The 101,816-nt window shown below is 42.9% G+C and overlaps 5 protein-coding genes across 14 annotated transcripts in view; 1 reads left to right on the top strand and 4 right to left on the bottom strand.

Annotated features, from left to right (window-relative positions):
- Window positions 1-1,778: 1,778 nt before the first annotated feature.
- Window positions 1,779-7,013, top strand: ucmab (upper zone of growth plate and cartilage matrix associated b; the record flags this gene model as incomplete). Its single annotated transcript, XM_083972908.1, has 5 exons — window positions 1,779-1,836; window positions 2,038-2,100; window positions 2,199-2,294; window positions 6,597-6,695; window positions 6,795-7,013. The coding sequence occupies 5 exons, from the start codon at window positions 1,779-1,781 to the stop codon at window positions 6,890-6,892; spliced, it is 414 nt and encodes a 137-aa protein (XP_083829034.1). The 3' UTR covers window positions 6,893-7,013.
- Window positions 7,014-7,964: 951 nt separating this feature from the next.
- On the bottom strand, window positions 7,965-34,986 carry camk1db (calcium/calmodulin-dependent protein kinase 1Db). The gene is made up of 11 exons (XM_083974493.1): window positions 34,609-34,986; window positions 23,200-23,331; window positions 21,912-21,986; window positions 18,102-18,240; window positions 16,938-17,064; window positions 16,594-16,669; window positions 15,424-15,536; window positions 12,977-13,055; window positions 11,725-11,812; window positions 11,395-11,557; window positions 7,965-9,809 (listed from the first exon to the last, which is right to left on the bottom strand). Exons 1-11 carry the CDS (start codon window positions 34,701-34,703, stop codon window positions 9,658-9,660), a joined length of 1,239 nt encoding a protein of 412 aa, XP_083830619.1. The 5' UTR covers window positions 34,704-34,986; the 3' UTR covers window positions 7,965-9,657.
- A 1,859-nt stretch (window positions 34,987-36,845) lies between these two features.
- Window positions 36,846-58,078, bottom strand: dhtkd1 (dehydrogenase E1 and transketolase domain containing 1). Its single transcript, XM_083973795.1, has 17 exons — window positions 57,809-58,078; window positions 57,427-57,579; window positions 54,657-54,868; window positions 54,075-54,269; window positions 52,934-53,203; window positions 51,289-51,460; window positions 50,955-51,153; window positions 48,148-48,460; window positions 47,964-48,048; window positions 46,708-46,847; window positions 46,426-46,576; window positions 46,220-46,326; window positions 42,110-42,274; window positions 41,923-42,005; window positions 40,922-41,088; window positions 38,571-38,656; window positions 36,846-37,641 (listed from the first exon to the last, which is right to left on the bottom strand). Exons 1-17 carry the CDS (start codon window positions 57,975-57,977, stop codon window positions 37,540-37,542), a joined length of 2,769 nt encoding a protein of 922 aa, XP_083829921.1. The 5' UTR covers window positions 57,978-58,078; the 3' UTR covers window positions 36,846-37,539.
- Window positions 58,079-67,002: 8,924 nt separating this feature from the next.
- LOC310987664 (CUGBP Elav-like family member 2) lies at window positions 67,003-95,801 on the bottom strand. 9 transcript variants are annotated; one of them, XM_083974024.1, is made up of 14 exons: window positions 95,679-95,801; window positions 84,635-84,825; window positions 81,373-81,455; window positions 79,727-79,775; window positions 79,077-79,235; window positions 78,065-78,144; window positions 76,602-76,763; window positions 75,518-75,581; window positions 74,807-74,938; window positions 74,068-74,190; window positions 73,617-73,793; window positions 73,351-73,497; window positions 71,669-71,847; window positions 67,003-70,748 (listed from the first exon to the last, which is right to left on the bottom strand). In XM_083974024.1, exons 1-13 carry the CDS (start codon window positions 95,789-95,791, stop codon window positions 71,720-71,722), a joined length of 1,608 nt encoding a protein of 535 aa, XP_083830150.1. In that variant the 5' UTR covers window positions 95,792-95,801; the 3' UTR covers window positions 67,003-70,748; window positions 71,669-71,719. The 9 variants fall into 9 exon arrangements, with proteins under 9 accessions (XP_083830150.1, XP_083830151.1, XP_083830152.1 ...); XM_083974025.1 differs by having other exon boundaries at window positions 73,351-73,494; XM_083974026.1 differs by having other exon boundaries at window positions 79,077-79,211.
- Window positions 95,802-100,443: 4,642 nt separating this feature from the next.
- Window positions 100,444-101,816, bottom strand: part of taf3 (TAF3 RNA polymerase II, TATA box binding protein (TBP)-associated facto) — a 7,687-nt gene continuing 6,314 nt past the window's right edge. For both annotated transcript variants that reach the window (XM_083973696.1, XM_083973697.1), the window contains exon 7: window positions 100,444-101,366. In XM_083973696.1, coding sequence (XP_083829822.1) covers window positions 101,252-101,366 — 115 coding nt within the window. In that variant the 3' untranslated portion in view covers window positions 100,444-101,251. The remainder of the gene's footprint in view (window positions 101,367-101,816) is intronic.

Here is a 101,816-nt window from a genome sequence, read left to right as displayed (position 1 = left end):
TTTCCTGTCTATCTCCACTATGGCTATCAAATAAAGGCAAAAAAGCCAAAAAAAATATACTTAAAAAAATAATAATAATAAATAAATAATGGGAAATGTCAGGGGGCAGGGGCCCACTTTAGTATTCTTTCAGGGGGCCCAGAATTCCTAGCAACGGCCCTGCACATACACACAGTGGCATGGGCACCCCTGGCCAAAATGTATCTTAAATGTGAACAGTTCAGCAAGTAAGAGATTAAATGATCCCCAAAAGGCATAATGTTACAGATGACACATTTTATATTTTAAACAATATAGCCTGTATTTTTTTTTTTTAATCTTTCACATTTTCAAAATGACAGAAAAGGAAAAGGTTTGGCCACCCTGCATAGTTAGTACCTAGCCCTCCCCTTTGTAAACTATCATAGCAAACAGCTTGTCTAATACCTGGGTCAAAGTTATCTGAAAGCTTTAGTCTCATGGGTCTCCCATTCTTTTGCAGGGTGCTGCTTTGTTCCCCCTTTTCAGGGAAACAAAGCAGCAACATTGTTTTCTACACATTTTCTGTCTAAAATTGTAGAAAACAAAAATAATAGCCTACACAACATGAAAAAAGTGTTTCATGTTTAACTTCATGCCTTTTAGATGTCATTAATCTTCCACTCGCCTAACTGTTCACATTAACAGAAATTGTGACCAGGGATGCCCAAACGTTTGCATGCCACTGCACTGTATCTCATCCACCCAGCTGGTACACCAGACCTACACTATTACAACAGACATTATAACTATACATTTATGTTTCCACAAAAGGTTTTCCCTGTTCTTATCACAAAAAACTGTCATTCAGCCATAGTGTAATGTAAACTGTTGTCATTTCCAATCATCTGTTTTTACCAGTTGAAGAAGCTGGTTGTCCTCAACCTTACTGCTCAATTGTCAACTGATTTCAGAAGATCATTCAAATCTGTTTTTAAGTTTTAGAGTTAACCAGGTAAAAAAAACTCCTCTGCAACTTCTGTTGCCGTCACTGTCCTAGTTCTCTTCAGTTAAAATATTTTCACTTGTATTGGTGCAAATTAGAGTGATTTCCTCCTCCCTCCACATGTTTTCCTCACTTACCTGAGCAAAACATTCCCACTTCACATATTCTCAAACCTCCATCTTCCCTGAGCATCAATCCATCTGCCTTGGTTTGCCCCACAAAACAATTTAAGCAACTGGGGCACAGCCAGAATCCAGGTGGGAAAAAAAACTAAAGCAAACAGACGGCTGCATACTTTCGCAGAACCAGAGAGAGAGCAGCCTTGTTGAGGTGCCCGTTTCAGCTGCATCTGTAAAGGAGACGTTTGGCAAGAAAACACTGCTCCACTTCTAGGCCAGTGTTTTTGTTGTCTGTCATCCATCTCATGTCTAATAAGTTTGGGTATTAACCAGACAGTGGCTGCATTTTCAGTCTGTAGAGTCATCTCTATAGTGAGCCCCCGTCTATTGCACGACTGAGGTAACAAGAAATAAATGTAAAGTGCATGTATGGTGTCACCTCTGCTTACTATAACACACAGTGCAGTGACTGAAGAAAGTCCAGTCTGGGTCCTCAGCCCCTTCCTGTCCCTTCTGTTGCTGCTCGTTGGCTTCAGCCTCTTATCAGATCTACTCGGTCGCGCCCTCCCTCCTCTGACAAGCAGTCAATATTCCTCCAGTGTCCCACCCCACCTCTCACATACGTCTTACTCACCTCTCTCCCTCCTGGTCTCATTCACTGCTTGTGTCCCAACAATTCAACCACAGAGCTAAAGATGTCTTGGACGTATGCAACCCTGCTGGCACTCCTCACCGTGCTCCTCGCACTGTCCTGTGAGTTGATGCAGAGGTTGGATGTTGGATTTAGGTTTTTTTTTTTTTTTTTTGCATCTCACTAGCATGTGGATCTGTGTATCAGGAGTTCATTCCTTTAGATACAATGATGCTAGCTGTTTGCTTTCTTTGTCTCTGGTGGAGAGGTATAGGCAGGAGGGCTTAGATTCTGTGTTTTTCATGTTTTCTTCTCTGACCCAGTGTCTCCGGAGGCAGACTCTGCAGCTGTGCCCAGCAGCACAGGCAGCACTAAAGATCCACAGGGTGAGAAGCTGCCTCAGCTGCACCTCTTGTGCTGTACATCCTCTCTCTCTTTATCCCTTCATGTTGTGAGCTGAGCCTCCCTCCTGCCTCCACCGCAGGTCCGCTGAAGAGGATTTTCATGAAGGAGGCCGATGCCTCAACCTTCTTCAGGAAACGCAGCAGACGGGGCGTGAAATCTCAGGATGAGATCAATGGTGAGTTCAGAGCTACACTCGCATTGATTTTCATGCTGTTACACCAGAATGGATGTCATCACTTTGCATCCAGCAAAACTACTAGAAAACATTTATCCTACTGAATCACTATATTTCCCTTTCCAAGGATTCAATATTAAGAAAAACAAACAAAACAAAAAAAAACCACCTGTGTAATGGTAATTCATCTACTTTTTGATGAGAAACTGAGTTTAATTACTTGGATTGTTCACAGTAAATAGTTCCTTAACACCTGTCTACAAAACTTTGCAGTGTGCAAAAAGTTTGTGTACCACCTTGTTAAAACCAGAGAGAACGAGCCAGGAAACTCAGAGAAATTTTCATATTTTACCTGCTGTTTTTTGTCATGATTTTACACTTTGTTCCCTTTAAGTCAAAGTTTTTCAGACAGCAGGTTTGTGTGTGGATAATGCCTCTTCCCTGGCATATAGAGAAATGGCATTGCACTAGAAACAATGGCATAAATCACTGTTTTTCAACCTTGGGGTCGGGACCCCACGTGGGGTCGCCTGGATTTCAAATGGGGTCGCCTGAAATGTCTAGTAATTGATCATATTTTTTTAACTAATGATTATTTTTTTAAAATTATGATTAAAAACTCCACATACAATCTTAAACAACTGTATTCTAAACTTTCACTTTCTCAAATATAGATCGAGTTCAAATAAAATGCAGCATATAAAAATATTGACAGCTGCGACACCAGAAATTTGGGATGTCAAAACGGGGTCATGAGCCAAAAAAGGTTGGGAACCACTGGCATAAAGACTATTGTGTAGCCACAGTGATAGATTTATTCCTGGTTTCAAGAAACCAAAACGTGGCGCGCAGTAATAGATGAAATAACTGCCTGACTGACTGCACGGTAGGGAAAACATGTTTATTGCTGTCTGAATTTTTTTATGACGGCAGCTGTTAACTGCTCTCTGGACCACCTCAGACCTGTCTGGTCACACATCAGCTCTGCCTCCTCTGCTGGAGGCTGCAGCAGGAGCCACAGGGCTGCATGGAGCTCACACACACACACACACACACTCACATCAGTGCAGATGCAGCGTCAATATCCTCCTCAAACGTTTGCTGAAAATTCGCATACAGCACAATGTTTGACATTCTTGGATGATTTAACAGCAGTGTTAGACAGGGTTCTGCCAACAGGAAGGTGAGAGCACACACAGAGATACTGCAGCTCTGAATTGGAGTTGTGTAACATGCTGTGGAGCTGTGTGCATGTAACACCAATGAGACACTTTGCCTGTGAAAGGAGGAATAAAATGAACACAAAGCAGAGAACACAGTGAAAGGACTGAGATGGACGAGTGAGTGGGTGAGCGGCTGGGAGCTGAATGTGGAATGTGCCGACACGCAGGCAGAACGGGGTCACAGAGAAACCAAGTAAAAAAAAGTGAGACAAATAAATAGTGCTCGCTTTGAAGAGCCTCTCCTGCTGCATAATGAGGTGAAATCACGACATTTCTCTGACAGGTAGATGAAATTTGCAAAGGAAAAGAGTTGATAAATGTGTCGGCAGTAGGTGGATAAGGGGGGGTGGGTACGATTTTGAGGGAAATGCTCCTGTTTGAGTTGGGAATTCAAAGAAGCAGGTGAGCTGTCTGACAGAAAAACAAACTAACCTCATTAGCCATGATATCAAACATGGTTTCACCTGCAAGTGTGCACCATGTCTGCAATGTTGACTTCTAATTTACAGCCGAGTGGCTCAAATTCCCAACAGGAGCTGCAGCTCGCACGGCACGCACAGACTTGTGTAGGGAATCCTGCTAAAAGGTTAAAGGTCGTGACCAGACTTTGGAAAGGTTAGCATGGCTATCCCAAACCTTTCCTATCTCAGCTAATGGCTCTTTCTAAGGTTAGGCTACTGCAGTCAGTGTGTCTGTCAGTTTCACTGACACCAACTTGCTCTGGTCTCCTTCACATGTCAGAGAGGTCACAGAGAGGTCACATCCAGGCTGAATGAAGTCCTCGCCACCACCTCTCTGGATTTATATCAACCTTAGCCAAACCTTTTAGATTTGGTAGCATTACAGTTCAAAGGTTAGGTTCACACATTTTAGTCAAAATAATACTGATCTTAAAGGTTCAAAAAATACCCATTCTGCATGAAAAAAACAACAAAAAAACACTTACGCAGACTGAGATAAACAAATCAGGTGGGTACCCTTTCAAAGTTACAATCCAATACAGCCAGTCCTGGAAAACACAAAGAGGGAGATTCACAATAATGAGAGGATGGTTCCATTATGAAATGTGCACTTTGTCAACAGCAAGGGGGTTTGAAAGTGTTTGTCTCTCTTTTTTTTTTAACTACATTACCTGTAGTTTCAAAAAGATGCAGATTAGTCCATCCAACACACATTATCAGTGGAAGACATTGTGTCACACCACACAATTAAGAATAAAAGCTTAAAAGTTTAAAAGGTTCTAGAACTTGGATTTGGTTGGGAACCACGTTGAGTTAAAATAACAAGACACAAGTTGCAATAAAAAGGGAGACACTGTTTATTTACAACAGCATTTCTGGTGGGCTGGATTTAAGATGCAGCACGGCCTTCAATCAGGGGGGCAGCAGGGCAATATATTCCTAAAAGGACAGCACAGGTTAAAACAAGTCCAGGAAATGGTTTATAATAAAACCAAAATTGATAGACGTCTTGTTACCTCGACTCTCACTGGGTTCCTCTCATCATGAGGCTTTAGTAGAACTCCAAGGGGGAAGGGGCCCACTCCTTCTGCAGTACTACACCATCTGATGCCTCAACCTTTGTTAAGCTTGGTCTCCTGCAGCCTGCTGATTTCTAGGAGAGAGTTAGAGCCAGAGAGAGGTGAACAGGGAAAATTATCCAACTTTCCTCTTCTTTAGGGTGCCAGTGATCCTCTGTGAGGGGGGTTCCAGGTAAGTGGGGGGAGTCCTCTTCTACCCAACACAGCTCAGCTCAGCTCAGCTCAGCTCAGCACGGCACAGCACAGCACAGCACAGCAGCCTCCTCTTCACAGCCAGTCTTCACACTGAATGTCTGAAACACAGTCTTCATACCACTCCACACTGATTAGTTAATTTAATGCCGCTGTCACCTCCAGCTCCTCACGGTGCGTTCAGGTGCACTGACACTGTTGTCCAAGAACACACTAAGGCTGGTTCAAAACACCATGTTATGACAATTGGACTCAGCTAAAATTGTAGCTAGCTACTGTATTTGAAGACTGATGTTGGAAAACATCCTGTTCATACCTACCTGAAGACTCAGTGTCAGTCTCAGCTGCGGCTTCTGTCTCCCTGTCAGGTTTGTAAGAAACTGGACACAAAAATCTAAACTGCAGAAATCAAAACACAACTACTAAGGTGAAACAAAAGATGTTTTTAAATTCAAGGAGGTAACCAAAGGAAAAACACATAGGGAAAAACGCAGGGACACCGTATGGACACAGGACATCAACACAGACAAACCAACAAAAAAGACAATGAGGAAACACTGAGGTGTGATCAATGCAGGTGAGACACAGGAAGACAAGACATGTATCTTCAAAATAAAACAGGACATGAACAGGAAGTCTTTTTGTCAAATTAATATTTATAGATTTTGTTCAGATTCAGATTTCACTTTGTTCACAAAAAATATTCTGAAAGCTTTACCTCATGCCACCATACAACAGTAAAATGTTGCTTTCACATGCAACAGCATTAATAACCTACAGTAATAATGTTACAGTTAACAGTCACAGGACAAATGTAGCTTACTTAAAGCAGAAGTAAGCGGAATATTTGTGTTAATATAAGTCTTAAATAGTTATATCTTCCGACATCAATCACTTCTATAGAGTGTTTGGTCTGAAACACGGGTCTGTCAGTCACTCTGCTCTGCTGTAAGCCGAGGAGAAAACTTTCCTTGTATCCTACAACCTTTATCCAATGAGGAGAGAGAACGGCATAAAGGGGCGGTCCTCTCTGTGTGTGCAGCCAAGGGATGCACGTGAATGTGGTGACGTAGGGACGAGGGCGGGGACTGCTAACTCCATCGGCTGACAGGAAGTTAGCCAAAACCACCGGATCGCTTACTTCTGCTTTAATGTTTAAAAAGTACCAGTTCTGGTACTTTTGAAACATTAAGATTTTGCTGATTTTACCTTTTTTTATTTAAGAAGGAATTTCGTATGGCTTTTATTGAAATTACATGTTTTTTATAAAGTTGTATTGGCATGGCAAAATGGAAATTATATTACATATTAAAGTGAGCTTTCCATATTCATCCTCTGTGCTTGCAGCTGAGCAGAGACTAGTTTTGGCGGCAGATGAACGGAAGAGAGAGTTTCACGAGGAGAAGAGGAACGAGTTTGAGAGCTACGCTGAAGAGGAACATGATGGTATGTGAACTCCTCATCTCTGAATCTATGCAGCTGAGAGGGATGAGTTCATTCACTGAGCGAGTTCATTCAACCGCTAAAATACTTCTAATCTTCCAGAGCAAGATGAGAGGAGCAGAGAGAGCACCGAGCAGTGGAGGGAGTTTCACTACGACGGGATGCATCCTCCCCACGAGTACAACCGCCACTCCATCTGAGTCTGAGGGCCAGTGAGAGAGGAGCTGACCGCATACTAACATTTAAAAGAAGCAGCCTCTGCAGGACAGTGATCCTCTTCACCACAGAACCTGGTGGTTACACAGCAGAGACATCAGCAACACCGCCAAATGTTTTAACTTGTTTTTATCCCGTGTGTGGCTGACATTGGCTTTGACCCCACTGCTGTATGTAATCAAGTGATAATGATAACTACAAAAGGTTTTTTTGTTTGGTTTTTTTCCACCTGATTTTTATCTTTCCAACTAAATTTCTAATATGTAGAACTAAAGTGGTTACAATTTGCTCTGACACAAACTGTGTTTGAATATCGAAATAAGCACAAGGCATTACCATAATACCAAAAAAGTAAATAGCCTGTTTGTATGTATTGGTAGTATGAACAAATACTTATTCCTTTTGTTGAGGGCCACAACTAACAATTATTGTGATTAACAATTCATCCCTTTTCTCTAATTATTTGTTTGTTAACTTTTTATCTATAAATCATTTGGTCTAGGCTATATAGGAAAAACACATTTAATCCAGCCGACAACTCAAAAGTAAAAACGGTCTCTTAACTATCACTGTTGTTGCTCAAAATGATCAACAATCATGTTAATAACACAATTAGAAACCAATACAATTAGAAAAAGTCATGGAGTTGACAATCAGTGTGTTTTGGAGGGATCCTGGGTAAATAGATCTACAATCATTATCACACCACATGTTCACAGTGAACGTAACGTACTGCATTTACACAAGTTATTCTAATCACTCACTTGTAATATCAGTTGCATAACTGAATCATTTTAAACATCTATATCAAATAACTTCTAATGTAATAAACATGTGCATATCCTAACTAACGATATTTACTCCCTGTCAAAGAAGCGATGACACGTGCAAACAAGCCTCTTTTTTTAATACATGAATTTCTACAACTCCAAAGAACAGTTCTGCAACAGTAATACATGCATACTGACGCCTTTTAAATGCTTCATATTTTTCTTATCTTTTTTTTTCTTATCTTTTTTTACTATTTTTTTATTATTATTTTTTGGGGGAAAAACATAGGGAAGACAAAAATAAACACTCAAGACCCAAGCAAACTGTTGTTGAGATTTGTATTTACAGTAAATAGAAGCTCAAAGTCCATAAGTCGATATTCACCACAACATTTTTAGATAATTCACAATGGCTAAGCCCATGATATTGGACTTGTTCTGGTGGAGTGTTGTCTTTTTTTCTCTCCCATTCATGTTGAGTGATTAAAAATTAAATAGAGGTACCACAGAGAAAATACAAAGACAGATCCCCTCTCTTCTCCGTGTGAAAGAGAGAGAAGGAGAAGGAGAAGGAGTCTTTCTGCTAAATTCAACAGGCTGGTATGAAAGCACAGTGATTAAACACAGAGAGACAGTGAGCTGTTTTCAGAACAGCCACTTCATGAGCGGAAGCAGAGCACGATATTTCAACTATACTGGACTGTACACTACTGATCTGACAATTCTGCAATGGGAGCAATCCTTATTAAGATACAGTTTCATTCGGTTGTCATTTTACATTTTTACCACAGACATAAATGTGCACTTCACTGATAAACACTTTTTAAAAAATCCAAATCCATTCTTTTTAAGGTCTATTCATGGGAAAACAATCTGTTCAGTGCAAGTTACATGATGCCCACATGTCAGTGATGATGGACTTAAGGAAAGAAAACCGTCAGACTCTCCTAATGGCACATTTGAATAACATGCAGTATTTTGGAGGGTTTCTTTTTTTTCTTTTTCTGAGGGGTGGGAGGTGGATAGCTTCTTGTTGGAGCACATCCCTGAGAACTGGTCACAAAGCGACTACATGTGATTGCCCTCCTGTGGTCAAAAAGGACTTCACAGTCACATTAAAATGAACTCATCAAATAAAACCGCAATTACAAAGTAACAACTATTAGATATTGTGCCTTTATCGTTCAATGCAATAACCGCTCAGTCCAGTTTAACAACACATTTCTTACAAAAATCATTATATATATTGTAAGAAAATAAATAATCCAATACATTAGTGCAACGCACCGGCCCGATCCACAATCAGACTCCACAACCAAAGCACATTATCCTGCTCATGTTTCATGTCCACGCACTTTAAAGCAAAGAGGTTACACATACTGTCATACTGTTGGGAGTTAGGACTCTGTGAGCCATTGTAGCAAATACCACAGCAAATTTAATGACGAGAAGTTCAGAGTGCAGATGATGTCACAATTAATTACCACAGCTTGAAGCTTATATTTCACTTGCATAACATGAGTCCACTCAACAGTTCCAGGCAGGATATTTACACAAGGCAAACAGAGGGGCGCCCTGTCTCAAGGCGCTCTCAGTCCAGATCCACAGCAGCTTCAATAATCAGTTCCCTTTAGTGTGGCACTTCCCAGACCAGCTGCTTGTTTGTCTGCCAGACAGCCATGATCCAGCCTGAACATGGCCTCCACAATAACAACTTCTGCTGAGCCTCTCCCCCCCCATCGGTACTTCCAGGTTTGTATGACAGTGGGAAGGGAAGCGGCGGGGGGGGTGCCGTGCTGAGCCGTGGTAAATGGAGCCGAGCCAATGCTCCTTAAATTCCTCCCGTGGTTGGCAGAAACAGATGGGAGGTCGCGGGATGGGCAAACTGGGCAACGACGTGGAATCACGAGGCCATGGGATGGTTTCATCCCGCCTCAAAGCTCCGTGGTCTCCCAGCTCACCTCCCGCGGAACCTGGCGTCATTTAGTCCCAGTGTGGATGACAGTAACAGTGGAGGGTCGAGGCCGCGCCGGCTCAGCCACTGCTGGTGGTTCCTCTTGTACAGGAGAGGGGGCATCCGAGTCCTGGTTGTGCACTTTAACCGCAGACTCCAACGACTCTACTGGAGAACCTGAGGAACAAAAAGGGAAGAAATACAAAGAGATTGTTAACAAATAACTATAAGATTCAAGATTCAAGATATCTTTATTGTCCCAGGGGGCAATTTGTGGTGCAGCCAGCAGCAAAAACAAAATAATAAAAATACACAACAATGACATAAGACAACAGTTAAAAATTGGCAGTCAAAAAGTAGGATAGAGAATAACTATAAATAATAAAAACAGAAGGAGGTGAAGTGAGCAAAGTGCATGCAATCCACCTTAAAATGTATATGAATTATTCATTACTTAAAGGGACAACGAGGAGTTTCTATTTGGTTATAAAAAAGTCTCACGTTAATGTGGATGAATCTCCGCTACCCACACTTGTTAATGGGCCCATTTTTGATAAATATATCGTTTTGTCTCTATGGTTATTTTGTTATTATTAGTGGTGGTGGAAATGCTGGGCGAGCCGACCAGCGTTTCTTTACTTTCGGTTTTGTGGCGAGTCATGAGAATAACGCCGCCGAATCGCCGTTTATGGTCGGAACTACGACGGTATGTGATCGTCTTTGAACCTCTGACTTTAATTCTTGATGAATGAAAACATGAGTCTGTCTTGCACCGGTCAAAGAATTTTACGGTGCGGAGGCTAAATGTAGTGTGAAAACGCTTCGCTTTTCCAAAACTCCTCGTTGTCCCTTTAAAAGGCCAATGGCAGCTGGAACCCAGGACTTTTTAAATCTGGTAGTCCTACATCTGGACATACAAAACATCTTTCATAATTCCTATGAAAAGACCAAAACCAATATCGGGCTGGTCTAAAAATAGCTTCAAATTTACTGCCCTCAGCCCATTGGCAGACAGCCAGCAACATAGTTTTCATAAAAGAGAAGTAAATTGTGAAATTGTTAGTCTAGGGGACTATTTTCAGCAGTGGATTGATACACATTTTGTGATATGTCAACCAGTGCAACACTATGGGCCTGTTCTGTGATATACCACTATGAAGTAAGATTGGAATTAACCCATTTATATTATCATTGACTGCTTGGCCCTACATAAAATAGTTTTATACTTCATCAACTAATAATTTTGCCCGTCCATCACTTATTTAATCTAAACACCAGTAAGTCTACAAAAAGTGTGAACATTTCGGGAATTTCCTTTGAAGTGCTTGTTTTGTTTGACCAGAAGAACAAAATGTTCTCAATTAATAATTAAACAAAAGCAGAAAATGTTCACATTTGGAAAGGTTGAACCAGTTATTATCAAGTTATTCTCTTATGATAAACTTCAATCACTCAATACTGCAGTAAGGTGATAAAATGAATACTTAAGCATTTCCTTGAGATGTATTTATTTTATTTAAAAACCCTGCGCTGAGCTAAACACCAGCAGGAACAACTGTGACCACATGGCTCATGTCAAACCCAGTTAAGTCTGTTTAATTGAAACCAACACTTCAAGAGCTTTTTAAACGGCTGCCAATTAGCACGATGTGGGGGGTGGGGGTGGGGGGGGGGGTCATCTGAGTGAACAGAGCTCACATGAGTGCAGCACTAAAAGATGGACATGTCCACATCTACAGAGAGCGTCTGAAGTGTCACTCACAGTCCTTCAGGGAGAGCGGGGCGCAGTCCACCGACTGGCTCTTGGATGGAGCTCGGCTCTGAGGGTTAGACACCGAGTTGTTGCTCTGGATGCTGCTGCCAAAGCTGGTGCCCAGTTGCAGGCGCCTCATGTGGCGGATGACAGCTGTCGCATTAAAGGCTTGCTGTGAAGACAGGGTGTAAACAGACAAGTGTAAAACCACAGACAGATTCCCGGTCAAAGATATGCAATTCAAAGGGACAGAAAATATTGTGAATGTTATGTTGTTTTTAGTAAAATACAGTATGATGGCCAAAAAAAAAAGAGAGAGAGATGCTGGCCTGTACTCACCCTCCATTTGCTTTTGGCAAAGTTTTTGCGCATCTGTCGGCTGACTGATTCGTGTATGTTCTTGCAGAGAGCGGTGTCTCCGGCAATCCTGAAAATCAGAGTCAATTAAAGGTCCCATTTTATACTCTTTTTACTCAATTTCACTCAGCTGTGAGACGTCCAACTAAACTGTATTCGAAATGTATTGCCCCAAACTGATCCGTGGTCCTGAATGTCGGCTGTCTAAAAGTCGCTCAAATGAGCTCTACTGAGAACAGGCAGTTTCTGTGCCTGCACCTTTAACTAACATGGTTACTGTACACGGCAAAGATTATTACCACTTAATGACTTAAAATTGGTTGGTATTTCATCAATTTAGCTCAGGAGTTTCTTGCTGTGCACTGCAGCCATAGAAATAGACGTAGTAGGCGTTTTATTGCGCAGAGGGGCCGGCCTCACTCCCGTCATGACCTCACCACAGGAGCTGAGTCTGAACAGCCTGTTTTAGCTCAGTTTTACCAGTCGGTGGGCTTTTTTTCATAATATGGGACCTTTAAATCATGTAAATAAATGTCCACAGCGTGGCACAAGCTATTTATTGCTGTATATTCATATGTATGTTGGAAAAAAAAAACATCCTGATGTTGTTTTCCTATTTGCTCCCCCTCATTTATTTTCATTCTGCTAAAACATCTGTGATTGATGGAGCAATGTCTTTTTGCAGGAGCTCACACACTGTAACTGGCTCTGTCACATTCATCATAATATCTCTGTGTGAAATCTTGTCAATGAAAGCCATTCCTCTCCGTTATGACACCTGTTACCGGTGTCACAAACCGTATATTTGTATCAGAAGGACCGCCTGCCCCGGGACCCAAAAGGCCCATTACTGGCAAACAGACTTATTCATACTGGCCACTTCAGCTGGAGACAGCAGCCCACGCCAGCTCGCTCTCGTTAGCTCCGGCTCAGGCCTGGGAAGACATCCTAATTGTTCATTAAAGCGTCCACATTCTTCAAGGATCCTTCAGGACGCCAGCCACTAATTGGAAGCCATTTATTCAGCAGATTTCTCTCCGAGGGCCGGCGGTGGCGAGGCAGAGGTGGGTTCGCGGCTCGGAGCCATGGCGACAGATGACAGTGGGAGGACATGCTCTCTATGACAAATGCGTAAGCCTGGCAATCTGCGTCATACTGCTGTTTAATCGCAGCGAGATGTGTGCTTCCCTGCGATTGTCTGGTTGTGGCGCAGCGTGTGGCGTTAGTTTCTCACCAGGGATGCTCAAGAGACTGGTCACATGTGAATCTCTTCTCTGGGTCCTTCTCCATTAGGCAGCTGATGAAGTCTTTGGCTACGAAGGCAATTGGAAAAGGTCAAGAGCACATCCAATGAGAACATCTTCCACACTCTGGTGCACTCAAGCATTTAAATGTTTTCGTAGCGTTTTATCTCACAGGAGCTGCTATTCTGTCATTTTAGTTCTTAAATTCATCTATGGTGTGTCCACCATTAAAGAACGTGTCCCGATAACTTTTTTTTTCTAGTAAAAGTTTTGGTAACACTTTATAATAAGTACACACTATTAAGCATTAGTTAAGCATTAAAGGGATAGTAGCATTTTTTTTAAAGTGGGGTTGTATGATCTACAAATAGCCCCTAAGTACTTTAATTGCAGTAGAAGACTCTCTGCACTCCTCCCGTTAGCAACGCCAGCCCATAGCCCTGCCCAGAGATTTACAACATACAGTGTTGTGAACAGACCCAAAGAAAGGGCCTATTTTCGTGGCCTAAAAGAGGTTTTACCTGAAAAAAAAAACACAGTTCCATTGTTCACTATAATACAATTTTTTCCAGCCCCTCAAAGTGCAGGAAAAACTCAGTTTTTATTTGGAGCTAACCTACTGCTGATCGGTGGGCGCTAACCCTGGGCGGAGGGATACGTGAGTTGGTTAGGTCCAAATAAAAACTGAGTTTTTCCTGCACTTTGAGGGGCTGGAAAAAATTGTACAACAATGGAACTGTGTTTTTTGTTTTTGAGGTAAAACATCTTTTAGGCCACGAAAATAGGCCGTTTCTTTGGGTCCGTTCACAACAATGTATGTTGTAAATCTCTGGGCAGGGCTATGGGCTGGAGTGTAGAGAGTCTTCTACTGCAATTAAAGTACTTAGGGGCTATTTGTAGATCATACAACCCCACTTTAAAAAAAATGCTACTATCCCTTTAATAAATACTGAATTCTTCATTTATAACTCATGAATACTCATTGGTAGTTTATAAATACAGTTAGTGCTTATCAATGATGAGTAAAACATTTGTAACTGTGTTTATAAACTACATACTAATCAATCAATCAATCAATCAATCAATCAATCAATCAATCAATCAATCAATCAATCAATCAATCAACTTTATTTATATAGCACATTTAAAAAACCACAGAGTATTCATGTGTTATAAATGATGAATTCAGTATTTAATGCTTAACTGATGCTTAATAGTGTGTACTTATTATAAAGTGTTACCAAAGTTTTTTTTCTGTAGATTGTACAGATTGTAAAACAAATCAATGATTTGATGTTGGGCTACATAGTTGACTGGAGTTTCCTTGAAAGAACCAAGGCAAAAATAAAGAAAAACATTTAAAGCCAAATTGCCTAAATACAAATGTATCATAAAAACATTTTCTCCAAGTTAGGGATATTTGACAAGAATATCCCTATAAAAAAAAAACAGTGATATTCTATCATGAAAGCCTTTTAAGTAGAATGCAGTGGTCATTTCTTTATCTCAAACAAAAGCTAACAACAGTGGTGGCTATAGCACAACAAAAATCTCAATGTCTCAATAACTTGATCAGTTTGATCAAAGTGTCGTCTTGGTCTCATGATGTGGAGAGGAGGGGGAGAGAGAAGAGGACTGTCTACAAACTGTCATTGAACCAGAACATTACAACTGAACCACTAAATCAGACGGTGCTTGAGATGTTTGTGGTTAATCACCTTGTTAGAGAACAGCATGTTATTCAATAAGTACTGAAACATCGAACAATTGGACATGTGCATTCAAAAGTTTAGAGATGGTTAAATTAGATTCACCTGTAAAGGTTATAGTGCATTTTAGATGCATTCTGAAATTTCATCCAAAAGCCAAACATCCCTAACTTGTTGTGAGTAGTGTATATGTTCATCCAAGCTAGCTCACTCTTCAAATGATATGATTTCTAGAAAACTGTAAATGTTGTGTTGAAAAAAGGGGGATTAGATTATTCAAATGACAAGACCAAGAATTTAAAAAGGCTGAAAAATAAAATGAGTTCAGAAATAGAGCTTGCTAATGCTCTGTTTGATGTGGTGTATAACCGCCAGATACTTTCCAAGGGACACATACTGTTTGAACTGAATAGAACAAAAAATGTATTTGTTGATTGTCCTCAAGTGATCCAATTGCCTGGCTATGTTATTTCTCATTTGAATGTACTGTGATATTGTCATGTTTGACTATTCCTGACATAAAAACTAATTAAAAATATAAGTATAAAAAAAAAGAGATGAGTTCAGAAATAGAGGAGCTGACTGGAGGTTTATTTCATTTAGAATCTTGTTATCTAATTATGAATGAATCTATATTTCTAAATTTGCATTACTTTGCTTTTTATTGCTTATTGTTTTCCTGACAGGAAACGAGGACACAGACAGATACAGTAGGTATAGTAGCTCACCGGAGTCAGAGATGTCGTCCCAGTACGGAGCGTCAAACTCATAGTCGGCCTTGAGAATCTGCTCAAAGAGCTTGGAGTCGTTCTCGTCATAGAAAGGAGGGTAACCGCAAAGCCTGAGGAGATGAAGACTGATGATTACATCACAGCAAGAGAGCCGCCATCCATCTGATGTTAGAAACTTTAACCCAAATCTAAACAGGATTTGCTGCGGCCCTAATCTCATTCACTGGCAGTTTGATTTTTCATATAAGCATGTAACAGGAGACGGTTCAGAGGGATTAAAGAGACTACATAAAGACTAAGAAGGGAAAAAAATGAAACAAAACAGTCCATTTTAATATGATATGGAGAAAATAACATGCAAATCACAGACATGCAACATAAACCCAGGCTGTATATTTGAGCTTCTGCTTATGAAACGGTATGAATAGGACAGAAGTCTGTGAAGGCATCAAAATCTCTTCCACTTGTTACCTTAAAATTCATCCCTCCTAACGAATGGATAATGAGACCAGGGATTTTCTCTTTGCTAATAAGTGACACCACTTTACTTAATTAGTTCAGTTGCTTTGTGTAACAGTTTCCACTCGAAGCTGTATAGACACTGTAGAATAAGGACAGCAGCTGGAGGCATCATCATTTTCTATCAATTATGTTTTCCACAGGATGAATCGAAAACTTTTTATTTAGCAGCGAACTGAAGACACTCCTCTGAGTATCAGTCGATCTGTGTGTCCTGTGCTAATTAGCAAACGTTGGCATAGTAACACACTAATTAAAACACAAATTAAACTCGTACTACATAGAGTGCTAATTGCTAGAGTAGTAGAGTTTAAAAACATCAGACTTCATCGTCGTTAACAGGAAATGATACAATACACGAGACTCTGGTTGTCAATTAAACAGCAGTAAGCTTGATAAAAAAAGGTTTAATACAGGTGCACTACGGATTAAAAGTTGTTAAATGAGTGGGTTCTGATCTTGTTATCTGTTTTACATCTGTCTTTGTTTTACTCCTCAGTCAGGAAGCTTGATAAATCTCAGTGGTTTCCTGAGAATGTGTCCTGGTGGTTTCTGATCTGAGCGATGGTTTCCTGTTTAAAAAAAGGGTTCAAATACACAAAATAATCTTCAGTTGGTGATAAGTAGGTTTGAATTCAAAGAACTCACAGAATATATGCGATGACTCCAATAGACCAGCAGTCCACAGCTTTACTGTACGGCTTCTGGGCTAAAACCTCAGGGGCTGGAACAAAGACATGTTTTATTTTTTTAATGGTCAGACAAACTCATATTCTTGTAGTGAAATGATACCAACAGATATCCACTCTTCGCCACAGCACTGAGAACTGGAGAGGATCAACATGGATGTTTGGTGGTTTGCCTGCACCAGATGGCTAAGGTTAACCTGTGGCTACTGGCAGATTAGATTAGGTCATGTTTATCCAACTAGAGCATCTAATTATCTCGGAGCAAGTTTCCACCAGAGCTCAGAGGGCGTCCTCCGTCCTCACCCACGTATCCTGGAGTCCCACAGGCGGTGGCCATCACGTCCCCCGTCCCCTCCATCTTCGACAGGCCGAAGTCGCTGATCATGATCTTGGAGTCGTCGTGAGGGCTGAAGTAGAGCAGGTTCTCTGGCTGGAAACAGAATAAAGAGTCAATCTATGCGTCTGTGCTTGTGTGTCTCCATTTGTGTATTTTTTTGGCTTCAGCACATTCACTGTGGAGGACGTGGAGACATCTAACCTCTGTGGGTGATCCACACAGAAAAGCTCATATAATCTTACTCACAAAGGTTAAACAGCAGGGATTTCCCCTCTCAGTTCAACAGTAATTCTTTGTTGAGAAGCAAAAACCTTTTTTTTTAAACTCTTCGACAACAAATGCAGTGTATTGTGTGAGGAGCTGTGAATGTCCTACACTGATAAAGCCCAAGCCCAAACTTTCCTCACTCAACACTCACTAATCACTTTATATTATTCATTAATTGCCCCATATATGACATAATGCATTGAGGTCTGGAGAAACACATACAGAACAAATACAAATTCTATTTTTTTATTGCAAAAAAAGGCTATAAGAATCATCAGTAATAATGAGCCAACCAACCCACTATTTAGTCGCTTGAACATTTTGAAATTCAGGGACTTAGTTGATTATATTACAATACACAATACAAACCATGTACAAAGCAAGAATCTGTTTAAAATGAAGGATTCCAGTTATAACCCGAGAAGACCACTATTATTTGAGAAACCAAAGACTCGAACTACTGTAAAAAAGTCTTTCTGTTAGAGGGTTAACATCTGGAATAATTGTCCTGAAAATATTAAATTATGCTGTACTCTAGTCGGCTTTAAAAGACTTTATAAGAATATAATTTCTCGTTACAGTATGGAAAATTAAGTTGAATGATTTTGTACTATTTTGGGTTATGCGCTGTGCACTATTCTTTATTTTGTTGTGATCAGAAATGTAAGTGCACTGATTAGTTTCAAATGTCTGTGATCTGATGCTTTTGTATTAATGAGTAGAATCTTTTAAGGTAAAAGGGGTAGGGGTATATAAGCTTTGGCTTCAACCTACACCCTTTTGGTTATATAAGCTTGATATATACCGAAACAAATAAATTCATTCATTCATTCATTCATTCATTCATTCATTCACTGTTGTACCTTTAGGTCTCGGTGCACTATGCCCATGGAGTGCAGATAGTTAACTGCATCCAAAACCTGTCGAATGAGCCGGCTGGCGTCCATCTCTGTGTAGAAGCCCTTTTCCACGATGCGGTCAAACAGCTCACCTCCAGACACCCTGTCCACACACACACACACACACACACACACACACACACAATCAATCAACAACACAATCTGATTTATATGATAATTAAAACAATAATGAAAAGGCGGATTAATATGGCTGTTCAAATATGAAGTGCTTCATCATTCATTTGAGAACCTTTTGAATAAACAGTAAAAAAAAAAAAAAAAAAAAAGAATAAAGTGAAAAATCAAAACTAATATTGTGTATTCTCACATAATGAAGCAAAACACAGCAAAGCACAGTATGTGAATGTACTACATGTCCATTTGTGAGATTATAGTACAATGTAAGTTTTCATGGGTGACTTGACAGATACAGACACAGATTTGAATAGCTTCATTTCTTTACTGGTCTGCAGTATGTTACCTATTCAGACTACAACCTGTTCACTGGCTGACTACTGCTTTCCATTAGTACGTAATAACAGAAACACCTTACTATTACATTTAGGCGTAGGAATTGTGAAACCGTGACCAAAACCACAAGTCATGGCATCATGTTGTAACACAGGAAGACCCCCACCCCCATGATTTCTAAAGTTAGGACAAGTTATATAATTTTAAACGTATATATATTTTAAACTTAATACCTATTTTATTATTAAGCAGGTTTTATTAGACGGCACATTCAGGTCAGCGGTGAGGGAACATTTTAGGGTTATCCCCTAGACCAGTGGTTCTCAACTGGTGGGTCGGGACCCAAAAGTGGGTCGTAGACCCGTTCTGGATGGGTCGCGGACAGCTGGTCAAAAAAGTAAATAATATTTAATGCACATCTGATGTTGGACATGTCTTTTATTTTGAAAAATAACTTATTTTGAAAGGCACACGAGACACGTGAACACATGCAGTTGTAATGGTCCTCCTCAGTTTCTTATTATTTGCTCCATTTGCTCTGAATGCAAAGATATCAGTTTCTTATTAATGTGGCCTGAATGCAGTGAATCTTGTTTTGTTTTGTGGGTCTTTATTTTGTGCAATTTGATATTTATTCACTTTTGTGAATATGCTCTGAATGCAGAGATGCATTAGAAGTCAAATATATCGTTTTGTTGGCCTCCATTTTGTGCAGTTTGATATTTTTTTATTCACTTCCGTACATGCAGTTGTCATGGTCCTCCTCAGTTTCATTCATGTGCTCTGAAATGCACTTTGCTCAATAAAGAGCAAAATGAGTTTTTAAAGGCTTTAAAAAAAAAATCTTGGTTTGAATTCTATAAAAGTGGGTCGCGACTTCATGACCATGGGAAAATGTGGGTCCCAGAGTGAGACTAGTTGAGAACCCCTGCCCTAGACCTTAAAATGAAGTTCAGCTCCCACTGTTATATTTTCTCTGCATAGTTTTAGTGAGCTCACATGTACCTGTTCTCAGCCCCAGCATCAACATTACCCTGATCTGGATCGAAGCAGATTTTGTATTTGCTGCCTCCCTGTCCAAACCTACCACAGTGACTTTCTTCAAATCTCCTCTAAACATTAATCACACTTCTTTACCATGGCATATTTTTCATCAATTCTCTGTTTCCAAGTAATCTGATACCTTTTTTTCTCGATTAAACTACTCCTATTACTACTACTACATAAAACCATGGTATACCACTAGTATCTGTTGGAGGTTTTGATCAAATGTAATAGTCTTTCCGAGGTTTGCAGTGTTGCTAAACCAGTCATACAGTGTTAGATCAAAAGCATAATGATGACTGAGACTTCTGGTACATCAGTTATAAACACTCGCACATTCTTCTCAACTACTTTCAACCACAAAAGGAGAAGGTACAATAGATGACTCACATTAAGCTGAGCATCAATTATGAGAATGTGGCTGCTGTTACAGATGGCTAGCAATCACCATTTTCATAAGCGACGCTTCAAGGTCACATGATGCACCTTTCAGACGAGCACACAGGGCAGATATCCGCCGCCTAAATTGCTGGTGCATTAGTCACAAACACTGTGAAATTATGTGGAGAGGAAAAGGGTCTCGGACAACGATGACGTCCAAACGGTGCCGGCAGGGAGAGGCAGCTGCCACCAGCAACAACAACACATACTTTTAACTAGATAGCTGCTACTGGTGACACAGCCTCCCAGCTAAAAGCTCAAGCTCAGGCTTTGAGATTATGAAGGAAAACTTTGAGGAAAGCATCTTGTGTCCTTTCTGGCTTAGAAGTAGAGGAGAAGATGCTTCTTCTCTCATGGCTGCTCAGTGATTATGAAGCTAAGGCTGGGAGACAGTTAGCTTAGCACAAAGACTGGAAGCGGTGGGAAACTGCTAGCCGGGCTCTGTCCAAGAGATAACAAAATCCACCGAGCAACTCCCACTAAACTGTGTTCACTGATAAACACACTGGATCTTTTTCTCTTTGATTGTCAAATGTAAAAACAACATGGAGAGTCACACTTTGTTGGCCAGATGCAGCCTGAAGGGACAACAATTAAAATATTTCACCATTATGATCATATATTTTTTTTTATAAAACCAGCTAATTTAATACTAATACCACTACCAATAATAAAAAATAATAATATCATTTTTGTGATATAAAAAAAGAAAAGTATATTTTGGGCCTGTCCGAAAATCCAGTTATTTTGGAAGGAGGTGTCAACTGAGATAAATAAAATAATGGGGTGGATTTAGATTTTTCTTTTGTTATTTTATATCTCGGTAAAATTCCGAAAACAGTCTTGCATAAGGACAGGTACTTGTTGAAGATTCTTCTGGCAAGTGGTAGGAAAGCCATAACCAGATCCTCCAACACTGATCCAGTGGCACGGGATCATTCACGAAATTTACTGTATGGAGAGACTTACTTTTGTTTTAAGACTTCAGTTGGAGAAGTGTATGGAACGCTGGGAAAAATGGATTGAATATGCACCTTGAATAGTGTGACATTTGACTATGATGTATGCGTATGTATGTATGTGTAATAGAATATTTTGATTTTAACTGTACCACCCATGATGATCTCATGTTCTTTGTTCATGTAGATAAATAAAAAGTAAAAAAAAAAAAAAAAAAGAAAAGTATAAATCCTTCGACACGTCTTCTTTCTTCTCCTCCTGGATGGGAAAAGAAGTCGCTGCTTGGCAACTGGATTAAAAATGTTTTATTTGAAGTAGTGGAGAGAATATTTTTTACATCCTGATAGTGAAATGACTGTACCTTTTCTCATCCTCCTCTAACTATGTGACTCAAGTGGTTTTGGCAGATTCCTCCTTCAGACAGAGCCAGTCTTGCTCTTCCCACTGTATCCAGCCTTTATGCTACAGTAAGGTAAGCTTGGCTAACTGCCACAGAGTGGTACCAATCCTCTCATCATTAAGAGGGCAAATTAACACATAATTCAAAATGTCAAATGATTTATTTGAGGTACTGTTGGACTAATGCAGATTTCAGTCCAACATGTATATGATTTTTTAATGTTCCAATATAAAATCTGTAGCGTAATTTAGTCCATGTACATGTTTATTACGGCTGTGGCACAAACCTTTTTCAAGCATCGCTGCATTCGGAAGAGCAGGTGAAGCAAAAAATGCCTCAAGGACATTATAGATGCTTATACGAGCAAAAAAAAAACGCAACACATTATCCAAATGGCAGGACAAATGGGAGACAAAGGGCTGACCTAAACAAACAAAGTGGTGGGTTGATGTACTCACAGCTGCATTATGAGGTACAGGTGGTTCGAGCTTTCGTAGATGTCCTCAAGAGCCACGATATTCTCATGTTTTATCCTGGGGAGGGAGAACAGAAAATTCACTTTGGTTTGCTCTCAGCACCGGCCGGCTGCGATGAGCTGCAATTAGCCCTCTCCTTTGTTAAAAACCAAGCCCTGCTGCCACATGGAAACAGACCTGTTTTGCTTTTGCTTTCTGTTACAGCACTTTGCTTGCGTGTGTGTATGTGTGTGCACTTGTGTATCTTCTCCATGTTTGTCAAAAAAATGAACCTGGCAGAGCATATGATTTGCACAAGGGAGGAAACCTTTTGTGTGTGATGAAGAGCGAGGGGGGATTCTTAGAGGATGCTAATCAATGAGTCATGAAGCAACAACCCCCGTCACCAGGAGCACCTGAAGAAGATAATATAGGCTGGATCAAGATGCTGGGAGGCTGTGTCCAGGCAACCAACCAACAAGGTTTTAGTACAATAAAAAAAACAAAAAAAAAAAACAGCCTCTGCAAGGAGATATGCAGATGACAGAGCGTGTTCAGAAGGGCAGGTGGCTGAAAAAGAAAAAGGTGGGGGTGGAAGAGGAGGAGGCGGGGAGAGTCTCAAAGGACGAAACTATCTGCACAACTTCCTCTCGATAAGTCCAGAACAAAACATTAAGGTTGAGGCAGTTTGAGGGCCAACACACAGAGGAGAAGAGGGAGAAAAGAAAAGAAAAAGACAGAATGAGAGATTAAAACTGAGAAAGAGAGAAACACAGAGAGAGAGAGAGAGGGAGAGGCAGAGAGAGAAAGAGAAGAAGGAAGTCAAAGGATAGCAACTGTAGCCTGGCAACTACACCCAACAACTGGCGTGCTCGCCGCTTCTAGAGTGACTGATGATGACTGAGCTTCTCGGGGGAATTACCCATTAGACCCTGGAGGAGGACGGAGTGTCACCTGGTGTCAACGCCACCCTATCCTGCCCTGTGTAGGTGTGTGTGTGTGTGAGTGTGTGTGTGAGTGTGAACACTGCGAAAACCCCAAAAGGGAGGGTAGATGAGATTCGACAAAGAAGTCACTTAAGCCTGACAATGACTGTTAAATAAAGTGAGTGGCACCGGCATCCCAACTCTGAGTCATTACCCAGAGCTGAGACACACAGACACACACAAACACACACACACAGCCTGTCCCTCCCCAGAGGATGCTGCAGCGTGGTGGTGACCCCTTCTTAAGTGCTGTTTCTTCTCCTGCAAACCCCCCCCCCGTGGCTCCGTCAGGGCGGTACACCTACTTCCTAAGCACGGCGATTTCATTTTCGATGCTCGTCTCCTTCCCCTTCAGCGCTTTCTTCGGGATGCACTTGATTGCCACCATCTTTCCCGTGGCCTTCTCCCGAGCCATCACCACCTCGGAAAATGCCCCGCTGCAAAGAGAGAGACAGAGAGAGAGAGAGAGAGGGACATGTTAGTCCTCCTGCTTGATATGCGCTCAGGCAATATTGACACAGAAAACCTATCGTCAGTGAGCAGACAGAGGGCACTCAGAGGCAGACAGGCCAGAGTACACAAACAGCATATTGTGAATATTTACTGAGAACTGGCAAAGCCCCCCCCCCCCCCCCCCCCCCCCCCCAGCCAGCAGCCTTCTGCGTTGGCTTATACGCTCGGTGCTCGTGCAGAAGCCAAAAGCATGGCAAACACTTTTAAAACAGCCATTTAGGACGGCTGATGGCGCGTCTTCCTCGGCCCATCTGTCTCCATACATGAGAGCCTTTAAAAACAAATACTGAATTAAGGGAATATTTGCTCAAGCAATCTGTATCTGTTGCTATGATACAACACTCTGTCCACCTTAATAAATCTCTCCGAGCACGCGGCATGATTGCTTTTTTTTTTTTCTCTCTCTCCCCCTCCCTGCTTCTTTTCATTACACACCTCCACAGGCACCTTTTTACTTCCATGAGGATGGTTTGATGGGAAGATCTTAAAAAAAAAAAAGATGGATGATTTGAAACCGCTTGGGTCATGGTCACTGGACCAGTGATGATGTGATCTAAAGCACTCAAATAAACCTTGATTAACTTGATGAAGGCTTACCAAACATGTCTGGGTAGGAAAAAATAGTAATCTGAGCAAGAGTGTTGTGTTGAATTTGTTTGTTTTTTATCTTTCTGGACTGATATAGCATCATCTTCTTGATCAGCTCTGCTGTTCACAAAGCATTTTGAGTTTTCACTTAGTTTACTCTCCCCATGTGTTCGTTGTCATTTAATCTCAAACTGAGCTGCTGATATAATAATATATCACTGTGACCTGTATTCCAAAGTTGGATGGCCCTCACTATCTACCAGGCGTGATCGACGCTGGATTTTTATTTATTTTTAAAGCTCTCACTGGTTTCTTACCATCTTATATGAACTCACTAGTATCTTTTAATGCAGGTCTCTATCGCACACTCTCAACAGACTGGCTCACACTCGAGGTTCCCTCTGTTAACACCAGTTTCTCTTACCCAGGGCCGTTGCTAGGAATTCTGGGCCCTCTGAAAGAATACTAAAGTGGGCCCCTGCCCCCTGACTTTTCCCCTTCTTTCTTAGACTACGTATGTATTATCATTTTTTATTTATTTTGTTTTGATGCTAATGCAGCATTACTATGAGTATCAGTCAGGGTCTTATGCAGAATAAATCAGTCATACAAAGATTAGACTACTGGGGTTTTTTGTGGGCCCTACTGGGCGCTGGGCCCCAAGAATTATCATCACCTTTCTCCCCTATACAACGGCCCTGCTCTTACCTACAACCTGGAACACTCTGCAAAATCATTTGAAACTTACCTCACTTTTATCAATAGGACAATTTAAAACCATAACTACATCTTATTTTAGGTAAAATAAGCCTCAATTGAAACTTATGTTTCAATTTATCCTCGTCACCTTTAACTTCCAGTATTCCGTCATGCTTCAATGTTTGTGTCTTCTGTCCTTATATGTTGTGTGTTTCATCTCGGCTATATTGTAAATGAGGTTACTCCTCAATATATCTCTGAGTTTAAGGTTATGAAATGAAATAAATCTATAATACAATGTTCATTATCATCTGTCTCATCCTCCTGTTGGATCGTCATCATCAGGTATACAAAAAGTACACCTGATGCGATTCACCGCCTTCACAAACAGCGAGACGGCCCGGCACCTAAAGCTCCATTATATTCTCAAAGTGTGATCAGTTCCACCCGACAGGCTCTAAACTCGGCGCTGCTTGCTGCACTAAGTCCCACCGTTGGCCATCAAATCCACGCTAATCCCTCACTCCACCACGACACAGGGAGAGAGGCAGGGGAGAGGGGGAGGGTCAGCCAGAGCCACGACACACACAAACACAGGCTGTGCACCTAACAACACACTACCTGGTGGCAAAGCCTGGCCCTGGGACTGATGAGGTGGAAGACACACAGCAAACAAACACAAGTGAGAGGGGCTCGGAGCATACGCCCTTCTGACTTTGACCTCATTCTGGCATGTGGGACAATGTCGTGTAAATTCAAGGGCTTGTGTAAGAGAGTTGGTGCATTACTTGCTTGCTTGTTACAGCACACACACATACACGCACGCACACTCCCCCTCCTACCGCAGCTGTTGCCGTGAGGACAATGAGCATCATTTTTCTATTCAGTGCATGCGACCAACTATTACAGCATAGGGATGTCACGATTATAGATTTTCTTTGTACGATTATTGTCAGAGAAATAATCACGGTATTGCGATTATCACGATTATTATGCATTAATTAATTTCACAACATATGAAAGTGTAAAATCAAATACAGTCAAAATAGAATCACATGAATAATTATTTACACTAAATATTTGAAGTAGCTACTGTTAATATATAACCAAGTATTAATCCTCCAGGGGAAGTGTTTACATATTCAAATCATTAATTGTCATCTATACCAAATGTTTAAAGGGATAGTTCAACATTTTGGCAAATTGGCCCATTGCCATAATCGCTATAGTCATAGCCGTCATAGCCATTTTCAAGGTAAATACAGAGACTTCTTGCTGAAAAACTGTCCGTGAACGCTACGCGCATCAGCGGTTTTGCATGAATTTCCCTTTAAAACGGCTCTGTTTCCTAACGTTCCATTATTATCTCATAGCGTGGTGAATGTGCAGGTCACAACTTGTCCACCAGAGCGGTTTGGAGTTGTTGGATTGTGTATTTGATGAGTTTGATGAGGGAAACCAAAAAATCCCATGAGCCTCCGTAGCATAGCTCTGAGCAGCTCACGGCTCTGCTCCGCTGTTCTAAAAATAGCTTGCACCGACAATTAAAGGTAACGAACTTACTGCTATGACTATAGCGATTATGGCAATGGGCCAGTTTGCCAAATGTTGAACTATCCCTTTAAGTTTATTTTAATTGTTTGTTTGTTTGTTTTTATCACAAATGACACGCTAACATTTATATTCCTACCACTTGTATGTTACGTTAGGTCAATGGACCAGTATTTCTTACATTTACATTTACTTTGGTGCACATCTGCCTCCGTGTTTCCTACATAATCTATTTTGGAAAGTGACAGTATTTAGGAATCTTTACGATTAATTAATTAATTGTGGCGTTTAATACCGCTATTAATTGTGATAACAAGTAATCGTGACATCCCTAATTACAGCTGTGTGGACATTAAGAACAAGATTCCTCCACCGGCACGATGAGCCTGTCAAACAATGCTCTTGCACGTTTTTTGTTTTTTTTCAGAGCATGCTTTGTGCTTTCTGCAGCAGGAGACACACGCTGATGAAAACCACAGGAAACCTGTGAACTGACAGAGAGGTTGGTTTGAGCGTATAGCACCATTTCTTACGCCCCCCCCCCCCCCCCCCCCCCCCCCCGCTCACCACATTGACAAGCAGCAACATCACTTCCTGTGAATGACAACATGACAGAATCCAAGCCTGTGACTTCCCTTGCTCTGTCAGTGCATGAGCCATGACAAACTGTGCTGCAAGCTCTCAAAGCATTCAGTCTATTAATTCACAATTCACAGAAAAGAAAGGGTGCAATGTCTGCTGGAGACATGCATATGGTGATGCTCCCGCCCACGTGCCGCATCCGCACGTACATACACACTCTACAGCTGAAATGATTAGTCAGTCGACTTTGATATTTATTTCAGCCAATTCTGAAGCGTAGATGCTGAACATTTGGTAGTTCGAGCTTTTTAAAAGTGAGGATTTACTATACTGCAGTAAATGGAAGATGTTTTAATGTCTGAATGTGTCAGTGAATTGTTGGTTAATCAGAAATGTAATTTGTAGATTACCTGAAATTAAAAGTTATGTTCGGTGGCATAAGGGATCGACCTGTGTGACATCCAGCGTATCAAATCCATCCCTCCAATAATCCCTGATGTGACCTGGGGCAGCATTAAATAATGAGACAAATCTCCATCTGAACTGGACCCTTCACTGAGGCATTAACATCTCAATCTATTAACACCAAATAAACCCCTAACCCAAAATGTTTCCCCACTTGGTTCAATTATGGTAGTTGATCATTTAAAGTCATTCCCTGAAGCTCCATGGGTGTCTGTGTGTGTCAGCTGCAGTCACACAACACCACCACACTGTGTGCACCATAGCCAAACCAGTTAACCGACGTGTGAAAACAGCCACTGATGCTACAGATGCAAACTGAGGCCTTGTTTCAAATTTTTCATCCAGGAAAGTTGTTCTGCCCCCCCCCCCTCGACCTCAGCCGCTCATCAGTGGCGATTATAAAAATGCAGGGCACTCTTGATGGAGGAGAGCAGGAGAGGGGGTGGGGTGGTGTCTAGGACTGAGGCTGGCTTATTGACATTCACAGGCGGTGCATGTTTTGTGGTGCTGCTGAGTAATCACACTGAATCATCTTGTGTAAGATGCATTACAGCGGCTCGTTATGCAACGTATGGGATGGAGAAGTCAGAACTTGATAATCCAGGTAGAAAAGTCTGCGTCCAAAGTCGACGACGCTCCAACGGTGCAACGACGGCTTAAGCCAGAAATCTGATGGATGATACGATGCTTTGAAGGGAAGCCAGGAAATCTCATACATAGGCTACAGTTAATCAAAGTTAACTGGAGCCAACTGGGACTTACATTCACTCATTTGACCAATTACTTTCGAAACGTCCTGGGAACAGTTTTACACATTTGAGCTAAGTTTCGTCACATTTGGTAATAAAAGTTGTATTGGCTGCAGATCATTTTGCAGTTACACAAAATGCTTATTTTTAACAGCCTTCACACCACCATCTGCTCTGCTGTGATATGCTACTCTGTCGACTCAGAGTTTTTAAACTATAGTGTCAGCCAGACAAACTATGTGAATGTTTTTTTTTCCTAACTAAACTGATTCTCATCATGATCTGGATCATACCAAAACCACTGTAACCTGGTTGGTTGAGGCTAATACCACTATCTATAGAGGTATGCTTCTTTGTCTCAGGTGGAAACGCGTAACAACGTAACAGTCGATTACCTCAGTATTTGATGATTTCTATTCTGAATTTCTTCTTTATTAATAGCTGACATACAGTACAGCATGGCCAATATATCTACAATAAGCTGGCATGCACCAATCTATCAGTGAAGCTCCAGACTCCATTACAAAAAAGGTCTCTATTCAAAATTCTGTACAAACTATGCAAATATTATCTGCAAAAGGTACAAAATGTGAAGTAAAAAGTATCATCATGATGCAGAAAGAACGTCTTCTGTCTGTGTAATATTATTATACTGCTAATCACATTATTGAAATACTGTGACTGGCACATTAAAAATTAAGCAGTCTTCTAAAGTTTTAGCTGGTCAAACTAATTAGACACTTAAATCGTGCTATTTTCTAAGACAATGCCATTTGAATAGTTAAATCTTAATCTGTTAAGTATTGAGCTAAAACTATTCATCCAATTAATCGACTGGTAACTAATATGATAATCAATTAACCTTTTAAGCATTTTGTTGGTCCACCACTCGGTTGGCCCTACAGACTTTCTACTGACTTCAGTGACATTTGTGGTTCAGTTTCTTTTTCATTCATGACTAACTTGCAAAACTAATGCCATTCGGCATCGGGTCCATGCCTATGTTCCCACAGCCTTATGTTCCCACAGCCCTATGTTCCCACAGTTCTAAGATTTTTCTCAAAATTAGGCCCTATGTTCCCACTGGACTCTCTCTACCTATCTGGACTCTACTATCTGGCCTGTCTAGCCTCTACCTGGTCTTTTTACTAAACTTAACCAACTCTTTTCTTCATTGCCTAAACCCAACCAATAGTGGGACCAAAGGGCTGTGGGAACATAGGGCCTAATTTTCAGTGACAACAAAAGTTAGAAATGTGGGAACATAAGGCTGTGGGAACATAGGAATGACCCCTTCCCATCAACCTCAGTTGCACTTACCAAACACTACTATGCTAACATACTAAAGCTGCGGTCTTGAACATGGTGAACATCATACTGCCTCAGAGACACAAGCCTCTAGACTCTTAGTAATGTTGATACATATTGTTTTTGGGTTTTCTTTTTTTACTTTTTTGAGGGTTTGGACAAAATTAACAATTCAAAGAGAACATCTTGTTCTTCAGAGAGACCGAGGTGACCATTTTCTTTTATCTTTTACTGACATTTTAGAGACCAAACCATTACACTAAAAAATAAAAGTTCAATTGACAACAAAAATAACTGTTATTGCAGCCTCATGAATATATCAAATAAATGCAGTGGAGTAAAAACTATGATTCCTCTGGCATTTAGCAATATGAGAGCAGCATGAACTGGAAGTACAGTACTTCTTTCCACATCTCTCTCACTCTCTCCATCTCTCCCTCCCTCCCTCTCTCCCTCTCTCTCTACACAATGGTTCCCTGCTCTGGACGTCTGTCCTTCCACATGGTAAACAGCATTGATCTTTGGCTGCAGAGTTAAATGAACTCCAATAATATGACTGGAATGAAATTCAGCCGCTCTCACATCCCCAATGACTGACGCTGGAAACCATTAAACACCAACACACAGGATACAGAAGATCTTTTATACCGACTCACTGCCATCAGACTTTTTTAAATTCTTCTGCAAATGGAAGATGAGCTGACAGACAGATGAATTTCCCTTTGGGGATTTATAAAGTAATTCGTATTTGTATTCGTACAGACACACACACACACACAGAGGACTGGAGGCTAGTTTCCGGAAATGTGCACGTTGTGTTGTTGATCAAACAGGGAACGACGGAGAGTTCACAGGCTGATAAGAGCTAATGTGTCACTCATAAACAACTAAAAAGAAATAATGATCCAACACTGGAGGGAAGTGTTGGCAGTAACCCGTGTGAAGCCACCAACCGGCCTGTCAGAGAGAGGCTGGATTATTTTACCAGGGTGATAACTGCTGATACTGGGTAGTCTGGTATACTTCAACGCTCTATTGCTTTACGCGCCGGCTCTGTTGGCTTTCACTGAGCCAAGGGCAGCATGAATACAAATGGAAATTCAGGAAATTACTACGCACACAACAAACTACGCATTATCTTTGTTTCACTCTCCATCGCTGCAGTCCATGACAAAGTATGTCCTCCCACATTGAACTGAGCTGGAGGACAGTGGTGCTGCTGCTGCTGCTGCTGCTGGTGGGCAGTGGTAGCTAGTGTCTTCTTCACAGAGAGCAACCAAGGACTTCCAACATCCCAGTTGCCTAGCTGCCATTTCACTGCTTTCAAGGACCCCACTAGTCCCTACACGAGCTGTGTTTCAGAGAATGATCAATGCATGCATGCAGGCTACAGCAAACACAACACGGACCAACGGGTAACACTGGCCTCGTCGCTCATTAGTATCAAACTGAGAAAAGGTTAGTTTTTCTCTTAGTTGGCAGAGGGAAGATGATAAAGGTTGTGGCTTTATGGGGTAAAACAGTGACATGAGTGAGTCAGCTGCTGCTCGTCCCTGTTTGGCCCTGCAGTGGGAGCCGACAGAGGACGACTTTGGCACTTTAATCTCACAGAGTGCGATTCTGAAACTACAGTACACGACAAAGCACTTAGAAAGGATCAAATTGGAAAGCATCATTTTTGGACTGCTTTTAAGCCACTATATTTAAAAAAGGACAAAGTAAGTTATTTACCAGAAGCATGCAGGATTTTTTTTTTTTTTAGGGCGGATAGTGAAATTAGAGAGTTTAGAAAGCTTTTTACAATTTAATCAACTTGACTCTATAGTCACCTCATCATGAGCTCAGAGCATTTTATCATCTGTCAGCTCTTTTTTTGGGTTTCCCATCCCACAATCCCTCTGTTTGAGTTCATGCTCAAGACTTTTTCTGAATGAGCTCAAACCTTTTCTGTCTTTATCCATCTCTTCAGCTTCTTGTTCTATGAACTGACCACAATATATGATATTTTAACCAGTTTCCACAACATTACTGACCTTTTCGAGCATAGTTTTGTTCCACATTAACTAATCATCATCTGTTTCTAATACAATTCTATGTCCTTACTGCTTTTAACCCCTCACCAAATGTTACCTTACAAATTAATATAAAGATTTTAGATCTGAGATAATGGAAGGTGGTAGGCTACCCAGTTTTGGCAGCTATAGTTGAGTGCATCCTTGACCTCTATCATGTTGTTAGAAATAGTATAAGACAAATCACCGCAACTGTGAGTGACATCACATTTACAGACCTTTGCCCACTGGGATCTCTGAAGGAACTTGTGGTCAGGTTAGTTAATTTGCTTCGGCAGAGTATCAGCAGCTTACGGGTCTGAAATTAGCCGCAAGACAAGCGGCGGGGTGTGGGAAGGAGGACGGGCTTCGGCGGCGATGATCTCATTAGCTCGCAACATCTAAAGCAAGAAAGCACAGAGGGAAGACGTGTGGCCAAAGCATTAGTGAAACCTCTGCGGGCTCTCCGCCACCAACTCCTGCTAATGTCTGATAGGTCATGATGACGGTCATGCCAACAGCGCTGCGGGGCTGCTGCTGCTGACACACCATCTACTTCCCTTTGTAAAACAGTCACATTGATGTTCACGTTTTTAAATCAATTCACGCAAACTTTTCAGAACGACACATATCAAAATGTGGATCTCACTTAGCAACAAGAGTGACCCGAAAAACCCAGATTTGTGGCTGTTCAGAGGTCAGTGGTGTCAAAATACAGGAATATCAAAATCAAAGTGTGCATAGGCAAATGGACTTAAGGTATAAAATATAATGGAAAACGCATTAACCTATACTGGATATGTCTATGGATTCTCATTCATCCAGGTCATCGTTATCTCTCTAGGCAACAAATTGAATCGAAGGCAGCTGGACTTGTATTTGTCCGGGAAGACGTTTCTCCTCTTATCCATCAGTTTGCAATACATCGGTCTGACTAGTCCTCACTAGTCTGACAACTGTCTGACTATTACTGGATATGCAGCAGAATAGAGCCAGGTAGATTTATACTGACTCATGTATAGGCGATGGAGATGAAGTCACTTTGAACTGAAGTGGATAGTCCACATTAAATGTATCATATCTCATCAAAGAAGCTTACTAGGTCAAAGCAATGAATAAAATCATGCCTCTGATAAATTCACTGATGTCAGATCTGGAGCATTTACCTCTGCAGTGTAATAGAGCAGAGGTATGAATGAATATAAAGTGGAAATATCTTTGAAACTGTAAAATGTACTGAGTGAGTTTCCACTGCAGAGGGATGATCCCTCTAGGACACTGATGGAGAAACCTGACGAGGACTCTACAGTTAAAAGTTAGAGCAGGAGGAGGAGGAGGAGGAAGAGGATAATCTGTGTGTCTTCCTCTGACCAACAGTCCTTCTCATCCATTTTTAATCCAGGTAAAGCTGCAGGGCTGCTGGGCTTTTCTGCTCTAGGTGGCCTGTTGTGAACCCCGCTCTGCAGCGACGAGGCACTCCCCGATTAAGATGCACAGGAACTGGTAAATGGGGCTTACTGAAAGTCAATCAGGACGAGTATAGCCTACATGCAGCACAATATGTAACATAAGGGCCTCTGCGGGGACTGTGTGCGTCGGGGGTTGTGGGCGAGGGATCCGTCTTCCTCCAACCTGGCCATTGTGTGGACAGCAAATCACGATGATTCACTGTTGTTATTCAGAGCCTCTTCACACATAAATGAAGGCTTTGGGGAAATCAAAACTGCCTCCAGGTAGGAGCGTCTGACTGTTTAGTGCCACGGCTGAGGTGCACTTTGTGAATCACCCATCTGTTTGAGAATTTTGTGACGCCGGCGCTCAGGAGGAACAGGTCTGCGGTCACGCCGGGTTTCGCACAGTGAGAAGATGGAGAGGAAAGAGGAGAGACAAGAAAGTTGCAGATTATTCTACATTTGCACATAGTGAGGTTACTTATCTTACAGCAGCAAACCACAATGAGTCTTGTCTTATAGTTTATGAATGACCTCCTTCCCAGTTTAGCTACAATGGCAGTGACTGGAGGCCATTTCTTCTGCTCTGCCTGACATCAGTTTCCGAAGTCAATTTTTTAAATAAAAAACAAACAAAACAGGGGGAAAAAAATTCCCCAAGGGAGACACGGGCCTTCCCAGAATCCCCAACACAAACATCAGCACATTAAATGACTCTCAGTCCAAAGAGGAGGGGACGTGACTTGAGGGGACAAAGAGCAAAGCCGAGAAATGAGAAAATACACTCATTAAATGTGTGAAACCACCTCACACACACAGTCTATCACAACGGGGCTGACTCCAGATCAGTGCTCCTCAGCAGGCTGGGGTCTTCTCTACGAAGGGGAAGGGGGTGGGGGTGGGGAGGGAAGGAGGGCACTCGGGCTCTTTCTCTGCACCACAACTCATTCAAAGAAGAGACGAGACATGAAGTGAAGCAGCACTAACAGTGGACCAAAAATAAACTCTGGAATTTGGCTCCTCAGTGGTTCAAGGGCGAGAGGGCGACTTCAACCCAAGTGATCCCCGAACTACAAGAACAAGAACCACACAACAGCTCTCCATACTGTTGTAGAAGGAAAAAAGTGTGTAGCCTAGATGAATCCCTAAACCCTCAGACACAGTGTTTCCACAACTATAATCTGCCTCCACCTTGTTTGAGGAGATGAAGCACAAGGAGCAACATAGAGTCATCCCAGATGGTCCTCTCATCATATTGGTAGCATGATTTCATCATCTTTGTATGCAATCCCTGTTGTATTTGTCAGACTTGTTTCCCCAAACAAATGGCTGCCTGTACACAGCTTCTTCAGCCCTGATCTGATCTGATCTGATCTGATCTGATGTGATCTGATCTGATGAGTGAGGAGAGCAGACACGGGCTGCACTAGTTTCTCAGTTAAATTGTGTGACACATCATTATTATCATCATCATCATCAGGCCAATTAAAACTGGTGATGGTCCTGATTGGGTTTTCAGCACGCACTAAGTTTACCAGGCCCTGTGTGTGTCTCTGTGTCTCTGTGTGTGTGTCGCCGTCGACAGACAATCAGAACCTACTTCAAGAAAATATTCAACAGCTGTCAGTCTGCCGCTGGTTTCCGTTCAACTGCACAATGTGTCATTGTTGTCTATGATCTGCCGCTAATTATTTACACAAGTGGACACAAAGTTTGTAGTCGCCCGCAAAAGGGGGCTGCGTTATCTGGTTACTCACGTCCCAAGGACTTCCTTGAAGTCAAATATCTTCTTGATGTCATCGACGTGCTTTTTCCAAGATCCATCGCTGGACTCGCCGTTTTCTTTCGCCATTTCGCAGCGGGGAGGTGGTGGGGGCAGGAGAGGAAGAGAGACGCTGCTGGAGGATCACCACAGACGTCTCATCCAGCCCCCCGAGGGAAAAAAAAGAGAAAAAAGAAGAAAGGAAAAAAAGAGGACAAGAAAAGAAAAGTAGTGCACTTCTGTGTTTCGCCAAGCAAAGGCTTCCTGGCTGTGTGTCGGCGCGGACTGTGTTGCTTCCTCAGCCCGTTGCGCGCAGCCAGGCGAGCTGAAGGAGGGGAGGTAGGTATGTCCTACCCCCGAGAGGTTATTTGACTAATCTGTTTGACGTAGCGGATCCCGAACCTGAGCTTCCCCACTGTTCAGATCACTGTGACGGGGAAACACTGGCTCTCCCTCCTCCTCCTCCTCTTGATCCTCCTCCTCCTCCTCCTCCTCCTCTCACCGGGCGGGATCCAGTCAGCCAGGCGGCGGCGATGCGCTGAGCTGAGGTCGGACTAGGCTACTTGCAGCAGCAGGATGACACTTGGCAGTCTCTCTCGCATCAATGCTGCTGTGCCATGGAGTCACACCGACCGACCGCCCCGTGGGTGTTTTACAGCAATAGGAGGAGTGGGAGGTTGCTGCTCTCGCGCCTATCTATCTGACAGCCGCGTGCACAAGGAACGATTTAAGTGTTCGCATTGCACCAAACCACCGGCCCGGTGCAAACTCAGGACCGATCAGAGACAGAGTCTGTCTGCTCAGATACACCCTCAACATCATCCACTCTACACCATTCATTCATTCATGGTTTTTTATTTATTTTATTTGTGTGCGTGCGTGTGTTGCACGAATAAATGCTTTCATCATGTCTTGAAATGTAAAGGCAGGGGCGTACCAAGTGGTTATGAATGGGGGTGGGCTCAGCAGGTGACCTATGCCCCCCTGTGTGTGTTAGTTTGCAGAGTCTAAACTGTTTCAGAACCAGTTCATAATGCATTCATATGATATGTAGGCCTACATTGGGTTTTTAAGGTGCGACTCCATCTCTGTTTCCTCATTCAGTCTGATATTAGCCTCTTCCAATGCAGGAATGTCAATTGTCTGAATGTATAGGCTACTATATTAACCAGTCAGATATCTAATTGTAGAACTGAATAACCAAGCTCATATGCAGTTTACCTCTGACACAGCAACACTGTCTGCTATGTCAGTCAGATTTACAGCAGATTTAGCAGCTGCACAAATTTTTATTTCAATTTCACCAAAGTCGCATCCATTTATTTGGACCCTGGCTCTGGGACGGTTCTTGGTCTCAGTCCAAAGACTCCGGCTCGGCTGCTTCACCGACTGGGATGCAGCAGCATATGAGAGCACCAGACCATTTCCAAATCACTTGATAAAATCTGAGACGAAGGCGGCGATTCAGCAGCCTGGAAGCAGACTATAAGAATATCCTGCTGGAGTAGAAGCACAGCACACGACACAAGACCATTTCACCAACACCAGGCAAACTTTTGTGACTTCTATGAAGTGTTATGATGTTCAGTTTTTATTGTTGGTGTGTCTGTTGCTAAGACTGCATTCAATGGTAATTATAGGGCAGACAAAATAAGAAAAAAGTCTGTGTGCAACAGGTGCTCATGTACTGTAATTTATGCAGAACAACTCACAGGATTTTATCTTTTATCTAGTATTATGTGCACTTCGAATTCAAGCAGTAAAAGAGCAGTCAACTAAATGTACTTTGGTTCATCCTCCACTGTGGAGGAAGAAGTACTGAGATCATAGAAAGAAGAAGTAAAAGCAGAAACACTACAGTGTAGAAATACTCTCTTACTTGTAAAAGACATGCATCCATTTCACAACTACCATCATCAATATAGACTAACAAAATATTCTCATACAGAATGCCCCTCCTTCCTCTAGCAGCTGGAAATAGGTAATTGAATTGTTTGGAAGAATCAAACACCTTGCATGACATTGAAAATAGATTTATTTGAAAATATGTCCATTTGAAAATTCAGATTTTGTTTATTTACATTAGCCCTTTAATGCCAGTACTTTGAGCAAAAGTCTCAGTTTAAACAATCTAGTACCTTTTCAGCATCTGCACCATGACACGTCCAGATGTTTGTCCTCCTTCAGCAGGCAGGATAAACCTTCAGAACAGTCACAACGGTAACAGCTCCCTTGTTTTGTTTTTTTTCAGAAACACTTTCATCTTCCATAGTGAAATGTTCAAGTTCTTCCGTAGAGACACTACAGGGGTAATGCTCGGAGGTTTCTAACAGGCCACACTGATAGTCACAGAACAGAAAGTATTAAACTGAATCAATGATTGAGACGACTAAACAGTTTTGATTCCTGAAACGTTGAGCCTGTGCAGCTTTGACACAGTCCTGAGTGCTATGAGTACAGAGGTCAGCTAAAAGTGCTTTCTTGTTCTACAATCACATGTAAACGTCGTCTCTAAGGCTTCGATTCAGATCTGAACCAAATTAGCAGGTGTGTGTTATTTTCTTACCACATTTGACTTTCAGCTTGAACCAGAAGAAAACTCACACGTTAAAAGGACAGGAAGGGGGGGGGACAAATAAACCACAATCAGGCCTTGACTTCAAACACACATACATATGATGATTAAAACCTGTTTGACTATAAGAGCACAATTAAAACACTATTCTCTTCGACGCTTCCTTCGATCTGTTCTTTAAATTATCGACCAATTTGTTTTCACACCATCTAAAAAAGGTCCCGTGTATGTGTCATGCAGCAGCTCAGCTCTTTAGTGTTGATGCTGGGAGGACCGCAGCAGGTTCAGGATGTAGTGTAGTACCAAAGCTCGTGTGCCGGTTAGTATTCTGGTTCCCAGTCACGCTGACTCTTAGGAGAAGGTGGCGGTGAGGATGGCCTCTTGCTGCTGGTGATGGAGGGTCCCGATACCCACAGCCGGGGCGGGCAGAGCAGGTCGGCTCACTAGCCGGAGCTGAGGAGGACGCAGACAGGAGTGAGTGTGGTGTGTGTTTAAAGGGATACGCCAACATTTTTTTTTTTCGTGTCTTGTCTCACTCCTGAGTCCATGACAAGCAGATAGACACCATCCTTTCGACTGTGCGTGCAGTAACAAGGGAGATAGAGCCCGTAGCTCAAACGCTGTAAGTGTATAGGTAGTGTTAGCCTGCCTCCACCTAAAGTCATCAGAGAAATTCTTCAGCAACTCTAAACGGAAACCGGCGGGCCGATCTTCGTCTCAGAGCTGACAAAACTCTCCGGTAAGGCATCTTGAGCGGTCAAATGCCGGTAACGGGACCAGATCGGTCAAACCGGAGGGTTCAAGCTACGACGGTTTATTTTGGTTCAAGCTAGCTACATCGAGGGTAGGTTAGCTTCCTATTTCAAAGTAAAAGCACAAATTCTATCGTCGTGGTTTTCTGTATGTAAAGGGCAATGGGTGTTTTATTTTGTGAAAGTAACCGGAAGTGCGTTGGTCACAACGGCTAGCGTGAGTAGCGCCGAATTCGTTCAAACAAAATTGTAAACAGCTGGTATTTAGACAAATTAACGACACACTGCTGATCTAAACGGCTACTTTCTCGCCTAAACATGTTTGAAATGTGGATAAAGTGATATATTTACAGAGTTTAGAGCTAAAATGAAATCAGCTTCTGACTGCTGATTTTGGCTCGGGTAGGAGGCAGGCTAACACTACCTATACACTTCCAGCGTTTGAGCTAAGCTAATTACGGGCGATACGGCTCTATCTCCCTTGTTACTGCACGCACAGTCAAAAGGATGGTGTCTATCTGCTTGTCATGGACTCGGGAGTGAGGCAAGACACGAAAAAAAAAGTTGTATCCCTTTAATATCATATATTTGTATTAGGTTGTTGTTTTTGCATCAGGTGCTGCTGCTCACCTTGCAGGCCAGCTGCTTCTCAAACCTGGGAGCTACAAAGGACCAGGGACCCATGTTCTGAGGCTCCTCCTGACTCCAGACGAACTCTGTGTGGGAATCAGAGAGAAAACTGATTAGAGCTGACGGCGAAAAGAGGAAGTGGATCACACACACACACACGCATGTGACGTTTCTGACAACTCGAAGTGTATTTTTTCCCGCCCTTTGGCAGAGAAGTTCCAGATCAAACTGAATCTGGATCTGCTTCAGTGGGTTTGGTGGAAACAAAGAAACAGAGACATGAAGTGAAACCTCAACTTCAAGGTTTGGTTCCAGAGGGAAAAAGAGAGACATTTTATATAACAATACAAATAATTAATGTTCAGTTATAAAGTGAAATTTGAATGAATTTGATCTGCTACTTTGAATGTTTATTTTCTCATTGTTTGTTGTCACATGTGATGGCTGTTTTTGCTTCTTTCTGATGTCAGCAGCCAGTTTATAAATCAAGTGATGATCAAATGAATTATTGAATTACACTGTTCATTTTAAATTAATGAAACTCAATAAAGTGCCTTTAATTTCTTAGTGACTTTTTGATAAACATTAAGTTTTAAACCACCATTACTATGATCGTACTGTTAAACTCCATCAATAATATTTTATTTCTAGCTTTACTACAAAGATCACTCTCCTCTACTGTGTTATCTTTGATTCACCATCAGGCGTAGCATCTCGAAGAATTATCTGTAAACAAAATCAGCTTCTTTTTTTTTTTTTAAAGGAGGAGTTAGTGGACTTTCTTTGACCCTGAGCTGTAGCTACAGTCTCTGTCTCAAGCCTCCACCAATAAGGCAGGGAGCGTGAGCTGCTGTGAACAGACTGTGATGCTCAGAGGAGCTCGACTACGTTTTAATCAACTCAGAGCTTCTCCCATCTGGATTTTGGTGCTTAAAGAGCAAGATGAGTCAGTTTTCATGCTCTTTTACAGCATCAATCGAACGAAAACTGTAAAAGTGGAGGCAGGAAAACTGGGCCCAGATGAAAATGTGACAAATCTGGAGTCGACTGCTGGATTTGAACTCTAAATGTGAAAAATGCCAGTAAATGCATCCTCTTCACTCTGATGTGCTGTAATTGTGGTGCAGTTGGCTAGAGGAAGGAGAGTGGCCCTCGCTAAGTACAGCCCACAAATGCCAAAGATTTATGGGTATAGTGAAGCCAGTAGTTCCTCATGTTTCACAACAAAATGAACTTTGACAGTGGACAAAATATTAGGAACACTCTGTGGTCTGCTGTCGCTCACACTTCAGATGTTAGTTTGTCAGATACAGGTGATCTGAAGGCGTCTAATAGAAGTGGTGACTGTTGTATTAAAGATGCCGCTTCCTCCTCAGCGACATTCAGCAGTGTGACTCACATACGTAGCTGTTTTTGTACTTGTTTTTCTGCCTGACACTTAAATGTGGCCAACTGTATTATCAAGTGACAGTGGTGTTAACTGAAGAAAAATAAAATCTTTCCTACGCAAAGATAAAAGCTTAATGAATTTTTCTTGTCAGCAAAGGTCAATGGTCATCACCCAAAGAAACCCTGGCATCGCTGAAGGTTTTAAAATCAGCAGGGAATCTGAGAAGTAAGTGTGCCACGCTGAGTGTAGAGGGAGAATTAAAGGACGAGTGTGTCACGTTGTCCCACTAAAAGTGAAGTGTTTCCAGGTCAGACTATTGTAATGACGTCTTTGTAGGTTTCTCAAACAAAAAGCGAAGTAAGAGGATTAAAAGTCAACGCTGAAAAGCAGCAATTTCTCTGTTCCACATTAACATCGGGAGCAGGCTGCCCTTCATTGTTTCACATTTACTTTTCTTATCATTTTGTCCCTTCTGTGTTATTCCCCAAATTACAAAAAGATTGTGACGTGTGAAAGGTGCCTCATAAATAAACCCATCTTTCCTCTTTTTTTCACCAGACACACAGACAAAGGCAGAGTGTTATGTAACAGGGAAATGCCTCAAACAACATGACATTTACAAAACACAGGAAAGGCATGTTAGCAAAGAGGAACAGTGGTCACAAAGAGACACGTTCACCACCCAGCTGCTCGTGTCCAGGCGAAAATCTCACATGTAGATGACTGCTTATTTATCTTTTGACACATTTTCATGTTATGTATTTAGGTGAAAGTCAAATAGATGTCAGTGGACAACATGGACTGCATCTATATAGAGCTTTTCTAGTCTCAATGTCCACTTACTACGACTCGCATTCAGCCAGTCAACAGCGACCTAAACCAAGCCACAGCAAACAGAGTGTGTGTGTGTGTGTGAGTAGTAGAGGTGGAGCTGTGTGAGGTCAGCGTGGGGTCACTCTACCTTTGGCATTGGGATACTTTCTGAGCTCCTGCTGCAGAGCGTCCAGGGGGAACGGACACAGCTCCTCCACACGGACGAGCGCTGTGTTGAGGTTTGCTGCTGATGCCTCCCTCTGTTTCAGCAGGGCATAGTAATGCTTCCCTGAGCACAGCACCACCCTCTGGACACTGAAGGCAATTAGAAAACATGGGTTTCATCCACTTGATCACTTACTTCTATTATGTTTTTCAACCACGTTTAAGCGTATGAGCCACTCAAAACATCACTTGTGATGACCTGAGAAATCCTACGATTTGAAATTTTGAAATCACATTCAGTAGCAGACACCCAACTGAATAGTTAAAGGGATAGTTCGCCCAAAATTCAAATTGCACTCATTACCTACTCACCCTCATGTGGACTAAGGGCTGGGAGAAGTTTCAGAGTCCTCCGTGCCTTCTCTGAGTTACAGGGGGTCTCGGCGTAGCAGTGCATGTCCATATAACGGTTGCAAATGGATACCACTTTTCTTCGTAACAAAAAGACACACCAAAAAACATCCAAATACCTCCATGCTGCTCGTATGTAATGTCCGTCTTGTATTGAAGCCCCGAAATGCGAAATTGTTCCGAAAAAAATTAAACAAGTCGACCAGGAAGAGGACGGACCCTGGCTTGTTTGCTTGAAAAATAGACTTATTTAATTTTTTTCGGAACAATTTCGCATTTCTGGGCTTCAATACAAGACGGACATTACATACGATACGAGCAGCATGGAGGTACTTGGATGTTTTTTGGATGTGTCTTTTTGTTACGAAGACAGTTGGTATCCATTTGCAACTATGGACATGCACTGCTACGCCGAGACCCCCTGTAACTCAGAGAAGCCACGGATAACTCTGAAACTTCTCCCAGCCCTTAGTCCACATGAGGGTGAGTAGATAATGAGTGAAATTTGAATTTTGGGTGAACTATCCTTTTAACATCCTGTAGGAAAATGTTTTTACAGTCATAAAAATGTACCTTTCAGCTGAGACTGACGTGTCCCCTAACACTGGTTTGAAGGATGTTCCTGGTGCCATCTCAGTCAGACTGGACGCCGCCCCCTGTCGACAGAAGGAGCAGTGTTCGCCCACTTTAATAAAAAAATGCATGTGTAAAAAGAGGATGGAGATAAAACGTTCAAACATGTCACGGGCAGCGTGCGTACAGAGAATCTGAGCAGCATCTTGGGCCCGACCACGATGAGGGGTTTGCGGAAGTTTCGGATCATCTGTCGCCTCAGCAGGTGGAAGTACTGGGCGGAGGTGGTGGGGTTGACCACAGCCATGTTCACGTTGTCGCCGTCCACGCCCTCCTCCTTACTGTCACACATCTGAGAGACAGAGGGGGACGAGTTGGTAATCATTTACACCTCGGGTTACGGGTAATGTGTAAGAAACAACCCGAGCAGGAAGCTGCAGGCGGAGCACAGACATTCAGACTGTAAACCTGGGGGTCACAGCTGTTAATGGCTGTGCTGTAGTATGAAAGTAATGATATTAAGCAACAGACCTGGAGACTTGGACCTTCCCACTGGTTAATGAGTAACAGTGGAGAACAGGTCATACCTTAAAAACATCCCCTAATACAGTGGTTCCCAACCTTTTTTGGCTCATTTTATTTGAACTCTATTTATATTCACAAGTGAAAGTATAGAATACAGTTGTTTAAGATTGTGTGTGGTCACAATTTTAAAAAGAATAACAATTACTTAGAAAAATATTTTTATTCCAGGCGACCCCACATGGGGTCTCGACCCCAAGGTTGAAAAACACTGACCTAAATGCTTCTCTAAAACTTTGTATATTGGTCATTGGTCCCACTTTGTTGATATTTTTATATCAACAAAGTGGGAAAGACACACTGAGATTGTCCTTTCCTCTGAAAACATTCTAACAACAACCTGTTGTCCTGGATTTAATGATTTAATGATTTACTTGCCACCAGCTCTAAGTTTCACTTACAGGAGTTGTTTGTACATGTTGTGCATAAAAGTGCAGAATTAAAATGACATCAGTTCAGTCTAATCGAAGATGTACATAATACATTTTTTTGCACTGAGGTGTTTGCACTCGTCTGCATCTTCCACAGAGTCGTATCTAATATTCTCCCTATTTATGGAGGACAAAAGAATAAATATGTTTTCTGTAAGATGCCATTAAACACTGTAAACTTCACTAAAAGGCAGAGTCTATGGCTGTAGTATTAAATTCTATCTACAGTAATAAAGTGGTCAGTGGGTGCATGGTGCACTGTATTTATCAATCTGCTGTTTGTTTGGGTTTGAGCAGATATCAATGTGTCTTTCACAGTCACAGCCTGAGACAGCTGAAGCTTCAGCATTACATGATCCTCATGTTACTGAATACATGTGTGCCCTAATAAAATCGCACACAGATTAAAGCAGAAGTAAGCGATCCGGTCGTTTTGGCTAATGCTGCGTTCCAGGCAGGCTTTTGAAACCGTAAATTACAGCTTCAAGTCACGACTTAGTAGCGTTCCAGGCAACCCACTCGTGTTTTTCCGACCTGTTTTACCTGTGAAAGTAGGCCTGGGACGATAATACATTTTGCTGGACGATATATTGTCCCATAAATTATTGACGATAAACGATATTATTGACACATTTTTTTGAGAACAAATTAACCACTAATATAATAATAGTATTTCATAATAATGCAAGTAGACCCTTTTAAATGCGATAAACTTTTATTTCTCTTGAGTATTTCTTTTTAACCATTGTAATTGGAATGACAAGAACTTATATAGCTACTATCCTAAATAAATAAAATAAACAAAACATAATAAACAGTGCAGTGCAGCTCTTCTGTCCAATAACGTTACTGAAGCTCCACTTTTCATTCAAACAAACTAATATGACTTCCACAGATGTAAGATTTCATCAATGAGACTAGCATTTATCTCCTATAAAGTATTAAACCAGCCGGCGGTAAACCTCTCGTTTTCTTAGTCGTTTTCTCCCCCAATGACGGAGGTTGACCGGCCCGTGAGCTGCTGCAGACGGCTGCAGACTGTGGGAAGCCCCGCTCCTCCTGCTCGCTGCTACCACATCAGCTCCAAAAACGTCGGAGGAAATCTCCTAACAGGCGATGTGGATAAACTGACCACAGACTGGGGATCTAAACTGTGACTTTCTGGCATGAAAAATATTAAAACTTTAAAAAGTGACGTGTTAACAGCGCGGCAGCAAGAATTACGGTAAAATAGCTTTCAGCTGCTTAGCTTTACAGCTAGCGCTGCCGGTTGCTGCCAAATGCATTCTGGGAAACAAAGATCCTGGATGACTGAAAAGAGGGTTCACTCCTTTCATTCTGCAAAACAAACGGCCCAGGTGCTGAGACCGATGCACAGAGTGAAGCCTCTTGTCATCCAGCCTGGTTGGAGGCCAGAGACCAGGAAAACAAATACGTGCGCATGCACATGGCGATTTATCGAGGCCGGGAAAATGACCGAGTTCATTTTCATTTATCGTGCGATTAATTGATTTATTGATTATCGTCCCAGGCCTATGTGAAAGTCACTATAACGGCCACTCGTAACTTCCGACCCGTGAACTCGTAACAGACTGTGGGTTTTGTCTCCTTTATGTTCCTACTGTATCTACGAACGAAGCACCTTGGCCAGTATGAACAGGAGTGATGAGTAAAATCTGTTTTAATGTTCACCTCTGGCTTTGCACTAAGCTGGATACAAGTGGACACAGTGGCGGTGAAAAGATAACCTGAGCACTGCTTGAAGTGAAACATTAAACTCTGCAGGTGTGTTTGGTCACTAAACAGCTAAAGAATCTGCAGCGTTCGATGTCGTTACATCATGTTCATGTGAGGAGGGAGAGATTTTTCCTGCTTTAGGTCTTAAGTATCACAGAGGTAAAGCTGTGTCTGCGTCTAGGGTAGCTGAGAAAACTGATAAAGTCAAATGATCCCAGGCCCCAATGGCAGTTGTCATGGCAACCAAGGTTGTGACGATATCAGGGGGTCTCCTCATACATAGCAGCCCTTCAGCTCAGAGACAGACCGTCTTCCCGTGAGATTCCTACTATGTGACTGAGGTGAATGTTGAATTCTTTGTTTAGGAGACATCTGCACCTGTGTGACTTCATACACGTCTCTCTCTGCAGGGGACAGCTGCAGACACATCTGTAACCGTCCACTGTCCATCTGTCTGAGCCCTCACTGGTGTCTCCTGAAACCCCCTGCATCAGCTTCACAACATTTCTATCACAGCCATGTTTCTAACTGGATTCATGATTCGTGATCGCTCATGTCCCCAGCCTGCTCATAACAGAGAACACTCAATTAAATGTTGGTTTAATTAGCCTGGATGACAGACTGTGGACTTTTAATCACATATCATTAAAGTGCCAAGAGAGAAATCTAAACTTTGTGAAAGACCTGAGCTTCCAATCTACTACTAGTCGGTAGTAATACTAGCGGTAGTAATGGTAGAAGTTGTAATTATAGTAGTAGCCTAGTTAGTAGTGGTAGTAATATACATTTTAGTGGTAGTAGCATCAATAGTAGTAGTAGAGGTATGTTATGGTAGTATTTGTTGTGGTTATATTAGTAATAGCAGTAGTACTTGGAAGTAGTAATAGGAATAGCAATAGTTAGTAATTGTAGTAGTTGTAGTTAGTAGCAGTAACTAGTAGAAGCAGTAGCAGTAGTAGTTAGTATTGTTAGTAGTAGTAGCAGCAGTTATAATAATAGTAGTGTTAATAATAGTAATAGTAATGCTAGTAGCAGTAATGTTAGTAGCAGTAGTAGTTAGTATTGTTAGTAGTAGTAGTAGTAGCAGCAGTAGTAGTAGTAATAGTAGTAGTGTAAATGTTAGTAGCTGTAGCAGCAATAGTAATACTGTAGTAGTAGTAGTAGTAGTAGTAGTAGTAGCAGCAGTAGCAGTAGTAGTAATAGTAGTTGTTTTAATGTTAGTAGCAGGTGTATTGGTGTTAATGTTAGTAGCAACAGCAGCAATAGTAATACTGTAGTAGTAGCAGTAGCAGTAGTAGTAGTTGTTAGTATTTACATGGTGCTGTGTGTAGCTGCTGTGACATGTGTTAATGTTAGTAGCAGTAGCAGTAGTGTAGTAGCAGTAGTAGTAGTAGTTAGTATTTCCATGGTGCTGTGTGTAGCTGCTGTGACATGTGTTAATGTTAGTAGCAGTAGTGTAGTAGTAGTAGTTAGTATTTCCATGGTGCTGTGTGTAGCTGCTGTGACATGGCTGACTCAGACTGGAGCAGAGCTTCAGTCCCACAGACCTGGAGGAAGCGCTCCATGCGGCAGGAGGAGTGTTCGGGTCCGGCTCCGTCGTAGCCGTGAGGCAGCAGGATCACCATCCCACACTGCAGCAGCCACTTGGCTTCACCTGCACACACCATCATTCACAGTCACATCCGCTGTCTGGGGATTCTACACCGTTTCTAAATCCCTTCAGGACGTGTCAGAGTGGCGAGGAGAGTTTTACCTCCGGTGATGAAGGTGTCGAAGATGATCTGAGCTCCGTTGAAGAAATCTCCAAACTGAGCCTCCCAGATGGGAAGAAGCTTGGGCTGTGCGATGCTCATGCCATATTCGAATCCCAGCACCGCCTCCTCAGACAGAGGGCTGTTACACACCTAAACACACACAACACGCCACAACACGCCACATGAGATGTCAGTTCAAGTGATGCAAAGTTTAAATAAGAACTAATGTGTCATGATTCATGTTCACGCTGATGGTTTGATCTGCTCTATCAAAGTGTTACCTCCAGGAAACCTGTCTGCTGAGGGCTGATGTGGTTCAGAGGGATGTACATGTCGTTGGTGTCTTGACACACCACCATGGCGTGCCGCTGACTGAAGGTGCCTCTTCCCACGTCCTGCCCGCTGATTCGAATGTTAAAACCTGCAGGAACAATCACAAAAAAAATGTTTTCTTTTGTTTATTTGTAACGGGACTCTGCGTATTCATGAACATACAATATGTAAATACACCAGATTTAGCTCTAAGGATCATTTCCATCTGCAGTCTGCAGTTTACACAAAAACAACATTAGATAAGGACGAGAATAACAACAAAGCACACCATGGTACAAATACCATATCACAATATTACAATACCATATCACAATATATACAATATATCACACAGTAGCTTCAGTCAGAAGGAGCAAGGAGTAGTAGTAAAATTAAAGTGCATTTAATCGACAAAGGTGTCGTATAGCGCTGTTAAGATTCATTGAAGTGCATCTGTAATAAAGTGCTGGTTTTTAAAGTGTATGGAGTAAAGTGCCTACTATTTTTCGTAATCTAAAATAAGAGAAGTACCCTTAAACCAACACTAAGGAACTTTTCAACCTTCATATAATATTTTCATAACTTTTGTGATGGTACATCGACTTACAACAGGTTGAATGACACCTCTGTCATGGCCTGAGGGGGTCTGTGTCGCTTTAGCAACTTTGAGGAGCATGGTAGGAACCTGGCTCTCACTTAAGTTTCACTTTCACTTTCACGAGTCACGACGAGGAGGGAGCAGCAATGCGGCACCTTTCCGTCTGATTGTGTATGTGTGTTTACTGTGAAATGATCCGCTGGTAACAGAAACTTAGTTTGGACGTCTTCTGTTAATTTCCATGCACCGGAAGATCAGAGTTTACGGCGCTACACGCTAGTGCTCATGGGAAATGGAATCTTCCTTCAGGCAAAACACTACCGCTTTGGGCCACTGGCGCCGCCAAACTCAACCAAAACGGAAAGTTCTTTAGTACTGCTTTAATGATCACAGACCTGGTTATCAGTAAGCCATGTTTTCAGCTGTTTTTTAAATGCTACATCTGTTGAATTTTCCCTTATGACCAGTGGTAATGTGTTCCATGTTGAGCAACCATAGATTGATAAAACCTTCTGTGCAAATGCTGTTCTCCTAAACTGTACCTCAAACCCTGTTTCCAAACAGCAAAAAACAAATATTCACTGCTCCTTAGATGAGGATCTGATGCATCGTCTGCTCAGCACTGACCTTGGCTGAGGAGAGAACCAAAAGCCAGCGCCTCTGCTGTGGACCAGTCCAGTTTGGTGCCCTCCTCTAACTTGTTCAGGCGAGCCTAAACTCAAAAAAATAAGGAAGAGAATCATCATTGTGCGGCTGAAAGATCAACACGAGACCCCCCCCCCTCCAACAGAAATGAGACGGATGGCCGTACCTGTACGTGGGTCTTTCCGAGGTGACTGTGCAGCTGGATCTGCTCTGGGATGTCCACGGACTTTGCCCCCACGAACTGGAGGAGGGGAAGGGGGACGCCCGTGTCCCAGGTGGTGACTTTGGCCTGGGGTTCCGCCAGATCCCCCCAGCGGCCCTGCAGGTTGGTGGGCGGGGGGCTGTACAGGGTCATGTTGGCCAGCTTGTCGTTGAGCGAGCCGTAGTATTTGGATTTGATCTCGGCGCGCTCGGCGTCGGTCATCAGGCCCTCAGAGATCAGCTGGTCAGAGTAGGAGTCAGGGACGCTCTTACGGGAGCTGCAGCAACACAACAAGACGACAATGTCAGTTTCATTTACTTCACAATATGTGTCAGTGAAATATCAACACATTTCACTTATGCGTTACCTTATTACATTATTATTATTATTGACTGCAACCAGTAAGGCTAGTTTTACTCATTTAAAGGTATAATATGTAGGAATTACCCCACGGTGCGGTTGCATGTTGGAAGTCGGAACGTATTCTTGATGTTGCATTCACATGAAATCAGGCAGACGTCAGACAGACAACAGACGCTGCATGTAACAGGATAAACAAGCGATGCAACATGGCCGCCTCGGTTCGGTGCGTCGCCCACTTATGTATTTGTAACGACTTGTAACTTGTAACTCATTCTAAAGTACGAGAAAGCTTTCATTTGTATGTGGGTGTGATTCCACTTCAGTGAAATACGTATTTATGAAAGCAATATTAGATTTTTGCTAATAAAAAGCCAAATAAGTTACATACTGGGGCTTTAAAGCAGTAATGTGTGATGTGTTTAATTTATTGTAATGACTTTTAATAACCTAATTCTGGAGATCTGCATTTCCATTTGAAATGTGGTGGAGTAACTGCAGTTAGTTTTTCGAAACTAAATAAAAAATTCTCTGTTTCTGATAAACACTGTTAGGTCAGGTGGGATGGATCCATTTGTGGGCAAAGAAACTGTGAAACCAAGTGGCCTCACAAAGAGATTTTGTATGACTTTGGGAGGGAAAAAATTTAGTGTTTTGGGAGGTTATTGTAACAAGAGGCTTGGTGAACCTTTACATGCAAGCTGTACTCCAACATTCATATTGAGTTTAAGGATATTTTTCAACAAAACAGACATTCATCAGGATATAAAATGCCATCACTACGCAATTTTATCCTTTAAAGGCATTTGTGTTAAATTGTGTCTGTGTCTTTTGAGGTCAGTGTGACCTTTGCCACTGACAATCTGACAGGACAGTTGGAGAGAGACAGGAAATGGGGAGACAGAGAGAGGAGGGACGATATGCAGCAAAGGGCCGCGTTGATTCGAACCGGGCTGCTGCAGTGAGGACTACAACTGACAATCTTACTCATACATCTTTGAGTGAAAGCTGGATGGGGTCAGTGCAGAGTCATGCTGACTGGCTTGTTGTTCAGCATGTCAAAGTATTTGGATTAGACCTCAATGTTTGTGGTAAATCTGAAAGAATCACACTCAACAGGCCAGACACATGTTTCATGAGAGTCCAGAGATGTTGCGTTCAAGGCCAACATGTGTTTTGTGTGACTACTGTGACCTTGACGTTTAGCTACCAGAAAATAATCAGTCTGTGGACCAAAACGTAACATTGAAAGAGAGAATGGGAAGGACAAAACAAATCAAATCCACTGCTCAGTGTGTAATGATTAAAGGTTTTCATAGAAGGATAGAAGGTTTCGGTATTTTGAAGTTAAAACAATCTCATTAGCTGGTCATCATGTTACAGGGGTCTTGAGGAGTGAAAGGATTGAGGAAGTAGTTAAAGGGATATGCCAACTTTTTTTTTTCGTGTCTTGCCTCACTCCCGAGTCCATGACCAGCAGATAGACACCATCCTTTCGACTGTGCGTGCAGTAACAAGGGAGATAGAGCCGTATCGCCCGTAATTAGCCTAGCTCAAACACTGGAAGTGTATAGGTAGTGTTAGCCTGCCTCCACCTAAAGTCATCAGAGACACTCTTCAGCAACTCTCCGGTAAGGCATCTTGAGCGGTCAAATGCCGGTAACGGGACGAGATCGGTCAAAACGGAGGGTTCAAGCAAAGACGGTTTATTTTGGTTCAAGCTAGCTACATCGAGGGTAGGTTAGCTTCCTATTTCAAAGTAAAAGCACAAATTCTATCGTCATGGTTTTCTGTATGTAAAGGGCAACGGGTGTTTTATTTTGTGAAAGTAACCAGAAGTGCGTTGGTCACAGCGGCTAGCTTGAGTAGCGCCGAATTCGTCCGAACAAAATTGTAAACAGCTGGTATTTAGACAAATTAACAACACACTGCTGATCTAAACGGCTACTTTCTCACCTAAAAATGTTTTAAATATTGATAAAGTGATACATTTACAGAGTTTAGAGCTAAAATGAAATCAGCTTCTGACTGCTGATTTCGTCTCAGGTAGGAGGCAGGCTAACACTACCTATGCACTTCCAGTGTTTGAGCTAAGCTAATTACGGGCGATACGGCTCTATCTCCCTTGTTGCTGCACGCACAGTCGAAAGGATGGTGTCTATCTGCTTGTCATGGACTCGGGAGTGAGGCAAGACATGAAAAAAAAAATGTTGGCGTATCCCTTTAAAAATTTAGAGGGGCAACTCAGACTTTTTTTTTTTTAGAATGAGTCACGAATACAAAACAGCTGATTTCTTCTGAATCCAGATCTTTGTCACTGATCCTGAGAAACGTGCTACACCACCTGGTGAAGTGATGGTGATGATGCATCATGATACAACGTGAACAGGCTGAAGCTGCACTGCACTGACCGGATGATCTTGTACATGGCTGGGTTGGTGAAGAACGGCTCGTCCATCTCGTTGTGGCCCCACTGACGGTAGCAGAGCAGATCCAGGATGACGTCTTTCCTGAAGTGCCGCTGGTACTCCACGGCCAGCTTAGTGGCCCGCAGCACCTCCTCCGCATCGTCTCCGTTCACATGGATCACAGCGCAGTTCACCATCTTACCTGTGACACAAACATGTCTGACTGTTATCATTGTATCGTTTTTCGACAAACAAAAACATGCAATATTAGAATCATTTAAAAAAAACAGGTTTCATTCATAAATTCATACTGATTCTGTCTGTGATTTTCACTGACCGACATCGCTGCAGTACAAAGAGGATCTCGCCCTCTCTGACGGAGTGGTGTAACCCACTTGGTTGTTCACAATCAGGTGGATGCTCCCACCGACTCTGTAGTGAGGCAGGTTTGAGAGGGTCAGAGTTTCTGGAACGATCCCTTGACCTGTGAAAGAGCCGTCACCGTGGATCTGTGGAGAGAAGAGCAAGAAGAACCCTTCACTACGCAGGAAGTCTCTGCTTTACATCAGCCTCCCACTCCCACTCCTCCATGGAGCCTTGTTGTTATCATCTGACACCATCAGGAATGAAGCCTGGATCGGCAGTGGGAAGTAAAGCAGGCCGTCGGTCAGCTGACTCATCATGTTCCCGGTCCACAGCAACAGTAGCATACCTACTAGGGCTGTTCGATTAATCGATTTAAAATCGTAATCGCGATTATTTGGCTAAGACGATGTTCAAAATGTGAAATCCTAAAAATCGATTTTGACAACGCTCTGGCCAATCATTGGAAGGCAGTCGGTTGACGTCACGTTTTTGGATGGATGGTTGGTATAGATAGATAGATAGATAGATAGATAGATAGATAGATAGATAGATAGATAGATAGATAGATAGATAGATAGATAGATAGATAGATAGATAGATAGATAGATAGATAGATGTTTTTTTTTAATTAGACTCTAGGTCCATTTAAAAAGGCACAAACAGCACACAAAATAGTTTGTCATTTAACCAAAAAATCATAAATCGACTTTTGAGAGAAGAAAATCAAGATTTTATTTTTGGGGAAAATCGAACAGCCCTAATACCTACCCTACCTGATCATTTGACAACAAAATCAGCTTGTGTACTGGTAAACAATGGTCATGACCAGCAGGTGTACACAACCAAGGCTGCACAGTCATTACACATGTTAACTAACCAAAGGACTCCAGATGTGGCCTCAAGATGTGACCATCCAGGAATCATAGTTGAATTTCATCTCACATCTGTCTACGCCCACTTCTTCAATTAAAAAGGCATACATTTAATTAAAGGGGAACTATGCAAGTCTGGTCGCTTTTCCGCTGTTTTGCTAACCCTCCTCCCGGTCATGTGCATTTGTTTTCAGCGAAGCCGGCGAGAAAGCAATCCATGGAGTGGTGGATAACGTTATATATCATTTATGATGTTATGATGTGTATATTTGCGTAGTCTTAAACAAGAGATTACTGGTTTCAAGGTACGTTTGTGTAGCAGTGCCGCTGAGACGAGAGCTAGGACACCGGGTCGAAGGTGCAAGGTTGGTTTTAGGCCAAGAGACGCTATGTGGAAGGCAGAGAGCCTTCATTCTGCCTGTAACAAGTTGCAAGTCATTTATTAAAACCATCAAAATTACTCCAAAGCTGTTAAATTAAGGTGAAAATGTAGCATAGTTTAGCTAAAAATCCTGCATAGTTTCTCTTTAACTAAACAAAAGGCTCCAGATGTGGCCTCAAGATGAGACCATATATACCATATATACCATCATAATAAACAAGGTTTGTGTGCATCCAGAAATCTTTGTTGAATTACACCCCACATCCCATACAAGATGTGTGATAATGTGTTTGTTTCCTCACCACCACCTTCTTGTGAATAAGTGCGTGTATGTATGTGTGTTAGCAGCTGTGATTCAGCACCTGCAGACAGATGACCTGGTCCCCCGGCTGGGCGCTGTCTTCAGGAGAATAGTCTCCCTCCTTCCTGAGCTGCTGCCTGGCTCGGGCTTTGCCCTGGGCCACCGGATTGATGGCCTCGAGGTGAGAGGGGTTGGGCAGCATGGTCACATGAACAGGGTGTCCCGCCCCAAAATCCAACTCCACCGAGGAAGTGAGGTGAGAGAGGACGTCGCCGATAGCGGGCGAGGTGTCCGGGAACTCGCTGAGGCCGCGCATCTTACGGAACATGAGCTGGGGAGAAAAAACGGTGGAGAGACGGTGTTGTTTGATGTGGACTCGCCCTGGTTGACTCTCTAACAGCTGACTGTGACATGTTTATGTATGAGGCTAAGTGCAGATGCTTAAAGGGATAGTTCACCCAAAATTGAAATTTCACTTATTATCTACTCACCCTCATGTGGACTAAGGGCTGGGAGAAGTTTCAGAGTCCTCCGTGGCTTCTCTGAGTTACAGGAGGTCTCGGCGTAGCAGTGCATGTCAATATAATGGTTGCAAATGGATGTCTTCGAAACAAAAAGACACACCAAAAAACATCCAAATACCTCCATGTTGCTTGTATGTAATGTCCGTCTTGTATTGAAGCCCCGAAATGCGAAATTGCCCCGAAAAAAATTAAATACATCTATATTTCAAGCTTGTTTTGTATTCTCGAAGCTCCAAATTTGGGCGAACTGGGAAGAGGACAGACCCTGGTTCGTCCAAATTTGACAAACCGGGAAGAGGAGCTTCGAGAAGCTTCCGCTACAAACAAGCTTGAAATATAGACTTATTTAATTTTTTTCTGAACAATTTCGCATTTCGGGGCTTCAATACAAGACAGACATTACATACAAGCAGCATGGAGGTATTTGGATGTTTTTTGGTGTGTCTTTTTGTTACGAAGACAGTTGGTATCCATTCGCAACCGTTATATGGACATGCACTGCTACGCTGAGACCCCCTGTAACTCAGAGAAGCCACGGAGGACTCTGAAACTTCTCCCAGCCCTTAGTCCACATGAGGGTGAGTAGATAATGAGTGAAATTTCAATTTTGGGTGAACTATCCCTTTAAAAAAACAATCTACTGTTTTCAGGTGATGGATCAAAGTAAACACGTCTCACCTCTGGTGGGAACTTGAGCAGGCCCGTCAGCAGGTTCAGTCGGCCTCTGTGGGGCATGCCGATCACTACGTCAGTGACCCCGCTGTGCGCCGACTGGTGGAACAGCTCGTAGAAAAAGCCCATCATGCTCTCTGCTCCCTCTCCTCCGTAACGTTTCACAGTGGCAAACTTGGTGGCCAGGAAGTGGTCAAACTCCTAATATGACAAATAGAGGCTTAGGGTGTATTCAAATTTAAAGTCAAAGTCATTTTATTGGTCTCCCATGGGAGAAATTTGTCTTGGACAAAGGGCAATGCTGCAGATGTAAACACACTTGAAATACCAAATTAAAAGGGCAGAAATGCATGCATGACCTTCGTTGTGTACTTTCTATGCAAGGTCCTGCCGATTATTTTTATCCTGTGGGACACACGCGCTTTTGTTTACAAAGTTGGTCTGCTTGTAAAAAAAAAAAATGCAATGTGAATACGAACCAAATAAAAAAAATTTGGTCTGCACCAAAGAAAGTGAACTATCTGACTTTCCTGGTGTGAATACGCCCTTAAAACATGATACCGCCATGACATCTCTCCTTGGACTCACCTGAGACTCCAGCATGATCTTGGCGAGCCGCTTCCTCTCCTCAGTGGAGAAACTTTTCCCCTTGAGCTCCTCGAAGCGATCGGCGAACCACTCCCTCTCCTCCAGGCTGCAGAGCTGACCGGTCTCAACTGACAGGTGGCCGCAGTAGACCTGCTCCAGGTAGGACTGGACCTCCTCCACCGACGCCTCCGCCTTCCCAAAGTGCCGCAGACCTACAGAGAGACACGGTTCAGCTTTTGTCTGAAGGAGTTAGGTGTGATCCTCACTTCACCAGGGATGTGTCCAAGACAACGTATGAGATGACTGATGCTTTCACACAGAAAGCCTGAACCGACCTTAAACCATGAGCATGGTCATGTACAGGTTGTATTGCATTTTGCTGACCAAACTTACTTTGTACCCATGATGGAGTATTTTCACTAAAGCTTAAAGGGACAACGAGGAGTTTCTCCAGCGGCAGAACGAAAAATTCCGCGACAATAAAAAAGTCTCACGTTAATATGGATGAATCTACGTTACCCACACTGAAATGCTGGGCGAGCCGACCAGCGTTTCCTTACTTTCGGTTTTGCGGACGCTGCCCGGCGAGTCATGAGAATAACGCCGCCGAATCGCCGTTTATGGTCGGAACTACGATGGTATGTGATCGTCTTCGAACCTCTGACTTTAATCCTTGATGAATGAAAACATGAGTCTGTCTTGAGCCGGTCAAAGAATTTCACGGTGCGCGGAGGCTCATCAATGTAGTGTGAAAACGCTTCGCTTTTCCAAAACTCCTCGTTGTCCCTTTAACAATTTGTCAAGAAGAAAACATGTTGATTTGAAGATTACAAAAAACACGGGCTTTGTAAGAGCAGAACACTTCAGATGAAAAACCAGTTTTTTATGATTCTGCAGGTCGACCTGAACCTTCAGAAATGACTCAGTGTCATTAGTTGTTATTTTGCAGCTCTTTAAAGCTGTACAGAAAAGAAAATTGAATTTGAGCCCACTGTGGGTCTTAACATTAGTGTAATAACTCATCTATCAGACGATGTAGCCCAAACTTTGTGCAAAATTCTATTTTTGATTAAATCCGGGATGAAAGTGTGGTATTTGTTTTCGCATTGGATAATGCAGGCGCACGGATTATACGTCACGTTGCTCACGATTCATCAGCCACTGATATTGGATCCGTCATTCAAACGTCTGAGACACACACAACGAGCTCAGTCTCACCCAAGGGGGCAGTTGTCGGTCTGAGAAGTGAAGCTCACTTCCGCATTCAAAAAGCTGCAATCCCCCCGGCTGTCGCTGGGGGCTGGCTCCAGAAGGGAGCAACTCCAATTGAGCCCCATGTTAAAATAGCCGATTTTACAGCTTAAAAAAACATATTTACAGCCTGGTACATTTTATTTTTTTGGTCTCAACCGATAGTTTCTACCCCCGCACACACTCTGAGGGGGGTGAATTTTTTTAAACTCTACCGTTTTACTATTATTAGGTTTAAAGTTCTGGCCAATTAGGGAGCAGAACCGTTGAGTGACAGGTCCGGCGACCGCTGCTACGAGGCCAGTGGGCGGGCTCTCGGCCGGCCAACGGCCGCACCGCTCCAAATATGGCAAGTAGAATCCAACATGGCGCAGCTCAAACCCCCGTAGTAGCGGCACAAAACAGACTCCCCCAAACCAATGGGTGACGTCACAGACGCTACGTCCATTCTTTTTACAGTCTATGGTCTCACCCTAAACATTGAATATCCCGCCCACTCGATAACAACCAATCAAATTCGTCGGGTAAACTCGTGCGGCAACTCGTGGAAACGCGGTGCGACAAACAGGACAAACAGTTATTTCTGAACACCTTTAAGGTCATTTTGTGTCTCTTTTGTCCGGTGGCCGTGAGAGCCTCATGCATTACAAAAATTAGGTAGGCAAAGACACTAAACGCACCATAAATTCAGATCACATATTCACAACTTCATTGGTTTGACAACAAAAACTCACAATACAATGGAAGGTGAAGTGCTGCTTGACTTATGTAGTTGTGAAATTGGCTACCTATGGTAATAAGATCAGTTTGTTTGGTTTATCACAACTATAATATCACGTGATTCACATTATTGCAAATACCTAACGTACTGATAGCTTAGCATTAGTGTTTATCTGGGTCCCCAGACACACTTCTGTTGTGACTTTTGCAGTGTACGTGTTGTCAATCTCATTATGTTATTTTCTGATTTTCTTGTGTTTTCTTACACTGCAGTGAGTTGTGTCTTTGTAGTAGTTTTGTTTCACTTTGTTGTTTGTCTCATCATTTTGACTCCTTTGTCATTCTTCCTGCATTTCTTTGTGGTTCTGTCTCCTTAGGGGCTTAAGAAAATATTGATACATTAAAATATCACATGATGATTCTGTATCAGAATTATATTAGTAGTTTGCAGTGGTTTTGTGTTGCATTTGTTGCTTTATTCAGACTGTTTTGCTTGCACACACAGAATTGTGTGTTCTAGGATATTTTCAACAAAAAAAATAGACTTTGGGAGAAAAAAATGTAACCTCTCCTTGCTTACAGTGTATCTATATATTGCAATATATAATATCATCACCCTTCATTCTGGATATGTAATGTACCATTCACATTCATACCAATGGAAGTCTCTGTATGTAGAAATGACTATCTATCATGTTTCTGTGTTCCTCTGTAGCTCATACACTCCATGTATTAACAGGATTTGGAGAGAGTGGAAATCTTATGGTTATGATCCTGTTGTTCACCAGGTGTCATTTACCTGAGGTGTTGAGTCTTCCTCCCATGCTGCCACTCAGCATGCTGATCTCTGGGACGCTGTCAGCAACAGGCTTGTGGGGCAACAGGGGGTTAATTTTAGCAGCCTTGTGTCCGTGTGCTCTGTACGCCTCCACCAGCCGAGCCAGACCATGATCTGAGCACAAAGCAACAAAACAACATGGGCCGGTGTCAGAGAGAGAGGAGGGGGCAAAACACCTGCTCTATGAACCAGCAGGGACACAACTCAATGGGAAATACTTTTATTTTAATAAAACAACAGCAAAGACACAAGTTAAAGCAGGTTTCTTCTCCTCCAACTTTATTTCTCCTCTTCTCCTCCGGTGCTGTGTGGTGTCTCTGTGCTGTATTAACCCCATACTGACCTTGGTTGAGTGCAGCGATGCGGTCTCCGTGCAGCCCGGGCTCGGTGTCGGTGTGTTTGGGTCGGTAGCCGTACACCCCCCTCTCGGTGTGGTACGAGCCGACGAGCTGCCGGACGACGGCCGGACTCAGTCTGCTGAGCGAGCTCCTGACGAGCAGCACGGCCGACATGTTGGGACGTGGTTCAGAATCTGCTCCGGTTCGGTAAAGTGTGACAGCGGCTGACTCGAGGCTCTACAGGTCGGCGGCCATACTGCTGCACGAGAGAGAGACACGTCACGGAGGGGCGTGGCGCCGCACCGGCAGCCCATTGGCTCAAGTACCTGTGCCCGTGCGCATATTGGCTGCCAGGTCTGCGTGACAAAAGCCAGTACACCCCCGGCGATAAGCCAATCAAAGCCAGTTACAAAACCCAAGACCTCAGCTGGTGTAAAATATTTAAAAACAAGAAAGCTTTGAAGACACCCAGTCTTATGGAAAAGATTATGGTCCATATTACTAGATAAAATCTCTACTGTTTTTGTATTGTTTTGTTTTTCAATTTTTGCATATATTTATTTTCTGGCTCTTTATTGTTCATAATTATCCTTCTGGATATGCATCTGGATACATTGTATTTTATTTATTTATTATTTCATTTAGGCTACTTATTTTTGTCAAGCCCTGCTATATGTATTATGCACTCTCTGTACTTTAGTGTTGTTTCATGTTTGTATAATGTCATGTTTGTATGTTTCAATTGTGATAATAAAGTTTGTTTTAAAAAAAAAAGACCTCAGCTGTCTCTGCCAGACCACACTCTGCCCCTCTGGGGGTCTGCCAGGTCTGAACAAATCATGTGACTGATTATAGATCTTTGTTTACAAACATTAATCAGGGGATATACCATGGGATATGAAACATTTCAACGCTTCAAAAAACAGCTCAATTTCGAGGTTAAAGCGCAGACCTGGCAACCCAAGAGGCGCGTGTCGGAACGCCATGATTTTGAAACATGACTTTTAGGAGCGTTTTACTATTTCTCTATTACCTATGTCTTTGTTTTGATTTTAAATCACTTTAATTAGTTTGTTTGTTTTATTTTATTTAATTTTTTTGATTATGCTTTTAATATTTATTATCCATCCATCCATCCATTGTCCGCCGCTTTATCCGAGTCCGGGTCGCGGGGGCAGCAGTCGGAGCAGGGATCCCCAGACTTCCCTCTCCCCAGACACTTCCTCCAGCTCTTCCGGGGGGACCCCAAGGCGTTCCCAGGCCAGCCGAGTGACGTAGTCACTCCAGCGTGTCCTGGGTCTTCCTCGGGGCCTCCTCCCGGTGGGACATGCCCGGAACACCTCACGAGGGAGGCGTCCAGGGGGCATCCTATACAGGTGCCCGAGCCACCTCAGCTGGCTCCTCTCGATGTGGAGGAGCAGCGGCTCTACTCCGAGCTCCTCCCGGGTGACAGAGCTCCTCACCCTATCTCTAAGGGAGCGCCCCGCCACCCTGCGGAGGAAACTCATTTCGGCCGCTTGTATCCGGGATCCCGTTCTTTCGGTCATGACCCAGAGTTCATGACCATAGGTGAGGGTGGGAACGTAGATCGACCGGTAAATCGAGAGCTTTGCCTTTCGGCTCAGCTCCTTCTTCACCACGACGGACCGATACAATGACCGCATTACTGCGGCCGCCGCACCGATCCGCCTGTCGATCTCGCGCTCCGTTCTCCCCTCACTCGTGAACAAGACCCCAAGATACTTAAACTCCTCCACCTGAGGCAGGAACTCTCGCCCGACCTGGAGGGTGCAAGCCACCTTTTTCCGGTCGAGAACCATGGCCTCGGACTTAGAGGTGCTGATTCTCATCCCAGCTGCTTCACACTCGGCTGCAAACCGCCCCAGTGCATGCTGAAGGTCCTGGCTCGAGGGAGCCAACAAGACCACATCATCTGCAAAAAGCAGAGATGAAATCAAGTGGCTCCCGAACCGTACCCCCTCTGGCACTTGGCTGCGCCTAGAAATTCTGTCCATAAAAATAATGAACAGAACCGGTGACAAAGGGCAGCCCTGCCGGAGTCCAACACGCACCGGGAACAGGTCTGACTTACTGCCGGCAATGCGAACCAAGCTCCTGCTCCGGTCATACAGGGACCGTACAGCCCTCAGCAGAGGGCCTCCGACCCCATACTCTCGGAGCACCTCCCACAGGATGCCACGTGGGACACGGTCGAAAGCCTTCTCCAAGTCCACAAAACACATGTGGACTGGTTGGGCAAACTCCCATGCAGCCTCGAGCACCCTGCGGAGGGTGTAGAGCTGGTCCAGCGTTCCACGGCCAGGGCGAAAACCGCATTGTTCCTCCTGAATCCGAGGTTCGACTATCGGCCGAATTCTCCTCTCCAGCACCCTGGAATAGACTTTCCCCGGGAAGCTGAGGAGTGTGATCCCCCGGTAGTTGGGACACACCCTCCGGTCCCCCTTTTTGAAGAGAGGGACCACCACCCCGGTCTGCCAGTCCAGAGGCACTGTCCCCGACTGCCACGCGATGCTGCAGAGGCGTGTCAGCCACGACAGCCCCGCAACATCCAGAGACTTGATGTACTCAGGGCGGATCTCATCCACCCCCGGTGCCTTGCCACTGAGGAGCTTCCGGACTACCTCAGTGACTTCAGCTTGGGTGATGAATGAATCAACCTCTGAATCCTCAGCCTCTGCTTCCTCGACGGAAGGCGTTTCAGTGGGATTGAGGAGATCCTCGAAGTATTCCTTCCACCGCCCGACGATATCCCCAGTCGAGGTCAACAGCTCCCCTCCTCCACTGTAAACAGTGTTGGCGGAGCACTGCTTCCCCCTCCTGAGGCGCCGGATGGTTTGCCAGAATTTCCTCGAGGCTGACCGGTAGTCCTCCTCCATGGCCTCCCCGAACTTTTCCCAGACCCGAGTTTTTGCTTCCGTGACCGCCCGGGCTGCAGTCCGCTTGGCCTGCCGGTACCCGTCAGCTGCCTCGGGGGTCCCCCGAGCTAGCCAGGCTCGGTAGGACTCCTTCTTCAGCTTGACGGCATCCCTTACTTCCGGTGTCCACCACCGGGTTCGGGGATTGCCGCCGCGACAAGCGCCGGAGACCTTACGGCCGCAGCTCCGGACGGCCGCGTCAACAATGGAAGTGGAGAACATGGTCCATTCGGACTCAATGTCTCCGGCCTCCCTCGGAATCCGGTCAAAGCTCTCCTGGAGGTGGGAGTTGAAGACCTCCCTGACAGGGGATTCTGCCAGACGTTCCCAGCAGACCCTCACGATACGCTTGGGTCTTCCAGGTCTGACCAGCTTCCTCCCCTGCCAGCGGATCCAACTCACCACCAGGTGGTGATCAGTTGACAGCTCAGCCCCTCTCTTCACCCGAGTGTCCAAGACATACGGCCGGAGGTCAGATGACACGACTACAAAGTCGATCATTGACCTCCGTCCTAGGGTGTCCTGGTGCCACGTGCACTGATGGACACCCTTATGCTCGAACATGGTGTTCGTTATGGACAGACTGTGGCTAGCACAGAAGTCCAATAACAAAACACCGCTCGGGTTCAGATCGGGGAGGCCGTTCCTCCCAATCACACCTCTCCAGGTAACACTGTCGCTGCCCACGTGAGCGTTGAAGTCCCCCAACAGAACGATGGAGTCCCCAGTTGGGGCACTTTCCAGCACCCCTCCCAGGGCCTCCAGGAAGGCCGGGTACTCTGCACTGCCGTTCGGCCCGTAGGCCGAAACGACAGTGAGAGACCTATCCCCGACCCGAAGGCGCAGGGAAGCGACCCTCTCGTTAAGTGGGGAGAACTCCAACACATGGCGGCTGAGCTGGGGAGCTATGAGCAAGCCCACACCAGCTCGCCGCCTCTCGCCATGGGCAACTCCAGAGTGGAAGAGAGTCCAACCTCTCTCAAGGAGTTGGGTTCCAGAGCCCAGGCTGTGCGTGGAGGTGAGCCCGACTATCTCTAGTCGATACCTCTCAGCCTCCCGCACAAGCTCAGGCTCTTTCCCCCCCAGCGAGGTGACATTCCATGTCCCTAAAGCCAGAGTCGTCGTCCGGGGATTGGGTCGCCGGGGCCCCCGCCCACGGCTGCCACCCAAATCACACGGCACCTTCCCCTTATGAACCCTCCCGCGGGTGGTGGGCCTACGGGAGGGCGGGCCCACGTCGCTCGTTCGGGCTGCGCCCGGCCGGGTCCCGTGGGCCAAGACCCGGCCACCAGACGCTCGCCTGCGAGCCCCGACCCCAGGCCTGGCTCCAGGGTGGGGCCCCGGTAACGCCAGTCCGGGCAACGTACACTTCCTTGCTGTATTCTTCTTCAATATTTATTATATTATTGTTTATTTTATGGTGATTGGTTGTTGTTGTCATTTTGTTTCCTTTGTTTTGTATGTTTTATAGCAAGAATGTTGCTCAGTGACAGATTACTTGGAAAATTGGATATTGAGTGAGGGGCAGGCAATATAAGATGTATCTTCTCCCTGCTCCCTTCCAACCAATGGAAGAAATGTTGTGATGATATTGTCAAATTGTGAAATTGCCTTGGTTGGAATAAATAAAAAGAAAGAAAGAAAGAAAGAATATTTTATATTGTTTAATTATTTAGTTAGTTTAGTTAATTAAAGAAGAAGTAAGTGATATATTTGTGTTAATATAAGTCTTAAATAGTTATATCTTCCGACAGCAATCACTTAAATAGAGTGTTTGGACCGAAACACGGGTCTGTCAGTCCCTCTGCTCTGCTCTGAGCCGAGGAGAAAACATTTATCGTATCCTACAGTTTTTATCCAATGAGGAGAGAGAACGGCATGCAGGGCTGTGTGTGCAGCCAAGGGACGCCGTGAATGTGGTGACGTAGGGACGAGGAGGACCGTTATGGTGCGTTCAAGGCAACTCGTAACTCGTGTTTTTCCGACCTGTGAAGTCATACCAGTTCGATCTGGTACGAGTTCACGGGTCAGAAGTTACGAGTGGCCGTTATAGTGACTTTCACCGGTAAAAACAGGTCGGAAAAACACGAGTGGGTTGCCTGGAACGCTACAAAGTCGTAAGTTGTGACTTGAAGCTGTAATTTACGGTTTCAAAAGCCTGCCTGGAACGCAGCATTAGCCAAAACGACCGGATCGCTTACTTCTGCTTTAATATTGTGACTCTTTTTAGGTGATGTCATGGTAACAGACTGGTTTGGGACCAGCATGCACTTTGGGAGGCTTTGATCTATTTGTTCCTTTGTTTGCTGCTTGTTTGGAAAATGAAAAAATGAATAAAACACAGTGGCTTCATTTTGGATATTGAATTATTTTGCCTGCATAAACTACAAACAAACCCATAGTGCATCAGTGGCACAGTCACTACAAATACATCACCTTATAGTCCATCCACTAAACCATGACTTCAAACTGTTATAAATGTTATTGAAAGTCTATATGAATATTTCTTGATATGATTCGTTCAGGCCCTCGTCCTACCTCCTGTTCGTGATCAATCAGTATTTCAGACAGTTACAGTGAGGAGACACAAACTCACTCACATCAAAGTTAATCAGATAAAGCACTGACAGTACCACGAGTGTCCTGACTAAGGGCTGAGTGTGCTGCTGCTGACGACTGTCAAATAGTGTTTTAGCTATCAGGTCATAATTAAATGTCTTTAATTCAAAATGGCTGCTGGAGACAGACTTCCAGACTGGGAGGGTTAGGAGAACTATCTGTTCCTGCTGTGAGCACATGATCCTGCCTATATAAATGTCACACTGAGGACTGACTCTTGCAATATGATCAGGAGAATAATTGCACATTACACATTATTTATTAATATATTCAAATAAAACGTTGATCTGTGGCCAGGTTAACCTCCTCAGAGCCCTGACTCTCATCACACTGTCATGGCAACTATTAATTAATTAATATCAGTAAGTCTTGTTTTATGTTTTGATTGCTTAACGCAAAGGAAAGCAAAAATAAATTTGATGATACACAATGTTACAACAAATGTGCAAAATATCAACTAAAACATTAATGGAATAGAAGCTAAATCCAACAAACACACAGGCACATCCGCACTTTTTAGAATATTTATTGGTCTTGATTTGTCACAGTGATGTTGCGTTTATCGGGGTGTAGATGCAAAATGAGGCTTGATGTTTTCAGGATGTTTCATGCAAAACATCTGTCGAGCTTTATGTTAATTGTTTGTGTGTCTGACTGTGACGCAGGAGCAGCTTTGTCCTGTTCCCTGAGAGAAGCGTCGACTTTTTGTTTGGTCGACATTTAATGACTGAGTTCACACAGCTGAGACTCAGTTACACAGCAGATGTGGAAATGACGAGCCAAGCAAAACAATACCCAACAACACTGACTGACTCACTGCAGCCTGCCATCACTCATCGCTCTGAAACTTTAGATGAATCAGTGCCTGGAGGGAAGAGCACAAACTTCACATCAGCTCCTCCTCTGTGTGTCATCCAGGTGAGAAATGAAGAGCCACAGCTGGACACAGACCCTCAATGGCAGAAGAAACAACACTTAATGCCATGGTTAACCAGGAGATTCACTTTACCACCTGTGAGCAGGGCCGTTGCTAGGAATTCTGGGCCCCCTGAAAGAATACTAAAGTGGGCCCCTGACTTTTCCACTTTTTTTCTTAGACTACGTATGTATTATCATTTTTTATTTAGCCTACTTTGTTTTGATGCTACTGCAGCATTATTATGAGTATTAGTCAGGGTCTTATGCAGAATAATTCAGTCATACAAAGATTACTGGGTTTTTTGGGGGGCCCTACTGGGCGCTGGGCCCCTAGAATTATCATCACCTTTGTGAGCTACTGCAAATTCAGTGTTTTTCATGTTCAAGGAGCTTTTAATCTGTGTCCAGAAGCAGGAGTTCTATACTGAAACCTTGTGTCTCTGCTTGGAGCTCATCCACCACTGGTTTTTAATATTTTACAGCATTTCCAAAAAAAAAAAAGGAGACTGAAAAAATGTTTTTTTTTTTTTTTTTGGGCTTAGAATTAAATTGTCTCCTTCGTTGCTCTTCTACAGACACGGTTTACAGCCTGTGTTCAGAGACAGAGCTGTTCACCACCTGCAGGTTGTTATCGTCATCGTCATCGTCGTCATCATCATCATCATCATCATCATCATCATCATCATCATCATCATCATCATCATCATCACCATGAAATCAAACGTTTGATTAGTTTGATATCCGTGTCCTTGATTCACACACTTAATATTAACATAGTAGCTAGCGTCTCTCTGGATAATTCGTGACCCAAAAACCCTGTTTCCAGCACCGCATCAAATTAACAAGCAAGGTGACACCTTGTACAAAGTGGGCTCCATATAGAAAGAACACATTTAATGAATGACCCCAGCCCGCCCACACATGTACAATAGATTAGCACAGGGAACAATCACATCCCTGGGAGTTTTTAAAACTGACTTTCCGTTTCTGAAACATGTTTTCCTGCCTCCTCATCTTGTTCAGCTTCTAATTATAATGTGTGCAGATGTTCAACAACAGAGGAAGAAGCGGAGCTGCCAGCTTCTGCTCCCACTGCACCGTCTGCACAACATGTTGAGTCTTGGTTTAAGGGTGAGGTGCGTCACTCTTTTCTGTCGCTGCCATACTGAAAGATGCATCATTTCCTCTGATAACAGACAGTAAGAGCAACCATCAGCTGCTCTCTCATCAAACAGACAGTGGAGGACACAGGGTGAAGTTGCTGCTGTCTGTCAGTAGAAACAGAGCCGTCTCAGTTGCAGGTTCTAGTCAAAACAAATCTCATTATACTTCAAATAAGACTCATCACATTAAAAAGCAGCTTGTTTTTAGACACTTTTTACTTCTTTCAAGCATATTTTCACTTGAAATAAGTAGAAAAATCTGATAGTGGGGCAAGTTTTTCTTCCTTATTACAAGCACAAAAAACTTGCTTTCACTGGCAGATTTTTCTACTTATTTCACGTGAAAATTTGTTTGAAACAAGTGAAAATTATCTAAAAACAAGTAAATTTTTAGGTGATGAGTCTTATTTTAAGTGGAAAGAGTTTAGTTTTGACTAGAAATTAGACATTTTGACAAGAAATAAGACAAATATTCTTGGAAAGATTTTGAGTTTTTGCAGTGTAATCATGTGTTATCGGTTAATCTGATGATTGTTCCTTTGCCATTTAGTCTAAAGAAAATAGAAGCATCCATTAGTTTCCCAGAGCTGCACATGATGTCCTCAGGTCCTTATATAAAAAAAAAACAATCAAATATTCACCATACAATAACAAAACAAGTCTCACATATTCTTACATGAAACATTCAGTATTTGGACCTAAAGATCATTTACAGAAGTGAGTCCAATCCACTATTTCTAGGGATGCACGATAACTCGATAAACTTCCTGCCTCTCATAATCGATGCCAGGATACAATTTTTAATAGTTTATATACACACACCTTTGGTTAAGATGTAGTGAGTAAAGATGAATTTAACATAATAGCTCTGCAAAGTCAAAGCAATGTTGGCTCATTATAATTGTCTCTAGTGATGTCATTATCAGACTTGTGTATTTTGGCCGATAATTATCAGCCAATATAATATCTGGACGATAATTTTCTGTACCAGTATCGTGCATCCCTAACTATTACCCCAAGTTTATGTTTTCTCTATTTTGAATAAAATTAAAATCAAAGACAGATTCTCTTTAGTCTCCTGTCAGAACAGCATCAAATTCAGTGATATGTTTTATATCAAAGTGATTACCGATTCATTCCTGATGATCAGCTTCTACTTTTAAGTTCTAAAAGCAATGATCAAAAACATTGATTTAATTTCTGTTGATCCCATTTGATCATAGCCAGTCGACCACTTGTCAAAGTCTTTGGAATGAGTGAGTTTGTTTCCCACAAATGTTCATCAATGTGGGAAAATAAACCTTCAGATGTACAAAATGAAAGCTCTCCATAACTGAAACAAAGTTATCACCTCTGACCTCACTCCCCCCACCCCCACGCATCAGGGAGAATAACATAACACCCCCTCACCTCATCTCACCTCTACTACTTAGAAAGAAGCAAAGAGAAGCACAACAAATAGAAACGAGTTAGCGAGACATGACACACTGGGGGAGGGAGGGGGTGGTTTGTAAAATGTCTTTACAACACTGGACAAGCACAAAGACACACAAAGACACACAGTCCATATTAGGGGAAATGGTTTAATTTGGAGACAGAGGCAAAGAAACACACCACACATGAACAAACATTGACCAAAAAAGAACACAGAGTCTTTCGGCTACACACTCCGCTATGGGAAAAAACAGAAAACTCTACACAGGTAAAAAGCAAGGCTCAAACTAAACAGATAGTTAACTCTTTAACTAAGACAATTATCCACACAAGTTGCTGAAATCCTGATGACCATTAAACTATGTGGACAGCACAAATACTAACATGAAACTTACCACGACTTAGAGGATCCCAACCCCCCCGAAACTGAAACCGATTAACGAAGTGAGGAACATGTAGAGATCCAAGTAAAATCAAAATCAGGCATCTTTTAGAGACAAGAAAAAAAAATAATAATAACAAAAAAATTGCTTGACACCACCAAGAGGCCAAACTCAAGACCTGGTCAAGGCGAGGCCACATTGAGAGGCCAGACAATTTTTTTTCCAATATAGATTTTTTTTCTTTAATTTCCAATATAAAAAGCTTCACTGGTACAAAATACATATGAACAACCAGTTGTAGAAATTGGAAAGCCTGTGTATGTCATTTTTTTTCCTTTTCAAATCCCACCCAGTTTCAAAAAAAAAAAAAAGATATCGACTGAACAGAAGAAAAAAAAAAAAAAAAAAAACTACTGTATGTTTAATACAGATCACATCAAGATGCACCCACTTTGGCTTTCATCAAGACAAGACAAAACATCTATTAAATTATTGGTGGAACATGAACAGAGTCCTACCGATTATCAGACAAGAAAATAACACAAGATTTTTTTTCTCTCTCTTCTTTTGGATCAGGATAATATCTATAGAGATGCAAAGCTACCACACTGTCAAAAAATAGCACTTCAGAATATGAAAACAACAGAAGAAAGAAAGTGATTGTTAGAGCTTGAACGGGATTTGTGATGGAAGCCCCTGAAGTGAGTCAAGTTCTTGTTGGGACCGCTGTGGACTGTACATTGTGCTTTTTTTTTTTTTTTTTAGTTTTTTTTTCTCTTTTTCTTTTTTTATTCATTCACAGTAACACTTCAACATACACCGCATACCGCCACAGTCCTGCAATCATCTCAGTGTTCGACACACAATTTATTTTTTATCACTTTTAAGATCTTATGAACATGGCTCCCCAAGTCCTCTTGTTCGTTTCTTGAGTTTTAGCTCGTTTTGGACTTTTATTGAACTCAAATATTGCCTCGCACATAAAGATCACCGATTTTTTTCGTATCGCAAAGTGTTACAATACATGTGTTCACACTCACTAAGAAAGAGGTTTAACCTTCAAATGTATAGGGAAGTTTATTGTTTATCTACAAGTTTTAACCAACTGTTCAAATTGAGCACATCACAATACACATAACTCCAATAACCAATAAGTCAACACACAGAGCGGGGGGAGGAGAGGGGGACATGAGCAGGTGACAAGAGCTTTCATGACACTGGCATAAATAGACAAAAAAGGCGAACTGCAGCAATCTCTAAACCAAGGCCTAATAAGGATGTGTAGGCAGTTTCTAGACGTATATATGGCACTTTGAATATTGTATTGCATTTGGATAGAAAAAACACACTGTAAAAAGCACATGCCCATATTAAAAAGTGAAATCAGTGGTACCTTGAAAATTTTGGGATTATAATCACACACAACATTCTGCAAAAGTGATTAGCTCCCACAATTGTGCTTAACGTTTCCTTACAAAACTACACTTTCCTCCAGCACTGTTTCAAATTTGGTACCTCTCTTTTACTTTTTTTGTCTTTTTTGGAATATTTATGTATTTTGAGAAAAGAAAAGAATCCAAACCAAAAAAAAAAAAGGTCAAATGGTGACAATTGTGCATTTGTGTCGTAATCCTGTGTGAGTGTCTACTTTCACACACAAAAAAAACCCTGAGTTGACAACTCTTTAGCGCCATCAGGTACGCAGTTTTTGGGGAACCCTTCTTTGGGGGGAGGGGGGTGAAGTGGTTGTTATATTTACCAGGGTCGTATCGACAACTTGTAGTACAACAGACAAAATACCACCCCGATAAAAAAAAGTGTAAACTTTGTGCTGAAAAAATGGAATGTATTTGTAAACCAACACTATTGTGGTGGACTTGGTATTAATGTGCCGTGCATCGTGTCCGACTGAAACATGATACTGGAAGTCACTTAAAAGAACAATCAGCAAAACACAAAAATAAAAAGCAAGTGTGTGTATATGTGTGTCCAGAAAACGTGCAGAGACCCACAGGTCGTGTGTTCTGTCCGAGTGATCTCTTCTTCAGGGGCTCCCACTTTTTGCAATCACAGAAAGTGTTTGTGTGTGTGTGTCTGTGTGTGCACATGTGTGTGTCTGTGTGTAAAGAAAAGTAGGTAATATTACAGGAAAGAGTGTTGCGTGAATTCAAAAAACATCGAGTTTGACACATGGGCACTTTAACGACAAAATAAAACAGAACAACATTGTCTGGCATCTGTATGATAGACAGACATTGTAAATCATCATCTTTCAACATGAGGCATCCAAACTAAACCAAAGTGAAACATCCATTAATTAAATCATTAATGAGAAATTCACAGAAAGTCAACAAGACGTACCGTGGAAACACTAAAACTTCTCTTTAACGCAGGAGGAAAAAAAGAAAGAAAGAAAATTGCCTACATACTCAAATGTGACCCTTTAAAAAAAAAAAAAAGCACTTTTCCCTAGAAGTTGAAATTACAATTAATGCAGAGGAATTTTTGACTGAAAGTGTTTTTAATCTGCTAGAAATGACCCTCAAATGGTCACGCTGATCAAAGTGATTTTAGTCCTCTTTAAAAATGTAATACACTGAGACCCCCCGCCCCCCCGACACAGATGACATTACAACATAATCTACAAAAAACCCATCGTTTTGCCTGGGTTCTGTTAGTTAAACTTCTATAGATTCAATGGTATAAAATATAGGTAATCTAAGTGTGCATTTAAACCACAGATTGTCTATTTGTGAATCAGTTCTAAAAAAGTTGACTCATGTAGGTAGTCATTTCTCTAACAGAGCAAATGTACCTTTTATTGTGCCATCAATAGTTCAAAAAAAGGTAAATACACTGGATAATTTTGTAAATGAAAACAAAATATATTTTTAAATAGCCTTGGTGTAAATCTTCACACTGCCCGCAAAATGTAGAGATCATTACAGAGCACTGAGGGGGTTTACTGGTCAGACTTTCAAAAGTGTTGGAAAGTGGTCTGAAGCATTTTTTTTTTTTTTAAGAAGCCAACATATTGCTAATGGCACCAAATAGCACAGCTGTGTGCCAATCCCTGTATTCAACTTTCAAGTGAACTTTACTGAGAGAGGTAAAAAGAAAGCAACATAAAAAACAAAAAAAGCTAAATTAAAAATAAGAAATCCCACAGGTTTTTTTTAAAACATTCTCAAAAAACAAAAAAAGGTCTCTTAAATGAATTCAACGTAGGTAAGTTTTCACATTGATTTTCTTGACCTCTCTCCCACCTGTCACATTTCTATACAGAAAGAACAAAAACAAAAATTAATATACATGCAGAAAAATCAGGTTGAGCTAAGGTCAAGGGTCAGTGGGTGGCCAGGTATTGGTCAGGCGAGCTTAGAGAGACATCACAGACAATGGTGGGATGATGAGGCCAGGAGTTTGGCTTGGCTTTCAACATCATGAAGACATGCTAGGCTAATGATGAGCAAACAGGCATGGAGATTTGTTCTAAAAAAGGAACAAAAACACGAAAGGAAGAGAGAGAGGAGACAAAGAGGAGAGAAGAGAAAGTTAGGGGCACAGCACAAGAATCGTTTAGCCATGAGGCACAAAAACCAACAAAAACAATGCCAATCACCACATAGAGTAAAGACAGTGCGGTAAACATCTCCCCCCCTCCCCGTCTCTCCCGACACACAAAAACAATGCACAGATTTAAGGAAGTGACACCACCAGGACACATGGGCAGAGACTCCAACATGCACAAACTGTATACTTGGCACCCAAAGAGATCCATCTAGAGCCAGTCCCTTTGTAGGAGACTTGGAGGATGGATGGAATGACTTGGAAGAGGTTGTTAATAGAGAAAGAGAGGTAGCCTAGCTCGACATGGCTTAGATAATGATACGAGAGAGGGGGGAGAAAAGAGTGAGACACAAATAGGGGGGGGACGAAGATTGAAAAATTTAGAGTGCAAAGGGTTGTTTTCACATCAAGAATGACACAAACGAGACAGACTACACGGAAAAAGCCAAACACAAGTTGAAGCTCGGGGCTCGGGGGTCTACGTGGTCTGGCTTCAGCCCTTCAACACAACGACTGATCCTTAGTCAACCTGTCTAACTTGACCTGAAGGCAATGAAATGGCATGGAAACACACCTGATGCTCTCCACTAAATACAGTGACACGAAATACCTCCAGCGAACACTGACTCCAGTGATAGTCATAAATAATCATATACATTAAAATATTTAATCCGACTCAAATTACATGAGAAAAACCGCAGGAATGAAATACAGTGAAAAGTGGAACGATCATCGCAACCATCTTTTTAGGAAAAGGGTAAGTCTCCCTCCTGTGGTGGGCTCCTTTCCCCCTGCCCCACTGAGTCTCTGCTGTGGTGACCTTGGCTGGAGGGTGAACTTACCCTAGCAGTGCTAGCATTAGAGCTGGGAGGGGGGAGGCCCCGGGGCTAGGATCAGTAGGGTTTGCTGTCGTTCTTGGAACGCTTCAGCTGAACCTTCAGCCTCTTCATCCCAATCTGGAAACCGTTCATGGCCTGGATGGCAGCTTGTGCAGACACAGGATTGTCATAGCTGACGAACCCTGGCAACAAGGTGGAGGACATACGTTAACATGCATGTAAAGAGCAACACTGAGACTCAACATGGAGTCAACCCAATATTTTAAAGAAAATCGCAACTCTAATACAAGGTATATATATGAAATGACAGTTTAATGAAGTCTGGATAACTACCAGAGTGTGTGTGTAGTCCCTGAAATTGCAAAAAGCTCTGTAGCCTGGGGTCAGACCACTGATGGCCTCAACTGACACTGAACTAAAAATTGGGTTTTTAGTCAAGACACCAACATCATTTTCTGTTGTATAATTTATGTGACAGTGTGCCAAACTCAAGGAGACGAGGAGTTTCTGGTCTGTGCAAGTGTCACAACACAACAAGCTCAATGATAAGACAACAGCTCAAGTGATGCCTGGTTATGTCATTCATCAAGTAAAAATACCCAAGATACAGTTGTTACAGTTTTTCATGTGTCATGTGAGGATTGGCCAGTTTTCTCTGATTTGTTCAGATCAGTTGAAATGTTGCACTGAATTTAAAATAAATTAATTGAAAAAAATACTGCTACATTAAAACAGTATGAAATCTTTGATAAATCCCTGGGCATTGTAAAGACTCCAGGATAAGACAGTATTTCTGTTTTTGTGATACATAAGACTTGAGCCCCTCTCAGTGAAAGTATGAAACCAATTAATGTTGTAAAAAGACATTTTGTTTGTTTTCAAACCTGTCATTAAAGGTAATTTCTCATGCTCCGTTTGAGTCATTTCAATCTAAGCAACTTCTCCACATGGATTAGATCATAATTATATGCTCATTGTTACTTCACTGTGCAGACAGATGTATGCACAGAGTTTTACAGTAGGAGACTGTTTTCAACTGAAGGGGGAAAGTTTCTCAGGTTTGTTCTGCTCAACAAACTGTTTGTCATAAAGTCTTGATTTTTTAAACGTAGAAAATGTGATTTCAAAACCATTAAACCCATGACTTTACCCTGTTTATTGGAAAAATCAAAGCAAAGCTTGTACTACATCAATACTGTCTCAGCACTATTCAAAATGGACGACCATAAAATCCAGACATATGTAGTGGTACTGTGACAACATAATGTAACAATAGCCATGTTTCCATCCAAAGTGATTCGAATTACTGGGAAATGCACATTAAAAGAAATTCGAACCGTGTGTGTTTCCATCTACGGACGATGTTGTTGTCTTGTGAGTGAACTGCAAACACGGGAGCAGATGGGGTGAAAGTGCGCTACGTCACACTTAATTCGCATACAGCTGTTTCCATCCCATTCGAATCAACCAAAACCCGGCCATAGCGAGCGTATTTCAGTTTGTGCGAATCAGGGGATTTTAATTTCGAATCACGGCGTTTCCATCATCATTTTCCGATGCGATACATCTCGATGCGCATCTAAACAGCTGATGGAAACGCACCTAATGTAATTCTGCAAACACTGTAGTAGGCTGGTGAGGTGTATCAGTCGTAACAAATGAGCACTCAGAGCCAACACACTTACCAAAGCACTTGCTCAGATTGGTCTGTTTGTCAATGAAGACTTTGGCAGAGACCACGTTTCCAAAAGGCATGAACATCTGCAGAAGATCTTGATCCCCGAACTCCTGCGGCAGGTGGTAGATGAACAGGTTGGCGCCCTCTGGCCCTACTACATTTGGTAAGAAAACACCAGATACTCAAGTTAGACAGGATGTAAGTTAAGATGATGTGAGAACAAATGTTGTGTGAAGATCAACATGTGTCGGTGTGTGCTGAGGATCTGCTTACCTTCCTTCTGGCTGCCTGCGATGCTCTGCTGCAGGAGAGACTGGCCGTAGAGGGAGGGCAGGGCGGAGGCTGTGTACTGCTGCATCCCTGAGTAGGCCTGGGTCAGAGCGTCCATGGAGCTGGCTGCTGACCCGTTAGCCATGGAGGCCCCCAGACCTCCATTCATGGCCCCCATACCTGTAAAAACACAATCAAGGTCCTGCAATTTAGACACTCACACACAGAAATAAAACATTTTGTGCAGATGTCAAGCATCTAAGCTGCATTTATCAATTTCGACCACTGGGTGGCAGAAAGACAAACATTCCTTGAGATTGTCTTATAATGTTGTCCATTACCTACACATCCAGCACAGATAAATCTCACTTAACGTGGCTTTGAAGTTAGCAACAGTTGTGCATGTGTCCATTTTGTAGTTTTGGCACCACACTAGTAGAAAGGAGATTCTCACCAGTGATGCTGCTGGTGAGAGCGTTAAGGTTGTTGAGGCCCACAGAGGTCCCAGTCAGACCCTGCAGAGTGCCCAGAGAAGCCAAGGTGCTCATGGCAGCGGCACTGGACCCTGCTGTCGAACCTGTTGGTTAGAGACAATAAAGAGGGAGATCTGCGTCACCACAGAGGCCGACACGCTCATGTTCAAAACACTTCATATCGCTTTAGATGGCTGCCATCTTTGCCACAAAATTGTTATGGTTATGAGAGGATTACAGCAATGAGGGGGCAGTTAGAAATCTGTCTCTTAACAAGGAGAGGTCATTACCGCTGCAGCAATATGCTGAACTTGCATGGAGCCAGTGTGTATATATACACAAATTTCAGGGAAAGGGGGCTCTCGTAAAAAATTTTATGTTGGCGATTAACTTCCATAAAAACCAATGAAGAATGGCTGACGACCGCAAATGGTGGATGAGGGACGTTTGCAGAGCAGTTGATGGCTACCATCACAGCAGCAGGAGCACTGACATGTGGATATTTATATCTCAGTGGGTGGGGAATTTTTATTTAGATTCATATTTAAAATGTTAAATGGAAAGATTAGCCTGGTAAAGACACAGGTTATTTACAAACAAGGTCAAGAGCGGAGCGAGCAAAACCAATGTGAACGAGCTAAAACAACTGATCATCAACAGTGTTTAATACTCCATGCACAGCACAGACTACAAATTCAGCATATGTTCGTGTTCAATTACCTGGACTGGCCAGAGCTCCCAGGGCTGCGCTGTTGGACAGGGCGCTGGAGGAAGTGGGGCTGCCAGTGCTCTGAGCCGCAGCCGCAGCAGCAGCTAACGTAGCCAAGTTCTGCAGCTGAAGGGGATTCACACCTACAGAGACGACACAGGAACAGGGGTGATTACCACAGACTTCCAAACGTGTGTTCAGGTTTTCGCAGAGACGCCTTTCCAAAAAACTTTGGGGATGAACCAAATGCAGGATACGTCCTCTCAGTTTAATATGGGCAGTGCGTTTATGGCTGTCGTGAATTTAAAAGTCCTCTCAGCCTTCTCTATGATCAAAGTCTTATCTGCAGTTTCACACTTGTTTTAAGGTTTAGCTTTATTGTTAGACATGAAATTATGCTTTTACACACAAAACCAGCCGCGTTACAGTTGTAAAGCAGAATGGTGTGTGCTATAGTCAGGGATCATTATCCTCACAGATCTATCCCTTTTTTAAATTTGACCAAGTCACAGTAATGGGCTGAGTGTTTGTCTTTAAAGGAGCCGGCCCAGGCCTGAAATAGCACCACTGATAATTAATGTGCCACTGATGTGAAAGAGTAATGTGATTTACAGTACTTAAAGCCATCTGGGGGCAGAGCGCTGAGTCACAAGGTTGACGACATGAAAATATCTGACTCGTTCATGTATGGAGGACGGATAAAGAAGAGTGGATTAGCTCACCTCCTAGCCTCTGGATACTATTGAAATTGCCTTGGTTACTGGTAGATGTGGCCTGCTGGAGCAACTGTTGACAAAAAAGGAAAGAATGGAATCAATAATCAACCGGGGAATGCACAATTAGGTCTTGATGACCAGTATAATTTAATTGTCAGAACAAGACTGATCAATCTGAAAGACACAATATTAAAAACTTGTAGCAGGGACAAGCCAAAAAGTGGATATTACAATTGTTATATTCCAGTATACAATGTTTTTTTTAAGTCATGGACAATGATAGTTTTAAAGTGCATCAACAACTCTGAAACCTTTAACAGCCTCCAAATTCAGACACGGTTATAAACATGACAATGTGTGGAGCGTTTGGACTGGTGGAATAGCAGTTCATCCGTTTTTAAGTGGACACAGACAATAATCTCGACGTCGCCTTGTTTTCCTGACAGAAAAACAAACTGCTCAGCTGCTCATGTTAATGAACATGTTTATGTCACATGTTCACTGGCCTCAAGTCAGAGCAGGCACATGTGAGTCACATGTCTGTGTCCTTCAGCCAGAGCACGGACCGAAGGAGACAAGATGTTCCTACTCTGAGACAAACAGAATCGATTCAGGTCTGAGTGCTCTGTGGTGGAGCCTTTTCATTACTTGCATTGTGCTCCATCACCCTGTTGGTGTATTAACCTGAAATAAGATAATGGTTTTGCTAATTAAAAAAAAATGTGAATATTTTTGGATGGTTTGATGCCTGTGATGTTGTTGTATTATAAAGTCAAAATGGCTGCTGCTTTCCCAGTCAATGCTACCATTTAATAAAATAATACTTTATAAAGATTCAATGTAACACATCTCAGACACTAACGCCTGATATGATCTGTTCAAGCATTAATAAATAAATGAAATATAAATATACTAATAATAATAATAACTACATGTCTAAAGTGTTGTACAGTATGTTATATCGTCAGGTAGTTTGGTGGTATTTTTGCTTTGACCATGATACTGCGTTGACTTCTCACAGTGCAATATTCAGTAACTAACTCTGTGCCATCTGAGTGTTTGTGCAGCTCAGCAGGGCCACAACACTTACAGCCAGGTACTGCGGTGTGAGGGTCCCCAGGCCAGCCAGGTTTCCCCAGGTGGAGGCGCTGTTGAGCTGCTGGATCTGCTGTACTAGCTGCTGCTGCAGGCGCCGCTGCTCCTTATCTCTCTGTGTGTCTGCAAACTTCACCACCAAAGGTGAGGAACAGCCCTGCAGCAGTCAAGAGGTAAGAGATGTTAGACCAGTTCAGAACAACACACAGGAGCCCACAGCGTATTCACCGGTGCAAAGACACAGTCGTTGCAAGGAGTTTCTTAAAGAAATAAAATTAAATTAAAATAAAGGGGGGGCTATCGTCTATGCCTCAGAACAGTTGGTTTTTTTTTTTTGCCTGTTGCGTTCATATCAAAGCTAACACACAGAGGACATCTGCCATGCATAGCTGAGCCAGGCCACATTCCAAAAAGGGGCACAGGACAATGCTGCAGACAGTGAATCGTTTTAGCACTGAGGAGCTGAATCAAGTCCACAGACAAGCAGACGACAGATGGAGACAACACTAAAAAAAAAACAATTAACAAAAAAAGAAAGAAAGAAAAAAAAAACATTCAAACAAGGATATGTCAGCAGACATCGACGAGAAAAATGCATTACAGTACACACAGTCTCGCAAACAGACAGTCACATACTGTTCAGACAGACGCATGGACACGAGGCATGCGGTGCAAAAGTATTTTGAGAGTTGAGAGCCAGACAGGGACCAGGCTGGACAGGGAAAATGGCTTCTGCAGCAGCACCTCCCATGGCAGCTGCAAATTGGGGAGGTTATAATATTTGGGGAGGTGGGGCGGGGGGCGGTATAGGTGGCACCACCACTGGGGCCTGTGTTTAATCTGGTAGGAGGAGTGTTATGTTTGGTCGGGCTCCTAATTAGACTTGGTCTGATGCTTCACTGGGGAGCCTCTGACCTGCTCGCTGTCAAATTATTGCTGCTCCACTTCCACAAAGACTCTACTGGCTACACGAGGACATGGACCCAGTTTTTGAAGAAATCTAATAGGCCGGCTGCTCCGGTCTAGAGTAATTCGTTGTTAACCTCTTGTTTGATAGGGAGGGCTTTTGTCCCTGTGGTCCACAATACAGATTGATTATGGTCGACTGTGATGGCCCAGGCTCCGCAATATTATCAGCATCAATAAATGAGATCCATTTAGTCCAGCCCAAAATTAGAGATGACAGCAATTTTCGTTGTGTCCTGTCGTGTCCTGTTAACTCTGGATACAGCGGCTATGTGCGAGGCAATGCTTCAAGTTTTATTCAATTATTTTGCAGACGACAATGTAATTTTGTAATTAGCAAGAGTGGTTTTGGAAATGACTCATAGTCTGATGAATGAACGCCATCTGCTTGGACAGTTTCTTCATCTTTCCAACACAAGGGGGCAGCAAAATGTAAGAAGGGGAGGGGGGGAGGGAAGGGGGATGAGAAGTAGGTGCTAAGGGGTACAGTACCTCCATAGTCTGAGAGTGATGCATGGTTTTGATTGCATTCTGTGCCATTGCCCTGGTAGCAAATGTGACAAACGCACAGCCTGTAGGGGGGGAACAATAGGAGAGAGGGGGGGAGGGGAGGGGGACAAGAAGAAACAAAACAAGACAAAAGGTTTGGACAACTCGTTATGAACCCCAAATAAACACATTACAGTACAGAGAATGGCAACTCCCAAGCACACAGAACCACCCTCACTGGTTAGCACACGGAGAAAGAACACAACAAGGAGAACAGTAACACGTGTCACATGAGCACAGTGATCGACGGATTAAAATCGCCACCCAAAGAGGCTCGACTATGTGGTGTCATGGTGAAACAGTCAACGTGATTGTATACACATAAAATGCACAAATAAAAACACACTGAAAGGATCTGATTTGATAGAAATATGCAGGTACTGCAAAAGCACCCGAGGACCATGTAGTCCGTTTCAAATTGTGGCTGCCCTGCAGACAATTACTAATAAAGAGAGAATCACAGGGTAGTCGTCTCTGCTATGGGGTTTTATCATGTGTAGCCTACGTCGACACGAGAGCCCTGTGCCGCCTACTGACTGAGGCTTCATGCAGCAGAGAGCTATGGAGGAGATGCGACGGCAGGCTAATTCCAGCCTTTGTGGAGTGTGATGAAGGAGGCGGTAGAGGAGGAGCTGAGCCGAGCTGAGCCGTCCGCCAGCTGAGCCCACGAACACCAGCAGCCAGCGGTTGCCAAGGCAACGGGCCATTGTGCCGGACAGCGAGTGAAGCGGCCCTTCACTGTGAGATGTGGAGGCTGAGTGTCACGGGGACAGGAGGATAGACTATCGACATGGAATGGGTGCCGCCGGGGGTGGATAGCACTTGATTTGGGGGTGGAGGGGGTTGAGATGGAGAAGCGGGGACGGGCCTGTGTAAATACTCGGGGGGTGGGGGGGTGGGGGTGCTCTGCTACGCCGTAGGTGGCTGCTGCCAAGGCCCGGGTGCCTACACCTACCTCTGCTCTGACCATCTGGTCCCCGGAGGATTCGGCACTCTTCGATCTGTCCGAAAGACGAGAACATCATCCTGACCTCGTTCTCGCCGTATTTCTTTGAAACCATTCCGATGAAGAGTTTTCTGTCTTCCACCGCTGCAGAGGGATGGAAAGAGAGAGCTGCTACTCAGTCAGAATCAAACAATTAAAGAGCAATGGAAGCAGCAGTTACATCAAGTGCTAAAACTTGCACCTCCCATTTCTTTCCCTGTTCAACCTCTGGTCGTCATGCTGCCACATCTGCCTCTCACTCAAGGTGCCGGCCTCTTCTACAAATCTCTGAAGCTTTGTTTTCTTTAATGTCTACTTCTCTGCACAGACGACTATATCACCTCTGCTCGAGGTCCTCTGAACCTGGTCTACTCTTCTCCCCTTGGTGTCTTTTAAAGCCCTTAATCCTCCCTGTCCCTGACACTATATAGAATTTATGTATTGCTGCACTGAGCTACTTCCTTCTGAGGCTTCATTTTGGCATTAAATAGAGACAACCATCCCCTCAAAACCTCAAACCCCTATTTGTTTTGGTTACATTTCTCCTCAACAGATCATCCCTAGGCTGTGTTCTACAATCTATTGGTCAGTGTCACCCTGCGTGAAGTAAATCCACTTACCACTTGTTTTCTCACTGTCAGCGGGTTTCATCTGGATAGGATGATGCATCTAGAAAAAAAAAAAGCAGTGAAATGGTTAAAACCACATCTGTAACCCCCCAGTCTTCAGGCATTTCTCTCTGCCTCTTGATTTGTTCTCTCATCATCATCATCCCACATCACCGCTGCCAGAATCAGGAGGAAGCATCTATGAGTTGATGGCAGGGATCAAATTCCCCTCTATCCAATTTCACTCAAGTAAAGACTCGTGATTGAACTTATCGATCCTTCCTGTCGACATCCCATCTTCTATATCATACGCGGAGATGGTTGACAAGTGCAGTTTTTCCAGAATCTGGTTTAATACTTTCTAAACCTTTCATGCATCATCATATCACAAACGAGGTGTGGTAAATGTGTGCTGTGAAAAATCTAATTCGAGTCAACTTCACATCTCTGAGCATGTCGTCATTTCTCAAGCTGTGTCGCGTATGAGGGAGTGGATGCTGAACAACTGCTCGTTTTAAGCGTTTTAGTGAACGTTATCGTCCCGGGCGACTCAAACAACTTCAAGCGAACGTATTTTTAGCACGTTTTACCTGTCATGTGACAAGAAAAAAGAAGAAATGAATCGAGCTGCGAGATGCCCGAGCAGATTGTACTTATGAAAAGCAGTGGGTTTGTTTTTGACAAGCGCTATAGAGAGGCAGACAGATGGCCTGCTCAGTATGGGTACTGGCTAGCGTCACTGACCAAGGAGAGCGAGGCACAGAAGGGAGTGAGAACAGGGAACAGGGAACAGGGAAACAAGCTTTTCCACCGTCATGCAAACCAAACTGAGTTACCTGCGGTCAATGCCAGTAACAGCATGACCAGGAATTGGGATTCGAGAGCTGAGCTGTTGGACCACACTGTATTTGAAATGTCTGGCTGATTGATGGTCCTCCAGAGAAGAGCGCCAGGCCTGTATACTTAGTCTGCTACACTCATTTATCAACCCAGTTCAATATTTACCTGTAACCTCACTGACACCGGCTCCTTTTCCAATAGACTGGGCTATTGATTTAATCGACAGCTGGAGTTGTTTGGTATGGATTTAATTGATTGGAAGGGGGGTAATTTAGAGCGGTGTATGGGCTGGGCAGATTTGTAGAGGTTTAACAAGGAATTGCACTTATTCCAGTTGACTGGGCTTTAATCTGGCTAGATAAATCAGGTGAGGAATTAAGAGACCACACTCACTCTCGCCAGGCTCCATTGTTAAAGAGACTTCAACTCGCCTAGTTTTATACCTTTAACTTAGAGAAATAAAAATGCAGATGTGCATCAATGATTCATGAAGACAAGCATTAATAATTTGTTCCACTTTGTGGCGATCCGATCCTGTGCCTCAGTGAATAACCTGCTGCCTGGTCAAGCATACTTTGCCCGATACCTGGATGAGAGATGAGTGTGTGTGTGTTGGGTCAACTTATCAATTCATGTGTCGAGGTAGAGGGAGTCCTTGGTGTGGTGTTCATGCATAGTGGGGGCTGAGATATTTCTCAGGCCAGACAGGCGTTCAGTGAGCTCAGAGCTCATTATCGGCCAGCACAGAGCTCACAGCCTGCACCGGGGATGTGGAGGGGCTCAAGCAGCTAAAAGCAGTCCATACTGCGCTTACTCACCCCACTTAAGGTCTTTATGTTGTGCAGTGCATTCTGGGCCTCCAGTGCAGCTTTTCTTGTATAAAAAGTTACAAAACAGCATCCTGCAGAGAGAAAAACAGGGACAAACAAAGGGGTGGAGAGAGAGAGAGAAGAGGGAGGGAGAGACAAACAGCATTAGAACAACGCAACGCACAGACACTAAATATCTCCAATGCTGCAGAGCAGGAAAGCAGCTAAATGGATGAAAGCATGTTCTCCACACATCACATCACATGCTAGAAACATGTGACAGGATATTCTTAGCACCAACTGTTAGATGGTGCACAGAGAGCAGAGCATGGTGGAGTAATGAGATAGTTCAGCGCTGTGTTGTGTGACACGGTCGTAGAAATGACGACGGGGTTAGGTAGCTGTCGGGACGCGCTGATGCACAGTTCCACAGGTCAACGCGGCCTGGGCGAGCCGGGACACGGCACCGACAAACACATCAACACATCTCAGAGTGATGGCGCATTGCATAAGAACGCGACCGCACTCAAACATAGATACAGGAGGCACAACAAGAGCACAAAGAGACGAGGGGGGAGCAGGAGTGAGAGCAAGGAGGAGGAATCACGGGGAGGAGAGAGGTGGTGGTGGGGGAGGGGGACCAAGAAAAGAGCGGGGGAGGGAGGAGGAGAGAAAAAAAAAAAAGCCTCTCATCCTTCCGTCCCAGCAGACCGCCAGTGGCGTTCCAGCCTGTCAGTTTCACTGGGCTGGGGAAGTGGAGCACTGCAGCGTCTCTGACCTACATAGTGTGTATTATGCTGTTACTGGAGCTCCCAGGCCGCGGGGAGGGCTGTTGAACTCTAATATGCATCGAGCTGCTCTCTTCTCTCTCGCAACCAGCTGAGTTCTCTCTTTCTCTGCTGCTTAGCCCTGCCTCCGATTTACTGGAGCTAAATAAACCATCCGGAGAGGCGTGATAGTTATCAGATGATTTTTTCATGACCTGCAGTCGACGTGACCTAAAAACAGCTGCAAATCTGATGGCTCCTCAATAAAAGGTCCACGGCAAAGTAAACAAGCAAAATGGAAGTGGGATTACGGCAATTTCAAAGAATAAATCAAACAAAAGCAAGATGGATGACATTAGAAATGAGAGCGCCGTGTATCATCGGCAATGCAAATAAACATATGCCTGATAGCATCGGGCTGTCATCCTTTGATAAAACTGCCCCCCCCCCCATCCACTTCTCCCAGTAGGAGTACGTCGACTGGGAAAGAAAGACGGCGGCGCTTAAATTGAGGGGCGTGGGGGTGCCGCGGCAACAAATTCACCTCTCACAGACTGTGTTAGCGAAAGGCCGCCGTGATCAGGGCAGATTATCTATTAGAATACATTAACATTGCATTAACATGTCAATAGGCCATCACAGCTGACACTCCACATAAAACAGGGGAGGGCTCTACTTAAAAAAAAAAAAAAAAAAAAAAAAAGATGGTGGTGTCGGAGAGACTTTGAACTCTTCCGCCTCCCAATGAACTTCAGTGTTGGTTGTATATTTATGTACACAAACCACATAATAAAGACCCTGGAGACTTTCTGGTATACCGCTGGACACACATCGAATTATTTGGTGATCTTAAGAGGTGTGTACATTTTGTTAAAAAGGCTGATAATGAGGGAGCAGGCTTTTGATGTAGATTAATGCGCCGTCCTGCTGTTTGGTAAAAAATAAAGCCTGTAGCGAGTCCTGAGTGAAGTGAGGAACCTAAAGATCTGAACTAAGAGCTTCTTCATCCCCGTTTGTGTCTTTAAATAACAACAGGTCATAATATAATGATAACAGGTTAAGAGGACTAGTATTTGGCTTGACTGCATACGGTCAAAATGTGTATGTGTAAAAATGAGAGCATAGAAAACCAGTGTGGAACTTATTCAACTTAAATAAACAAATACATTCAGAGAGAGTTACTATATGTCTCTAGATGTCATACTCTAAAATGGCATATTCAGAAAGCCATTGTGGGGGGGTGAAGCTGGCAACTCTACATTATGGAAAGCCGCTATTGTTTGTCCAAAAAGTTTGTAGATTTATTTCTGGGTGCTCTTTTTGCGTTTTATTTTTGAAAAAAGAAAAAGTAGCATCTGGATGGAGACAATTTTTTTCAATTTGACAAGACAACACATATTGTTATCTTTTTCCATCTAAATAAATTACTTCTATGCAACTTGTGTTTGTGTGGATGCTAGCAAGAAGACTGAAAGGGAGGCTGACCATGAGAGAGGAAGGTGTTTCTAAAGTAGTGGCTTGTGGGAGGAAATAAATAAGGATAAACTGCGTTCAGTGGGTAAAAACCACCCCGCGAAACATGCAGCCAAGCGACACTTTCTCTCAGACAGCCCCCTCCAACAATTTCACAGACTCGATCAGTGGAACAGGGGCTGATAAGGGCCAAATCGTACCAGTGGTTCTGGACACACCTCAAAACATTATGAGCGATGGTTGGCCACAGACCGTCGATGACAGCGAGTCGGCTTGGTATGTGTCAGGGTCGTGAAACCACCGTCCAGCATCAGGCGTGGTACCACTACCACCATATTTAAACCCAAGAGTGGATTAGTGGCCTTAGCCATACTGAGTCATCCAACCATCAAGGGAATTGAAATCTGGCTGGTGTTGTAAACCCAGGACAGTTACATAAGGGAAACTGTCGTTTACTTTATTCACCTGCAGTTAGTTACGGGAGACTGAGCTCTTCCAGTGGCAGCTCTCTGCAGACAGCAGGCTTCCACTTCACAGTCTCCCCTAATTGCAACCTAAAGTGAATCGCTCATCTCGAGCACCATATCTAAGTGAGCGCATTGATGGATGTCTTAATGGAAAATTACAGTCGAGCAACACTTCCTTCATACAATGCTGCTTTTAAACCAGTAAAGCAAAGTGAAAAGAAAAAAAAAACATTTCTATAATGCAGCGTTATGAAAAAAAATAAAATGTAACCCTGACGTAAAAGACTATTGAATCATCTCATATCTGAGCACGAATAGAGGTGTATTGTGTGTACAGCCAAGTAATGCCGTGCATTTCCTAAGGGGGTTTTGCTGAAATGTGATGGTAGATGATGTGGCACTATGGTCCCTCACTCTAAAAGCCAGGAAAATTTCTACATATCTGGCCACACAGGATTTATTATTATTATTTCATATCAACTGATTAATTAACTCCAAATCAAGGTAAAAACATTCAACAACCTCTGTGTAATTAATTATCATTCAATACGTGAAGATGAATACCTTTGCTTTGAGGGGGATTCTGGGTGCGATCACGGAGGATGTTGATCTGGTGCACAGCTCCAAAGGGCTCAAAAAGCTCTTTTAGTTCCGTTTCTGACCAGGAGCGCGGGATCTGTCCCACAAACATCTTGATGGAGTCTGGGTCTGGTTGGTCCAAATGCTCCAGCGACCCATTCATTTTGCTGCCGTTGCTAAGACAAAAAAAGAAGGAAAAAAAATCTTAATAATATTCAAGGATTTACACAAAAAGCATTTCTTTTTTTTTCTTTTTTTTTTTAAGCCAAGTTTCAATTGGTGGCCTTGATTTACGGTAAGCTCGCTGAAGACAAACAAGAAATTCAGGCACCAGGATGACAAAAACACATTTCTTTGAATTTAGTGTCCAATATCTAAACTAAACCAGCGGTCAGCAGCAGGCTAAATGAAAAACACAACGTGCTGGTATAATTTCTGTCGTTTTGGCAGAAAAGACAGGTCTTAAAAATGTCTAACACATGACGAGCAGTATTTACAATTAGGAAAGATCCACTGGTATGCTCGAACACACGTCACCAATCCTTGGAATAAAATGAAATAATGAAATTCAACTGCAGGAACGCAGTGTTTTGACAAAACTGAAGACAAGTGCTGCATTGCATCATGTTTTTTTTTTTTTTAAGGTGCACCGGTTTCTGTAAAGCTTGTGTTCAAATCTAATGCAAACTTTAAGAGTCACACAGTTAGCCTTGGGCACTTCTGTGCAAGGGGAAGTAGTCTGGTAAGACAAGGTACTTTTCCATTCCAGGTCACAATAATGATGCAACAAATGGCTCCAGCAGTTCTGATCAATGTACACTACACCACGTCTGCCATCCACCATCAAATAGTTTGTAAGTGCTCCTCAAAATTATTTTCAGACAGATTTGCAGTGTGTTTGCACAACAGCTTATACAAAGTAATAAAACATGTAGTCTGGAAGGCAGTTTTACAACCACTATAAAGCAACTGGAATTATTTGTGCAGTTGGGGTTTTAGCAATAGACTCAGTTAAAAATGATATAATTCAACCAACAATTTAAACTACCACATATAGTAAGTCATATTGAACAAGGGGTGTAATTAAAGAACACAAAGTAGTAGATAGTGAAACAAGATACGGTTTACAATACTGGAACGCTCCGAGTGGCAGTCAACAACATACTCAGCAACAATGTGGGTGATTGGGGGTTGCAGGCTAATGATGGTCATGAGTGAAATAATAAATCATGCCCTTTTCCTTGGAGGCAAGAGAATCAATACCAGTGTACCTACAACTATAGCTCCATTGTCTCACTCACACAAAATCGAGCACAAACATTTTCTGATGACAGTAGAGGCTCTGGAGGCCTCAACAATGGCCACCCACTGCTACTGAGGGAGAGAGATCATGTTAAACACAAAGCATCACTCCCAGCGCACACACACACACACACACACACTTCAGTATCGAGTATCAAGCTTAAAGCAGAATTGCATAAGTGAGACCGACAAAAAGATAACTTTAAAACAGACCTTTGGACGCGAGCCATCCATCTCTTACAAATTGAGCCGAGCCGTTCCGCGGAAACACCAAACTCCTTGAGGGACTTAAATGACATGCTAACAATTCACACTTCAGCTCTCGCTCTTATCAAATCCCTCTCCACACTGAGTAGGAACCGTTTTTTTTTGTTTTGTTTCCTGAAGGTTGTCAATATATTTAAATGACGTATAAACGGATAAAAAAAAAAGTACTACTGACACAAAAGCGACTACACCAAGAGAAAATAAATAAATAAAAAAGTTGCCCCCCCTCCCAGCAGCTCCAACAGCCGCACGAAAAACAGCACTGCAGAGCTCTAAACCTCCAAGAATCACTGGTTAGCAGACAGAGATTTTGCAGTGCATCTCCTCCTCAGGCGCTTTGGCGATGGTACAGAGAGTAACCTACAGCTTCTTCACCACAGCAGGGGAACAATCACATATTGTTCCCCCATGCTGGAGAACACTATTCACCGTTCCTCTACAGCACAATGGGCCAAGTCAGAGGGATGCTTTGGAACACGTCGGAGGCTACGTCTGCTAAGGCCACAGCGCTGGTGTGTGTGAAACCATTTATCCAGTTCTGCCAGTGACACTGCGACGCCATTTTGCTGAGGGCCCTTTGATGAAATCTCGCTGTAAAAAAAACGACAAAACCTCACTTGAAAAACTGGATTTGTGTCACGGCAGCACAAAAACACGAACGCTTTAAATAAACTCCCTTTAACATTCATTCAGCTCCTAAGCCCCCTGCAGCTGTGGATTGTCTCTTCGGTTGGAGAGACGGTTAGAAAGAATGTCGCTGCAATAATACATCATTTGGTTTCGCTGTCTACTCACAAAAAATGTACTTTACTACATGAAATTGATAAAAAGTAATTGTTTCTAATACACAGAATGATATATAGTACAGCGAACAAGTATACAACCACATAAGAGCAAGTATTGATCAGCAAACAGTTAAAAAAAAATTAAAAAGGAAATTATTACTCCTGGATATGACGTGTTTGAACATTTCATCTAGCTCTCGGCAAGAAACCAATGAAGGCCAAGCAATTAGCTATAACTAGCCCTGATAGCTTAGCCACCATAAAGGTGACAGCTGCCGACAAGGATCAGTGTCTGCCAGTAGTATCAGTTTTAAGTGTCACTTGCTGATATAAACTAGTATCTATCAGTGTAACTGGAGCATCAAGCCATTTAAGCAGCATAATGTTATGTCAATACAGAAATGGCGTTACGCCAATGCTAAAGGTGCGGACAACAGTTTCCATGAATGAGTGAAAACTCAATGGGCATTTTATTCAGTACAGACATGTGGCTGTTGGTACTTTAAATGTTTTTTTGTTTTGTTTTTTTAAATTGAAGCTCCAGAAAATTGCTTTTCATTCACCTCACACACACACACAAGTGCACAATGTTGGCACGTTATCGCCAAGAGTACTGACTCAAAAATACTACGGCTGATTGTGCCAATACTCCCCGGCTCCCCGGCTCTGCTCCCTCCACCACCAGACCAAGAGCTCGCAGACAGGAGTGATGAAGTCTTTTGCTGAGCTCCAACAAACGGCCCCGTGATGTGGCAGCTCATCGCGCTCCAAGACGCCCTGCAGCAGCTGACGAGTCATTCCGAGCCAGAGCCTCGACAGTTGCATGCTTGCTGCTGCACCGCCCATAAAAACAGGTGATTTATCTGGACCATGTGTCCTGTTGGTGAGCTCTGACCGTGCAAGTATGCCAGCGACACCTTTGCTGTGCCCGTAATAGAAAGCCAGCCAATTGGCCTGCTAATGTACACAATTTTTGAAAGCTCAGCATTGTGCGTTTGGATGATACTCATCCTTAAACCTCCGGGGGTCACATGCACAGCATGTCACATGATTTTTGTTTTGTGACCACTGCAAAACTATTTCTTGACCCTTCCTGCTATTTCTGGTCACTTCTATTTTTTTTTTCAAAAGTGCCTGCTGTCACTGTAGTTTTATATTTACTGTTTTATTCAAAAACAATCTTGTTGGGGCAACGCAGCACAAAGTGCTGAGTCGGTTCCTGTTTTGAGTAATAGATTAAAACTTGCTACTGTGCTTTGAACTGTTTTGGCAACCAGCACCACACTGCCGCCATGCTTTATTGTCGATAAAAAAAAAAGAAGTCAAAGTTCACATGGCCACACGTAATGCTTCGGAGAAAAGAGGAAAAATCTGTCAACTGAAACAGCTGTTTGCGACATTAAATGTTTCTTCTTTCAGGAACCAGTGGCCTACTAAGCTGATTCGACAGGACACAGAACGCCTCTAAAGCCTTGGTAATATCTTGACATCTGTCAAGCAGAACATAAAGGCTCTCTCTTCCAACTCCATCTATTTTATCAACACAAAGAGGCAGAATATTCTTTGACAGGTTGAACGCGGTTTCACAGGCTTAGAATAAAAATATCCTCATGACAGGATTGAAGTCGCAAACTGGCCACAGGAAACAGCGACAGGATTTACAGAGTGTTTGCTATCGGACACTTCATCAAGAATCACTCACAATCCGTGACCCGGGTTAGAGAAAACAAATGACGACTTTGGCTTGCCGTCAGAAACAGGAGGGCTATCTCTGCCTTATTTGATTTCCATACCAAGTGGCCGGGCCTAATCAGCACACTGTGATTCTGATGAGAGGATATTAAGATATTTTCCTCCTGGCGTTAACTCCAGTGCAGCTCAATGTGGCTTGATTTCATTGTTGCATTTCCCCTGATGAAGACAGACGTGTTCAATCAGCCTCTGAATGGGCTGCATGTTAACAGACGGCCGGCATCTGATGACAAGGCCCGCCCCATTAGCCCCATAATCACACCAAGTGTCCCTGGTGATTATGGATGACGTTGCCAAAGTAAAGCTTGTGTGAACTAACAGTGAAACATTCGACCAAACAAAACCGTGCTCTCCCCTCTGCCGGCGTCAGGTGGAGCTCAGAGAGCAGCCGCTTCGCCTTCAGAGACATTTCCTCACTAAAAGCAGCAATTACTCTTGATTACCTTGACAAGAGTGTGCCTACTGCGCCGACTTACTCGGTCACCCATTATCTAACCTGTGATAGGCAACGTAACACCTCTAATATGAAACATGCAACTTTTCGCTCTCTTCATTATATGGCCCAAATGCGACAAATTCCTCAATAGCTGTGTTCAAAAACACTTACTTCATTTAATCACTAAGGTGAGCAGTGAAATGAGACTAGAGACACTATTTAAACATCGTCATCTTGTGTCATCACTAATTTCCACCTCTGATGACAGAGGAGGATCATTCAATGACACAAAATTATTTAATTTGTGGAAAAAAAGCTATCCAGCCTTTATTGTTTTGTTTTTGCCTTCAAAAGTGATTGAGGTACGTGTAAGTAATTAAGGGTCTACATTTTTCTGGGGAAACCAGTTTTTACCTCCTCCTCGTGTTCCAAGGCTGGGTCCTCTTTGATTGTCATGCATGTGGTTGCTTTGCTATGTGCAATGCTAATTTCCTTGATGGGGATCACTAGTGTGTTTGCTATTCAAAAAAGGCAGCTGCTGTACTATATTCACACCCACTGGATACGCTGCTCGTTTAGGTGATGGCTGGTGTTTGGGCGGAGCACACAAGAAGCAGGAGAGAAACATCATCAACGTGCCCACTCACTGAATTCTCCAGAAAATGACCTGCTCTATTCACGCATGGGCCAAATTGGACATTACATAACCTGTATACTAGGGAGCAGGCAGGGTCAAGTCCATTCAATGTCCACTTCACCCTGTTGAGACGTTGGTGTTCACTCGTACAGCTCCATCGGGTATAGTCAGAAAGTTGGGACCCTGATGAGGGCCAGACAGACAAAAACACAACATTTCCTCTCACTGATCTTACTCTGTCATAAAGATAACCCATCAGTTTTTCTGAGCACAGTGGGAAGTCGATATGCAAACTTTCAGATGTATCAAATCAGATATATCTGCACCATGGGACAGTCAACAAGCCACAGATGGCTAATTTATTTCTAAGGCTGAAACTCAGAATTTAATAATTTCCTTGTTAAGTTCTCAACAGTTCAAGGTGATGTGTTCAATTGGTTTGTTTTAAATGTTAGTCACAAAAACTGATAACACTTCTTCAAAGGAGACATCAAATCTCACATTTGAGAAACTGGGATCTAAAATTATCAAAAAATCAATGATCAAAGCTGCCGTTTGATTTACTGTCAGATGTCGAATTCTTACAGTTCAACAATTCAAGACTTTCATAAAATGGTGGACAATAAACATAATGCACTACATACTAAATATGCGAGTTTGCAGTGCTGATTTCTGCAGTGCAAAGAAGCTTTCTCCTCCATAAAACAAACGTCAATCCAAAATTGGTTCTCTTGTTGTCACGTCCTCCAAATCCAATCCATTACTGCTACTCTTGACTTGTCTACTGAACTGCTTTTTTTCAACCAATCAGCTGATTCCACTTCATGTGGACTGCAGGCACAGATCTCAAGCTCTCAAGCATACAGACCTAGACAATGAGTAATCTTGAAAACACTATGCTAATTGAAACCCAATTTTTGAATCATAAGCTCAGTTCTTTTGCTGCTACAACATAACTTTAGCGTAGACTTTGGTTAATATCTTAACGGCCAGGCAGCACTGACAATTTTATAGACACGGTGTATGAGTTAGTCTTATGCAACCCTGGCCCACAATATCTTTTGTTTGCAGAAGAATTTGCTCAACCTTCGACCACACAACCCCACATGGAGATAGGGGGCTCGATTATGAGCTTTCCAAGGCTATGTGCATCTAGCTCCAGAGCAGCCAGTCTTGTAATTATTGATGCACCATGCTAGCAGCAGGAGCTGAAGAACAGGTGACAGGCTCGATCACAGCCCTCCTACTCTTGGTCTTCAACATCTGGCCGCATGGCACTCTCCCACCGCTACCCTCACAGCGAAGGAAGTGAACAGAACAGCTGGCCTGAGCAGCTGCAGACCCTGTGCCAAGATCCTACACTTCGCACAGATCAACAGCTTCCTGGCCACAACAAAAGGGATCGCCCTGACGCTTAGCTTACTGACATAGCACTATGGGCTGTGCTGGCTGCCAAAGGATCACGCTTAAGCCCTGATAGTCACTCTCACTGTCAACAATCAGAGGGATAAATCAATCAAATACAGCTGGGGCAAGATCTGATCGCCACCTCACTGTTGGCACAGATGAGATCATCTTCAGAAATACCCATCAAAATGTGTGAAATATTATAAAAAGGTATATTTTTTCAAGAAAATGATTCAGTGTTAAATCTCTATGTTTTTACTTTGCCACAGTTAAAGCTACAATTGCTGTTCCGTAAAGTGAATTAACTGGCAAATCAAAATGCAATTGTTCCTCTTTAAAATAGATTACTTGTAAAGGTTTTTGGTCCTGCCTTATCACAAAGTGAATGATTTAGGGTTTTACATTGTTCAAATAAGACACCTGGTGTATTCTGCCCTCAGAAATGGGTTTTTTTTCGCTTTGTTTTTAGTTTTCACAGACCAAACTACTGAGAAAATAAGGTAGGCTAAATCAATTATGCAAATTACCTACGATGAATCGATCATAGTGTAACAAGATGAATGGTAAAGTGACTAAAACAAAGCTCAATAACTGACTTTACAGCCATAATACGAACCTGACTGACCCAGTTTAACGTTATAGAACTGTGAAATACAAAAGACCATCACATCAAAGGGCCAAGGTCCGTTTCGTTACAACATAAAGATAGCATTCCCGAAAGAAAAAACCTCCACTAACATTTAAATATTAAACAGTGTTGTAAAAGGCAGGCGGTGGGTTTGTCAAACGGGATTAAGGTGAAGTTATGTCGAGAGGACAGGAGCTGTTACACGGACCTCTGTGCTCGGTCCTTTTCTCTCTTGTTTACATGCCCTGTCACAAGATTTCCATTAATGGCTCAATAATGTAGGAAACCACGTGTTTAGTGCCGTTAAGTAAGCACACTCAACATGGAGGAGGAGGGGGCTCGAGCTAGCGCCGTTAGCTCAGCTAGCTCAGACAGCCCGTGTGCCGCCTACAAACAAGCTTCACCGAAGCTGCTCACTTTTACCCGACAACAACCCGACAAAGAGCGTCGGCAACACAACGCACAATAAGCAAACTTTAGGCCAACTCCGTGTGATAACTCTACCCCCAGCCACTTCCCTTTCTGCTCGCTAATTATCGATCGATTTAACACCTACCGTTTGCACCGACGTAAACTTGTCCACTTGTGAATAACTAACAAAAAGCCCAGCACACAATGAGGCACTGTGTTTGGATAAGCACAAACGACACACACCAGACTGTTGTGTTGTGTTTCAAAAGACAAATCGATGCCGTTTTTTCAGAGCCGATACCGAAACGTGTGATCTCCGGAAGCACATGTCACTTGACTGTTGTAGCGCCGAGCAAACTGCGTTTTTCCTCCAGTCACTGCGAGCAGGACGAGTTAGCTAAGGCGGTGTGGGGCTTGGCCGCTGCCAGGAGTTGTGTTGTATTTACTTAGCCGACTTGTGATGTGGTTAAACTCGTTATGGTTAAAGTTGGACAAACTACTTAAACTCCAGGTGAGGGCGCGCACCGTGTCATTAGCAGCGTTAGCATCCCGGTAAGCTAACGACGCTAGCCAACTCCCAACTCGCCCTGAACTGAGCGTCTCCCTCTTGTGTTTTTACCTTCCTCTCCCTCTTTCTCTCTAAAAAGCACATAATAAACGTTTAGTTTTCCGAGCAGGACGCAGCACAAGTCGATAGTTGGGGTTACTTACATTGTGTCGCTCGAAGTCATTAACCGACTTTCCGTCAGAGGGTGGAAATCTAGGTTGAACGCCGAAGTCATGCTCAAAACAGCGTCTGTCTAACAATGAAGAGGCAGCGACGTCCGCTCACTCACAAGAGGCTCAACTCCTGCGAGACGGCGAGAAGACGGAGCAGAACAGGTGCAGGGAGGGGGCGTCTTCTTCAAAACTGCATGAGAGAGCGAGAGGGAAAGGGGGGCACCGGTGTCCGCCTTATTCCGTCCTCCTAATTTCGCTCTCGTCCCCGACTGAAATAAATTCAGGCAAGCCGCTGTCACACTGCACACCGAGCTGCAGCAAACCAGAGGCGTGGCCTCTTCAACAAAAGTCTGAAGCCATGCTGCCTACTGCTGCTGCTGCTGCTGCTCAGCGAGCCTCACTGTGCTGCCTTCTCCCCATGGTAAATTATTGTAATGTCCCAATAGAGACTTTGCTGACCTATTTGTAGATTATGATGTTTTGATCTGCTGGAGCATCACCATGGTATTCATCAAAAATGCACGTCAGAAGAATGAATCCAGTCCAGTCTTACTGTGAAGGTGGGCTAGTTCATGGATGAATCTGATATGTAATTATTTTCATTAGAGGGACATTTATAGTGTTTAAATATAGTCCCCAGGTCATTACCATCATGATTGATTGTGCCACTCCTGTTTACATATTTTCCATAGGAATCTAAATTAGCCACCTGTCCTTTTTTTATTGGGTTAGGCTAATGAATAACATCATTACCAGCTTGTCTGTTCTCTTGCATTGAAGATAGGTGAATGAATCCCTTCCAGCCGAAAGTAGAATTGTTAAAATCCAGTTTTTCTTGCTGTCTTCACTTTTGCTTTTCCCCAAGGTCATAGGTCATGTTCCCCTTTGTGCTGGCCTGTTGTTCCCCTGGGGGAGGGGGAGCCTATCTTTCTTTTGTTGTGCTGGACTTGCAGGGCGAGGCCTCTACACTTGGGGGGGAAAGGTAGGAGGGGTCGTTGTCAAGTACTGGCCGGGCGGGGGCACCCAGCCTAATTATCAAACCATTCATTATTGCTCCAGCAGCTGCACAATCCAAAAATATTATTCATAGCGCGTGTTAAGAAACATCCCATTTATGAAATCCGACTTAATCCTTGTATCCATAGCAATTTCAAGGCAACCTGGCATCAGTGCAGAGTGTGCTCTATTAAACGGCGCCTAAAAGAGGTTTGTATGCATAATGTAATATGCGACCTATTTTGTCATACATGCAGACAAGCCCCACTATACAACATGCATTACCATTAAGCTTGAGGGCCTGCTATAAAAAGGTAGTGTAAACCTCTCTGGAGAATCAGGTTTCATTAAGATGGAGGAAAAATACAATAATGTCATCCCATCTGCAGCATCCACATATTTCCTTTGACTCAATTAGATCTCCGGGGATCATATTGAATAGATTTGTCATAAAAGAAGCAGTATTCTTGTAAAAAGCAGCGCTGTTTCCCTTGTGGGTATGTACAATACATACAATACATAGAGAACAGTTTTCTGTGCGGTACATAATGCCATCATAACAGTTTATTTCTACCATCTGGCATGAATCGCCTTCTCTTTTCTTTAGGGATGTTTATTGGACTGGATTGCAGAGGCCATTGCCTAGTTGCTGGCACCTTCTAATACTAGCCTCCTGTTCTTAATCTGAGATTATTACTACTGTAATCCTATCATAATCCACCACACGTACCATGCTTTTGTTGTTTACATCAAATGTTTTCCCCTCATGCAGTGGAACTGGATTCCCATGGGTCACCCATCACTGTCCACCGTTTAAATTTACACCCTTTCATGACAAACTGCACTAATATAAATAGCCCAGCTTCCAACTAAAATGGGACGCGTCGTGTCTCTTCGCACACGCCATCATGAACTTGAAGGCACTTTTTTCTTTTTCTCTGCCTTTCCTGAAAGTGATTGCAGAATGGCGACCAACTAAAAATGGAGAGACAGAATTTCATCAGCCTTCTAGAGGAAATCTACTGTGTCAAGATGAACCAAGCACACGTGATAAGACCATCTTATCAATGTCCAGTTCCCCTACGTTCATGCAAATACCACAGTGGGCAGAAATGTGTCTTGTTGTTCTTCTAAAGATAATTGCTGTCTTTTGTGAGGAAGTACAGTAGGGCCTGGGATGGTTTCAGTAGATATGTAATCACTCAGCTTTGTGTTCTTTAGTCAGCTGTGCAATACAGAGACAAGTACCTGCATCACAGACACACTCATCTTGCTTTCATTATTTATAGTATATGCAAGTGTGTGAGCCCTTGTGGAACTTCAAATAGAGGAGGGTGGAACATTTAATGATAATGATACAAAGCTATTGATCCAATTACATTATAGGCATTTAAAACTGCATCACTACTTCCTGGGTGTATTATCTGAATGCTGCACGGATGGGGTGGATTTGAACAGCCAAATGTATGCGACTCAGATACATGGTTTCTGGGTTCCTGTGGGGAAAAAATGTAGTGACACCAGGAGAACAGTACCATGCGCACAGCCATAATCACAGCAGGAAGAACGCCTCAACTGGAAACAATACATCCTATGACAATATCCAGCCCAGACAAAGAGGCAGTCCAAATACGGGCTGCTCCACAAAAGCTAGCCCAGATCTGAATGAGGGGCCAACCCCAACGTACCTCATAGGCAGGTCTTCATTCCTGACAGAGATCCCGGCCGCAGAGGGGGGACAGCGCATGCTGTTGGCATACAAACTCTGCACCAGGGCCAGCTCAGAAGAGTGTTCCAACATCGGTGCTCTGGAAAAATCCACCCGGTGTAATGGACACTTTCTTCTCTTTCCCTCTTTCCTCTATGTGTTTCTCTCCCTTTCTCTGTCTCCCGCCCACTCCTTCTCCTCGGTTTAGTGCAGCAGAGCGGCGCCCACCCCCTTTGCTGACTGGCGTGGCTGAAATAATCCTCTCTGACAGCTCATCATGCGCTAATGCATTGTGCTGCCTGCGGCAGCCCAGTTTGCAGGCTGTAAAGCTGTGGCCACAGTAGCACTCCTGCACTAATTGACACCCATATTAGGAAAACTTCAGGAAATTGGACATGGATGATTTATTCCCACTGTCAGATTGGGGGGAAAATAGAAGAAGCAACGACACAGTTGCCACAAGAGCTCATCCACAAGTCCTGGTTTTGTGACATGCCTCTGTGGATGCTGGCGTGTATCTGAACCAAATAGAGGCCAACGCATAGCCCTGGATACTGTTTAATCTGGTATCCTCATAACCGTGCCCATTTCCCATTATATAATGTTCATCATTCATTAAACATTCTGCTCATCTCTCCAGGACACACCAACACCTGTGCATACTGCAGGTAAACATTAGAACCAATTTTCAGCTCAGCTCCAGTGAGTTGGCTGATAACAAACCAGTGGGTGACAGGTAGAGAGCTCCTCTTGACAGCATCATGTCATTAATTTGGAGTAGATGGGGATAAAGATAGCCTACCAGAACACAGGCAAACATTACAGTCAGCATGAATACTTGTTAAATAAAGACAGAGTACAGTACTGTCACCATTATTCACCACCAGGTTGCAGTCAGTCTGAGCTGGGACTCAAATACCTGCAGTTAATTTGACTGCCAGGAACTATGGTACAGACCCACCTGTGGGCCCTACCTGTGGTACCTCTGTGCATAATGTACATCAACTCAAATGACTTTTACCTCCACATAAAACTGCAGTTAGGTGTAGGGGAGGGAATGATTGGAAAAAGGTGACCAGGAATCAACAGGACTCAGAGCAAAGAGAGTATTGTCTAGAGAAGCCTACCGGGTCAATTTGCATGGGACAAAGCTCATTTGCCTGTGCAGTTTGGAATATGATGAAGGCAAAACTTATAATGAATCCTAACAAAAGTGACACGCTTAAAGCATGTTTTGATATCATTATGCCATCTGATTAAAAATTAAAGAGCAATTTGTCACTACTCTTTGCACAAAACCCAGGAGAAATCAAATCTAGGTCTCATTCTCCCATAGGTGTTGGGTCCCTTTAGCGCAACTTGACATTAAGTAGGAAAGTCATCTGAAACAAGGTCATGTCAGTGTGTGCTGGTATCAGTGTAGTTGAGAAGATCAGCATGAAGGGGCTCCACTTCCTCTGATTGCGGCACAAATCCTCCTCATTTTCAGTCCCCGCTCTTTCTTTCTGCTGACATGAATATTTTAAACACTGATGTTGAAATCCCGTTCTGTATGATGTGTTGCTGCTCAGTATTTCTGTCAGTGCCACAAGCGTCATGTGGAGCACAGAATAACTGAAGGTCTCTCTTCCTGCTCTGATCCACCATCACGCGCAACAACTACAAAGGCACGGAGTGATAACGCCGTGTGCAGTAATGGTTCACAGTTGAAACCAACATGAAATAACATGGGGAATGCTGTAAGAAATGTATAATGTAGTGAAATTGTGAAAGCTGGAAACGAATACAGCAAAGTTACGCCGCTTTCAGTTCCACATCCTGTGTGCACATCTACAGTGAAAGGAGAGATTAAAAAAAATGGCTGTCAGTGGGTCTTGGTGCATGCTGCAGCTGAAAAAGAAAAAAGCATTCATGCTTGTCGTGTGATAAGTCAAATAACAGCACATGTTTACAGCACTGCAGGTGGTCTCATGATGAGTGAAAGCAACCATCAGCTTTCCCTTTTTACCACTTGTCGGGTCCCTTGGGACTGATGGTACGAGCGATTCTTGTCTGTGTTTATGTGGGTTAAAACTGAAACTGTTCCAGCTCGGTGAACATTGTGCTCTGTAGCGTGCACTAACGCTAAGCACTGTTTGCATGAGTTCTAACATTGAGGAAGTACAACTAATTTGAAACATCAGGACCTTGTTTAGGTGTAAATTAGCAGCATATATTGAATTATTGCAGCGTTACAAGCTGATATTAAAGATACTGTAGAAGCAAGTGAAACCTTTTTTTTTCTTTTTACATCATAAGAAATAAAGATTTAATGGTTTTATATGTCAAGACGTGCCAGAGCTCTATCTTTACCAGTGTTGCGCAGTAAAATTTATGATCCAACAGATGCTAGCAACAAGCTTTGACTGTACGAGACCTGACACCAGCATGTGTGATTGAAGAGGGTGTTTGCATTTGACACTGTTTTGCTGAGTGTCAATGACCTTTTTGACATTATAATTTACAAATGAATGTCACTCTTTTCCACAAAAGACATTTTACTCAAAAATAAAATAATAATAATAATTTTACTGCAGATTTAACACACTGACGCACTAGCTGTTTTAACTGACTGTTCGTGTTGGTTTGCATGAGTGGGTGCATCTCATATGATAAAAAGCTACACCGCAGTGAAATGTCAGCTTGTTTTGCATGGACAGAAGTCATTTTACTTCCTCCTTCTCTCTGGCCAGACTTTTTTTTTTTCCACTTCCTCTTTCGTTTTGTGTTATTTGAAAGACACTGTGCAGATTATATAGCCATATATGGGTGACGTAACACTCAAAGAGAGAGAGTTGAAGTAAAATGAGTACTTGACGAGTTCAAAGAAGTGAATGAGTTGGGTTACCATATCTAATCAAAGTATTGTATCTGAAAGGCTGAGGAGCAGTCCTACTGACTACACCGTGCCTGCACTCACCAAATATGGGCAAAGAACCAATCAGTGATTGGGCGTGCCACAGTTCCCTTCAATCATAGTGGGATATTACTTCAATCCCCCAAGCAGACAAAGTCATCCTGATGTGTAGTCATAGGTTCAGATCTACATTTTAACATTACTCTGGTCTAGACCAAAGGTCTTCAACAGGGGGTCCGTGACCCCTAGGGGGTCCACGGAGGTGCTGCAGGGGGGTCGTGGAATTTTTGGTTGATTAGACAATGTTACGTCAATTTAAATGGCTTGTCTGCATGATTACATGCAGTTGACAGACATTGTTGATATTAGCATTGGCATCAGTGAACATGGTCTGTTTATAAATGGCAGAGGGACGGCCCCCCTACTCACTGTAGTACACGTATAGAAAAAACATGAATATATAAACTTGTGTATATTTGAATAGGTTAGTATTGAATGCACAATAACAAGCTATGTTTATACATGGTAGCCTACTGGGCCCAGGTTAATACTGCATAATACACATTTTTTAAATAAGGCTCTCCGTCAGATTGGGGGTCCTTGGCCTGAAAAACATTGAAGACAAGAAAATGTCACAATCTATTACCACCTTAAAATATAGGGGAAATGGAGAACTGATGTCCAAACCAGATTTAATTTAACTACTACATGTCTTTAACCTTAGTAAGATGAACATAAGTGGGTTTCTCAATGCATTCATCTGCAGCTCATTCAGCTCATTGATTTTAAAGCACTGCTACTTGTTTATAAATCATTAAATTGTTTTGCTTCAAAATACATTTCTGATCTGATTTCTGTTCTAACCTATCAACCGGCTAGACTTCCAAGGACAGCCAGTACCAGTCTGCTGATTGTTCCCAGAAATAAGCAGAAAACACATCGTTCAGCCTGTGAAGTTACAGCCGAGTGGTAATAAAGCCTTCTGCTACGGACGTAAAAGTCATGTCACTGTCCTGTAAAAAGTTAGATCAAACATGTAGTACCTGCATCATAAAATAGTCCACTGATAACTCGGGGAAACACATTTTACTGTCTCACAGTGCAGTTTCTTCAACAGAGATCTGAGTCTTAATGGCCTCTGAGGGGCTGTAAATTATATCTACTGTACAGTCCACGTCAGCCATAGGTTCCCTCAGGAAGAGCAACATGTCTCTAACTGGTTTCACTTCCAGGCAAGATAAGGCTTCCATATGTACCAGCTACAAGACACCTGTTAACATTTCTTACATTCATGATGTGGTGGAACACGTTTTTGTGTCGTCTCAACATGTCAGACGCAGCGTGCCACAGTGACAGTGCATGAAGAATGACACCGTGTGGTGGTTCAGGGAAGGGCAAAAACAGCTGCTGCAAACGGCACAGGAGACATTTTTAGACACGTCGAGATGTTCAATCAGTTCTTCAGAATCCACTTTCAGCCTTTCAGATAAGACGAGTCTGTGAAATGTGGCTGTCCAGCTCCGTCCCACGCATCTCATGTGGGTGTCGTGTACAATGAAACATCAGCAGGACGGCCTGAAATCTAGGCTAATGCATCCAACAGACGCAATGACAGATCCTTAACTTGATTTGTGGCCCGACTGCGCTCAGCTGAGAAGATTCAACCGATGACAAATTATTGGAAATGAGAAGGAACAAAATTCAACATCTGCAAGTCAGTTTGTTAAAAATATTTCCAATCTATTTTTGTAAAGCAAATGCAAACAAACAGCTACTGGAGAAAAACAAAAAGGGAGGTGACTGACGCCCGTCAGGGATGAAATAAAATTAAGATGCACAAAAGAAGAAGTTGACATGGAATTACAGTACAATTTTGATGGTAATGAAATTTCTGTCTTAAAGTCTGTGAGTACACAGACCGCTTATCTTTAATATTGAAATATCAGCGAAATGAATTACATTACAAGCACAGCTACAGTATAACTCCAAGGACAAATCCATATGAAGAAAAAATAAAAATACAAACTTTGAATTTAAAAAATGTACAGAAATTACAGAAAATAATTCGAGTTAAAAACCAATATCTGAAAATGGATTTAACAAGTCAGAATCCTAAGAACAAAATGCACTTGGCTTGGAAGTTGGTATTTACACATTTATACACGCCTGATGCCATCATCATTATATACATGACATTTCAATGTTACTGCAGAAAACCGGAGAAATGTTTTGACTTCGAGGTCGTTCCTTTTATGGTGATGCGAAGGAAACAGAAATAAAGACAATAAATGTTAGTTGTTGTCTGGTTCTGCCTTGTAGAGCTCATCCGCCACGGTCATTGTCACTGTCACTGTCTCCTTATACAAACATGACTGTCATGATTCATCCAAAACAAGCAAACAATTTACAGGTGAATGAGGGAATACCACAGGGCCCACGTGAGAACTAAGGCTGGATATGTGCTGGTTAAAGCCTTTTTTCTTACCAAGTCACAATGCATCATGGCTGACATCATTTTAAAAAATCATTAGAAGTTAGAATCAGCCACAATTTTAAACTTTCTTTTCTTTTTCTTTTTTATTTTACAGCAGTGCCATGAGTGTTCAGCAATGGCTTTTAGTCCAAAAAAGTCCTAAATATGTGCTTTTTGCATAGTCTCAATGCACTTTGTGTTTCCTTTTCTTGTGTTTTTTGTCCTTCTTCTTGCTGGAACATTTAACACAGAACCACTGCTGGTCCTCCGGAGGCGCTGTGAGGATCCCGACACAAGGCCTGAGCAGACGAGAGAAGGAGAAGAGAGGTCAGCTCAGTGAAAAGATGCCGAGGAAGCAGCTATTTTTATATTTGTGCTAGAGGTGTAACACCACAGGTATTAGTCACAAACCACCGCAGGACATGCAGCTGGGTATGAGACTTTCTTTAGTTTAGCTTGCCCTGTCAAAGAAATAATGACTTCACACTCTTATCAAAGGCTGAGGAGACTTTCAAGGTGCCTGGCCATGGAAACTGAAGACCAACTGTGTTCTTTCTAGGAAAGTAACAGACTTAGTATGACTATATAATGAACTAAGGAACCAAATACATGTGTTCTTTATATCATATTTCTATTTACGTATTTCGTAGTTTTTTCTGTGTAAATATGTACTATATGATAGATTCTTGTGACTTTATTGTGTGAATTTTAAAACATTCAACAAATTTACTTCAAATATGGAGGTCAAG

The sequence above is a fragment of the Trachurus trachurus genome (assembly GCF_905171665.1).
Source record: "Trachurus trachurus genome assembly, chromosome: 6".
In the NCBI taxonomy this organism is placed as follows: Eukaryota; Metazoa; Chordata; class Actinopteri; order Carangiformes; family Carangidae; genus Trachurus; species Trachurus trachurus.
Note: the sequence above shows the minus strand (reverse complement) of the source record. Positions and strands in the feature narration are given on the sequence as shown.

Coding starts and splice junctions, on each gene's coding strand:
- LOC310987664 (XM_083974024.1), bottom strand. CDS start 95,791: ATGTTGGAACACTCTTCTGAGCTGGCCCTGGTGCAGAGTTTGTATGCC. Junction 76,764..78,064: donor ATCACTCTCAGACTATGGAG/GTACTGTACCCC, acceptor TGACTGCTGCAG/GGCTGTTCCTCACCTTTGGT. Junction 74,939..75,517: donor TAGTATCCAGAGGCTAGGAG/GTGAGCTAATCC, acceptor TCGTCTCTGTAG/GTGTGAATCCCCTTCAGCTG.
- dhtkd1 (XM_083973795.1), bottom strand. CDS start 57,977: ATGTCGGCCGTGCTGCTCGTCAGGAGCTCGCTCAGCAGACTGAGTCCG. Junction 53,204..54,074: donor TGCTCAAGTTCCCACCAGAG/GTGAGACGTGTT, acceptor TTTTCTCCCCAG/CTCATGTTCCGTAAGATGCG. Junction 42,006..42,109: donor AGATGCTGCTCAGATTCTCT/GTACGCACGCTG, acceptor TTCTGTCGACAG/GGGGCGGCGTCCAGTCTGAC.
- camk1db (XM_083974493.1), bottom strand. CDS start 34,703: ATGGCGAAAGAAAACGGCGAGTCCAGCGATGGATCTTGGAAAAAGCAC. Junction 15,537..16,593: donor GGAGTCATCGCATATATTCT/GTGAGTTCTTTG, acceptor TCATCTCCTCAG/GCTTTGCGGTTACCCTCCTT. Junction 13,056..15,423: donor GGACGACATCTCTGACTCCG/GTGAGCTACTAT, acceptor TTGCCTTCGTAG/CCAAAGACTTCATCAGCTGC.